Source organism: Trachurus japonicus, chromosome 11 (genome assembly GCF_045865225.1).
Source record: "Trachurus japonicus isolate A0001 chromosome 11, Traja_1.0".
NCBI classification, from domain to species: Eukaryota; Metazoa; Chordata; class Actinopteri; order Carangiformes; family Carangidae; genus Trachurus; species Trachurus japonicus.
In genome coordinates, this window is record NC_140917.1 from 26,582,041 (window position 1) to 26,718,961 (window position 136,921).

Here is a 136,921-nt window from a genome sequence, read left to right on the forward strand (position 1 = left end):
CCAGCATCAGATGAAAGAGTGGTTAAGTGCGCAGTCAGTATACACTTCAGTTGAATTGAGTGGATATGAATCTGTCAAGATCAGAGTCAGAGCAAGAAGGAAAAGAAAGTGACCAACCACAACATCACTGATCTGAAGAGCCGTGATCAAAAGCTGCATTTCTGATGGTGTCAAAAGACTGGAAACCTCTTTAGACGCAGGGATAAAGATCAAGACGTGAAGTACGCTCAGTTTTCATTTCAACGCTGCAAAGTAAAAACCACACAAATGATCACTTTACCAACTCTAACCCACTTTCCATGCTGATATCTGAGCTCACATGACACGTCGTTAGATTGGCGCAGAGTGCTGTGAGATTGTCACCGTCAGGGTGCATTCTCGAGTGCCTGAAATAGCCAGCAGCTGACGGTTTCCTGCATTTTCCCAGGCTAGCACGTTCCCAAGATGGAGGCTGGTCAAAGCAATTTACGACTCCCTCCAACTTTGTGTTTTATTGTTCCACTGAATCAGCTGAAGAGAGCTCATAACAGAAAGATCTCCAAAGATTATCGAGAATTCACCCTCATTCTGTTTATTAACTCCATCTCTACTCCATACTTTAGACTCTTTATTGAATATTTTCATTTAAATATTGTTTTTGATGATTTAAGTGTTATGTCGTTGGCACAGGAAAATATTTATCTGACAAATAATCCGATGGTTGATGTTCAATACACATCCAACATAACTGTCATATATTATCACCATTTTGTTATCTTTTACAATCAGAAGTGGCTATGAATATGCAGGACAGTGCGTCTTCTTCTTTTGGCTTCACCATTATGATTCAGCAGAGCCTGAAATTACACATTATACAGTATCTGCCTATTGAGAGGCTGAAAAATATTCATAAAAATGGGAGGAACTCAGCCTTGTTAGTGAGATAACCTCAGGGTGTGAGCAGGCGTCCATCTTGGAGATGAAATGTGTCGGTTGAATCTGTCTTGTTGGACACATGGGGTGCTGGTATGTGATTTGAGCCGGAGCTTTAGAATTAAGAGGGGAGGGGGCGACATGGCACTGCCAAGCCCGAGGGATCACAAAGCAAGACACCAAATGGAGTAAGACTTCCGTTGTTTTCCCTGCACACTCATTATACAAAATCTCTCAACCCTGAAACACTGACAAGAACAGTGTTGGCGAGGAAAATGCTGCTGAATCATCAGAGAATAAAGTGCAGAGAGACTGTTAAAGTTTTTGCTGGTGTGGTTGGAGATAGACCTCATAAAGTACTTCTCATAGTCCAATCATGATGATCAACTTTAAACTGAGTTCTTTCAATGTTCAACTTTCCTCTGACTGCTTGTTGTTTAGGCATTAAAGCATTGAAGAATAGTGTATTCTTAGGTACATGTTTTTTAAAGAAAAGAAAAACACCAATCAGTCTGGCTTTTGAAAACTGCATTTTTTTTATCAGCTTTGAGATGATGCCGGTCTGAGCTGAGAGGGAGAAAGAGAGACAGGTACAAGCCAAAATGGATGACAGAAATGTAACAAAAATAGCTGTCAGAATATTTCACAGTGCAAAAAACCTATTATATACACAGCATCTGCTCTTATTTACATGGGCATGAACATACAAAATATACAGAATCTGCCTTCTCCAAACCCAAAGAATCAATAACATGTATTACAGTGTCCAAGGCAAATCACCATTTTAAAGACGAGGCGTAAGATGAGTCTCTTAGGAAAATAAATAATATACTTTAAAATTTCACATGAGAATAATATGAGGAGCTCTAAAACCTAGTCTGCCATCATAGGAGGATGATGTCATTCGCTCATATTGATTGTCACTCTCCGTCTCCTCCTTATACCTGGCTCTAACAGCAAAGTCATTGAAATATAGTATTGCAATATGTAGGTCCAAATCTCTGTTTTATTCAAGAGGGAATTCAGGGACAATAGTAAAGTGAAGCGTGTGCAGGTCATGAACTCACTGTTGGCTAAACTGCAGATTTACAGTACAGCTACTAAAGAGCTGCATCTGTGACTTTGATAATCTGATTGATATGATTTGATTTAGTGACCTAATTAGACTAATTTAATGTTATTAGCTTGCAGGAGTGAGTGTTCAGATTTCTTCCCAGATGAACCACAGTATATTTAAATTTGATTTATCTTGGAAAAAAAGGCATATGTTCACAATAAATCTTTAAATATATTCATAATTTATATATATTTTTTTTATATATTAACGTTAATTGATAAATTAATGCATTATGTGAACTGCACAGCGCTATTCTGTGCTGTTAAATGTGCAACCTAATCTTAGGTTTGCTGCAGAGGTCCATGGATATACATTACCAACTATTCTTCAAAGTAACCCTCTCGGTATCTCCCATAATTCCCTGTCAATCAGTTTTTCCAGTTGACAAGGACGAGATAATAATATTATCACACAAACGATGACCACAATTCAACAGGTAATAGCACAGTAGACCCTGAAAATCTAGTGAATGTTACTTTAAGTGTGAAAGTAAAACTGAAAACCTCATCTCAGCCAAATTTGTTTTATGCAAATTATTTGAATAGTCGATCATTGTTTTTGTCCCATGAAAAGTAGCAAAACCAAAAATGGCCCAATTTCCAAAATGCCATGTTCAAGTAAAGCCTTAAAAAGTTCATTATTGTACAAAAACAAACAAAAATGAACATAGACGATGTGGTTTATGTTACCATCCTTCTAAACCTTCAAATAAGTATTCATCTATAGCTGAAAATAGTCCAGGCAATATTTACTTTTGTTTGGGTAGCATTTCCCAAAAACCAAACTGCCCAAGCATTTTAGAAAATGTTTTAACTTGAAAAAAAAAGAGAAAGAAAAAAGACATAGTAGATTTTTAGTAGGAACCATCAGGCCTCATGTGGAGCATCATTAACAGGAAGTACTAAAAGATTTGATTGAAAAGTTGATGGTTTTGTCTTTTCATGGGATTTGTTGACAATAACAACATAAAATATCACCAATTTTAAACTCTAATTTAAACATATTTCCAATAAAAGTTTTATAGCTGGCTTAGACTAGTGTGACTTGTCTTTAGTTTGTGTGTGTATATATAATGGGCTACTGTATGTAGTTATATGTAATGTTTGCTACAGACAAAACAAATCCATTGTGGTCCCTGTTTGGAATCAAAGTTAAATGCATAATTCTGAACTTTCAAACTTTCATCCTCCAACGTCCTATGACAGATCAACAATGACATATGATTTACATCAGTGTGTTCAGGACATATTTGTTTTGTTGACAGTGCACCATTGTGAGCAGGATGTGAACGTGCCTTTATGAGAGGAATGTAAATTGGTGCATACAGTATGGATGTGATCCCCTCATCACCCCTGGATGCTCATTCATACAAAAGGCTACAAACTTCATGAATAAATATGCAAGGAGCAAACTGAATATTACATTTTCAACAAACAGAAGATAGATTAAAGGCTTCATGAGCATGACAAAGGATGATTGAGAGTAAAACAAGACAGTGCAGCAGTGCTGCTTCTCTGTCAGAATCATTGGCACAACTGATAGCATATTTGACTTAAAACACAGTGAAACAACTCATGTGGCTGTTTAACCTCAACATAAAGTTTAGTTTTTTTAATTCATGTCTCTTTTTTTTAATCTTTATCTGTGTGTGTGTATACTGTATTATGCTTCTTTTTGCTTCTCAGCTCTGTGATCTTCAGCATCAGCACAAATACAGCAGCTGCAAAACAACAAAGCAGTCAGGAGTGCAGCATCACAGGACGAACACTTAGCACGTATGAAGGAACCAGAAACAATAAAATATTAATAGAAACCAAAAACAAAACACTTTTTTTTTTTCAAACAAAACATGGTGAACATAGACTATATATGTACACATTTCCAGAGCTTTAAGCGCAGAGGATCTTTAGAAGTGTTGACCTCTAGCATGGCACATATGATCAGGTTTGTGATGTTGGCTGATGTGTGCATGTGTGTATGTTTTTGTGTGTGTGTGTGTGTGTGTGTGTGTGTGTGTGTGTGTGTGTGTGTGTGTGTGTGTGTGTCCTTTGTTTCAGGGTACCACATCTGTGCTCATCTGGACACAGTTAACCCCTTCATAGCTGTGACCCACGTACCGTACCCTTTGGTATATGATTCTACTTCACGTTGTTAAACATCATCAACACACCTTCATCGTTCAACTCTTCATCATGTCAATCAGTACTGGTTTCATTATCATCATCACTGTTGCACCCAAAACCACCAACATCTCTAACAGAACCCCCCCCCCCCCCTGCTGTCATCGTGTCAGTCACAGTTCTGTCTGTCTCCTCTCCAGCGCAGGCCTCCGTCACTGTGAGCACGCTCACACACAGTGTAGCAGCTTTAGGAAGTGACACATATGTCAAAAGCAGCTCTTGTCTCATGCCACAAGTTCTCCAACATCAAAGTTCTGAAAAAGCAGCTGTAACACCAAGGTAAAGTTAAAATGAAGTGTCAGTCTTGTAGCTAAACCGTCTCCGTCCCACTGAGCTCTTTATTTCCAGACCCGTATTATCATCCTGGGCTGAACACATCAGCATTAGCCTCTGAGATTTAATCACTGAGATATGGCGGGATTCCTTTTTTCCACTCTTTACTCTACATCTCTGTCGATCGTCCTCGGCTGCTCCCACGCCGCTACGCTCTCCATCCTCGGTTTGACTCATGCGTACGTCTCTCCTGATTTCAGCGCCACCAGTTCGGGGTCGTCTGTGTGGCGCCCGTTCAAGTGTTCACTGTTGCAGTCGTGGGGGTACATGAAGGCGGGTACCTCGGAGATGGAGGTGGCTGTGTAAGATGTGGAGCGCATTGAGCAGTGGTCCTTTCGTCTCTGACCCCACTGAGTCTTATACTGCATCCACTGTCTCTTCAGAGCTGCCTGTACCTGGACGTCACACACAGAGGAGACAGACACAAGTTTTTTACCATGGTGACAATATTTCACTCTCTGTCGGTAATAATTGTCAGTGATAATCAATCACCAAGAACAGTCACATTTTTTTTGGCTGCACCTGAAAAAAATACTTTGGTAGTTCCATCAAAGTCATGAAAGTGTGTAACTGTTTCCGTGCATGCTCCATACTTCATACTCCTCAATGCAAATGTCTCTACTTTGTTTTTCTAGTTGTCAAAGTTGCTCAAACATTTTTCCAGAACTTTTTTTTTTCCTGTTTTGCCTTTCTGTTCTATCCGACCACAAAATGATTCTACCAGACGTCCAAATTTACATGCAAATCAATACGCGGTTACATTGCAACGTGAACACGACGGCGCCCGTGTAAACACCATCTTTGTGACAACATGAATCCGTCCGATGATGGTGATCTGATGTCAAAGCAATGGCTGCAGCATATGTGGACTGCTCACATTTCAGTCGCATTAACAGATGTTCATCAGGAAATGTAACACAGACGTCACATTTTATTGAAATGTGGCCAAGTTGTGAATCATTAAAGGGCAGAAAGATGTAATCTCTGTTGAGCTGTATGTTTAAGGTTCCATTATTATATATGAGTTCTCCCCACAACTGGCACCAGCCATGCATATAATCTACATTAATGCCACTCCTCTTTATGGCTGTTATGTTTGTGGTTTACTCTGTGTTAATCAATAACAAAGTCAAGGAGATTATCCTGACTTTGTTTTTGCTGTACTGAGGAGAATACTTTTCAACTTGCTCCGCACTTCAGTAAATACACAAAATGCAACAAATGTCAGGAGAGCAGGGACATCCACACTTACAGTATTATTATTCTGCAGCTATAAACCAAATCCATGTTGTACCGTTAAAAAACCCATTATCATGCTGAAAATGAATCTACGTAATCTGTGTGCGTATTTATGGTCCCTGATGTCATCAGCACTTAGCTATACAACTAACTTTGATGTTAAATGGAAAGTCTGGAGAGCTGCAGGAAGAATAGCGTATGCTATGCAGATGCTAATGGGGATCTTAATAAACATAGAAACACAGACCAAAATACTGAAGTTCGTGATAAAACTACAGTTATGCTGCTACAGGATGAACACGAATCAATCAAGTACTAAATTCAAAGTGATGGTATAAAACAGGAAAATCAGCAAATGTTAATTTTTAAGAAGCTGGAAACAGAGGATGTTTGACACATTTTTCCTTGATCCATGATAAACTGACTGATAATCAGAAAAACCTGGTTAGTCAGTCTTTGTAGTCTGAGCTAATTAATTCATTACTACAGTATGTATATACTGTATTGGCTGATTAGCTGCACTGGAGCTGGAGTGTGAACCATGTTCCTAAAAACAGAAACTAGAGCTGTGAATTTCCCACTGTGCAATGTTAATCATTTTATGCTGCAACACTCTAATACTAGTCTAATTGAGGAGGCTACAGTATATTAACACACAATGATCTAATATTGTAAATCCTGACACTAATTGTTATAATGAGACAAAAGAGCAGCTTCAATGTAGAGCGTCTTGCTTGATGTAACAAATACAGCATGGAAGCTGTTTGTCTCATTGACCTAACGCCACAATGGGGCCATTGACGAAACAAAGCAGGTCTGTGCAGTTTGGCCTTCAAATCAAAAAACAGAATTGAACCCAACTCCACAAACCCGTGCCCTGATTAAGGGAACTGAATTGGTCATTATGCGGGTGAAGTGGAGAAACCCTCTCATTCACACAGTTTGTGTGCTTGTTGACCCAGGGCCGTTGCTAGGAATTCTGGGCCTCCTGAAAGAATACTAAAGTGGACCCCTGGCCCCTGACTTTTCCACTTTTTTTCTTAGACTACATATATCATTTTTTATTGAGCCTACTTTGTTTTGATGCTAATGCAGCATTACTATGAGTATTAGTCAGGGTCTTATGCAGAATAATTCAGTCATACAAAGATCAGACTACTGGGGTTTTTGTGGGACCTACTGGGCACTGGGCCCCTAGAATTATCATCACCTTTCTCCCCTATACAACGGCCCTGTGTTGACCCCATGTCACCCACAGAAGGGGCCTCACCCTTCAACCATACGCCCCGTGTATTATTCATAACTCAGTGTGTGCGCATTGTTTATGTTGTTTGTGTTTATGCTGTTGTGTTCTGGCTGTTCATGTATGAACTAATACCTGACCTATTTTCCAGTCTGAATGAAACAAACACAAGCTTACAATAGTTCCCTCATGCCAGGCACCTCACTCTGCGTATTTAAATCTGCTCCACTCGCTATTTATGCATCTCTGGCCTGTTTTCTTCTCATGCAAAAAAATTAACAAAAAACAACCCTCAAAGGAGCATCATTGTCTCTGTGGATAGTTTCACTCACTGTCACTCCAGAAATATAACAAAAGTGTATTAGTTTTAAATGGAACAGAAATAATTGTCTGATCTGTCTGAGCTTCTCACACTGTCATGGAGAATAATGACCTGCTAAAACGAGCCTCATTCAGCCTGACAACATTGCATTGTTGGTGCTTTGCTTTGCAGAGACCATGAGCCTGAAAGCATCTGACACTGAGCTGAGAGGGCTCCACAACACCATTAACCTCACATTTAATGACAATACAACTTGTTTGCTCAGAGAAGTGCTTCAACCAAGCTAAGGATGGTTGCAATCAGACAGCAGCAGACAGTCTCAAAAAAAAAAAAAAAAAAGCTGACACAAAGACCTGAAAGGAGAGTCCATTTCCAGCTGGGCTTGGAAACCACTCATTTATAAACTATGTCTTACTCTTCACCTGATGTGACCCTTCAGTTCTTACTGCCACAGCTCTGGATAGAGGTAACGCACAGCTCAATGCTTTATAACCTGTTAAAACTGGATTAATGACAGATGCAGGATCTCTGTATGTTCCAACTCTTGATGCCAAAAAACAACTTTACATCTGTGTTTGACATTCAGGGGTCACGTCTCAATACGCTATCAGGTACAGATGTAAGATGTCAGAGATCTGACCCGAAAAACAAAATATGAAAATGTTGTGCCTGATGGAGGCTGATGTCTCGTTTAATGTCATGGGCAATGGGAAGTTTTATTGCTCCATGAGTGAACAGATCCATGTGCAGGTTGACCTTTATTTAAAAGGCCAATAGCTCTATCAAAACATTTTTGTGGGACATGCCACTCAAAGTAAATATTCCGCAGCATATTTTACACCACTCTTAAAGGAGTCATTTGACACTGTGGAATACAACTCTCTTATAGCTTTGTTATATGAAGCTGAAGCCAGGAGACAATGAGAAGCAAGGAGCCTGACTCTGTCCAAAGGTAAGAGATTGACCTACAAAAACCTGTGGAGGTCACTAATTAAACAGACCATATATAACTCAATCTCTATAAGGATTCACATTGTCTGTCATTGGACAGAGCTAGAGTTACTATCTTTACAAAAAAATTAAAGAAAAACACTTTTTGTATATGTGTAAATACATGAATGGTGCTTACCTCTCCATTGAAGAAGCAGAATATTGTTGCCACCAGTAAACCCTTGAAAAAGAAGCAAAAATGCACTAAATTAATAAATACATATTCACAAAAATGTAGAGAGATCAGAAACCAGAGATAATCTACATCTTTTTCTCTCTGGTTAGTGAATGAACTTAATTAACTTCCTACAATGTTGTTTAATTGAGTGCCTAAATGGTAGTTAAACTAAGTTAATGAAGTGACTAACTGTTTTTTTAAAGGCAATTCAGAAATAAGTCACATCAATCAGTCATGACAGGAAAACAAGGTTTTATGGGTGGAAACCTTCAAGCAAGCCAAGTGGCTAAATCTGGAGTCTGACAGGACTCTGGGGTGCTGAGGAACCTGGGCTGGGCTCAAGATGTTTGCTTTTTTATTGCATTTATTTTTTTCATGTAAAGTGTGGGTTTGGGTCTAAATATCAACATTAATCATTCAGTACATTTATGCATAATTACAATTTGGAAATGCAAAACGCTTGAAACCCACAGAGAGGCAGCAGAGAAGCAGCAGTTTTCTGCCGTGTGATATTTATTGAACCAAGCTCCAAACGGTGCCTCACCGTCAGCTCTGCACCTACCTGGTAGTGCATGAGTATGTGCATGATGTACTCGTAGACCTCCCCGGCCAGCCGATTCTCTGGCCGCCACGGAAAAATGACAAACTGTATTCCCAACAGGGGCACCAGGATCAAGGTGGCTCTCACCGCCTTCATGTACATGTTGGACTCTGCACGGTGCGTGTCTCTCAACTTAGTTACCAACACTCTTATGATATTAAGTAAGAAGAAGAGGTTCACCTGCAGAAAGGGGAAAAAAAAAATCTTTTTTCTGTTGCATTTATGAACTAAAACCAAAAGTACAAACTAAAAACACTGGTCTCATATTGTGTTGAAACAGTGGATTAGCAGACTTACAAGAAGTGCTGCCACTATAGGACCATGAACTGCATAGAGCAGATGGGTTTCCACACTCATCCAACAGCTACAGAAGGAAAAACATATCTGTCAGTGCTGTCTGCCGCCCAAAATACACACACACACACACACACATACAAAAACATGCACGTGTGCGGATCTGTACGCGCTCTCTCACTGCCACACACAGACGAGCACATATGTAAGCATCTCCTGTTTATTTGCAGAAGTTTCTGGAATATTACTCACTTGTCGTCGAAATACTTTTTCCTTGCCACGGCGTGGATGGATGCAGGGACCAGTGGAAAGCCTTGGACAGGAAAAAAGGCGGCGGCCATATGAGGTCTTGAGTGAATTTAGTGAAATCAATTTGTCATTCATGCAACAGTAAAAAAGGCGGTTAGCTTGGTCAGTGGTGTTGTTGTTCTCAGGCTTCCTCATTAAATAAATGACTGCATTGTAATTATCACTGCACTAATTCTTGTAAAAGCTGAAAAGCAGGCATCGACTCTCTGCCTCCTTCCTACCGACTTTCCTCATGCATTACAGCCCCTAACAACACCACATGGATAATTTCCGTGTTGATTTTAAAATCCACTCCATAAAAAATTAAAATAAAAAAACTCACTAGAGTCTGGGTTCATTTCATCTGGATATAAACACATGAGTCCTAGTACAGTTCATTTGCAGACACAGCTGCGTCCCTGCAGCATATTGACCACAGATGGACCTAACAAACTGGCTGCACTCCACACACACACACACACACACACACACACATACAAGCATTCACACATACTGTTTGGGGTGTCAAGGTCATCCCTCCTCCATTTCTAACAATGACCATCCATTTAGTAATATTGCCTACTTGTTTGACAGAACTGTGCCCATTGTTTTGAACAAGGTGAAAAACAGGATAGGAGCAGCACTGAGCGACAGGGGGGCCTATAAAGCTTTCAGCACATTCACGTTGACATACTCTGCAAGGACTGCGTGGTTACACGTAAATTGCAGCTGCTAGATTGTGAACCCATCTCGCTGAATTGCTTACCGACCTTGCAACCTGTGATCGAGTCTTTTGTGGCTACGAAAATGTAAATTTTTACACACACAATAGTAAAATGATGTCACGCAAGAAACAGTGCGTTGAACAAATGTAGATGACTCACCCCATCCCAGGAGGTAGTACCAGTGCAGGTGCTGCTCCTCTGCGAACACAGCCACCACGATGAGTGTGTGCAGGTAGATGCCTTCACAGAGCATCCAGAAATAATTGCAGCCCAGCATGTACATGTGGAAGAAGTGTAGCACCTTACAGCCAACCTGCAGAGACAGAACAAACCGTTTGTTTGTTTTTGATTTTTCATGTTTAAAATGATCCATTAAAACAATTCAATTTTGCTACTCCTGATATCATCTCAGCAGGGAGACCCAAAGATCTAAGAGGATATTTTTGTTCTCCTGGCACAAAATCATTAGCCTGTATTATTCTTTCTAGACTGAGAGGATGTTTATTCATTTACCCCCTCTGGAGGGGAGCTGAGATGGAAATGATAATTTCTCTCTGTATTGGGAGCATTCTTTGATTGTGTTTATCCCGCTTTGCACAAAGAAGCAGGAGCATATTTGTATAGGTTACTAAGCAATTTCTTATTCATGCATCCACCATAGAGCGACGGCATGACAGCATTTTTATTTCTTTGATTGTGTCATTATGACAATTTCTTGAAAAAAGTAACTTTGATGACAGTCGTATGTCAATCATATCTATTCATGCTTTAATTATGGATATTGCATGAGCTATAATTCCTCTAATGACCATTAATTACCCCTATAACTGATGTCTGCTCAAAAGGTTTCTAAAATATTTCCACAAAAATTAGCAGAGAGAGTCAATCTTTTACTGGTTTCATCTTCCAGCTCAAACAGCTTTTTCATCCCCATTGGACAAACTGGCTCCAATAAAAATCAAGGTTGTGGTAAAACCAAATCCCACATTCGGCTGATCTTGCATCCTGTTGCAAAACATCAATGTTTCTCTTCCGTCTATTACAACTACTCAGAAAGCTCTACATTTATACTGAAAAATATATTTTGATGTTTACAATACTCCTTTTCTGTTCTTAGCTTCCAGTGCTTCCCAATGATTTTATAAACACAGCTGGTTTAAATTATAACCTCCTGGTAGAGTTAGACTGTCTAAAAGGAACCAGTGTTAGCTCCCCTTGACATTTTCTCTATACAAAATGTTTTTTACCCCCTGAAATGTCAGCTCTTATGCAGATGATACCATATTGTATCTCTGCTTTTGATTATGCCTTTTAAACTTGTTTCAATTTCCTAAAATGCTAGATGTGAACTCAACTCCAGCTCCATGCTGTCACTGGAAATCCATTAGAGACAGCACAGCTTCATAAACCCACAGAGCACGTTTTGCCATGACAGAAAAGCATTATAGAACAACCTTTATGCCATTTACCAAAGTGCCACTTAATCTATTTCCCACAATAGCTGCCGGCTCACCTTTGACAGTTACTTGAAAAGGTTGAATACTCATCACTGCCTGTATTATAAATAATACCTGCAAGATAATATATTAGCGTATCATGACGGGTTAGCTACAGTATAAAATGTGCTCCTAACAAATACTTGAGTATAAAAATGTATTATTGCTGCTGATGATGTCTGTATTGCGATAATTATGATGATGTGAACGGATCAAACTGTCATATATATTTTTAAAAACGTATAATCAAGTTTCTGGTTCTAAGTCTTGTGTTAAAAGAGCATCCATGCAACACAGTATAATTCAAAAGTGCTGGCATTGCTATTAACTGCTGCTCTCTGGAGTCCCCTTAACTCCAAACACACAACAGTCATCCACTTCTAAACTTTTAGCCACATGTGTCTCCCGCACTTTCCTGCGTTTCCCTTTCCACTTGAGGAATCTCCACTATAACAGACACGGGCTCGTATCAGTATACAGAGGGTCAGGTCACTCACTTTTCACCAAATCAGACCTGTTTTATTCTGTAGCTAACCAAGGTTTGTCTCATGTTACCGACAATTATCTGGTTTACAAATCAAGCTGCTATAGATCATGTAGATGTTTCTCATGTTTTCAGTCTCCTCCTGGGTTTGACATAAGCTTTGGGGATTCACTCCTCCACACTGCTGGCAGGCCAAACCAGACTCTGTATCACCACACCAGAGAATAACAAGAGCGTGTTTTCTCTGTGAGAGCAAATCTCCACCACAATCCACTATCCCTAAATCACCAGCGCAGAAAAAAGGCTTTTAAGTCTTGCTTTGGCAGCGCTAAATTTCTAAATGTTTCCCAACAGACACGCGCGGATCTCAATCAATGGTGCATGTGATTTGTTCTTTGGCTTCCTCTTTAAAAAGCGGGGCCATGTTGACCAATTATATTTCAGCGAGTTAGCACAACCTGACAGTCCTATGTCAGAAAGTAACAGATTCAACACAAACATTTTTGACAAATGGTGACAAGGAGAGATTTGAGAGGGAGCTGTTGCACAAATACATATATATATTTCCTCAGGTTGATGATGATGATGATGATGGCTGTGATTTCTGCCTGCTTCTTGGATATGCTTAGAGATGGGATGTGAATAAAGACAGCAGTGAGACTGAGCCAAACCTCTGCTGTCTCCTGGATGTTTCCAGTATGTTGTTGGGCCAGTGATGCTTCAGCTCAAAGGAGGCTGAGGCTGAGGGGATTGTGTGAAATCTGAGCCAATTTCGATCTGCTGTTTTTGTTGTTTTCTGTAAGGCATCTTGTTTTTTTTTTGTCATTTTTTTGTTTTTCATATAGTCCATATTGTCACAGTTATATACTGTATATCAGAATGATTTAGATTTTTAATATATATATTTTTTTTTACATAAAAGCAAAGCAGATACAATCCTTTTATGGAATAGGAAAAACTCTGGAACAACCACTTTTAAAAAAGCGGCACAGCACCGAGTCAGCAGGCTTTCAATATTTTGATTTCCAAAAAGGAGTGGTTCTTGAAGAGTAACACATGAATTTATGTTCAGTCCTGATAGCGAGACATTCCTACAAGACAGATTTATCATCCCTACCTAAGCAGACCTCTGGGTTGCAAAGAATTCAGTGCGACTCCAAAACAGGAGAATGCGGAGGAGTGCAAAAAACTGTCTGTCAACTTTGCAGCACTGCCAAGAAATGGCACAGTAAGATGAAATACTAATTAGAGCACACTGCTCTCTACGAACTATTAAATATTGAAACGACAGAGCAGCTCATTTAAATTATTGGCTTTGCATATCAAGTTTATTTCAAAAAGTTCATTGATTTTTCTTCTCTCTTGCATATTTATTTGGTTTTGCATGAAATGTAAATTTATTTGTATCTAATTTTAAGAATGAAACAAGAGTGCATGTAATCCTCCTCCACATAATATATTCTACAGGGGTTTTTCCTTTTAGCCATGCTAACACATGACTCCAGTTGGTACAGGCCAATTTTTGTTAATGAATAGATGATTAAATAACCATTTATATTTCCACCAGCATCAGTGTGTTGCCGTGATGTTGTTTTGTGTTTAGTTAGAACGTTTTCACATGGAAACAAAACTAAGATGATGAATGTGGTGAACTTTGTGTGTGTCTATAATAGAGTACTTCTCATCTTCTGTCAACCACTTTATATGAGTCTGAGTTTTTATTGTGACGATGTATTCTCCATCAGTGAGATGTGTGCATGGACATGAGGCGGAAAACAACAAAAAATGACTGAGAACTTGTGAGGGAAATGTTGTTTTTGTGCCTAAAACTGCACAAATCTCAGAAGTAATGAGTGGAAAATGTTCATTATCTCAAAGAGGGAAACATGTCACTGGAATAAACGTCAGTTTGGAGGTACGACAGCCCACACTAACTGTGAGCTTAAGGCTGATTAATGAACATTGCTGAGGCTCTGTGTTTAAAGTTTGTGTGTAAGGATTGGTGACAGCTGATCGAGGAGCAAACTAATAGTTTGGGATGGAAAACGTGCCTTATTATTATGATTACAATTTTCCAGAGAAAAGAACATGATCCTGTGTGGCTGATCAATAACACTGATTAAATCCTGCCCTGGTAGTTTGTCAAGAGTGAAGCTCTATCTGTTTACGCTGCAGTCATCTCTTATACCAGTTTTTACAATATAGTAGCATATGTGGCAGACATCCAGTGTGTGGTTCATTTTCATACAAACCAGAATGAACGTGCCAGTGCTCTTTACTTTACTGTCTTTATGCCGAGGTTGTGCTTTTGGACACGCAGGTCATCTATTTACCTGTGGACCTGCCAAACGAAAAGGTGTGCGAGGATGTATGTTGCATAAAGATTCACCTCTAAAAAGTAATGTCATGGTAACATTAAAAATGTCTGTATATAAGCAACTTTTTTTGTCAGCGCTGAATGCACATCCTCAGTTGTCTGTTAACAGGAAACGTGTGATGTCCAGAGAACTACTTTCTGCAAACAATCCCACAATGCAACGCTTCACATATTCTCACCGGGTTTCTGCTGACCACATCAGGATTGTTGACCACCACTACCAGGTACATGATGGTGAGGGCAGAGTTGAGCACGTAGGAGCAGAAGAGGTTCTTATGGAGGGTGATCCTTTGGCAGCTCAGACTCCTGAGTGAAGAGGTCGGCCATTTGGTTAATTCCAAAACATAACACACTGGGAATAAAATCTCCTCTGACATTATTAACATACAACATTAAAGAAGACAAAAACCTGACACAAACGAGTAACTCACACGACTGGCAGGCTGATAGTTTAATGAGGCTGTCATTGCTACAGTCTGTTATAATATCCATAATCTTTCATCTCATAATGATATTTGTGGCTGGTAAAAATCCCTGGGATCAACAAGCTGGATTGCCTCTACAGTAAATGCTGCACTGTACTGTACATGCTAGTGCTGTTAAATAATGCATAAATGGATCCCAAGGGTGCTTCCTCATTACCTTGGCCGGCCACTCAGAATTAATAGCACAATGAAACGCTTCCCAGGCAAAGTGAAACTAACTATTACTGTAGAATCGAAATCACTTGGATTTTTTTTTTTTTTTTTTGTAATTATTAAGTGTTTTAAAATCAGGGCAGCAATTAAAAAAGACTGCAGTTTAAGGCTGAATGAAACCTTGTACCGAATATATTTGCCAGAATAGCCTCCTATAAATATGTCCTCCACAGTTTTAGAAGTTGTGTTCTTTTACTCCTTACGGCCAGTTTTGTCGTTGTTGAGTCATAAAACCCACGAGACCCATGAAAAACAGGAAGAGCAGGAAGTTTCCTCAGGGCCAACACAGACCAACATACTACTGCACATTCTCACTGTCTCTTTCAGAGGTTAACAGAAATGCAGCAAGAGGAGAAGCGGCTGAATGCTTATATGCAAGTTTTTTTTTTTTTTTTAGCCAAAGGGAGATGTCAAAACACATGCTGAATCCTTATGGCTGTGTTGTTCAGACTGTCACAGGTCCCACTGTCTTCGGATCTGCCGTTCGACCAACTCCTGTTTTTCCACAGCAAGCTGGAGTATTTTCATCTGGGAATCTTGACAGTGTTGATGTCGAGTCATAAATAACAGAGTGCAGCTGTACACCACCACATACCATTGTAAGCTTCACATCTGGATCTTATAAGAAACATTAAGCCGCCGATATTTTAAGTGTTCTGGCTATAAATATGCTAAGTAGCGACTAAAAAGAATAAATAAATAAATAAAAGGCTTTCTTAGCCAATAGCTTTGTGACTTTATAGAGATGTTAATTTGTTGGGACTTGATCTTGATGAATTGTGAATGTCTCCCACTGAATTGTTGTGTCACCGCGTTGAGAGTCTGACTCTCAGTGGGTCACAGGGGGTTTTGTGATAATGCACCTGCCCTAAACACTGCCACTAGATTTATGAGTGTATATAAAACTTTGCAGCACACTGAGGGTCTCGAACAAGATCTTTTCTGGATAACAGCTGCATCTAGGAGGTCAGTACCCCTCAACATGTCAAATTTTTACAACCGCAGCATTCGAGAACTACATGGCCAACAAAGTAACCCATCCAAATATTGTTACAGAACATAAAATTATTATTTTATTCTTCTCAGGCTCTGCATTTAGGTTTTTCAACATTTTTGTTCCATTAAAACAAAACTGATTAAGTTCTTTCCCACAGATAAACTTACAATGATATAAAGTTTCAACAATGTGCATACTTTTGCACACTCTGTTCACTTTGTCTAAGGCTTCATTATTCCCAAATTTTGCAGGCATTAACTAAACATTATACCTGGCTCTCCATTATTAACTTTATTGTCAACTCTTATCTAATTGAATTTCAATAGCTGTATCTCCATTAATTGTGCCCTCTCCACCCGTGGGATTAAGTAGTACCTTGGGATGAGCGATCCTTAATGAGCAATGCACTCAGCTGCAAACGTTTCCAATAAGAGCACAGCACCTACACATTTAATGGACTTCACAGCTCTCCAGTTCTGAATCCTAAATATCCATGAAATAATGTGCTGTATAAGGAGACCAAGTCTGCATGAAATTAGCCAAAGTTTAAGTTGTGTTTAAATGACACTCAGTGGAGCAGCAGAACTATTTTCAGGTGGATAGCTTGAATTAATCTGTGATAAAGAAGATGGTAAAATATTCAACTGCAGTTCTCACTAATTATTTAATACTGAGGAAGTGTTTACACCAGCAGATAGCCTATCTTTTAGTCAGTGTTAAACATTTGCCCCAGAGTAAGACAATGAGCAAACAAACAATCGACTCATTTAACTGTATTATAAAATCAACACATGTTAACACTGAAAAATCTTCTGCATCTCTCGGGCAAGTGTTTCCAACTGTAGAACAAGTCTTACAGCGCAGGCAGACACAGACTGAAGACAGTGCTGACTGACCTAACTACTGCATGATGAGTAATGAAATGGCTTCAGGAGACTGTAGTGAAAGCCCAGCTCTATCTACGTGCCTGTCAGATCCACTGATGACAGGGAAGATCATTGAGCGTTTAAGGGCAAAACTACCACCGATTAATCATTCAATCATCCTTGCACAGTGACGAACTGCATCAGCCACTGTCACTGCAGCATAACCATCCCGAATATCCACTCGCAACGACAGCTATACCTACGCTCTCACACAGAGGAACAGAAACATCACATTTAATCCATTACCTGAAGTAGAAGAAGATGGCCAGAGAGATAAGCAGGGAGGCTATGGATAGAGCATGACCCACAATTGCCATGTAAAACAGGATGTACGCTGACTGCAAAGAAAAACCACAAACAATAAGAGATAACATGTGTAGCATATCCAGTGGGAAAAAAGACTTTAGTGTGACAATAAACAACAGAAATGTCACGTGTTGTGTGAAAAAAAATCAATGCTTCATTTTTCACTTTAAGGAAGAAACAGTGTTGAGCAGGGAATGGGAAACCTCGGTTGTGTTTTAGTAGCCTGGGTTTTGTGTTAGTTTCTTCCAATTTCTGAATCCACAATATATGATACCATCAAACCAAATGTTACAACAGAAAACAATGTAGCACCCAGACACATAATCAGACATGTTTTTAAATAACTCCACATTTCCAATGCATTGGTTCTATTTTGAAAATGGGAATACACATGAAGTAATTGTTAGATGTGAAAATCCATTGAATTATTATAAAACTACTATTTTTTAGTAAACTTGTTAAAAATGTTCCATCATTGTTTCCCTTTTCAGCAGTGGTTGGTAATTTGTTTTACATTTGAAGAACAATAAGAGGATGTTATTCATCATGAATGATTTGTATATTAAAGATAACAAAACTATGACTATTGACATTTCTTCTATTATATTTATAATACAGTATACAATCTGATACAAGACAGATAATTGTACACCCTAATGTACCCTTCTTAAGATGAAACAGACATTATAAGATAAATTGGGATTGAATTTAATGTTGTTCAAAGATAGAAACTACTTTTGGTGACAGTAACATAGGGTTATGAAAACTCTGGGTCAACAAACACAGAGAAATATGGAAGAATTTTGTAACATTATCAACAACCCCCTCAGTTCATGGTGTGAAAGACAGAAATATGAGCACAAGCTGGCATCAACTGAGCCTTATCAGAAAATCGTGGGACATTTATATTGCCTTATTTCTCTTTTGGATCATACTGCTGAGGCGGTTTGTTCTCAGACCCTGCGTGAAGTTGGAGGGCTGAGTCAGCAAAGATCAGGTTTCTGTGGCAACAGATGCAGCAGCTGATCTCTGGTTTGGTTCAGATCGACTGACAGATTTTTAGTCTTTCACCTAGGTTTGCCAGAACAGCTGCTCCAACTGCACTGACTGAATGCAGCGAGAGGGAATTTCTTGCAATTCTTTGCAGAGGTTTTGTTTACAAGTTGCAGGTATTTGCAATTGGCCAGTTTCCTTGTTCCAGATGGAAGAGCAAAGGAGCGTTGTTTTGTTATTTCTTGGTGATAAAACTTGGTAATTCTGGGTGATAAAACTCTGGTTAGCTTGATAATAGGTTTAATAGTATATAAACAGAGACAGGATAGACATGGAGTGCCTAACAATAGGTATGACAGAATAAAAGGTTTCAAATGGAAAGGCAGAAAAAAAACCAAACAAATCATAAAGTAAAGTGTGTTTGTAGGCATTTTTGGTTTGGAGTTCAAATTTTGTTTTTGTGCAGTACTTTGCCTGATGCAAAATTTGGACTTAAATAATCTCTAACAAAAATCGACCAATTACAGTCATCAATTTATGACAATACATAGCAAAAACCTTAGCATTCAATGGCCCAATATTATTTTATTAAAGGGACAACGAGGAGTTTTGGAAAAGCGAAGTGTTTTACATTTATGAGCCTCCGCGCACCGTGAAATTCTTTGACTGGCGGAAGACAGACTCATGTTTTCATTCATCAATAATTAAAGTCAGAGGTTGGAAGACGATCACATACCGTCGTAGTTCCAACCATAAACGGCGATTCGGCGGCATTATTCTCATGACTCACCACGAAACCGAAAGTAAAGAAACGCTGGTCGGCTCGACCAGCATCTCCGCCACCACTAATAATAACAAAATAACGATAGAGACAAAACCATATATTTATAGAAAATGGGCCCATTAACAAGTGTGGGTAGCGGAGATTCATCCACATTAACGTGAGACTTTTTTATAACCAAATTGAAACTCCTCGTTGTCCCTTTAAGGGATGATGACTGAAAGTCAAGTTATGGGCACCGTGGAAAAAGAAAAAAAAAAAAGTTGTATGATCACTGAGTGGATGGATAATGTTGATTAAACTATTCATAATATAGTTAACTAAAGACTTTTAAACAAGTTAAAAGTCATGCAAATGCCAAATATCTCCTATAGTCCTTGACTGTCTGATGTCCGTCTTGGCACAATACTGCAATGAGCTCTTTGGTGTCCTGGTCTGGTTTCCATGGGGAAACGTCGTTAGGAGCTTGGCACAGCAGCCTGGTGCTGTTGGTGATAAGACTATTGTTAATATATGATGATGTTGAGACACTCCTCTGCCTGAACCCATCATTTCATAATGACTGTAAATATTGGAGGACACATGGGCTTAGAATAGCATGATGGTTTTATTGAATATGCAAAGTGTGTTCAACTGAAAAAAACACAACACAACAACAACAACTGCTGTTTGTTAGCTGTGAGATTAGAACCCAGTCCACTCATTGAAAATACAAATCATGGCCATAAACTTTCTATTCCTGCAAGTAAACACATGCATCGGTTCAGACGAGGCGTGACCTCACCCTGTGCATTTTCCTGTTATTTTCCATGTGTAAATATTTCTGTGGAACTACGACTGGAACTGTTGCAGAACTGTATTTCAAGTTTGAATATTTTCTCCCGTCTGCCCACACTGCAAATACGGGAGTGCTCCAGGCAACAAAAGATTATGCTGACCCATCACACCACAGTAGATCTATGATAGTGAGCTATCAGAAATAAATTACCTTCAGTTTGGCTGTGGTGTTTTCATTGCAGAGTGTGTAGTTGGACCAAGTCCTGTTGGTGTCTGGGTGGCGAAACCACTGACCATCCTCCCCACAGTACTTTGTGGCCTTTTCTGCAAGAAACAATGAAGTAATACATATTTGCAGTGAATTCTATCCTCCAGTCCATTCTCTTCATTGTATTCTGTTTCCATTAGAATTGGTGAATAATTCATCCTCCAAGTAATTAATATTTCATGGCCCAACTTCTTTTAAAAACACAAGATCATGAGAGGTTAACTCTTACTCTCACTGCTCACCTGTGGGGTCAAAGTCCACAAAATAATTGGGGCAGTTTTGAGAGGTAAAAGTTCCCGCCGGAGTATCGTCCCAGCACAGCCAGCCGTCCCAGTTGCGACTGCAGTACGGACCTGTGGCGTCAATAAAGTCACACAGACGGCTAAGAGGAGAGGCACAGAAAGATAGAGTGAGCTTCAGGAAAAGTCGATATCACCACCACAATACCTGATTTGTTATAGGGCACGTCTCGATTAATTTTCTCAAAGCATTTGTACTGGCTGTCGAGGATTTTCTTCCGCACCATTTCCTGCTCTTCTGGGTTCACCGTGGGGATGACTGTGGCCTCGCCCACGTTCTGTACCTCAGTGTCCCGGGAGAGCTGGGCCGCTGCCTTCATTTTAGTGACACACAATACATGCAAACACACACATGCACAGTCGTTATCAATCAGGATAACACAATGGACAGTGAGGCTATGTTAAGAACTAAACAAACAAACAAGAACAAGGAAGAAAAGGATGAGCGTGACACACAGTTATGGCATACGTGGAATGAAATGAAATATGTAGAGACATTTCCTTTTTTTATAAACTTTAACATGGTATATGGTATAAACCTCAGAACTGGGGGGACACAATAAATTAAATGGCCACAAAATAAAGAGAGAGAAAGAATGATGTAAATGCTGCATTTTCTTCTCCAGATCAGATTATATCAAAATTACTGCCTCTCTGCTTAGCTGACCATGTGAAATACAACATGATACTGTATATGGTCTGAGGTTCAGAATTGGAAGCCACATACATACAATTTACTTTGGGGTTGGAGGCCACATGTCTTAAACTAGCAGGAGAATCAAGTGGTACTGTTAAGCCTAATTACAATTCACGATCTCTGATTAATAGTCATCTCATAAACAATACAAAACCTTCTCCTTAAAGTTGATAGCACAGAGTGTATAATTAGTCCAGGTCTTGTTGCTCTCCGGGAGGCGAAACCACTGTCCATCCTCTCCACAGTACTTAGTTGCCTGTTCTAAAATAAAATAAAACAAAAACAAAACAGTATATTAGAATTTCTATAAATCTGTGCATCTGTGTCCAGCAGTCAATAGAAGATCAAAAGTCAATTTATCACTAAAGAGAAAAAAAATAGGTCATTTATAAGCTTGATAGCAAAAGCTTTCACTGTGGAGTCACTGCTCACCTGTGGGATCCATGTCAGAAACATAATCGGGGCAGTTTTGTGAGGCATAAGTTCCAGCTGGAGTATCGTTCCAGCACAATAAGCCATCCCAGTTGTGACTGCAGTGCAGACCTGTGGCAGCAACAAAAACACAAAAGTCTGATATTTGTTCTTTTTTTTCTAGTAGTTTCACAGTAAGAGAGATACTCGACAGTATAAGTACCTGAATTGTTCAAGGGTGGACCTCGATTTATTTTCTGAAGGCATTCGTATTCATTCTGCAGCATTTTCACTTCCTGTGGGGAACAACCCAGATGTTTCAATGTTAATCGCAGGTACTGTGTGTCTTAACTCCTGGTAGACAATGGTCCGCAAAAAAACACATACAAAAACTAAGACTCAAACAAGAGGAATAATAAACCATAGCTATACCACATCCACAGTGGAGGCAAGTGACAAAACTGTTGTTTGAATCATTTTTAATGTTTTGGAAGATACCAACAGAGGCACTGATTCACAACCCATTTCAGGGTTTAGGTTTGATAACATGTTGCACAGACAGTAAAGGCAGTGTGGGCTGACAAGTCATGGTCCCAGAACTAAGAGAGGACATTGTGATCCCTCAACAGCTTCCCACCAAGCAAAACTGCTATGTCTAATATGACAAAAGTGGGACCACTGCTTACCACTGCAAGTTCAGGCTGATTTGTTGCACATTAGTATCCTCAAACTACTCAGTTCCTTTACAGCTGATCAAAAAAAAAAAAAACTATATATCTGATCTCATGAGGGCCCATTATGTGCTGTGTGTTATGGTACAGCTGTGTAAATTATACATTTTAACACCAAATTGCATTTTTAAGTGTAATTTCAGTAATGCAGTTTTTTAAAGACTGATTTAAATTGTCTTTGTATGTAAATGTGAGTGCAACCACATGTCCAAAACTTCCTAGAAGTGGTATCCATGTGCCTAGTTACTCAGAATCTGTATTAAAATACTGTACAATAAATCCTTGGCAGATAATTAATTACATTAAAAGTACTTTACCCTCTGTCTCTTCTCATAGGTGGCTGCACAGAGTGTATAATTCGTCCATATCCTATTGGTCTTTGGATAATGAAACCATTGCCCGTCCTCTCCACAGTACTTAGTTACCTTTTCTGAAAAGAATAAGTTCCACCTCATTACGTTCTCATCCGAAGATCAAAGGTGAATTCATTGGGTAAAAGGATATTCACTCTAGATCTCACTGCTTACCTGTGGGGTCAAACTCCAGAAAATAATTGGGGCAGTTTTGGGAGCTGTAGGTTCCCGCCGGGGTATCATCCCAGCACAGCCAGCCATCCCAGGTACGACTGCAGTGCAGACCTGCAGCACCAACAAAAACACAATGAAACGTTTACAAGTCTCCTGTTCGAACATTTGTCCAACATGAAAACTCATGTTAAGACATGCTGACTAAAAATAAGAAACATTCATTGGTGGACCAGAGAAGCAAACTGGATTCCAGAAAACAGCACCAGCACCTGATTTATCAAGAGGAGGATCTTGCTTCATTTTCTCGAGGCATTTCTTTTCATTCTCGAGGATCAGTTTGTCTGCAACGTTGCTTTTTCCTGCGTTAACCCCTGTGGTCTCTGTGCTCAGCTCTCCTGCAGCGTCTCCTAAAAAATGCAGGACTTCCTTCCGAGAGAAAAAAAAATAAAAATCACATGTTCAACATAGAGTCAGTGTACAAACTGAGGAAAGCTTTGTCTCAATCTTCCATTACTCACAGGGAAACCAGCATCCAGATGTAAATGTCCAAATACCTCTAATTTGTCCTTTGAAGCTGACTGACAGATGGAGCCAGTCTCCACCCAGTTACCCAATTCATCACAATATTTGGTCACTTTTTCTGTAAAGGAAAAAATCATGTATTGCCTTAATGACATTTTAAGAACAATGTAATCCATTGATGATTATCCCAAAGCTTCATGTACTGTATCGGATTACTTAAAGGTACATTATGGCTTCTGTTTGGAGTAACATCGTTGAGTGGAGAATTTCGCTATATTCTTTGGCTCTGTCTTTGTTTTTCAGCCTTTGTATGTTGGCATCACCCAAACCCATAAATCGGACCTTGAATCTCAGCATTTAAGAACTACTGTGATTTATTTAACTTGGCGTATATCATCAAACGTTATGTCAAACAGAAAATTCCCTTTCTGGAGTAATTTTCTGGCAAATTCTCAAATGTTGTACTTAAAACCACATTTACTGTAGACCCATGACTGGGCTAAGAGTGAGATTGCATTGTTCCTGACAACAACAACCATAGCGTGACTGCCTAGTCTTCTCCAACAGCTCATCAACGGTTCAACGATCACTTCCAACTGTACATCTCCCTCAAAGCCTCATATCAGCAGCATCGGTTTTCAAATAAGGAGCCATAAGGGGACTTTAACATCTCTGGCATTTTGGGAAGATCCTTTATGAGCCTTCTCTTACAGAAACACCTTCTCTGTTCTCTCATTCATATTCTCTCTCCCCATCCATCTCTCTGATTCTGACGTCCCTGCCTTTAGTTTAATCCCTCTTTTCTTTGCTTCTTCTTTTCTCTGTATATACCCTTCATTCCTCTCTCTGTCCTCTCCCTCACCTCCCCTCTCTCGATCATGTTGCATTGCCTAAATCAGACATGACTTGAATCTGGATCTCCTCAGCTAGACATTATTGAGCCTTGCATTCCTCATAATGTAAAACCTGCTCATACTCTCCTAACTACGTAAAACGTAACATTAAGTGCTCCTATAGAATCAATTTTAATATGAATAAATGTCTGTTTTCATTCTGTCTGACTGATAAAACACATTGAGCTAATAAGTTACTTTCAGATTATGAATCTTATATGAGTCATCTTTCCTCCACTGTTGCAGTGATGAGATTTCAAAAGTCTTTGACTACGTTAGCAACTCTGTAAGACTGCCTATACTATGGAAGTACTTGAGAGCTAAATGTTTTCTGACATGCTAACAAAGAAGTTAACAGGCTGATGCTTAGCTGGTGTAACATATGGGGCTCTAATTCCGTGGCGCAACACAGGGTAGCGCAGCACGACGCGGCCGGCGCAGCACCTGCCCAGCGAATTTGGTAATATGGTAGACCGAGGCGCGCCGAGATGGGTGTGGCGGCGCAGCAGGGGGAGGTGTCAACCCTCCTCCGTCCCTCCTACCGGCGCAAGCAGCAAAGAGGGAGGAGAGAAGGCGTGGAGCGGGTTTAACACAGCCGAGTCCGTTCTTCTGAGCTCTGCCCTGCACTTCGCCTTCGCTTCGCCAACGAGGCGTGTCCAGGAGCAGTTTGCAATTTTCCTTCGAAGCGCAGCGGGGCACATCCCGCCTACTTCCCTCCCACCGGCGCAAATGGCATAGAGGGAGGAGAGAAGGCGTGGAGTGGGTTTGACACAGCCGAGTCAGATCTTCACCAATCAAATGAGCTCCTCTCCTCGCCTTTAAATCAGCCGCGCGCTCGAGGCGCACGTTTGATTTCACTGTGGAAGAGGGAGGCAATTGACTTGGTGCGCACACGTCACCAAGACCTCACAGGCAGGTTTCCACAGTTCCAGGCACATTTAAATGGAATTAATAATCACAATAACCCCTATTTATTGTAACTATCTGAATCAGCACATACACGTATCGATTCTCCCGTCAACCTGATGGGGGGGCGACCGCCATTCCGAAGGACCGCCATTCCGAAAAATGGTATTGGTGGACTCCAGCAGACTAATGGACCATTACTGCCATGACTTATTATTATTGCTAGCACAGCCATTAAGGGGGGAAAAAACTTGATAGTTAGCATGAACTTCCCCAGAACTATGACTTACCAAACAGAAAATCAAAAGGAAAGATGTTGCAATACAAGCTGACTGTACTGTCTGGGAAGGGCAAAAGCACTAGGCCTAGTACTGCAGGGAACTTAGCCAGAACATTTACATCTATTTGCTGCTCAACATAAATCATACTTGCTTAGGATATGATGCAAAAAATGCATTTACTTCAGTGAGACACTTACGTAAGGGAACTCACTGTTTATAGCAATTGGATTTGGCAGCAAAAGCTCTGTTCTTTGAGGGAATAGAAAGAATCCAAAAAATCTCAGCAGTAACACTGGAATCTGTTGGAGAACCAATCCTCCTTAAAAAAAAACATGGACATTAAATCTTTGTTACAGCTATGATACCAAAAATCTAGGTTTGAGTTTGTAGAAGAGGCAGAGGACAGTGTTACCATGGATGAATTAGCAATGTGACAACTGTCAGATTACAGTGTCAGAGCTGTTGATTTACAATGAATATTATTGGACAGAGGGTTAAAGTAAGGAAAACCTAAAGGGTCATACATACATACATTTTATTTCCTCTGTTTTCCTGTGATAACAAGATACTGTAATTCCTCCGTTTTCTCGTGATAACGAAATCATTTTCCCCATGTTTTCTCATGATAATGAGATAATTTTCCTCCATTTTCCCGAGATAATTAATAAGAGAGATAATGAATGAAAGGATAAATATCTCATTATCATGAGAAAATTGAGGAAAATTATCTTGTTATCACGAGAAAACAGAGGAAATAAAATGTATGTATGACACTTGAGGGCTTCCGTATAAAAGAGCCAATTTTTGTGGGGCACGAATGAAGCGTTGACAACTTCAATGTAAATCCCGAACTGCTCTAAGCTCTATTTTTCTCATTTTGAGTGAGACTATATGTGACATTTAAAGTAATTATATATTTGATCTAATTATTACTACAATATCTGCAGTTTTTGCATTATGAGTTGTTACAAGGCCCGGAGCACAAGCTAATCATGAACCAGAGACTTGTGGAAACACATGCATTCTAAAATCATAGAGAAATTCATAGAATATAAACTAAATGCTTTCTTCCTCCCTCAGCTCCATCACCAGTCACCACCATCACAAGCAGAGAGGACTGGATCATTTCTCTGTGATGCCTGCTGACCTGGAACTAAAAAGTTAGGCAGAAAACGCTTCCAAATTCCCATCAGGCTCAACTCAGCAAGCTTGTTGTTGTGGACTGGTGTGAGAAGTGTGACACTTTCTTACCAGTTGAGTCCAGGTCAGGATGATCTGGACAGTTTTGGGTTACAGACGTCCCAGCTGATGTTTCACTCCAGCACAACAAACCATCCCACATTTGTCCACAGTACGAACCTTGAGAGAAAAAGTAATGACACAAAGACAGAGTTTCTGTCTTCAGTTGTGTTTGTGCAAAGTGAATGCCGGATAATATTCATAACCCCAGACTCACAGACACCCACACACACAACTCTAGAAGCCCTTTCAGGTCAGCTGTGCTTGGACCACCACCGCTGACAACAGCAACATTATCTCCAACAGGAACAACAGTGCTCTAATCCCAAAATAGCACCTTACAACATCAGTGCTGTGATGCTCAGTTTGGACATCTCACCGGTTCTGTTCTCATGGTGATCTTTGTTGGACAGCTGGAGACATTGACCCTGGCTGACCGCCTGGCTCTGCCCCTCTGTCGCGCTCTGTCCTGGTCTGAGCGATGGCTCTGAAACATGCTCGGTGCCTGCTGCAGCCCTGCACTGTGGAGACAACACAGCACAAGACTAACATGGACCAGAGTATAGAGCATATAGATGGCAGAGTGTTCCTGTGTGTGTTGGGATGTTGATCCTCTGATATGCGTTCCCTTTACTGCAGAAAATTGGATACAGCATTAAACATGATCTTGGAAGATGATGTTAGCTAAATTTGTGATACTTCACAGTTCAGATTTAGATACAAAGCCTTATATAAGATAAACATTTAGATGGAAGAGTGAGTAGGCAAAGATTGTGGAGCATCTTCAAAGCTGATCTGATATTCTAGTCACTTCCCACTCATGTAACTCATTAAAGCGTGTTTGGGACCTCACAAAAGAAGTTAAGCAGCTGATTTTCTCCCAATGAATCTTATCTTTTCTCCACTCAACTGTTTGTACTTGGGAGCAGCACTCAGGAAGAGTGAAGAAGCCTGCTGTTGGAAATGCTGACTTTGGATGAAGAGCCATTTTGCTCTGAAAAAGTTAGCTGAAAATTAAGCTTCTGGCAGGGTCACACACTTACATCTTTTGACTCATTTGAGGGATTGTAATACTTTGCCTGGGAGATTGTCTCCACATGCCTTATCACAATTGAGATGAAAACCTCCTACCTCTGGCTCTTTGCAGAGAGGACAGGAATGTTCATTAGACCGAAATATCCTTCTTACCTGTCTGATAAAAGCTTGTAAAAAAAGAAAAAGAAAAACAGGTGAGATAAAGGATCCCGATGTCCCATGTAGCAGTTTAGCAGCCGTACATATGATGTCACTCCAAACATTGAAGTAAATGACGTCATACATACGACCACCAGGCCACCACCAATATCAACAGAGGAGTTGAGCTTGCTCTCTGGTGAAGGCCTCTCCTCACCTATTACAATTCATTAATCCTCCAGAAACAACATGGCAAGACCACTCCAAAATGAAAGTACAAAACATAGATACATCAGGTTCACAACATCTGGCAGGGAAGCAATCCAGGCTCTCTTTGTCAAGCTTGATGCTGAACAGCAAAGGAAACTGCAGCAGTAAACTTCCACTACACAGTAACATTGAAAAATAGTGGACCAATGTTTTTATTTCAAAAGGGACAGTAACTCATCAAAGACATTATTTTTTTCTACAGACACAGCTATTTAAAAAATAATAAAGTGAACGATGGGGATGATGTCGACATCACTTTAGCCTGCTGTTAAGAGGTGGTTACTAAATACTATCTCTGCCTTGGTGTTGAAAATGCCATTTATTTCAGTAATTTGCAGGGAGAGCAGCAAATCCATCTAAATGACATTTCACAGTTTGATTTCTCTTAATTGTTAGCCCTCCACCAGGCAAATCTGTACAGTATGTGTTAAAGTTTCATAGTGCCAAATGCGTCACCCCTACCTGCTTTATTTGAAATATCACATAAATATTAAAACATCCACTGCACTGGCCCAGTTCATTTAACTGATGTAATTACTCAAACACTGGAGCAGATTGTGAATGTGACTCAACCCTCCACACTGAGCTAAAATCAAATCATGGGTGCCACAAATTAAGATTTCACATATGGTGGGCAGATGGGCACAAGCAAATCACTAATGCCCACTCCAAATCCAAACACTATAGTAATAATTACAGGAAATAAAGCGTCATATTTCAATAGGTATGTTGACATAGAAAAGAGTAACATGGAGCATTTATTTTGCTGCGCTGAGTCATGGAGAGGATATTATAACCAGTAAATTGTTACTTGTATTAGTCAGAGGCTTCTATTTTGAGGTGTAGAGATTAATTTACTGTTATTACACATGCGGAAACTTACAGTGGAAAAATGTAATGTATATTTATGAGAGTGAATACATTTGTTCAAATGAATATGTATGTTTTAAAAGTTTTACTTTATCGTCTAAATCACATGTGGGCCTTGGCTAGCTTGCTTACTTCTTTTGCTCTGGACTTTTCCAAGTGGAGTTTTATTTTATTTTATCAGGTTTTACAGTAGTTACACTAGTTTATAAAACAGTCCCAGGAAAACACAACAAAGTGCAGTCAGGGATCACACATCTTCTTTGGGTTATCCAAGTTTGTAATGAACAAGCTGAGCTAATTATGAACGCAAATGCTGACCTCCCAGCATTCCTTGAATTAAAAAAAAAAGAGAGATCTTACCATCACGAGAATCCAAAGGATCCACAGAGAGCCCACTAACATCATATCTTCCTCTTGCAGGAAAATCTCTAGAGAAGGAGAGAACGACATGTCAGGAAACAAGTTGCCTACCGTGAAAGTGACCGCCTGAACAAACACATGGCTGTATCAAATCAGGATTATGGCCTCTGAGGAGAAGACAGCAACAGCAATCATTAATCTGAAATTCAAAACACTGCAGCAGATGCACTGTGACATCTCTTCTCTTGTGTATGTGCATGATGTGCACATGTTGGGGAGACATTGTGCATTGTGCAAAACAATCGGAGACACAGAGGACAGAGCCACAGTCAGATGAAAACAGTTGATGGTTATTAATCATGTAGAGCTGTGGCTCCTCTCCTGCAGGACGGCAGCGGCACATCTGCCTGTTTAGTAAACGAGCATGAGAGATTAAAATTCACTTCAGATCTCTTTGCTCCGACTCACAGGGTCCCTGTTGGAGGCCCATCACTCTGCAGTTTGAACAGCTAAGACGGCCTACTGGTTGTTTCCACACCCATAGCAGCCCAGGGGGCAGGCTGCTCTGCAGACAGACAGACAGTACATGAGCAAGACCTATAAGTCATTGTGAAAGCTATGTTAGCAGGATTGATAGTATTTGTTTTGGATCTCAGAAGCACACTGATGGTAGGCTCCTTAGCATTAGAATGACAAATAAACCTGGAACTACATTTTGCCAAGAACTTAGGGCTAGAAGAGCTGATCTGTGACCAGGGATCCCTCGGTTTTCCCTCTAGTTTCTCATTTTTCTCCGATGCTTTCATGAAATACGACACTAGCTGTAAATATAGTGAGTGAAAGTAGATATAGGGACATTTATTAATATCATTAATATTGGTCCCAGATGTCTTCTGGTCATGGATCCAGGCTCAGAAAGAGCCCCCTTCTATATCAGTCCCGAGCCCATTTGAACTGTAGATCTACCTTGTGTCTTGATTTTTTATTTCTCTGTTAATAAGGTTGACAGAAAATAGCATGTGACTGTTGTGATGATCTGACAAATCAATTCAAGATCAAGATCTGCTGCTTTCTTTTATATCCTGGAGAGTAAATGGTAGACATTTGGGTTTTGGAGTCTTAGGAAGATAGAACAAGTCAATTTTGATCTGAGAATAAAAAATATTTATCAAATATAATACAGTAATGCTAACTATTTATGGATAGTGTCTTTGAGTGTTATGAAGTTACATTAATTTGGTGGCTCTCAGTGTATATTTAACATTTCTGCTTTGTATGAGATGATATGTCAGATTCATCTCTTGCACACAAAGAAAATAAAATACTTTACTAGCCCCTAACAAACACCTGGCAATTCTAATTCATTTTTGTGTCAGAATCTCATCCCAACCAATCAAGTGGAGCTCAATATGTCCAGATCAATAAAAGTCCACAGTGTATTTAAATTCAGTTTGTTGACAGGTGAAGAACGGGGCAACAAATCGCTCTATACCTTTGTTTTGACAAGAAGCAAAGGGAAGAACAACTCCAAAGACAGAAAGAGATGGAGGAGGGGGAGTATGGATCCCAAAATGGTCTCCAGGTGGAGCAGATCTATAAAAACCATCATCATGCTGCAGCACACCAGTCAATTATCAGCTAATCACCTCTGGGTGCACATGAGCGTGTGAATCTGTCTAAAAGTGGGATGTTCTCTGTTAGAAACGTGTCTGTGCAAGGCAAATAACAGCAGACATGCATCAGGACAACTGACATAGCTGACTTCACCTGAGCTACTGATTGGGGTGGTAAAAGTGAGTGATTTCCTAGACATCCTTGACTGTGCTCTGCTAAGGACAGGAGGAACAAATACATGTGCTGACTGCTGATGAGAAAACACAGACAGAATATTTAGTCATTTAAGGAAGCAGGATTAGTTGAACAGGCAGTTTTATAAACTCCATGGGAATTATCTATACGTTCTGGTAGGAGAGGCAGCAGGTGAGAGTTTAACAGTATTATACACTCTCAGCCCATCAATAATACATTTAGTAACAGTACATTTCCTATCTCCATATCTCTGCTGTGAGTGTGAGACAGTCAGCGGGTGGAGACTGGGGGGGTTCTCGCTCCTGCCTTGTCCATTAGCTCTTTATATGTCTCTAAACATAGACCCTGGAGCGTTTTGCGGACCATTAGCTCCAGTGTGATATGAACAGGAAGGCGCGAAGTGCGTGTAGTTCATTACAGAGACAGGACCCCCTTTGGAGAAGACAAAGGAAAGCACTCAAACGGGATGAGCGAGTGCATAGCTACAGAGTACCGGCCGCTCTCCAGGAATGCTGTTTGGCCACTATAGATCAAGTAAGTAAGATTTATGCCAACATTAATTACAGCATCGTTTATAAACAACTTTGAAAATACGACATTCATTTATCTGTGGAGACTGTCAAAGTAGAGGCTGCAAATGACTTTAAAAGGAAGGTTCGAAAACAGTTTTGCTCTTGAACAGACTGGGTTGATCTGAAAGTCATCCTCTTTGGTATTTATCACAGCTTTTCTCTTTGTATACATTCAATGTTTTCCCTTATTATTCTCTTTCACTTTTCACTTCTGTCATTTTCATCACACAAAAGTTTGGAGGACGTGTTTTTTTTTTATTGTACGTCTGGTGGATGCAGCCATGAAGCCTTGGGCTTAGTCGAGCTTAGATTGTCTAAAAAAATTGAATTAAAGAGTCCTGATTCGTATTTGTATTATTGCCCATGTGCTTTCTCTCCGGTCCCCCTCCTTTGTCTCCCTTTCCCCCTCTTCCTCCTCAATTTGCCCCTCATCTTTCTTCCTCCTCCCTCTCTTTTTGACATCATGACATCACCCTGACAGGAGAAGACGGAGCCGCCCGTCTCTTCCCTCTGGCAGTGAGCGGTCACAGGCACGGTGACAACACAGATTTGTGCCGACATCACATCAGTGATGGAGGACGCGTCGGCTCGATCTGCCTTCCCTGCCGACTTCTCACCACATCAGACCCCATCACTCAGTCTGAAGGGAGCAGCTGTACGGACGTGATTTGGCGCCCCCCTTGTTCTCAAGGCCGCGACAAATGAGCTGGATTACAATGCAAGTTCAGGTGGATTAATTTGACAAATGGACAGTTTATAGACGTTTTACCCACAAGGCTTGTCGTATAAGTCTTGTCTAAAGAGCAAAATATTTGTGCTGAGCTATAAGCTCTATTAAAGGATTTATTCTAAGAGCGCTGCGAGAACACATCCAAAATCACACTTCAGATTAAGAATTATTTGAACAATTTTTAACCCAGATATCATGACCTTCTGCTTGTGCAGAGAATAACAAGTATTTGGTGAAAACGTCAGGTGCATGTGTGTATGGCCTAAAGTTTTCTGAGAACACACACAGCGAGGGACTATTAATTACAGTAATGCTGCAAGAACAATAACTCTAAATGAACAATATACGCAGTTATTGTGAAATCCTCTGTTACAGTCTCCTCCATAGATATTAATTGATAATTTTGCATCTGACATTAAAAAATGAATATATTTACTTATATGTCATATAGTCTAAACCCCTACAAAAACCAACTATTATTATATTCCTACAGAGACTTGAAATATGCAGCTCCACATGTGATGATGTGACAGTGTGATAGATAATTACATACATCACATGTCAGATGTAATTTTTGAGGCACTGTGAGCTTCATCTGATCCTGAACACAGAGTAGTGGCCACTTGGAAAGTATCAATCACTGTTCTTCTCTCACACTCAAGCCAGTCGATGCTGTTCGGAGGCGACGTGTTAACAATGATAGACATACAGTACTGTAACCCCTGAAATAGTTCTAATGAGTCATAATGATGAAGTAGCAGTCAAAGAGCTGATAAAGCGCACTGAGCTTGTGTCGACTGATCGGTCCGTGTTCGCACCCGGAGAGAACATATTTCTGTGTCTGGGTTGAGCTGGTGTTGAGGTGAAGCAGGTAAGTGCTGAAAACGGTGAAGACTCTGCAGCTTGGCTTGTTCGTGTTTTCTGGATTCATCATCTACCTAAAAATATACCGAATGCCAGTCTCTCCAATTAAGGTAAAAAGAACAAGCTTGCATCGTTTCCTCCCCATGCATTTACCTCCCCCCCTTCCTCACCCATATCCCACTTTTGTCTGAATTCTCATTTCCTCCCTGCTCTCTTTTCTCTTTTCGCTTCCATATATCTTCTGCTGCTTTTAATCTATTTCCCCCCTCAATTCGCTCTATCTCTCTCTTTCACCCCCCAACTCCCCCACCCTCCTCACTCTGACTCCCCCTCTCTCCTTGCTGTCTGCCCTTTTTCTAAAATCCCCCTCTTTAAAAGCCATTCTGTCCTTCCATCTCCAGTCTTCACTTTCTCCCCCTTTCCGGCTCTATTTTCAAGGCTCTCTCTCTCCAGCTCTGCGGGAAGATCCAACAGATACATCAGCTCGCACATCCTTTAAACATTAAACAGGTTCCCGTTATGGTGACACATCATATTTTCAACTAATGTCTGTGCTCCACAGAATACACTCTCAGGGCAAAGTCCGACCTCCAGTTCTGTGTATGACAAAACAACCAGACAAGACACAGAACTGTCTGCTAAAATACTTAAATTACTGACAAGAAAGCGATGCCGTAAAAAAAAATCAAATAAGTGATGCACTACTGTTCAGATTTATACTGTTTCTGGCCTACAGGGAGAGAGGTCTTTGAGTGGAAATGGGGATGACGTTTACTCTAACAGTGTCCTTATTCTGAGGGTGAACACTGTGCTCTGTGTGCCCTGAAAAATCACCACAATGGGAAAAAAAGTGTGAAAATAAACTGTACTTTTTACAGTTTTGTTCCATTATGGAGTCTCACATTTTGTATGAAGTATGAAAATTGACTGATGATTTGTGAAATTTACATTTACTCATTTCATAGGCACTTTTAACCTAAGTGGGGGACATCACTAAAGCTCCGATGCAGGATAAGAAACACAGGAATAAGTGCGAAGTAAAAAATCTACTCCAAGGAGCTGACGGAAGGAGGTACAGTACACCAGAAGTGCATAGTAAGTGCTCCTTAGGCATTTTATGGTAGGTAAATTAAAAATATATTGTCACAGAATTAGAGTTAATATGAGATAAGGTGATAAATACCACTATATAGCTAAACCAAAAGACTTAATACAGTTGATATGAAGGGGAACTTGAGGTCATGTTATAGGGACGTGGCGGTATAAAAGCTCAACCTGCAACTCCTCCACAGACCGACACGTATCACAGAGAGTCCTCCTGCTGCATTTCTAAAATTTATTCAGAAGTTGGCTATGAAACAGGACAGGATCTGGCTGTGATGATGTATTCAGGCTAAGAAAAATGTGAGCTTCAGTGAATCCAGCCACTGATTCAGCACAACTATAGGCAGCTTTTTTGTGTGCTTGCTGTTAGCAGCAGTTTCGTATAAAGCGTTCAAATAATGAATTTGTTTTGGTTTGTCAAAACTATTCATGTCTTGATTTATGCTTGATTCCTTTTGTTATTGTTTTGTTACTTTACTGGATGCTGAATTGCCCCTGCTCCTCCTCGATACCGACTACAGTCACTTTGTGAATAAATTAGCAATGTCCTGGCGCAGGAATAAAACCACGACAGTCAAAGCCACCATTCACTGTTGTTACTGAGGTAATGTTTGTCATATGATGAAAATAACTGGAAATTCCTGCAATATAGATTTTTTTGGAACTACATTTGACCTAGTGGTTTAATGGTCAAAAATCCTCTGGCTGGTTGTTTCGTTTGAGAATGAGTCCTAAAGATTGAAATGACCCTGCAGCAGAGAGAGAGGGAGGGGTCTGGTTTACTGTCTAACCTCCCAAACAGCCCAAGAATGTGTGGCTGCTTGACCAGTGGAAGACCAAACAGATTATGACAGGGAAACTCATCTCCATGATGAGTAAACAAATTAAGATGCAGCTGAATACACAGAGCCTGCGTGGCCTGGATTGATTGTACAGTTATCTCCTGCAGCATGATGTGATTCATCTTCGGGAGTCCAGTGTATTTAATTGCAAACACAGTCTTCGCAGTTACACATTATGCATATTTAAGCCTTTTCATTCTCAAAATGTTGCTGAATGCTCACCCTCTGGTGACTGCACAAATTCGATTTTTATTGAATGAGATGTGCTGGAGGTCACCTGCTCCCTAACCCACCTTTTTTTAATTAAAACTGTGTTGTCTGCCATTGAGGAGACATTCAGTTAGCTCGCCCTCAAAACCGGCTCCATGTATTAGGAGTTACGAAGCTGCAGGAGTATGCTGAGGGGCAACGAAGCAAGAGAGCACTGTGTGTTCCAGCTGTTAAAAGCAAGGTTTCTGTAATAAGAGGACTCTCGCTGGCTCTGTGTAAACACCTGATTTATATCTGATCTGTAACTCCATGACATCCCACACACTTCAACTAGACCTGAAAGAAAGTGAGGGGGCAGATAGGGGAGAGACAGGGATTGTAAGGGAGGATTAAGAAAGGAAACATGGACAGTAGAGCAACGAGACTCTGGTGGATATCATCTCATCATAGTCTAGACATTATCCAGGTACTTTAGCTTAATCCAGTACCCATGATGCTGTTTTGAAGTATGCCGCCTCCCCTTTCATTTCTCTTCTGACTGGCACTGATTCCCCCTCAAGTAATAGAAACATACATCATATGTAAATTGGAGTTATTCAGTGTTTGCCAGGCAGACTGATGGGAGATTTCTTACTGTTTCCCTCTCAGCACTTATGACAACATGGAACAGGTTAGAGCCTCGTGAGGCACTTTAAACTCCAACAGCTATTAATCCAGCTGTGGTTAACAGTCGTAGGTGTACCCATGCATCTTGAGGATAGCTGCTGTTTTTCATTTACTGTGAGGTAACATCCTTAAGTGAACAAGCTTTTTCCATTTTTGGTAGATCCCTAAATGAGCCTAAATTGGGCATTTACAGTAGTTTTTACAATCCGTCTGGGACACGTCTGGGGGAAAACCGTGTTGTGTACTGTGTTGGGCCTGTCTTAAGTAAAGCATGGTGTTTGGCCCTCTGGTTCTGTAATATATGTCTTTTGAAGCACAACAAATCATATACATCTCAAACTCTGAGACAAAAGAATATTTACACTGCCGCCCTAGAGCTTGAAGGAGGGATTTATCGTTTGCTCATGGGCTCTTCAGCGGAGCAAATATTTGGCTACACAAACCATTTATACAGAAAAGTCTGTTTAAACCTGCAAAAACAAACTTTTTGGCCACTTGAGGGGGAATGAGTCAAACTATAAACACTATCTTGACATATGATATACCCACCCTACTACAGGGTAAGATGGGTGAACTTGTTAACCATTAGTTGCCAGTTTAGCAGCTGTTTGATGCTGAAAACCAAAACAATGAGCTGAAAGATGCTAAAACACCCAGTGGAGCTGAGGGGAGTTCTTTTGTTCTCCATATTCATCATAGCTGCTTTAAATTGAGTTACAAAAGCAACTGAAGTGGGGTGCAGGGACCACTCTTCAGAGAACTCCTCCCATCATTCAATTACATGCTTATGTATCATGGCAGGACCGGGGCTCATTATGCTCTCCTTTTCGCAAACGTCATCCATTTCTTATTCCCACCGCTCCCCCTCCATCTCCCTCTTTCTCTCCCTCTGTCTGCGTATCAAGGTTACAGTCATGGTGGTCTTTGCATTAATCTGCGGAGGGACCACCGGGACTCAAAAGACTCAGAGTATTCCCCCCGTCCGTCTCTGACCAATTTACAGCTGAACCAACCCACTGCCCAGTCCACCTCCCTGTCTGGACGTCTATATCTCATTCACACAAACTTTTTTTCAGTTCTCTAAGACTCACATTTTATAAAGTGCTGGTCCTCACCTCATGAAAAATGCATGACTGTAAGTGAATGTATTATGATAAATGGCATTTGGAGTTGGAGATACTGAGTTTGGAGGATGAAACGTTAAAGGGCACAAGTTCAGTTAACTCACCACCATGATGATGTCATGTTGGCCTGATTCGAGACATCACTGTTTTCTTTTTTTGGACAGTTTCAAAGTGGACGTGTATGATTTAACAGAGGTTAGCATTTACAGACGGAGGCATGGTTGGTGGAACGGCACATCCTCGAAAGTGTCATTATGTGTAGTGCATGATGCAGCCTTTCCTTGACTATAAAACATCTGTTGTTTGTGAATCCTCAAATTTAATGTAAGCACAGTGCTAAGGACTGGTGTTGCTTTTTTAAGATCCTAAGTTGAAATGTCTCCACAACAAAATAACAGACTTAAAAATAGCCTTTAAATTTGATCTGCACCTCTTGTTGAGATACACTTTCAACCAAAATCTAGAGCTGCAGGTGTCACCGAGTATGCAATTATTGCAGGGGTTATTTTATTACACAGAGAGTGGAGCTTTTGTTTCCACCACTAATAGAAGAATTTTAATTATTTCAGCGTCAGAAATACACAATTCTCTTCAAACACTTTAGCAAAAAAATGTTGTTTCTGCTCTATCTTTGGCTACAGCAAAACCACAACACACAACCACCTGCTTTGATTTTTCCAGGAAAAGCAAATCTGCCATATCCCAGAACAACATCATCAGTGTGTGATTATCAGTGTTGAACAATGCCATGCAACCAGCCTGGCTAACAAAGGAGGAACACCGGTGCGACGAGTGCTTTCAATGCTTCCACTGATTTACATACAGGTAATTAATTCACTATATTGTCACAGCATCCCGAGGGGTCGATGCTCGGATACTGTTGGGTTAGAGACACCAGTGTCATGCCGGTTTTATCAAGTGCACTGGTGAATTTTAAAATTGGCAGATTCCCAGGTTAACAAAGGTTGTAATCATTGAAATCCTTTTGTTTCTTTTTTGAGATAATGACGCTCTTTTCAATGTGTAAATCTGCATTTGCAGGGTTTAAGTCCTCGATACCATGTGGGAACCTGAGACTGACACTAATGAGAGATCCGTTATAAAACCGCATATTTAAGGTGCGTTAATAAACGTGTCATGCTACATAGTTTATGACTTGTTGAAGACAGAATGTACCTGCACTTCAGACTGTCACTAAACATGACAGCGTTTCCAGAAAGTTCAGAGACGACTCAGCTGTGTTGTCAGGTTTACTGAACATATCCGCTCCATTACATAATCACCTGAATAACATTTTCTCCTCCTGGTTCCAGTAAACAAAGGAGACTGTTAATGAACACGAGCTTTGTTCTGTCAAATGAGCAGCTCCCTCTCAGACACTGACATCTTCCCACTTTATTTCCTGAAGCGATTAAGTGTCACTTTATACTTTCAGCCTCTCATGGACGACTTCACATGCTTACGGACATCTGCCATTGAATGGAGGGTATTTTCAGGGGGATCAAAGTCCTTTCATCTGGCAACCTTTCCTTTCCCTGGCCACTTCATTTCCTCTTGACTTTCCACAGAGTGTATATCTCATATGTCAACCGACCAATGACATTTGTTTGTCTCTCTTCCCGAAAGACAAGAGCAGGGGACAGATGGCGTATATACTCAGTGACCTATGCCAGGTTTGGGGAACTCTTTCAGCTCAAACATCCATGTACCTGAAAATAAATCCACTAAAACACAACAGCTGTAACACACGTTATGGGAAATTAAATTTTTATGCTTACAATACCACAAATACTGGGAAAACAATGTGAGGTTGACCTGCAGAGACCGAAAGGAGTTACTGGGATAAGCAACATGGCCACGTTTTATTGTTATGTGACCGCCTCTGCAAATAAGGAAGTATGTTTGCATTAGGAGGAGGTTGTGGTGGATGGAAACTCAAGACTTAACAGGAGACTCCTGTTAATGTCTTGTGAGAAACCGATCAACACGTTGTTACAGTACTGCTCTATGACCTTAACTGTGTGTTTATTATTTCTAAAAAATCTGAGCTGACGCATTTCTCTAAATGTCAAACTATTTTTTATATTCAATAAGCATTGAGGTATTTTAGGAGAACTGAAGTTTCTATCAACACTTGTTCAAAGTAGAGGTGAATATAAACTTAATCACTTAAGTCTTCTTGATGTCAACCATTTGGAATTTCTTGTTTTTTTCCCCTTCACAGTTCTCGCTTCCTACTGCATGGAGGCATCATCCGCCCACAGGTTGAGCCCTCCAGAACAAGATCAAAGGTTAGATTTTGATTTTAACACACTACATCAAAGGTTTTACCAAAACGATAAGAGGGATTGAAATGCAAATGCAAAGAGCTGTACAGTATGGACGATGAACGTGCTGCAGGTATACCGTAGTTCACAATATGGCTCCAGGGGTCAGCTTGTAGAAGCATTAGCGCAGAGGAATTGCTACAAATCAAAGATAAAAGATGAGCCCCTCTGGATCAAGAATTGCAATCAGACTGAAAATGGATCCCAGACGAGGAGATCAGAGGTCTCGAGGAGGGCAGGGATCCAACTTAATCCTGCCACTCAATCTCAAACTCAAACAAGACCGTTAACAAAGCATGAGAGAGAAGGGGCTTATATGGATGGAAAATGATCGGCACCTATTGGAACAACTAATAGCTCTGGGATGTACACTGGATGAATGGAACAAACATTCTGGAGGATAAATCAGGCTAGGTGGGAGGAAATAAAAAAAAAGAAAAGAAAGAAAGACACTGACAGAAATAGCTCCGTTACAGCAGGCGCAGCAAAAGCACATCAGAGACACAGCAGCACAGTCGCTTCAGCAAAGGCTCAGAGGGCAGATCAGTCCTGCGTGATCCAATAAAACTGTAAAGTAAAGAGTGCAAAATACCCTGAAAAATGCAGTTTAATTGGTACACAATACCATAGTTGTGTGTGTAATATTTCCATCATAGGAAAATCTTCAGCACATACATAAACACATTTCCAAGAAGGAAGCAATTTAAGTTCACCTCCCTACAAAGCATTTACTAATGTAAATATCGCCATTATAGACACTAAGAAACAAATCGTCAATGCCATGGACACATATCTGTTGAGGCTGACAGCAGCTGCATATAAATGTATGTGCAGATAAAAGTCAGTCAAACCAAAATAGTAAATAGAAAAAAGTAAACTACTGTATATGCAAATGACTTCAGATGACAATGAAGCACTAGAAAAAGAGGAGGAGAGGAAGGAGCGCCACTGAGCCTTGGAGAATGAGTGTGAATGAGAGGATCCACAGCTCGTCTCTCTCCCTCACTCTTTGTGTGTGTGTGTGTGTGTGTGTGTGTGTGTGTGTGTGTGTGTGTGTGTGTGTGTGTGTGTGTGATGGCACAGCGTAACTGTACCTAAAATTATATACTGCTAAATTTATAACTGGCTGCATTTCTGTGCCTGTGTGATTATATGCTGAAGTGTTACAACCTACTTAACATTCACGTAAACACGTAGGTGGCACCAGAGTATTTGTGTAGTGTGTTTGTGTGCATGTGTGTGTGACAGACTGAGAGGGAGAGAGAGAGAGAGAGAGAGAGTGATGCAGAAATGTAGCGTAACCATTCTTTTGCATCTCATAATAATAAAATATGAGGGCCATTATGTACCAAGAAAACATATAGGCCTGTAAATGTGTTTTATCTGTCCTCATACTCAGTGTATGGGCATACATAAATCATAGTTATCTTACCAAACCTCCTCAAATGTAAAAAATTGCACCATAAAATGTTAAATCTGTTGGTTATTTGACAGTTACTGTTTAGTGGTCTGTTTGTTGGAAAGTACAACATTACCGTTGCTATGCTGACGTCACACAACTGCATCTTTGCCTAAACCCACGGGAAGCACATGAAATCTCAATGAATCTTCTTTTTAAAGTATCTTGAGATTTAAAATGATTGATGGCCAAAAGTCTTCCCCAGCAGCCAGTTTTTTTGCTTCATATAAACGATGGTGTCAGTTTTAAATATTTGTCAACCATATAAACTCTGTCGTTGGAAGCTTTTTCGATGGTGGATCTACGGCAAAAAGATAAATAAAAAAATAAAACTTTGCTTTTCTCGCTTTTCTTAGATCTGGAAACTGTCTTGCGCGCTTTTATCTCTTCACATCTCTCTCTCTCTCTATGTCTGAAGCCTGTTCAGAAGATTCCTCGCTGGTTCCCAAGAAAGAGACCACATCCTCCCCTGTGCTGGCCTCTCCTCACTGGTTACCAGTCAAATGGATATGAAGAAAGTATGCATATATTTCTCAGTAAAAACTTGTTTTTAAAGATATTGATATCCCCATGCACTGTGTGGGTTATCAGTATTATAACTGCACCATATTCTATTAAACAGCAAATTAAGACTCACTGCAAAAACAACATGTTGTAGTTGTGGTCACAGGCCAAACCTATTACAGTTGTTTGATTCTACGCTGAACAAATGAATAATCAATGTCCATGACCAGCTCCACCTCGTTCAGATTGATGCAGAGAAAACAACTGCGTTGTTAAAGTGTCATGAAATGTCAAGTCTTATTATCGGATAAGAGGGAGAGAAAATAATCAGCCAGGTTTGATATATTCAAGTGTCAACAAGTGTCATTGTGGCTGGGAAAATATTTTTCATTTTTATCTTATTATAAAAAGCAGATAATATACTGTAATATTAGAATATAATATGATGATTAAGTCTATAATAACATAATTCAGTGTGTTTGATGCACAAAACCTTGCAGCTTCAAACTGTTTCACAGCAGAAAAGCATCAGGCAGTGAGGCTTTGATGTCCTGTGTGGGAACATTAAGAAACCTGGAGGTAAAGAATGCAATCACTCACTCGTCCCTATCGCTTTTACACAGACACACTATCATCATCTCTCAGAGTAGACTGTGTGTTATTTTTAGCCAAAGAATAATAGTCTGTTGAAGACCAAAGCAGATCTCTTAACTATTTTTTCTTCTGCTTATTGTTAAGCACAGACAGAGCAGCACTGACTGAAGCCACACACACAAACACACACAGCCTCTCACTGCCTTTAGCCAACTCTTCAACTCAGTGCCTTCGATAATTACAACCATTTCACTGACACATTTTCAACTTTCTCCATTTGTCAAGATGCCGTCATTCAAGAAGTCCAAACGAGCAGTTGTAGAAAAAAAGAAAAAAGAAGTCAACCTTGATTGGAGGCAGCAGATAATGACAGGCTGGAGTGCTGCTGCCTGAACAGAGCCCACATTGATAAAGCTCCCCAATCATTAACAGACTTGGGCAAGTTGATTTTAACGGATCTAATTACATCATTGAAGATGGAAAGGATGCACATCTCTTACACCATAATTCCTCACTGAGAAAAAGTCCAGAACGTACTTTGTGTCTGCACTGTAGCATACAGTACTAACATTTACACAATGAAAATGACATTTAAACCCTCTGTACTGTGACTGGGGTAATGATCTTAAGAATAGAAGACTGTTCATTCACTCTCACAGTGATTACATCTTCATCATTTTCAGACTTACTCCAAAAGCAGAGCAAAAGGCTTATGGCATTTGCAATTCTAATTAACAAATGGCTGCTGCAACAAACACACGAGAAAGAGTAATTCCTTCACACCCTGTAATTGGTCATATACCCTGGCACAGTACGACCACATTAAACTGGCTTTGGATTATTGACTGCAGTTCAAATAAGTGGTGATAACAAATCTCCTCAATTTCACATGCAAGTAGCCAGATACTTACCCTTCCCACACTCGTCTCCCCAACAGGAGTATTTTCTTTGGCAGAAATGATCATTAATGGTGTGATTCTAACTAATATGCTACACATGCCTTAAGGTGTTTTGGAAATGTGGTCATGTACAACCGTGAAGTAAGAGTTTGACACTCAGGGGAAATGTGTTAGATGGAAATATTACTATAAATAACCACTGTAATGTTTGTCTCTTAAATACGTTACTACAGCCAGGAGCTTAGCTTGGCTTAGCTTAGCTTAGCATGCACATTGGAAACAGGGGGAACACAAAGGGAACTAAATAGATACAACTGAAAAGACTAAACCATTTTAAGGTTTAAAAGCTTGTGCAAAGCTTCATAACACTTCTCATGCAACCCCCTGCAAAAATATAGAAATGTATTTCATAAAACTCTTGGCTAGTCTGTCGAAGGTCTATGGTGTATTTTACGCACAGAGGACAGACAGGTCTTGCACAGTCCAACTATAGTATATCAGTCATATTGCTTTGAGGACATTTTATCAGGTACACAGTGTCAGCCAAATACATAAAGATGCTTTGAGATCAGCATATTATTTCATCAAAGTGATGGATGTTGAACGGTTTGGGAAAACAACAGCAGAGATACTCCATCAAAACTCATTGTCAGGCAACAGAGAAGAAATGAGCAGTATCGTCCAAAGGCAACTAAAACGTCTCAGGCTAACTTGACATCACTGCTTTAAAAATAACTCTAAATGAGATAATCGCTCTTTATTTCAGGCTCAGTTTCAATATTGAGCCTTTGAATGTTCTTTTCCAAACCATTTATATAAAGTAGAAAATTGGGGAACAGTTTAATTAATAGCTCTCCCTCTTTTGTTGGAAACTTGATCGACCTGTGCATTCATTTGGTCGACTAGTTCAGAGTGATTTATTGCAAGACAAGTCCTTATCAGCAGCAGCCGAAGGTGTTCTTTTGCACATGTGGTTTGGCCGGAGAGGAAATTTGGATTAACGCACACACACTCACAGACACACAAACTCTCACATATATTCACAGAGGTGAGGAGAGTCTCTCTGTCTCTCCATTTCCTCTCTGTCTGATACCATTACCATTATCTGTGCCATGCTCATGGCAACCTTTTAGAGCCCAGGAAGAGTCTGGCCAGTAAAGTACACTGCAAATTGCCCCACTATTAACTAATCAGTGGATGGATGTACACTGATGTGTCTAATGTTCTGTACTGTAACTATCACGGTCGGCCTCATAATAATCCATTAGCACAATCAAAATCAAGTTCTAACATGGACATGTGGTGGTGTGTTCGTCACAGTGCAGCAGATATTTAACAATTAAGACATGACTGACTAAGTACCAATTCATCAATTTAGAAATTAACAACTGAAAATGTTGATTATTTAAATTATTTTATTTTAAGTTAAATATAATTACATGTTGTTTGGATAGCCAAATATTGAACTTTTGGTGTCCAAGCAGTTATTCATAGTCAAACGTCCTCAGTGACTAAATACTTATCAGCATGTATTACATGCAGGCACATCAACCTCCTTTTTTCCAGTGTGTCAATGGATTTGATGTTGTAGTTTTACAGTAGGTTAAGAGGCTTGTTTTCTCATATTGTGTAAATATTTTACAAATATGATATTTGTAATGAATAATTACAATAAAGTGGATCTCTGATACACTATGAATGATAAAACAATTGTGTCAAAAACTACAAGCAACTATGATTTGAACTTTAAGTGACTTTTTCCTATGTAATATATAAAGTAACATTTATAAATTATAATTATTATTATTGTAATTTACTGTACCATGAATTACTTACTTAAATAGTGATTAATAGTTTGTCTTTAACCAAGTCTTAGTCGACCAATCTGTCATTCTTATTAGTTGTTATATGAATTTTTTTATTATTTATATGTTCACTTTGTTATAATTAGCCAATTAATAAAATGTATTAAATTATTTAAACTGCAACTTTCATTTAAATGTCCAGTAACTAACTTTTCATACAATTAATTTCAGTGAATAAACTGTAGTTATTGCAGTTATATGAAAAACCTCTGCAGTCCTCTGTGAGTAATTCTGCTTCCACTGCAAGGGCTGTTTTTGACATTAAAACATTTACATTTTTTGGAAAATGATGTTACTGTCATGGGAGATTTATCATGGTTCCCATTACTAAAGCAGACATTTATACATCTAAAAAATCAGGAACCAGGAAAAAATTACATAAATAGCTGCTCAAATCCACAGGGTATACCACAAACATGGACCATGCACCATAAAGGCTTCCAAGTATGTCACAGACTAAACGAAATAGTCTTAAGATATGGTTAAAACTGTTAAAAACACACTATGTCAGAATGTAAGTGAATATAAACCATTTAATATTAAATTTATCACGTTATTATTTTTTGGCAATTTATGAATTCTTGTGTTGTTCCAAATGGTCAGAGATCGTTTGTAATACAGACTGATTTTTTAACCCTTTTTTCTACAAAGTTACTTTCATGTTTCTCTTTTAAATTAAACTTCAAACACTGCGATTGAATTAGCATAAACAGGAAAACATCCTCTTCAAGATCTTAAGAGCCAGTTGAGAGTGAAGAAAGGCAGTGACAGATGGGCTGAGCCCCGGCCTGCCCTGTCATCTTGGTGACTTACTGTACAGCTCTCTATTCCCCCTCTCCATCTGCAGATCATCACTCACATCTTAAAGATAACCTAGCACTTTCAATTCCCGAGAAATAAAAAAAAAAAAGTCACACACGCATTCTTGCACAGTATGCTCTCAATTATCACAGTAAAGGAGGGGCCCTCCTCAGGAGGCCTTTCCTGCTCAACTTTTGCTCCTCTTAGTTTCCACATTAAATATTTGAATCCGACCTGTCAGTTACTGAGCTGCATAAAAAATTTAAAACAAAATCTAGGGCATTAATCTATTAACAAACAAGCAGGTACAACAAGCTGCGAGATTCTTTATCTAACATGGAGCAGTAGGTGTTTGGATGTTTTTTAAGTCTGCTCAAAACAATGAAAATTAGACAAAGATTAATGAAATTAAAAAGAACAGGAAATAGACTCAAATTGATAAATAGCTACAACATGCATCGAAAATATTTTTTCCGACTTGTGCAAAATTTCCCATTGGCGTGCAGCACACATCCGACTATGCGCCTTTTGTCCTACATCGCTAACTCCCACTTGCCTCCATGTGCTATTGGAGAGGGCACACTGCAGCTGAGGGCTATGGGAAAGCAATTAAAGAGGTATTTTGTCGCTGGACTTCAGCCATTAACTACAATTCCCTTCTGGGCACCGTGTTCCTTGCACACTCTGTTGGGTCAGGGAGTGGACTGTGTCTGGGTGCTACAAGCTGTAAACAGACAGAGAGAGCGGCGGGCAGAGTGAGAGGGATGGATGCTGTTATCACGAGTGCAGCACGTTAGCCAGCAGGTTAACTAAAAAAAAGTACAAGCTCTGTGACAGTCCTATATTACTGTGACCTGAGGGTAAAAATGCAAAGGAATGAAAACCCGGCAATAAAGAGAGTAATGAGAGACAGCGAGGGAAAACGTTACAGTAAATATTCAAATAATAACAATAATACATTCAGTTGGGAACGAAACTGAGGACAGAGACAAAAGGAAAGGAGACCATAGTGGAAATGAGTTAAGTAGTGGGAGTAGAGAGCTTTTGAAAAACCAAGTAGTCATGCTGCAAATCACACTTTCTCTGCTCAAAAAGCCCCTGAAGCCTCGCTCTCAAGCCCCCGAAGCCCTCTCCAACCCTCTGGAACAGTCAGCATGGACTTTTCTACGGCTCTGACTCACTGCTGTCTAGAGTGAAGGGCCTGCCGTACAATGGTTCTTTATGGTAAACAGCACAGTGTTTTATTTCCGTATTTATTCCAGTTTTTGTAACATTTTTTGCAACATTTGGGAAAATGTCAGAACAGTAGATCAATGTGAAAGAGAAGGAGATGACACCAGTGTGTAATAATAACCAAGATCACAGGCATCAATACCAAGGCTGAAAGGAGGCAGCCTTTGAAGTTTCACATACATTATGCAGAAAGTGTTCTTGTGCAAATACCAACTTGTGCGATGATAAATGCCTTTTTCAGCACCATCATGGTCGGATTCAACATGAAAGTGCAACTCCGAATCCACCGAGAAAATTGCCCAATACCGACACCAACTGACAAAAAGAAATCGGGTATGTTAGAGGAAGGAGGAAATCGCTGGCCACATGGTCAGTGTTACGCCTCTACCTGCTACCGTACCACCAATCAGTCATGGGACTCATTATAGAGGGTGATTACACACGGTATTACAGACGACCCTGTGAGTCATAGTGTGAGCCAAAATTAGGATTAAAAAGAGCTGAAGAGCAAAGGAAATCAATGAGTTGTCTAGTATCCTGGGGATATTATAATAAGCCAGTCACCAGTGTTGCTTAGAAAACACAGAGCTGTCCTTACAGGGAAGAAGTAAGTAAGGTCCATTGAACACAAAGCATTACTTCTGATCAGCAGGTGTCTTGTATTTTAGAGGGACCTGACATGCTGGGACATTTCATCTGCCCTAAATAGATAATTACTGTTGTATTCGTCATTGTCAAAACCATTAGTCATTTTTTAATCAAATAGGCTATAGCTGCAGTTTTAAAGTCTGTTAAATGTGTTAATTTGCTTCCTTGCTAAGAGTTAGCTAGATGATGAAACTGACATTTTATTTTTTATGTCTCTGTGGTAAAAAAGAAAAAAGAAAAAAAAAGGCAGCTAGGGGCTAGTTAGCGTAGCTTAGCATACAGGATGGAAACAAGGGGAAACAGCTAATCTATCTTGTCGGTTTTACACCAAAGTGTAAAACTGACATGTGGTAGTTTTATTAGGTGTCAGGAACTCTCCGTATGGAGCCAAGAAACAGGCCCCATAAAACCACCACTTGCTGTAAACTTTAGAGGTGACGGAGGGTATATTTTGTTCCTTTAGACTCCCCCCTTTTTCCAAACTTACTTAAGATGGTTAGGTCATATTGCTAAAGCTATATTCACTTAACTGACCTGAGTGTGACATCAAAGTAAATGAGCTTATTTCCTAACCAAGACCATAACGGTCTTTTCAGGTCTTCTTTGATATTGTATAGCCTTATATGTAGTTCATAACACAATTTTTCATTAATAAAAAGATCATTATCTGTGCCACTGTCTTGACAGATTGCAGGCACATTTGCAGACAGATGCGTCTGTGCTGGGTGAGAGCGCCAGATCCGGAAAATGGGAGCCAAAAATATTCCAGTGCGTCACTCTAAATGTCAGTGTTTATGAAAAAAGGGGACAAGCATATCTGGAGTGATAATCTGGACACCTGTCTGGAAAACAGCAGGGAAGATCTGAGGTAAACAACCACATACAGAAATAGAAGGTTGAGTCTTTCTTTTCTCTGGCCTTAAAGTTAGGGACTCCCGTTTTCAGCCAGACTTCTAATCTGTTCAAGTGAAGCCATCAGTTTCCCTATCTGTGTCAGTGACCCTGAATTATACAAACTCTAAGACGATGTGTCCCTCCAAGCGGCAAGAGACAAATCCTCAGGGTTTGCCTGTGTTTTCCAACCAAACACAGGTTAAGGAAGGTGAAAAGATTTGGAGAAAAAAAATTGGATAGAGAGTAAAAGACCGATGGGCAGAAGACAGGAGTAGACTGAGAATGCAATTAACTGTGAAGGACAAAGAGTGAAAGGACAGAGCGGCAACAGAGGACAGAGATGAAGAGAGACAGAGAAAATGAAATCACATGAGAGGAGGCAGGTCGGTGTGTCAGCCTGATCTCTGATATTAACAAAAAAGGGAAGAAAGAACAGAGAAAAGAGACAGAAGTGTGAGGTGAGGACACTATGATGAAATGAGATACTTAGGGAGGATGTAAAATACTATCACATAAACAGATGAGAGTGTATTGTGAAGAAGTGTGAAAGTAAAGAACTGACAAGAGAATCACAGAAAATAGTATAGGATAAAAAGAGAAAAAAAATAGACAAGTGTGATCTCCTGCTGTGCTGACTGCAGAGAATAGAAGCATGTGAACATTAGCATGCTAATTGGATCCTTTCTACAGATGTGTTTGTTCCATTTACTGTCAAAGTCATCCAGAAGGATAGAGATGGGTCTATAGCAAGTTGGTTCCACCGAATTTCATACGGTATATTGATCATGCATGAGGCTTTCTCATTTTATCCCAAGGGATTTGCAATGCATGGCATGTGGCTGCCACTGTGACACACACCCAGTGAAGGTTTGGTGTTGAGCTTGTTATCGGCATTTAATGTTTACCTGAGAAATTCCTAATTATTGTTTACAACAGGGGTGTCAAACAGGACAGAAGATGCATTATGTTGTTGAAATTGCATATATTTTTCTCAAGAAAATTCAGGTTGGTTTTGTAATAATTAATGTAAACATCTTAATAATGCGCTTCTTTGCACTAAAACAAAGAAAAAAGTTCTTATTATTCATAGGATATTATGCTATTATTTTACCAGTCCGGCCCACTTGAGATCAAATTGCACTTAATTTGGCCCCTGAACTAAAATGAGTTTGACACCTCTAGTTTACAAGGAGACACTTGTTAAAATGTTACATAGATGTGAGAGTTGCATATATTTGAAGGTTAACAGTCTTATCTGTCTGGTGGAAATTTAATAACCATTCTGGAGAATTAAATTTGCAATAAAACGCCCAAATTAACAGCTGCTATGAGGCTTTAATGAAACCAAAGCCATAGCACAAACTAACAGCTATTCGATAATGAACTACATTGCTGTTTGAAACATCTGTTTTTAAGCTGTAAAACCCAATCAAAGTGTTTTCTGCCATTTCAATGAATGGTTTTTATGTTTCCAAACCTATAATGTGATTTTTATGACCTGAGGTAAACTTGTGTGGTTAGAAAACATAGAAAGGTGATGTGGAAGTGCATGTTCTTTGGCTTTCCAACAGATCTTGATGATTTCAGATTTGATCAATCAAGGGATAAGGGAGCACATTTTGCCTTCAGCTGTGCGGCGGTAGTGTCTTGAGCACTGGTGCTGCAAATTGAATTCAGGTATTGGAGGAGGGGTAGATATCACAGGCCAGAGGAGACACAGACACATTACTATGAAAATGTTAAACCATGAGAAATGGATCTGTCTGTATCTCTTTGTCATTCACACACACACACACACACACACACACACACACACACACACACACGTTACTCTACCATCTCTGTTGTATAGACCTGTTTACTAAGCCATCAGCCATTCACTCTATTCTAGCACCACCTATTGATACTACTGTAGCTGTTCACTATGTGCAGGGCTGTAGATGCAGCACTGCTTGCAGGAGGTGTGTCACTGCAGAGAACACACGTCTCCATTCGCGTTAAAGCTGAAATAAAGACCTTTTTGTTTCATTAATGTCACGTGCATCTCTTTCCTGGAGTCTTCCCCGAGTTCGGTCACAAATCATGCAAATGTTTCGAGTTTCTATTACTGCTCATCCAGCCACCTGCGCTTGGTAAACAGCTTAACGGGGCAGAGATAACTGCAGCAGATGACTGTGAAATCAAATTTTACTACAGCAGATCCCTTTGTTTTCGTGGAAAGTCATGAACAAGAGCATTTGCCTGAATAAAGTTCATATCTGACTCTGAGTGAAAGCGGAGTAGCATGAAAGATGGACAGAATCATACAGAACGGCTGCAGCTGTGCCGCACATATTGTAACACTTAGCTCTAATCGCATCCTATGACCAGTCCAGCTTGCTCAATAGTTTTTAGCTAAGTAAACTTTGGTGTCTGTTGCTACCCTAACCCTCTATAAATGTCTTTATCATTTTACACAGAGCCAGCTGTGTGCTGCTGGATGATACATCTCTGGTAGCATGAAAGGAAGACGTAAAGCCTGACCTCTCTGTCAACACAGTCCTATTCATTACAAATTTGAAAAGGTTAAACCACACCCTTGGATCTTTCATCGGCTGATGTATGGCTTGCTAGCATGGGAACTCTTACTTTTACGTGTGACATTTTAGCATTAGTCCAAATGATGTATTTTCTCAGGACGTTTTAGCCCGGCTCCTTTTTCAAAGTTTGTAAAACAGCCAACGCAAGAAGTTAATTGCGTGACAGCGAAATTGCCCACATCATCCAACTGGCTTAAGACGTCACGGGGTCAAAGGAAGAGAGTTTTCCACATTAATGACTTCGGAGCCGGATCACGTAAAGCCTCGATTCTTCTGGTTTGTTTTGCCAAGAAAGTGTTCGGCCGTAGGATTAGAGCCATTAGCCCCAAGGAGTAAAACTGGGCGCCGCCTTGTTCATGAACATGTCTATTACGATGCTCAGACCGAGGCAACGAGTGACATTTAGGGTCATCGCATGTATCTATGAATAAAACATGGAGCATTAGCTTGATTAATATTGAGGAATAACAACACGCAGTGAATAGTCTGATGACCTTCCCTGAGTGATGGCTCTCAATTACGCATGATATGACTGAGCGTGTGTGTGTGTGTGTGTGTGTGTTAGAGAGAGAGAGAGAGAGAGAGAGAGAGAGAGACAGGGAAGGAGAAAGAAACTGCTGCTGCTGTGTGTGGTCGTACATTTGTGTAGTAAATGGTGTTCTCCTACGGTGAATTTCAATGAGCGTCGTCTTCCAAAATTCAGAAAGAAATACACAAAAGCACAAAGAAACAACAGAGCCATGCATCTCCCCCTCCGTTCATCTGCATCTGTCATTTGGACGTGAAGCTGTAAGAAGCTGCTGTTGGAACATTTGACCACTGAAATGGAACGCAGAGTGGACACGCACCCATCCGAAGGCCTGTCTTTGCCTTCTCTCGCTCTCGCCTCTCTCAGACCTCTTGAAATGAGGAGCAGATTTGCTTATTGTTTGCTCACCCGCTCACCCATTTCTGACCAGACATGCGTGCAGACCGACCGGCCGACTGAAAGGCAGACAGACAGCGGGTGTGGGATGATGAATGGCGAACTTATCTCTAAGACTCAGAAAGCAGCCAGACGCATTGTCAACCGATCCCAGCTCACCGCAGGGTGCTGCACATATCTCAGCCTTCCTGCCTGCCTGTCTGCACATCTGTCCTTACTGCTGTCTTTCTCATTCTGTGCACTTTCTCCCTCTTCATTTGACAACTTGACTGCGCCTCTCTTGCTATTCTCGTCTTCCTCTGAACTGCACGGTGTATCAAGCGTTGTGTATGCGCTCAGAAGCTCTGGTTCCTCACGGTCGCATCAGCTCGGTGAAGCCACTTCTCTCACCATTCCTTCTAATAAACCCCCCAGACGACACGAGCCATTACTCTAAACACGCTTACGTAAATGCAAAGGAATCCCCAAAATAAGAATCCCAATTTAGCCGCAGACATCTTCGAGGCAGACACTTTACTTTCTGCTCTGGTTCTGCCACAACTGGAGACTGAAGTGAGACAGGCAGCGTTCAGAGATGATTTTGGCTTATTTCGTTTCCGGCTTGTGGGCCGCTTGGTCCATGTAGGAATGCTTATTTTCCCTCTTCCATGAATTTGCTAATATAATCAATATGAGGGTGAACGCATGAGGGCGGTTTAAAGCGGTGTCAAAAATTCTCACGGAGGAAAAGAGAAGTCCTGGGTGGACTTGGCTCGTGGAAATATAACTCACATAAAAGTCCTGTCCTCTCAGGGAGCAAAGCAAAAATAAGCAGCTTCAGTCTCGCCATCCACACAGAAACCGTTTTTTTTTTTTCAATGTGTGGCAGAACGATTAATCCAGCAAGTGCAGAGAGGTTGCATGCATTGACCTTTAATCTGTGTATATGTGTGTGTGTATATGAGTGTGTGTGTATGTGTGCGTGCGCCCCGGTGTGTTTATTAGCTTGTAAAAAAATCTGTTTATTACAGATGTCGCTCCATTTTTTCCCCGTTTCCTCTCCAGACTCCTGCAGAAGTCTGTATGGACACAACACAGTGAAGAATGATTGTGTGTATATATGTTCTTCATCAGATCTCTTCATCTGCAAAAACATGACAGATCTGCCTTAAATTCACAGCTTCTGCTCCACTAATGAAAATCCCTCTGTAAATTTGCATTGGTCCTCCAATGAGTATCAGCTCTACTGAAGCTGGCTGTGCAGCGCTGCCTCTGGGTATTAAACACTCAGTGCATCAGGATTCCTTCAGAAGAAACCCCAATAACACTGGATGAGATTTTCTCCACTGGCACAATGCAGACACTCATTACAGTATCATAATGGACACTCTTTCCAGCCTTTCCCCCGAGTTCTCCATCCATATAAATAGAGCATTATAGACAACTCTACAGTTCAACATGAGTATGAGTCACATTCTGCATTTTCTGTATGTTTTTCCCTCCTTGCCAAAAATAATTTTGAGCTAAACTGGTGCTTTGATTTTAAACGACGCCACAGACAGGCTGTAGTATAATAAGTACTAATCAATATTGCTATAGCATAAACGGGAAAAATCTAAATCCAATTCACAGTGCGTCAACAGTCACAGTCATCCCATGCAAATCCAATCGAGTTCTCCTTCATCAGTGCAACAACAAAAAAACAAAAAAACAAATTGGGATTTAAACTGACCGAAATGAATCTAATCTAATTACTCATCTTAAATGTTTTCCACCAGCATCTTAAAGCTTATAGAAGTTAGTGTTAGTGACTTACCTTACTCCAACAGATTGTAGAAACTGCAGTCTCAGTGGAGGAGACAGATGCTGAGGAGGTGCGCTGTCCTTCCTCGGGGACTGACACCCAGTCCCTGCGCTCCTATTTAACGCAGTGTCAATAAAATAATAATAATAATAAAAAACTTCTCTTTTTTTCATCCACCGAGATAAAACCCCACAATAAAAAAAAAAAATCAATCAAATGTTAGTGCTGCTGCTGCCGTGCCCAGGTGTCTACCTTGTTTATGAGATGAATTAGTGAGCGGCGGTGCGCGGGGCAGGGGCGCCGCTCTGGAGCCGTTATGAGCGGTGACAGTTGACTGCCCGGTAATCCAAGTGCGTCTAACAGCCTCCCGTTTACGCGGACGAGCGTGTGGTGCTGGAGCTCCTCCTCGCCTTATCTCTGTCTGTGCGTTAAAGACACACACAGCCCCTCGGTTTGGACACTCCTCGGCACATCGCTGCTTAAACAAAACAGCACGGAGAGAAATTAAGAGAAATGTGACTCAATAGTGTGTGGTGACTTTAAAATGACCTTGAAAAGGATTTTTTTTTTTTTTTTTTTTTACCGCTTCAGTGTAGATAACATTGATTTTAAAGTGACCTCTAATACTTAAGTACCATGTCTTGGTATCACTACCAGTCCTTCACACATTACTGTACAAGCATCACACTATTAGCTGATCACCATTAGATATTATCAGTTGCATTACCCACCCCCACCCTTAAGTCATAAGATATACAGATATTAAGTCATAAGATACACACACACACACACACACACACACACACACACACACAATTTTGTCTTGTGAAAAAGCTTCACATTTTCAATCACAAGTTCATCACTGAAAAATCCAAATCTACATTTTTTCAGTTTCAAAAGTGCATCTTTTCTAATTTCTTGTTGGGTTATGGTTTTCTGTTGCAATGTCACAACATCACACACAGACATTTTCAACTTTTATGTATCTTAAAATGTTGTTTTAAGAATACGACCATAATTCAGGCGTGATGGACACACAGGAAACATTTTACTGATGTGATAATGACTGAGAGTAGGACTAGAAAGAAATCTGCGTCATCACTGCGGCATCCCACTGCTCCGTCCCCACTTCTACATCATCAGCATCACCGTAATGCATATCAACATGAGAATCACACACACAACGGCCTCTTTGTTTATCTGACAACACTGCAGGCCAAGTTGATTTCCAGTGGACATCTGACGAGCTGCTGGCAGATATTGTCGAATATCAAGTTATCCCGCTTATAAACAGTGGTGTCTACAACAGAAAACATCTGCCTAACGACAACTTTGGGAGGACTTAAATTTGAAAAAAAGAAAGAAAACAGGAAGTAGGCTATATTCTCAGTTCTATATTTTTGCTCCAGAACTTTCGTTTGCACTAAAAAACAACACACGCAGCTGTTTGTCCATATCCCCCCATGTCACAAACTTAACACTCATTTCTCCCCATCTCATGCACATTTACACACACACACACACAACAAGGCCATGTAGTTGCATATTTATGACACATTAAAACAGTGACAGACAGGATGAGCCTGTCGTCTCTAAAGCCAGGAGATCTAAAAAAAAAAAAAACTAAAAACAAAACAAGTGGTGCTGCCAGCAGAATAGATAGAACATCCACCCGGGAGAGGGACAGGAGTGGACAAACACAATCTACTTGGGAATGTTAGTCATCTTCCAATGCTGGGAACAACGTTGCCTTTGTCAGCTGACATACGGCTGCTCACATAAGTTAATTACATCAACCCTAAATATCTGATATAGAACGTGACTTTCTTGGCAGGGAGGGGGAATGAATCCATATTTTGATTGTCAGTGACTGTTTTACAGTTTATCTAAACTGGAACAACAATCACCCTAAACAAGCAATACAGTCATGTCATGAGAAATCCCTCCTGGCTGGCGCAGCCCTCACTTTGCCTGCTCATATTAGAAGTTGTGCTACAGATGGTATTGTGGTTAGAGGACACTTCCATGAAAAAGCAAGTCGTCTTCGCAGAAGCCCTTCATTTTGGTCAGCGGTGGTGATGATGGAAGGTGGAGGATGAATGAGGAAAACGGAGCTGGAGAGGCGCCTGCTTTGTGGGACATGATGTGTGGTGAATGTAGAGGAAAATCATGCTGGAGAAAAGGCCATGAGAGTTTGGGGTCAGTGCCGGCAGCGTTTTGGAGATAGAGGAAACCTGGAATGATTGTTCGCATTAAAGGTGTAAGACGACACGGTGTGATTCTGATAATTATGCGCAACGCAAGAGAGATCGGAAGCATGTCAGATGCAATTTCTATCAAACTGCTTGCTTTTGTATATGTTTTCAACACAGATAACTGGAGATCCAAAACAAATTCCCACTGTTTTTAGGCAGAAGAGAAGATGTCAGTGGATGATACTTTTTGGAGTTGGTAATGAATATGTGGGTTCACTGGGTGTTTTTATTTCATTCTTCAGTGTCTGATATTAGGCTTCAAGCTGGGAATCAGGAAATGTCCTCATATCCTATAAAAAACACTATGGATGCTGGTAAAGGCTTCTTCATTTTCAATGGAGCAGAACTGGGATTAGTCTCTGCATGACATCGTGTCACTCTGGTGCTGGTCCTGCTCTCTGCTGTTCAGTTTAAGGCATGATTGCACAGTGTTATTAAAGCATCATCACCATCATCGTTGTCCTGATAGTCAGCATCATTTCTATGAAAGGATACTTTTATAATCTTAAAGCTGCAATAATCAATATTTTTGTTTTATCAATATCATGAGACAATACTCAACCAACTCTGCAGTTCTTTTCAGCTCAATGGCATCTCATTGTTCAGTGTTCTTCGCTCACACAGATTGGACAGTATAGACGGGGGGCAAAACTGCAGCAACTAAACTACATACTGGCAAGTGAATATTGTATTACATTGCCTTTTAACCTGTGCCTTAATATCACCTACTCATAACTTAATGCATTATCTCCCTGCACGATTCCCTCTTGGCAGTATGATTAATTTAGTTTCAGATTGCGGTGTCTTCATAATGTCAGTTTAGTGCTTTTTCCTACTGTGACAAGTCAAAATGTCTTGCTGGGAAAAATGAGCATGAGATTGAAATGAGAAGTAACTACAAATGGAGAAATTGTCATCAATCTGCGCTGCAGGAGGTGTCTGTTCATATCTGATCAGGTTCTAAAAAATATGTCCTGATTTATTTTTGCTGCAGATATCACAAAAGACAGCTTTTTCTCAACCTCCAGTTTGCTTACAACCTGCTTATTCAGGACTTTTTCAGAGCTGTTCAACCCTCTCATGGTTTAGCATGTGGTGGGTCAGCTTTCCTAAATGTAATATATATTAAAATCCCATTATCAAGCAGCGTATTCAATCGTGCCAATATGTTTAGTCTGCAGAGAACTGCTGAGCAGGAGCTTGACATAAAGTCTTTGGACTGTGGGAAGCTGCTAAGTGAAGTGTACAATTGAAGAAGAAGAAGAAGAAGAAGAAGACTCACTCTGATATTTTTCTTTCCTTTTTAAAAAAAATGTATTTTATTTTATTTTAGCACTTTTCAACTCTGCTGGAAGAAAATAATCGTTGTACAGCCTACGGAGAAATGGGCATGTGTATTGTTTGTTCTGCTCAAATCATTTTTAATCTTCCCGGTCTTGATGAAAAAGGATTCTGGCACATTTGCAGCAGGGTGAAAGCAGTGGATTTATTCACAGCAATGAGTCATCTGCTACAAAGAGAGATGCTATCCCCCAAACAATAAAAAGCATGGTATGATTGTTACAGTAAAGGCCAAGCTCTGCTGACAACAAGGTAGAATTGTGTTAGTATTTTGTTAAAATACTCAATAACACATAAACTGGAGAAATTAGTATTCACCTCAAAAATCAATTACTGCACCATGACTGGAGGCAAGGCAGGGTGAAATTACATTAGGACTTCAGAAGCACGGTGTGCAGGTGAGGAAGTGTAATGACTGTTAGTAAGCTTCCACATGCATGTCCACACACGGAACATATGTTGATAAATTAATCTCCTCCAGTTGGTATTTCTCTGGGAATCAACTGGCAATCTGTAGCCTACCTGCGAATGTTTCCAGAACATCTCAGAAGCTCAAGAATGGAGTCGTCTGACTTGTTTAATTATACAGCAGCTACATGTGTTTGGCAGCCAAGTGGACAGCCCCGGAGAAGTCCAAGTTTCTCATCACCAGACACATCAATCTTAGATGTGTGAGTGGAGGGGGTAGAGAGACGTTCCACTCCCAGCAGAGGGTGATGAATGTCTGGGAAACTCTGATGCCATGTTGGGGCGAGGAAGGGAAGCCAGCTGACATGTTTGGTCTACAGTTTAAAAAGACCAAACACTGACATTTCAGAAATAGTGGACCTGAAAATAAAAAAAATTCTATTCAATTTGCATGTGGTATTTGGTCCATGGGTTCAATTTCTGTCAGTAGGTTTGTACTTTAGTAGGTCTTTTTTTTTAGCTCTTGATGAAGCCACGTTTTCTAGACTTATCTGGTGCAGAGTTGTTGTTATTTAGTCTCCAAATATGGGAGATTAATATACTTATTACTGTATGTCAGGATGTAATTGGTCAAGATTTTACAAACAGTAGGAAATCAAGACAAATTTGGTTGTAGTTCTTTAGTTACAGTTTTTCTTTTCAATATTTATTCATTTTTTACTTGAAATGAAATATAATAAAAATCTACCTCTAATATTATTCCAAGAAATATATATCATATTATATGTGTTGAAAAAAAAAACAGTCTATGATTGAAACTGGTAAATATATACAACCTGACACTGATGCATGCTACTCTGCACCATCATGCTCACATCCTGTTATATTGTTGAGGGAGTTTTCATGAGCAATAACAAAGTATCCCATTAATCTATACACAAGGCAGTTTTTTTGTTAATAATATCACAAATAACTATAATGGATTTCCTGTTTCTGGCTTTGGGGACACTGAACAAGATTGATTTGTCTACAGCAAAATCTGAGGATATAGTTTTCCTCTGGGGAAATGTGTCTTTTAAATATTCAATTACTTCATGACCAATGTCAGAAACCTAAGATGATTTTGCTCTGTGCCAGAAGTCTTAGAGAAATTTGTAAACCATGTAGCTGGATCTCCACCCGGTGGTTTTTAGACCACTATGCTGCCAGAGCTGTGAGAGCACTCTGAAGGCGTTTCAGCAAAACAAAATCCACATAAAAAAACAGACTGTAGTGGAATAAACGCTGCTGAGTCCTGAACTGCAGTGTGGGCTGCTCTAGTATCCTGAAACAGTGAATACAAGAATCTGCCAAACCTCTGGTATTTGCAGTTTATTTGTTTAATTAAAACATCTGGTAAAGTGGCTGACATTTTACAATTAATAATAGTTTTTATTACAAATTAACTAAATATATTTACATTTATTTGTACCCCAAAATAGGAGTGCCAGAGTAGCTTTTTTTTTTTTTTTTGCCTCTTTGCTATTTATCAGATATGTGAATCTACCACCAGGGGGAGTCTGAGATGCTCCCACTCATCTACACTCACACCTACAATAGCCTACATCATCATCTAGTGTCACTTTAAATGTTAAATTAGCATACCTACAATCATACCTGTACGTGTTCAGCATTTAGCAGTGAATACTGAGCAACAGCACTCACTGTGCTTGTTTTAAAATCAGTGCAGTAGCTTAATAATTTATAAAATCTTAACAATTACTGTTTGAGAAATGTTTCCAGGCAGCCCACTACATAGATTTTATCTCATTTCAAATGAAAGTCATGTTTCAATGTAAAATCCAATCAATCACCATCCAGAATGAGACAATATTACCTAGCCTAATGTACTGCAGCTAATGAAATAACCAGAGCAGGATGAACCACACTGAAAATCCTATATAATCAGTATTATATTACTACCCATTAATGGTCCAAGACAGAGCTTTGTTACAATTAAAAGTTAACCACTGAATCTGTTTGTACCGTCTCAAACATTCATTATGTTGTTTGGTGATGAAAATAAACCATGAGAATCTTTCGAGGTGTGACTGGACTCATGACAAATGATGTTATGGTGTTGGCCATTATTGATCTGAAATGTTGCTTTAACAGAGTGAGTGACACTTTGGCTTACTTCCATTTAAAACTGTTTCTATGTGTCAATCAGCCTTTATTTTGCAGCTTAAATGGAGCCATGAACCGCCACTGCCAGATACGGGATGAGATTCAGCACCCTGCTTCTGCTCTGCTGCTTTCTGCCTCTCTTATAATCACTATCGCTTGTATTTCTATTGATTGATTTGTGCAGGCAGGGGAGAAAAAGTTTACCTTTAAAGGACGGGAAGTCAAAATGAGCTTAACCTCAATTTCCAGGGCCACCTGTTCCATGGCAAGCGTGCATTGATGATTTCAAGGTTATGCAATGCTTGAGAAGCTGGGCACAGACTGTTAAGATGACATCCTCCCTCATATTGCTGCCTAATAGATGATTTAGCTTTGGTTCTTAATAGCACAGGGCCTGGCCAGATGTATTACCTTTTATTGCTATTTATAGCCAAGCCAGATGGGTGAGCAGTTTCCTTTGATATCTTCCATAAATATTTATTGTCTGAAAAATCACACAGTGGCTCAAGTTTTCGACTAGAATAGATGGAACAGAGCACAGATTTAGGACAGTCTGGATATAGTAGAGACACTTTGCAATTAATGGCCTGTCTTCCTCAATGAGGATACACAACAATGATTTATCCTATGAAACATAAAGTATATCTGAGAATACGGTACTTAGAAATGGTGATATTGACCAAAAAAGAAAATAAGAATGCATGAAAATGTAGAGGTGTTCTTGTTTGTGCCCATTATTTCTATGTTTTTCATTATATCTTAATTTTTACATTTTTGTTAACTTGCAGCTACTTGTCCTCCAAACATTCAGCAGTGTTCAAATGAACCTGCCACAGACCCGTACGGTGCTTCAGGATTGCTTCCGTTCTCATTCAAGGCTACACTGAAGTAACCAAGATAGGCTCGAGTGCCTTGCAAAGCATTAGCAGATAAGAAGGGAAGACAGCAGCATTAGTAAGGAATGGAAGAGAGGCCAAGAGATAAAGTGAAAGTGACAGAGAAAGTAAGGAAACCAACCTGGCCTGTTTTTTTCTTCCTAGGTGCAGTGTTGTGTTTGGTAGAATTAAAAAAGACTCCCTTGACATTGAGGTTGAAGAAGTTGCACTTTTCAGCAAGTGAAATATTCAAAACACACACCAACATAGCAGCATAAAAGTGCAAAAAGAGGCAAAACTCTATAAAATCTTGTATATTTTATATAAAAAAAAATTCACTGTTATGGTATATTACTTATACAAAACATACATTACATACATACAGTATCAAAATACACAGTCAGGAACATTAGTGCAGCAGTGACAGACTTCATCAACAACATACAGTATAAAAACACATTTAAAAATTGGCTTTTAAGGCATGACAAATAGTCTGCCACTCAGAGATTCTTCCAGTATCAACAAAGAACTTGGTCAACGTTTTGGCATTTAAAGCCAGTTTAATACATGTTAGCTTAAAATTAGGATTCATGCATGTGAGTCATCTTCAAGGTATCACACGCCCCTTGTACGAAAGACGCTTTTTTTTCTATTCCGCCTCATGCGACGAACTTTTCCTTGGCCGGTTTTCCCTCCTGGAACACAAAAAAAGTACGATGACTGATTAGTATGATTGCCTATAATTCTAATCCTTGTTGACTTTATGAACTCTAATTAAAGTGGAGCCAGGTTTTCTTTGGTTTCCTCTCTGTCTTTATTTAATGATTGGCTGTAGTGCAAAAACGATTAGGAGGACATCATCCCTGAGTGTGTACTAATGGTCTCTTCACATGCCAGGCAGTCTTTAAGCCTCATAATGAAATCAGCTGAGTATTATTTGGGCTCTTCCCAGTTCCCCTATGACTTTCTGAATTCCCTCCAAGTCTAAACCAACAGGTGGTCTAATGGCAGATCCAAATACTGTGACTATGGAATTAATGAGTCGGCAAATGCCCCCTAAATGATCATCTTTAGTTATAAGCTTTTAGTGTGGACGAGGTAAAACTTAAACCATGTGCAGCTATTCCCACTCATACTCGCACACCTTTAGCGCACACGTCCATGCAGCTCTGTCTCGAGACGAAGTTGTTGCTGCTCCCTCCGCAGCCGGTGTAGGTGAACTCCTCGCACATCTTGGTGACTGTGTTGTAGTAGAACCGAGTTATAGAGGCTGAACACTTCCCTTTGTCCAGACGGTCCAGGCAGAGCACAGGAACAGCTGTAAGGTAAACCATAAAGGACGCAGTGAGACCACAGATCATCACAGTCTCTGAAGAGGAGAGCAATCAGATTCTCAATTCAAATTGACTTCTTTAAACATTTCCTCAACAGTATCACTTAAAAAATGGAATTCATGTTTGATCACGCATAAAACCTTGAACATCATAGGTGACAGTTGTTAAGCAATACTATTCGTGTTGCATGCATGCAGGAGCCACTGTGCATGACTTAATGAAGGACTTGACTACTAACTTTTATGTGGACTGCAGTACTCCATGCAAGAGGTTAGGTCTTGGAAGCGATTTGAGTTCCCCTGACAGCCCCCGTAATAAAAGATCTCGCACTGCATGGTGGTCATGTTGAAGAAGTATCTGCGGAGGAGGGCCCGGCAGTGGCCCTCTTCTTTAGGAAACCTGCAGATCTGAGGGATCTCTGTGGAGAAAACACAGACAGGATTTGAGTTTGGGATTGGATCATTATACATAGCCTATAACAAACCAGTCTTAACTTATTTTAACTGGACTACTATTAAATATTATAGGCTATACAACACAAAGTGTAAAACCACGCCCTGCTCACATTCAACAGGTTTCAGAAGTGTTCAAGGTCACTATCTAGTCAAATGTTGTGTACACTCAAACACTGATAACTTACTTGGGATTCTGAAACATGTCTTCTGACACTCCTGATAACTCTTGAAGTTGTTGGTATTGCCTTGGCACCCTCCATAGTAGAAAACCTCGCACTTTTGAGTGATTGTGTTGTAGTAATAGCGCTCAATCTGCGCTCTGCAGGGTCCCTCGTCCATTTGAAGGAGACACACGTCTGGAAGCAGCAAGGATATGATTGAAGAAACACGAAACCACCACAGAGAAATAAACTAATTATACTGTAAACACTGCAGCACGGTTAAGCAGCAGCCAACCTCTATTTAAAACTCTCAACAACAACATCCGGGATTAAATGATGATGAACAATTACAGAGTTCCGCAGAACAAACAGTGCGACCAAGTATTACATTGTTTAACTCTCTGCTCGTCTTTACCTTTAGGTTTCAACGCCAACACGTTGTAAAACGATGAGAACAGCGTAACTAGCGCGAATATGCCAAACTCCATTGTGAAACTTTTGCTCCAACTCCAACTTCTGGCTTTCCTGCAGTGTCGACCACATCCACTTTTATAGTTGAGCAGCTGTTTCCCACTGGATATGTAGAGGGGCGGGGAGTAGTGACTCATTTCCATAATAAAGAAGAACTGGATTCAAGAGGTGACGAGTCCATCGATGACATCGCTCGTCGATAGTTTGTCGTAATAGTAACTGCGTTAGTGTGACGGTTACTGTAGCGTAGTGACCAGTGACTAATGAGGTAAACTCAACTGCAGTGGCATGAAAGGAAGTTTCCCTCAGTGTATTTCCTTAGAGAAAGTGTTACAGACACTGTATGATCACTATGACAATGATGATGATGAGGATAATAATGCTGATGACAATGATGAGGACAATGATGAGGACAATGATGATCATGGCATCAAGTGGCTTTACTCTGCAGCCTCCTAACTATACAGTCAGGGCCGTTGGGGAGAAAGGTGATGATAATTCTAGGGGCCCAGCGCCCAGTGGGGCCCCTAAAAACCCCAGTAGTCTAATCTTTGTATGATTGATTTATTCTGCGTAAGACCCTGACTAATACTCATAGTACACTGTAAAAACTCAACATCTTTCCAATAATATTTGTCTTATTTCTTGTCCAATTGTCTCATTTCTAGTCAAAACTAATCTCTTTCCACTTAAAATAAGACTCATTACCTAAAAATTAACTTGTTTTTAGATAATTTTCACTTAAATTCACAATAAATAGAAAAATCTGCCAGTGAAAGTAAGTTTGTGCTTGTAATAAGGAAGAAAAACTTGCTCCACTATCAGATTTTTTCTACTTATTCCGAGTGAAAATATGCTTGAAAGAAGTAAAAAGTGTCTAAAAACAAGGTACTTTATGATGTGTCTTATTTTAAGTAATGAGATTTGTTTTGACTAGAAATGACATTTTGACTAGAAATAGCCTAAGACAAATATTCTTGCTAAGATACTTGAGTTTTTGCAGTGTAATGCTGCATTAGCATCAAAATAAAGTAGGCTAAATAAAAAACGATAATACATACGTAGTCTAAGAAAAAAAAGGAAAAGTTAGGGGGAGGGGCCCACTTTAGTATTCTTTAAGGGGGCCAGAATTCCTAGCAACGGCCTACAGTATTACAAAAGTAGTAAAGAGGGACAGACACTGTTGTGAAATACTACCACATCTCACTTGACTGATGCATCAGGCCAAGTTCCCACCCGACACCCGTCTGACTGGATCTGAATCCTCACACACAGAAAGAGAGAGAAAGAGTTCTCACTCTCGACTCCCCCTCCAGCCTTTTGTTATCTTTGGTTTAGTCTAATGACTGCTACTGCCTTCAGCATTCTAGTCATGCCCCACTTGACACTCACGTCCCTTCTTCCGCAGAACTGAAAGCATCATTATCTGAAATTAAATGCGCTATAAATATAGTTTTGGTTTTATAAACATACTTGTTCTGCTTTGCCCCCCGCACCCCTCCAGTGTAGAATCCAGTCTAGTTATTACAGTTAATTAAAGGTTTATGTTGTTGGAAAAGTGCCGCGCAGTCACGTTCAGGACAGTGATGTGTCTCCACCTTGACAGGTGTGGGCTAAATACAGATTAGTCGTCTTATCAAAGTGACCTGATAAATGAGCCACCATCCTGTAACCCATATCTGGGTTTATACCTATAGAGAACTGAGCCACGGCAGCAAAAAAGACAAACTGAACTTCCGACATGTTGAATACTTTTCCTTGTTTTCACAGGCAACTCTAAGACCCCAAATAGACACCTGTGTGATTCAGCTCCTCCCTTGTCAGCGTACTTGAGATAGTGGCTCGATTAAACACTGGGGCCTTGTTTTAATCAGATTAGTGGATTAGGATTGTTTATGCGGATTACTTTATAACCCAGATTGAGGGAGTGGAGAGAGATTCTTCAGCAGGATTCTGGGAGTGAAGGACCACTCCCTGTAAGCATCCGTAAGTCCATTTCTATTCTCTTTCTATTACATCATATTTTATGTTTAAGTTTGTTTGTTTTTTTACATCTGTCATAAGAGGGTGAATAGTTTACAAAAAAGTAGTGACTGTGCCTTTTTTTTTTCTTTTTTTGACAGAAAATGCCGGTCATAAACGTAGATGAACTGACAGACAAGGACAAGGCTGTAATGGAAGTAAACCAGCTTAAACTTGAAGTGAAACTAGAGAGGTGGTTGGTAAGTTCATTACACTGAGGCGATGAATTTGTCAGTGATTTTTTTAACCAGAGAATGAAGTAGGTTTTCAGACTTTTATCCTTGGCAAGCAACAGTTGTTGTCAACCTGAAAGCAAAGTGAAATTCATTCTTCCAGGATGATTACTTGACGCTGAAATAAAGTGCTGGATAAAACTGTCTTAACACCTTTGTCTGATCGCTTCAGACATCTAAATGCTGTGAAGAAGTCAAGGAGTACATTCAGGCTGGAGAGGAGGAGGACATCCTTGTGAAAGGCATCCCAGAGGAGAAGAATCCCTTCAAGGAGAAAGGTGGCTGTGTCATCTGCTAGACTGGACCTGAGGAGCTTTTCATATCTCAGATTAGCACCCAAGGACACTCTCCCTCCCTTCATGGAAAGGATTTACAGATTGAAAAGACTAGAAGGAAATCTTAAAGAGAGAATTTATAAAACTTCACAAGCTCCCATGTAAACGTCTCCCCATATATTGGCGATTTGTAACCTTATAATGTCCTTCTTTCATAAGATGCAATATAAAAGAGTTGTATTTGGCAAGGGTTATGCTTCCCTCTCATCTGGTGTATAGTCTGAGCAAATGGACCTATGTGAGGCGTCCACTGTCATTAAATGTGCTTGTTTATAACTCAGCCTGTCTCCATTGTTCAATGCTCATCAATGATACTCAGTTATATTTATCATTTTCCGATTTATCTTTGAGTACAATAGTACAGATATTCATAAAGGTTTTCTTTCACTCTTTTCTGCAGTTTTTGATGTTTTGATGTACTACTCCTCTCGTAGGCTAGTTCCAGGCAGCAATTTCTTTCCTTTCATTCTGTGCAAAAATCAATCTGTAGACTGTTGAAAGTTGTTAGAGATTTTAGTGAACATTATCTGATTTCTGGCATTGGTCCACAGTCTGATTGTGCAGAGGTGCAGTTTCATCTCAGAACAACTTAAAAGTAAATTGCCCCACAACAATAATGGATATTTGAAGAGTCTGTAGCCTAATGCATTGCTCCAAGTTTTACACCACTCCAAGACTTGATTTTGATTGCTTTTATCAGCCGTTCAAAATAAATCCCCTCTATGTCTGGGTTCATGTAAGAATTTCCTAAAATGAAATGCTAACACATGTTGTCCTTCAATACTTGACCTTTTGTCACTTGAAGAGTGAATGTCACCACTTCCTGTGTGATAAAGAGTGACTTTAAATTATAGTCACTTTCATTTTACATGTGTCAGAGGTTTAGGAATATACAGAATTTCACAAGACAAAATCATTTTAGCAGAAATATGCAGTTTTTATTGTCCTTTCCTCTCCCTTAGATTTATCCTGTGACCCCTTCAAGGACCCTGACTCTTGGGTTGATAAACCTGCTTTTACTGTAACAGACAGTGATATCACCCACACACAGTATTTGTTTAATAGCAGCATTCCCAAAGCTGATGAGTGTAATGTCTGACCAATGCAAAAGTTTCACTTTCAACCCTTCGCATGCTTCTCTGTAGTCAGGGACGCGGTGTGCGCATGCGCAAACCACTCGCTGTTGTCAACAAAGATGGTGCTGCACAGAGGAGCTCTGCGTTTAAACCTGCTGGTCAACAGCCGCCACTTTTACAAACTCACCTCATATGTTGGCGTCCGGTCGTTTTCTGAAAATGCGTTATCTAAACCCGTGACGGCCGGTGCCACAGAGACCACGGGTGACCATTTAATCTACACACCAGAGCACTTTGCATTAAAGGAGTCCCTCAGAAAGGTATGCGGGCGGCTAACGTCGTAGAGAGCTGTGACGTTACCATGAGAACAAGACGTGGCTGTGAAATGTTTTTATATTTGGCTACATATAGGTGATAAGTGGTAACAGTGTTAAGTTAGCTGAAAAGGAGCGGTGTCATTTGTAAGGGTAAAAAGCAGTGCAGGGTCAGTAGAAGTGGGTGAGAGGTCACTGTGCTAGCTTGTTACATACTGTAGCTGTTCTGTCTGTGGACTGTGTAGCCTACTACAGTTTCATAATCAGAAGCCATAGGCTACATACATAGTTCAACCTTGAATTTGTGCTACATTTGAGAATGGGTGTTATGTGACCCTCAGATGACTGCATAAGCTTGTTTTAAGACAGAGGTGCACCGAGGCCTCACTCTTTAGGTTTACTGAACTCAACACCACAGCTTGTGCCTTTGGTGTTTTTTCATGCTGCATCCTACACACCCACATCCCCGCTGATTAATGTCAACCCTGCTCTTGCCAGCATGTGACATCCATCTCTGCTCTTGGGCTGGGATTATCTAAAGCTATATGATTACATTTGTCAATTCTGATTTTTAACATATGGTGTTACATGCCAGGAATCATTGTTTGACTGTCACAGTGTGCTGGCTTGTGTGGTGACTCAACCCTGAAATAATGCAAACATAATGACAGCATTGGGGAAAGAGGTCCTTCAACCTCACTGAATCAATACCACAAAAAATAATACTTACAGCTATTTTTAAGTCTGACGTGGGAATTATAATTGCTCACATTAACTTTGTTAGGCCTATGTGTCTCAGAGGCTGATGTTTGACAGGTTTCAAAGACAGATCAGAATCAGAAAAACTTTATTGGCCATTGCAATATTTTTCTTTGACGTGGCTCTCAGATATTTAAAAAAAAGACATGGTCAAAAAAAAAAATAGGTAAGGCTTGTAGACATTAAAAATAGAAAGCCTGTAGCACATTCAATGTTATTATCTTTTCCCCAATGTATTCCACTTAAACTCAGAGTGTCTTACGTCTCATGGCGTGCTGAGCAGGATCTAAATATCAGTTACTGCAAATGATTGTACAAAAATGTAAGAAAGCATTAGTAATCAGTCTGACTCATTTTGGAAAGTCTATTAATATTATTACTAGACAGACATTAGAGACAGAGGCTCCAAAAAATAACAACAAGAGCCTAATTTAAAGTCGGCAACGGCAATGTTGCGGTAAATGGAGGGGAGGTTGTTGTGTGACTAAACCTTCAAAGGATGTGAGTAGGTTGAAAATAAACTAGCACTGGGAATTTTGGGAAGGATGAAAATGTGACAAGGAAATGCAGAACAATATGTTGCCGGTGCAGGAAAGGGAAATTGAGGCAATGAGGTTTATTAAAAGAATTCACTCAAGGGTCTTGTGTGTTTATAGATGGCAGCCAAATGAGGTTATAGGAAATCCTCTAGTCCCTTGGTTGTGTAGATGTATGAGCAACATAGTGTTGTATTCATGTGCTCATTTAGATTGAAAAAAAGAGCTTTCATGCCAAGAAATGAGTCATTCAGGAATCCAGAGCCTCTCACATGTACAAACCATTAAACTGGTTTAAGTCGGTGTGTGTAGAAGGTCATGTGCTGTTGTTGATGAAGACAAGGAGCCATAAGTGATTTCCCTTTTTGCACTTTTAGGAAGAGGCTATTCATGTGCTGCCTCCCTTTTTTGCAGACAGGGATTTCCTTCTCCACACAACAATGCCGTAGCAGGCATCTGTAGAGGCATTCACCATATAATAGCAAATACCAGTAACAAATTACATTTTGGTATTTTCATCGAGTAGAGTCTGTTGATATTTGAAATACAGTTTGCCAGGCTAAATAAAAGCTTTCAATGCTTGAATTATTTTTACAAAAACAAAATCTTACTTCATAATGTAACATCAGTATCAGCCAGGATGTCTCTTGTCTCTCTTGTTTTTAACCCTTTTATCACAAAATGTCATGATAAAGTGACACTCTGGGAAAATTATGAAAGATATATCTTTGTACTGATGTTTAAAGAGATAGTTCAACATTTTGGCAAATTGGCCCATTGCCATAGTCGCTATAGTCATAGCAGTAGGTTCGTTACCTTTAATTGTCGGTGCGAGCTATTTTTAGAACGGCGGAGCAGAGCCGCGAGCTGTTCAGAGCTACGCTACGGAGGCTAATGGAGTTTCTTGGTTTCCCTCATAAAACTCATCAAATACACAATCCAACAACTCCAAAACGCTCTGGTGGACAAGTTGTGACCTGCACATTCACCATGCTATGAGATAATAATGGAACGTTACGAGGTAAATACAGAGACTGCTTGATGAAAAACTGTCCCTGAAGGCAACGCGCATCAGCGGTTTTGCATGAATTTACCTCTAAAACAACTCTGTCTGGTAAGCTTCTGTTATTATCTCATAGCGTGGTGAATGTGCAGGTCACAACTTGTCCACCAGAGCGTTTTGGAGTTGTTGGATTGTGTATTTGAAGAGGGAAACCAAAAAATCCCATTAGCCTCTAGCGTACTGTAGCTCTGAGCAGCTCACGGCTCTGCTCCGCCATTCTAAAAACAGCTTGCACCGACAAATAAAGGTAATAAACCTACTGCTATGACTATAGCGATTATGGCAATGGGCCACTTTGCCAAAATGTTGAACAATCCCTTTAATGTGATAACTGTGACACAGTCAGTGGAAAAATAATCAGTTAGAGATGTCTACTTTTGGGTAGTCTCGCTTGCCAGACCCTCCTCCAGAAAAGAAGGAGACTTTTGGGTAATCTTGACTCACTGTCTCTAAAATAGAAAAAAGGAAACAACCCGTCCACAATGATGAGGGCTTAGGTAGGCTGTGTTGTTTATTTGATTTTTTTTTAGTTTCTGTTTGTAAAACTCTTGGCTTATACAGATCATTAATCAGCTGAGAGCACAGGAGGAGGAGGAGGATACAGAGTTCCTGGGGCTGGAGGATTCAATGTTTATTAGAAAGCCTGCCGACTCTTTGCTGTGTAATTTAATTCATTCATTCATTCATTTTCTATACCTACCGCTTATCCTGCACTAAGGTCACGGGTAAGCTGGAGCCTGTGTAATTTAATAAGTTATTTAATATTTTTCTGCATAGTAAGTCTAGGCTATTATGCAAGTAATACACTGCACACCTGATGCCAGAGGTTTTGTTTATATAGGTTCATGAATTGTACATTTTAATCCTGTTGGTTATTGGTTAATGGTTGATTAACATTGGTTGCCAATGATGATGGTTGAACAATTTCTTTTGTGTCACATGTTGTCCCTTAGCTCCCCTGCGATAAGTATCGTTTTGGCAACATATCTTGGATCGTACCAAATCTTGCAGTTACCCTGTGATCCCCAGCACTAACCTGGAGCTGTACTTTATGTGGAGTAATGCCAGGCGCCAGGGGTATAGCTCAGACTCCCCTGACTGGACCATTTGTAAGAGCTGATCTGTTCTTGACCCTGTCTTACTACATGGTAGTCTGGTAATGTGAAATTGTTCTGGTATGCAGTAACCTTTGTAGGAGATGTGGAATTACTCCCTGATGACCTTTATATTTCTCGTGATTCCAGCAGCTTGTCGTCCCTCCCTTTCCCTTGTCAGGATCTGAACTTTGAACACAGATGAGTGTAATCCAGGGTAGAGTGGGGCAGTATACCTGCCCTCTTTAACCCCTTCTCGTTGTTTTTTTTTTTGACGTGACAAAAATCTGCTTGGTTTTTACAGTTTGAAATCAGTTATAATAGCATTCATGTTCTTGTTTTTTTGGTGCTGTGTTTTTCAGTCACTCAGTATTTTTCTTGGCTGGTTAAATGGCTGACTGGTTTGGTTTATTGTGTTCTGGAAAGATAAAATGAGTGCGCAACACTTGCTGCACTCCGGGAAAAAGTACGTCTGAATTCTTCCTCAGTACTTTGTGATTTTTTTTTTTTTTTTTTTCGTGTTAGTTTTGTTTGAATGGAAAGCACAAGCCTGGTGTAACTCACTGAATATTGCATATACTCTCAAGCAGAGGTTTATTTTCCACAATCCACAGTCACACATGGTCCATTTAACATCATTAATTGGCTGAAACTTGAATTTTATTTCCACTAAATACCTCCTATGTTTTAAGCATTACTATTCATTGGTTTTCCCACTGAACAGAGAAACACATTTATTTAGCAGACCATCACTGGTCAGTTGAAACCATGGCCCATTAAAGATGTTGATGCATTTAAGTGAATAACACCAGTGGCAAACAGGTTGCAGTTGCTTATGATACTTTGGCAGAGCCATTAGTTTGAGGACATTTTAATTTGAAAAGCATCCAACAAGAAACAAACAAGGAAAGTCATGGAGCATTAGTTTTTATTCTATATTTCTATTTTTGAATTTAGACTTAGACTTTATTGTTGTCATTGCGCAAGCACAACAAAATTGTCGCAATCCCAGGTGCAAAAATACAGCAGCAATAGACAATAAATTAAAAAGCAATAATTTAAAAACTCTATAAAATAGAATTTATTTCTTTAAATGGCAGAATCGGTGCTTAAAGGGACAACGAGGAGTTACTATTTGGTTATAAAAAAGTCTCACGTTAATGTGGATGAATCTCCGCTACCCACACTTGTTAATGGGCGATAAATATGTCATTTTGTCTCTATCGTTATTTTGTTATTATTAGTGGTGGCGGAAATGCTGGTCGAGCCGACCAGCGTTTTTTACTTTCGGTTTCGCGGCGAATTATGAGAATAACGCAGCAGAATCTCTGTTTATGGTCAGAACTACGACGGTATGTGATCGTCTTTGAACCTCTGACTTTAATTCTTGATGAATGAAAACATGAGTCTGTCTTGCGCCGGTCAAAGAATTTCACGGTGCGTGCGGAGGCTCATAAATGTAGTGTGAAAACGCTTCGCTTTTCCAAAACTCCTCGTTGTCCCTTTAATTCTAACATTATTTTGAGAAACTGTTGTTGACATGCTATGCACTAGTAAAACTTCCTGGCTGGTTGACAAAGCCTGGCAGGCAGAGTTGTTTAAAAAATAAAATGACTGACAGCAAAAATACCACATAAACTGTAACCTTCACTTCAGATCTAGTGCCTATTCTCTGTGAAGCAGCTTGAGCTCCCACTAAAATAGCACCATGCGAGCGTCTCAATAGACTGGTCATTCACAAGCACCTTTCCAGCTGTGGACCACTTGGCGGTCCTCCAGTTGAGTCATGCCAGGTTACAACCCGCTTGTCCCTCCCTGCCGACATTTTGTCCACGACACACAAAACCATGCCACAAATGACAAACAATGCTGGTTGAATTTGGAGAGACGAAACAAAAGCTACCCAAAATAGCCCGCATTTGATTCTCTCTCATGAATTCATTCATTTATTCATTGCTTTTGGTTATATATCAACCTGTTATTAAAATCATATATCAGATAGTTATGTCATCCCTCTATCCTGTGATGGAAGTTGTTTCTTAACCTTAACCAAAGCTGCAATGTGTTGCTTTTTTGTTGTTCCACTTATAAAGCATGTAATGCAGTCATCCTTCATTCTTAGGCAGTTGTGTATACCCGGCTTTGCGGCCGGATAGATGGAGTGGCTGCTAACCGAGAGGGAATGTCATTAGTATGGGTTTCAGTACCGAGCTTTATTTTTGCTTGCAGTTCTAAATATTACTTGAGAGGTTTTTCTACCCTGCCAAGAAGAAAATGGTGGGGAAAACTGTGAGTCATTAAAATATTGGCATCGGAACGCTTGAATGGAAAGATGCCGAATATCATCGCAACGTTGGCTACCAACTGGGCCAGGACAAAAGTATCGGTATCTGCCCTCAAAACCTCATGTTCCTCATAGATTTTCTTAGTTTTTTTTTTTTGTTCTCCACAACCATACCATTTTTTCACTGAGTTATTCTGCTGTGGTTCAATTTTTAGTAGAAATGATCTGCTCCAAAATGGCTAAGATCAGGATTAGTAGCAAACCCCCAGTCATTGTTTTATGAGCCTGTAGCTAGTCATATTGCATGTCACCAGCCAAGTCTTGGTTATCAGTTAGGCACTGATAACATATAGGAAATAGCATAGTGCGAGTACTGTACTGTATTCATCATTGTCATCATTATAGATTCAACGTGTCATACAGTTTTCCAGCCTGCTTTCTATTCATTGATATGTAATTCCTTATCTTGCTGTCTGTGGGATATAGATTACATAGACTGAAGTAAGATGAGCACCACACAGCAGGAGACCTGTGAATGTAGAACAATCATTGTATGTATTTTTTTTATTCAGTTTATATCCGTTTGGTGTCAGTTGTGAGCCAGTCAAAAGAACAGCAGAGATGTCATTTGTTGAGTTGAAAAAAAAACATGCAAACATAATTCACATTTATGCTCAAAATTAAATTAAACAGAGAGAATGCTAAATATAATTCTGTGTGCTGTAAGTTACACATCAATACGCATAAACAGATTCGATTTTTCCCCTATTGTGTTTGTGCTGTAGATCATCGACCAGGAGATCAACCCCCATGTAGATCAGTGGGAAGCAGAAGGCAAGTTTCCAGCCCATAAAGTCTTCAAAATCTTAGGAAGTGCCGGCTTTCTGGGAGTCAACAAACCAGTCGGTAAGCGTGTTAGATTATCGCTCTGTATTAAGCACATTCATTGTCATAAACACACTTCTTGGATGATGCAGTGGGCTGGTGATTAGCACATCACAACAACAATGTCAGAGGTTGAGTCTCCCACTCCTGTTTAGAGTTTGGCATGAAGTCGCTCATGGGAATGAAAGGCTGCGCTTGTTTGGCCACCTGTATCTTTGTTGGAGCTTTAATTGATTAGCAGTGCATGCTGGGATAAGTTCCAACCCCTGTGACTCTGCTGTGAAATGTAGGATTACCTAAATGTGAGCGATTTTGGGGGTTATATTTAATCAGAGACAGCTCCCTCCGAAAAATGATGGGTTCAATTAATCTTGTGTGTTTTTGTGCGTTATCAGGAGCAGAGAGGTAGGAAAAAGTCTGTTTGATTAAAAGGCCCAGAAGCCCTTCCTTTTATTTTGCTTTCTGTGAAAGTATCTGAGCCTCCTAGGAAATGATGATAACCATTACTTTGAGGTGCCAAACTCACTGCACATTTCTTTCTGTTGGAAACAAAAGCCTTTTTACCCGATTGTACCTCACATGTGGCTTTAATTTTCACAAATCAACAGAAATTCTTTTGAGTTATTAAACGAAGCGATTATTGTCTAGACATGTCTGTGTGCAAACTACTGAAAACCCACCTGCTTTTCGCCTTTATTTTAGTTAACCAGGTTGCCTTAAATGGACAAGTCAAGACCATTATAACAGCTAGAAGCATAAGACGAAGGATAACTGAAGAAAATGGCTCTGTGGTGTATGAGTTCTGTATGTAACTTTGGTCCATTTGTATTCTTGGAATTTCTAGTTGGTAATTCGACGTAAAACTATGAAGACCAATCCATCACCCGTGTCTCGCTGTACATGATACATGTATTTGGGACGTGCTGTTTCTGTTTCCATTGCAAAAATTTCCATGATAAATCCATAATATATCTGAAAATTGAAAAGGCCTTGGCATAACATAAATATTGCTTCTAGGGATGCCACTTTTAATCCATGAATTGGTGGTTAGACTTTGTCTGAACCAGAGGATAGACGGTTCAAAATATATCCTGCTATCGCAACTGAGGAATCCTTCACTGTGTGTGCAGTTTGACTGCCTTCGCTTCACTGAGTATTTGGCATGTCTTTTTTACTGCTGAATTCATGCCCCATTCATTTTCTCTCTGTTTGACAGCCATACATTAGAGTTGGCCTGGTTTTGAAATGTTCCCACTGTGATGATGGGTGCTGGTGTCTCAGCAGCATCCCACAAACAGCTGTCTGCTAGCTAGAGTATAGCCCATTTCCAGATGTGGAGCCAGCTGGGTCAATGCTGGGGTGGAGGAGGGAGAGGGATAAGCACAAGCACAGGACAGGACCACAGAATATTTGTGGTTATGATGTCTAATTCATTCTGAATGTGGATAGATTTGTGGGAAACATTTGACTTTCAAAAGCAGAGGTCTAAAGTTTCATATTCAGTGATTCCCAGAGTGATCGTTTTATTTATAATCTCAGTGAACTTGCCTGCTCGTGTCACTCTCTCTGTCTCGCTTTGATAACATCACAGTTATAAAAACAACTGCTGAGGATTATCTGACAATTAATGTTGAAATGAACAAAGCTGTGCTGCACAGTGAGTCCTGTGAAGGAGAGTCCACCACAGGTCTGTAGGTCAAAGAAGAGGGAGGGCGAGGGAATTAAAATGTGCTGAGTACACAAGCCTTAAGCATTAGTTGACAGGATTAGAGAGGAGAAGCAGCCCAGCAGAAGGCTAGTGTATTATCAGGTGGTAGATTACCTGCAGCACAAGAAACACGCTTGAGAAATACCATTTAGAAAATGAGTTTAGAAAATGATAACAGAAGCATGTAATGAAAAACAACGTGTAGTAGGGTATCAGTGCTATGCTAACAGTACATTTTAATTGGACCAGTGATTGTAGTCTTTGGAACTAAAAAGCCAAAGGCAAGTTTTAAAACCATTTAGATAAGAGCTAATACACAACCACTGTTTGACATTCAGATACAGGACAGTGACCACATCATGGAATCGAGCTCTGTCTGATAATTCTGGCTTAATATTTACGATAATATTAGGAAGGACACAACAAGTCACTACAATGGTGCAGTGCTGATTAATGAGATCTATTCCTCCCACATAATTCTGTGTGAGGTTAATTGATTTAGAGGCTCAGATCGATAGGGAATAGGGATTTAGGAGACTGTTCAGTGGAGAAATGAGGTGGGAGAAGTGTAATTTGTTCATAATACACATCCACTTATTTTAGGAATTATCCAAAATCAAGTGATATTGTCATGATGTCTGTCTTTTTTCTGCCACACAAATGTTAATTGCAAAGGAACAAGGGGGAATTATTTCACTGTGTTTGAATTATGAACAGAATTGTCAATCAGTGAGAAATTTCTTCTGTTTTTCTGTGATGATGGGGTCATTTAACATCCAAAATACAATTTTAAAGAGTTAAATAGGCCATACCACTGTAATTACTTAGACCTCCTCATGGGCAATGATGACATTAAATCTGAGAGAAGCAGAAGAACAGAGCTTTGACAGTGAGTGGAATAGACTTAAGGCAGTTCTTTAACTTTAAATTGCCATATATTTGAAACTGGCCACAAAGAAAATCCAGCTCCTGGAGCCGTGCATTACAGTATTTTCATTTATTTAGTCTGTAGACAGCATAATTTATTACTTATTTTCCACTTTTCTCCCCTGTAAAGGAAAGGCGTTATTACTTTTCAAAACATGAGAACAGGAAGTTTTCCCAAGGTAGCCATATTGAGGAAGAAGACAGGGATGACCTTTGGCTCCCTGCCCGTTTTCCTCTGCTCTGACAGGGATGGATCCGCAGTTCACACCATGGCACTGGCCTTATGTCCGGCCAGATAAATAAAAAACCAACAGGCTGCACAGTTTTCTCATTAACTCAACATTTGGGATACTAATGTTTACCTTAGTAACCTCCATCCTGTTTCCTTTTTCACAATTTCATCTTTGGCAATACCATGATGAATGTGTAACAAGTAACTTCAGCTTTCTCTGTTGAAAGTCATTACTAACTGATTTTACATGGCTTGACACTGTAGTGGTGACGCATGCATTTGTGAGATGAATACAACCATGGTAATAATTATTAATCACACACATCCCCATTGTAGTAGTTGTGGATCGTTCATATAAATGAGCTCATGACAGTGACTCATCTCTGGCTGTCTTTCCTGTTTCATCCTCAGGACCCTCGTGTCGGCATATCCAATACAGAATGAGAATAGAACACTACCGAACGGCACTTTACTCTCTAATTCTTTATTCTTCCATGTACTGTATGCTTCATATGGAGCTCCACCTGATGAGAACATGTGCAGAGGAGCATCTGCTCTTCAGACGAAACATATGTGTATAGGATTGACATTTGTGACAGATTTCTGTTTGCTTTTCCTCTTGCTTGCTTGTTCAACCAGGCAACATGCTGTTTTGTTTAAAGTGGGACAAACCTCAGTGCTTCCCTTCGTCCACATCATCCACCGCAGGGTTTCCGATGCTCAGAGACTTATCGCGGCACAGCTGCACCTGTTTCCTCTTATTTTTTTGCTCCCCCACTCCCCTATTTGCTTGCCCCGTTCTATCTCCCTCTTTCTCTGTCCTCATTTATTTAGCTCGCTTTCCTTTATTACACATCGGTCTCTGACAGTCTGCCAGACTGTGCTTTCCATTATTCGATAACTAGTCTGACATGTGATGTTGAACCGCTTTACCTCCATGTGGTAAATTAGCTGATAATTATTCATTGTCAATCAGAGCTTGTATCCATCATCCGGTGGCTGGCATACCGTATTTTGTCATGGGAAAACTGAACACAAAGCATTTCACAAATGCTCAGTCTTGTTACTTCTGGCAGACATTACCATCTAAAGATCTGTCCTGAATGAATAACTGTCAGATTACATTTGCTAGACCGGCATAAGATTATGACATGTATTATTTTGTACTGCAGAGATCGTTCATTTTCATATTGTTTTAATCTGACAGGATTTGTTCACGACACCACAAACAACCTGAGGGAAATGCAGTGTGAAAGTGAGAACACAAACCCAGTCTATTCATCCCACAGTGGATTCTAAAACTGATGATGAAAGGTAAAGAGATGGTTTTTATGAGGATAAGTGACAGAAAGTGGTGTTTTTAAGCACACTTTATAATGCACCATTCAACTCCATTAAAGACCTCAGGTCTTTGCAAAAGTCTCCACTGCCAGAGTGCAGGAAATACACACATCCATTTCTGTCTTATTCAGTAAATGGCCTGTTTAAGAGATCAAAATCAGGTTTTATACACAAAGTAGAAATGACACTGAGATGACAGTGACCCTCATCTGCAGCATGCTGCTCATCTCCCAGTAGTGCCTTTTACACATAATTACAGATAGAGCAATTAATGATAACATCCTGTAATTAATTTGAGTGCATGCTCCGGTGCCAACAGATCAGTGCAGAATATTATGTATGTATACCAGCGCTGTGTGTGTGAGTGTGTATGTGTATGTGTGTCAACATGGTGGGCAGAGATAAAAGGAAAGATGGAAGACGGACAGGAAAAGTGGGTCCAGGGCCAGTTTAAGGTGACTAATGTAGTGATAAAGAGTATTTATTCAAAGTTATCTTTATTGAGAAACCATTGTTTCTTCCTCTTTCAACTGAGTTGTGAGATATAATATCATATGTGCATACAAAAAGGGATAAGAGTGTCAGCACAGCAGCAGTTGAAGGAGTGTGTGTTTGGTCCTCTGCAGAGTATGGAGGCTTGGGATTGGACTTCAGCTACAGCGTAGCAGTGTCAGAGGAGCTGGGCAACATCCGCTGTGGAGGCATCCCCATGGCCATCGGTGTACAGACGGACATGACTACTCCTGCACTGGCCAGGTACAATCCCAGAAACCTTCAGCTATGTTACATAACATAATGTTTTCACTCCTCCCCTGAAATAAACTCATAACAGTTTGGGCTGATGCCAGGTCCTTATGTAAAGGAAAATAACTTTGCCTATAAAACTCATCTCCCTCTCTTCTTTTGCCTTTTCTGTGCCTGAATCACAACTAGTCTGTGACTCAAACAACAACATCTGCGCTGGGTTTTTTCCCCTTTCTTTTACAGCACCAGTGTACACCAGTGCATGTTCAAACGTTTTCTTCCTACATGGATTTTTTTCATTTTGGGATGATAAAAGGTTGCTTGTGTTTCTACCCCTGGCAATGACTTCTACCCTATGTTTGAAGTACAAGGCTTTAAAGACAAACCATGTCCAAATTTAAAAAAGAGCAAATACTTCAAACAGTTTTTCCATCACAGTTATCTGCCTCCTTTTCACACCCTCTTTTCCTTAACAAGTATTAATTTATTGTGTTTTTATTGGACTGTCATTGACCGGCTCACATTTCACCTGATGTATCATGTAATATAACAATTGTACACTTTATTTAAATCCATAACCATACTTCGTATGCTGGGTATAGTGATATAATATTAAAAAGTGAAAGAGTTAATATATTGTATATTGGAGGCTGAATGTTTAAAAGCAAATCAGTGAATTGATTACCAGTCCGCAGCACCATCTGCTCAGCTCTGATGTGAATCTGCCAACACGGTGGCAAGAGAATTATAAAACAATTGACACTGGAGTGCACCGCGTCAGAACCTAATGATAATATCAATCACTTTGGACTGAATTATGTGTAAAGATTTATCTCTTAAATATCCTTCAGTAGATACAGCGTAGATATAACTGTGACAAGTTAAGAGAGTCTTGTCAGATCGTAGCACGGGATCAATTAAGCTCAAGGCTGGACACATTCACTTCACAATATTAAAGTCTAATATCAAGACCTAGTAGACCAATAATATCCTGTCTTGTGGAAGGAAAGCTCTGCACCCTTAGGTTCAATCCATGAATTTAATCATGAGGCCAGTTTCAGTCTTGAAGACCAAACCCAAGACTAATCTGACCAAATAGCCAAAGCTAAGTTGGCTGTGTGAAGTGTGAAAAGTGAAATCTTATGTAAAGTCTTTACCCGCCTGGCTTCTGTAACTGTATCATGTGTCATGACTCATGCAGCACAGAGTTGAGCTGTACAAAGCTAAACTCCCCAAGAGCATGTGTATTAATACATGTGGTAATTGTTTGTCTGACTCCTGTAGGGGCTTTGCTTGTGGTGTGATATCATCCTGCTATGAAACAGCTGCTGGTGACACAAGACTTTTCAGAGGAATAGACAGTCAGAGTCTCAGGAGCTTAATTAGCGGATCTACACTCGCCTCCAATTACGTTTAAGCTCTAAGAAAAAATTCCATGAGAGCTTTAGGATCCTCTGGACCCACTGGAGCTGTCGTGCCTGAAATATGTCAGTGTTGTTTCTAAAGCACAGATTTCACAGTTTCACCTTTTGTTTGACCCAACGATCATGTTTGCATACAAAATTGAGAATTGAGAATTTCCTTTTGCAAAGGAAATCAATGTGGGATGCACTTATAGGGTCTCTATAATGTCACAAAGCAAAAGCAACTAATCGTTACTAATATTTTCCCATGTTTTCATATTCACAGGTTTGGTTCAGCTGAGTTAAAGAAAGAGTTCCTCCTTCCGTCCATCATGGGGGACAAAGTGGCCTGCCTTGGAGTCAGTGAAGTTGGAGCTGGCTCTGATGTCTCAAGTACGTCTCGCCTTCACCCCCCTCAGGCATTTATTATCACATAATTTCCTTTTCTAGCCCCTGAATTCACTGCAGAAATAATTGAGGAAGCAGAAATACAGCCGTTCTACAATGAATTTGGCACAGATATTCTGTCAGAGAGGAGGGCGGCATACAGATTGCAACGCAGTCTACACAGACAGAAGTTAACCGTAGAAAGAAGGTATTTTTTTCTGGATTGGTATGTATTGTTTGACATTTGGAGTAATACACCAGCCTTAGCTGCAGTGAAGCCCTTATCCAAAGTGAATCGATTTGTGAGCCCAAAGTTTTATTATCTATTCATCCATTGAAACTTTTCATTTAACCTTCTGTCCTCACTCTCGTTTTCCCACTCCCCCTTTCTCCCTCTCCATCCATTTACGCCCCCATTGATTCAGGTATTCGGACCAAGGCGGTGAGGAAAGGAGATGAATATGTGATCAACGGGGGAAAGATGTGGACCACCAATGGTACCCAGGCGGACTGGATGTGTCTCCTTGCCAACACCAGTGACGGGCCTCCGCACAAAAACAAATCTCTCATCTGTTTGCCCATGAACCTGCCAGGTAGGAGTCACAGCAGTCAGCACAGCACAGGGCCTTCTCATAGGGGAAACGTTTAACATTTACCTTCCTGCAGGGCTCTGCAGAATTCCTGTATCCGTTCTGTAAAGAGCATGTGTTAAAGGGATAGTTCACCCTAGAATGATATTTCGCTCATTATCTACTCACCCTCATGTTGACTAAGGGCTGGAAGAAGTTTCAGATTCCTCCGTGGCTTCTCTGAGTTACAGGGGGTCTCGGCATAGCAGTGCATGTCCATATAACGGTTGCAAAGGGACACCGGAGCTCTTCGTAAAAAAACACACACAAAAAAACATCCAAATACCTCCATGCTGCTCGTATGTAATGTCCGTCTTGTGCTGAAGCCCCAAATTGCGTAATTGTCCCGAAAAAAATTAAATAAGTCTATATTTTAAGCTTGTTTGTAGCGGAAGCTTCTCGAAGCTCCTCTTCCTGGTCCGTCCAAATCTCGCGTGATTCGCAGTAACCGCACTGACGCATGCTGACGCCGGCGCAAATCACGCGAGATTTGGACCCCCTGTAACTCAGAGAAGCCACGGAGGAATCTGAAACTTCTTCCAGCCCTTAGTCAACATGAGGGTGAGTAGATAATGAGCGAAATATCATTCTAGGGTGAACTATCCCTTTAAGTGGAATTAGTTTTCTATGACTAAGGGAATTTTCCTCTCCACACACAAGTGCTCGCTCATGGTGGGAAATGTATTTTATGATTTGACTGAATTGAACTGAATAGTATAGTGACACTTTATTTTGTTTTTTGTCTTTCCCCAATGCAGGAGTGCACATTGCCCGCAAGATAGGTAAAATGGGGATGTGGTCATCAGACACAGCGGAGGTCTTTTTTGATGATGTCCATGTTCCCTGCAAAAACATTATTGGCCAGGAAGGCATGGGCTTTACCTACCAGATGCTTCAGTTCCAGGAAGAGAGGCTCTGGGCAGTGGCCAACAGTGAGTGAGCTTTACTTGATGATCTTGATCTGTCTCCCCCAACCCCCCACCCTCCCACCCCCCTCCTCCAACCACATCCAGTCATCAGACGTCATCACTTCCAGTTGGTCAGTCTTGTTGTTATCTTCCACTCTCCCGCTCATCTCTTTGCTTCCCAGTTATTTGCCTCCTACAGATTCTTCAGAACAAAGTACAGTGAGCTTGTACAATTACTTCTGTTTTGGTTTTATAAAAAAAAAACAGGTCAAATACTTTATTAACCTCCTTTAAATTGTTAGTTTTTGCACTTTAGTTTCAAGAATTTCAGGAGAAGTGTAGCAGAACATGTACAGGATTAAAGCAGATATCAGTGGAATGTTTTTGTTAATATAAGTCCTAAATAGTCCTATTTTCCGTCAGCAATCACTTACATGAAGTATTTCAGCCTAAACACGAGTCTCTCCGTCACTCTGCTCTGCTGTAACCCGAGGAGAAAATTTTCCTTGTGGGATACAAGTGTTATCCAATGAGGGGAGAGAACGGCATGAAGGGCTGTGTGTGCAGCCAAGGGATGCGCGTGAATGTGGTGACGTAGCACGAGGACCAATTGATGCCTGACAAGGGCGGGGGCTGCTAACTCATGGTGCGTTCAAGGAAACTCGTACTTTGTGTTTTTCCTTCCTGTGAAGTCATACCAATTCGATCTGGTACGAGTTCACGGGTCGGAAGTTACGAGTGGCCGTTATAGGGAACTTTCACAGACAACAGGACGGTAAAAACACGAGCTACGGGTTACCTGGAACGCTACCAAGTCGTAGTTGTGACTTGAAGCTGTAACTTACGGTTTCAAAAGCCTGCCTTGAACACAGCATTAGCCGAAACGGCCGTGCCGATGATATCTGCTTTAATGTAAATCAGACACTGATAGACATGAATGCAGATAAACAATACAATAAATAAATGGAAATAATAAATGAGACCCCCTCCCTCTGCCTCTCAACACCTCCAGTCCTGACAACGATGGACATCATCATACAGGAGACCATCCAGTACACAAAGCAGAGGAAGATCTTCAAGCAGCCCGTCCTCTACCACCAGGCCGTCCACTTCAGGTTGGCTGAGCTACAGACGGAGGTGGAGCTGCTTCGCTCCCTCCTCCACCGTGCTACAGGTAATAGTCACTTGTTGAAAAGGTAGCATAACACACACACAAAAAGATTTCTGTTGTATTAGCTTGGTAGTGGTAGTGTTTACTCTGTTCCCTGTGAGCAGCTTCAGGTTCAGCTCAGTACATGGAGACACACAGAATGAGAATAGCTACGATGAAATTGCTTGTCTTGTCGAGATAGTTCACCAACAAAAAAAACCCCTCAAAAGTCTGATTTTGAAACGTACATGCCTGGGTTTGGATGAGCAGTATTTTAGAAAACTCACGCCCAATGACAGCACACAGCTGTCCTTCATACTACAGATGAGACTGAGGCCTCGGTAACAGAGACCACGGTTGACTCATCTCCACAGGAATGATGTGAATGCTAAACTAGCCTTGAGTAGTTGATGTGCCCATGTATACTGCAGCAGGTTGGTTATAAACACAGGGATCAGTCTGCTAACTCAGGTTTGGGTAATGACGGTGAACAGCACTGTGCCTGTCTGGCTATAATTAGTAGTTTTCCAGTTAGTAGCTTCTTGTCAACTAAAACAACAAACACAAGGAGGAGTTTCACAGATGAGTCACCTAAAATCAGAGTCTTCATTTTTACTCCATGTGATTAGACTGAAGTTATATTCTATCCTGTTTTACAAGACACTTTCAGAGATATGCTAACACTGTCTTTTCTGTCTTTCCATGTAATTCAGTTATTGAACAGTTATTTGTGTTAATTACTGTCTATTAAATTACCTCTCAGTGAATATTAATGAATTACAAACATGAAAATCTAATCATTTACTATTTAAGAAAAGTGATGACACTGATGTAAATTCAAAGTTATTAGTTTTCACACCTGCAGAGTTTGGAATATAGGTCAATAAATGTTTACTATATTTATCTGGGGAACATCCAGTAGTTTTGGGGTTTTCAACAAGAGGTTGGTCTCTTGCTTAAGGGCACTTGGGAGGAGTCAGAGATGAAACCTCACAATTAATGGCTTACCTGTGCTACCAAATTTGTTTGTGCGTTTACTGGCTTCACTTCATTACCTGCAGATCTCGGCCACCTGTAAAACTGACACATGCCCAGCTCCTCCAAAATCCAGCCCAAGGGCTTTCCACCTCAGTGTTTGTGACTTAGTGTACTTGGTGTCGGGCGGGCGCCCAAGGTCTTGTGGTTTTCTTGTTGTGTTTGTAACCACTCCAGTGGTTAGAATGGATTAATCTACCTGGGAATAGTTCAAGTCAGAATTTCCTTCCAAGAAAGAGATCAAAGCTTTTGCATCTGTTTGGCACAGGTAGATCAGCACACACATACAGACACAAACAAACTTTCTCACACATTGAAACAGGGAAAATCATGCAGCTCACACATGTTCCTCTGGAGGGTAGCTACAATGCACTGGGAAATGGTCTGAATGGGAAAAAACACTGAATCCGAGCCAATCACAGGTGACCATGTTTGTTGTCTTTGTTTTTCTCACTATAGTCTTGACTGGGATTTTTCTCTCATTACCCCCCCCCCCTTCCTTTTTCCCTGCAGCATTGTACATTAAAGGCAATGATGTTACCAAGCTGGCATCCATGGCCAAATTGAAGGGTGGCCGTCTGGCTCGAGAGGTGGGCGACAGCTGTCTCCAGTACTGGGGAGGGATGGGTTTCACCAGCGATGTGATGGTCAGCAGATTTTACAGGTGAGACGAGTAGCAGCGCAACTGCATTACAGTCATTTCTCGTCTTTTGTTGAGTGATCTGCTTTTAAAACCACTTTTACAGTTTCCCTGTTATTCTATGAGCCATATAGCAGCGGTTTATGGCATCGTGATGCACTGTGATTTTCATTTACTTTCACCCGTTCACTCTGTTCATCTCATCCTAAAAAGAAACAAATATCTGACCACATAACCACGACATAGCAGCAGCACTCACTAAGTCAGGTTGCAAGCCAACTGTTATTGCATCCGGCTGCCAAGTATGTGCACTTTGGTGAGGGTATGATGTTTCTGTGGTAACAGTAACCTCACCAGACGGCAGGATCTTGATAAAGACTGTGGTCAATGAATTCTACAAGGAAGTCAAAAATAATTCTTAAACCACAGAGTTGGAATCAGATTAATTGATGGTTTTTACAGAGACACAGCGTGTGATCACATGATTATAATAATACTGGGGGCAAGGCTCAGCCTCCTGTTGTGCAGTGTTGCAGCAAGCCGCCCGCCTTGTTTATTCAGTGTTCAATCAAGCAACAGTATTTATTGTAGATTCTCTTAACCCCGTACTTTACACTGTGCTGACATCTAGTGATGGGGCAAATAATGCAGCTGAACAAGGTTTTCAGGAAACAAATGGCTGCTCCCAGTGAGAAAAAAGTACCGAAAAATTATTTGAGTAACTCACAATTTTTAAAATAAGTGTACACTTTTCCATACTTTTTTTGTACATAAATGTAAAGTGTGTCTCTTAAAAAAAAAAGCATGTGTTTATTAGTTTTTGTTTGCAAGTTACAGCAAATCAAACAAGACATTCTTACAAGCAAGAAACAGAGCAAACTTTTTCTCCCTATTCTCCTTCCCTTCCCCTTTTCCCCTCTCTAAATATAGTGTGTCTCTTTTTATATTTCTATTCTTCTCTTTTGCTTGTCTTTATTGCTGCTGTAACAAGTGAATTTCCTACAAGTGGGTTAAATAAAAGTTTCTTATCTTATCTTATTCCTCAGTTTGTATCAACTTTGTTCTTTCCCCAGGGATTCCCGGTTAATGTCAATTGGTGGAGGAGCTGATGAGGTAATGCTGGGAATCATCTGCAAGTACATGGACACACTACCCAGGAAGTGATGTCATCAACAGCTGACCCAGGGACTGATGTCACAACCATGCTGATAATGAACTAATCATTAATTACAATGAATAGGCTTTATGCACAGCTCCACTACTTCCTGAACTTCAGCCAGCTCCTTTATTTCCTCTTACATTATTGGACCAACTGATTAATCCAGGTGTGTCTGACCTCACAACAATGGTCAGACACACCTGGATTAATCAGTTTGTCCAATAATGTAACACAGGAAATAAAGGAGCTGGCTGAAGTTCAGGAAGTAGTGGAGCTGTGTTTAAGGCCTATTGCTAAAGTAAAAACAAATCACCTAAGTGCAGATTTTTGACTGTTGTTTAGACTTGTTGGAAAACTCAACAAAGTAGGACTTTGTACATTTTGCCTTTGTTCTACCAGTACTGTATGGAACTGACACACACAATGATGAAGGTTGTGATTCAATACTCTGTGTTCATTTAAATATTGTCTTTTACAGACTAAATCTATTTTTCTAAATAGACAAAACTAAATAATGTGTATAAAGTAACTGTTGTGTAAAATAAATATCCAGTTAAGTCCCTGCCTCTCTGTTCATTATTATAGAGAAAAATAAAAAATAAAAAGTTATATGATATACTATTCAGCTCTGTTTTAATGTTTAAACACATTCTGTATGTGTTAAAGTAATGGCACCATTACCAGGCAATTCAGGGCATAAAATCTTTATTTACATTAAAAAACATTTATACAACAAAGTGACAGACTGCTATTATTGTTTATATGAATGACAAATGCTGTAATATTTCCATTCATTCCTAAAAGCAAATACATTTATTTGTTTCAGCTAGCATTCTTTAACTTAACCACTTTTGATACCAGCTGGGTGGTTGGATAAAGGAAGCCACAGTTTTGTTGCTGTTCAATATGCACATCACTGCTGTAAGATTATCGACACAGTGGTGTGTCCTCCAGTTATGTTCAATCTTAAATTACATCTTCTCAGTTCAGGTGAATTAAGTTGATAAATACAAATACTGGCATTGTCTATTTAAGGTTTATATGAAACCTACTTCACATGATCATTTGTCAGCTGGCACCTTTTACACTTTTGTTTGCACTAAAATCAGTTTTGATGTGTGAGGACTCCTCAAAAACAGTTCTTCTATGACTCAGTTTTTGGGATCACTGTATGACGTGCTCACACACACCAGGACACCCGTTAAGCTGAGACACAAAAAATTCCTGCCTTTCCTCCTCATCATCATCATGTCGGATTAGTTTAGAGATGCATCAGCGTGGCACAGGACTGGGGAGGACGATGTGAAGTTAAAGGGGCTGAATTCAGGAGGATCCTCTTCATCACCTCAGCTTGATGAACCAGTAGAGGACGAAGAAGACGAAAAAGCAGAAGAGGAGCATGTAGCACAGCAGTTTGGTCTGACTGCCTCTAGATAACTGCTTCACTCTGCCGATGGTGGCGCCGAGCAGGCCGCCTGTTGAGTCAAAGTCTGTGTCCTAGTGTGGGAAAGAGGGATAGTATAAGTCATAAGTCCAGACTGATCCATGGATAAGAAATTCAGCGGTTGAATGAAAGCAAATACATTTACTTGAGTACAATACTTTAAGGATACTTTACTTACATACATTATAACTTTATAACTTTAATTCAATATCTTTATTAACTACTTATCCTGTAGCCTACAACAAAATAGATGGTAATCTCATGAAAATATAATGGCTTGAGCTACCCAACAGTAATATACTGTAATACTAAGACGACTTAATGTTGGAAAATGTACTTGTAGTGGAGCTCTGTATTGTTAGACTCTGAATCAAACTCACCATATCGTCCAGCATTTTATTATGATATTTAACTTCCGTCCCGATGTCAATAGTCAGCTGTGAACATGGAGTATCGATAAATTAGCATCAATTACACCAATTCTCGTGGGGGAGAATAAACAGATCCACAACGCACAAACCATTATGTCGGTGGTATATTTCATTTGTAGTCACTTACACTTTTCAAAGCGTTGACTTTAGCTCTCAGTCCCTCCTGTAGATGTTCATTTTCCTCTTCATGCATACTGTACCCACTGGCCACATAGCTCCCAGTACCTCCTTCACCTTTATGAAAGAAACCACGACGACAGTTAACACACCGTTACTTAGCTACTTTAGTCCTTTCATTTCAACAATTAGCCTACGTACATTGCGGTACAGTGTACAAAAGCCACTAATATTCAATTGCTACATATTTACAACATCAGCTGACGTTAGCTAACTAGCACAGCAGCTAGCTATGGTCTCAAAAAGATGACGTGAGTGTTTGTTTCTCACCCAAACCAGCGCGCCTCATCTTGACCAGCTCAGGGAAACACTGTCCGACGTGTGTGGGGCTGCTAGTTTAGATTAATTAGACCAGAAACGACAGTTAAAATCTGGTGACAGGTTGAGAGTGGGGAAAGTCCAGCTAAGTATCAACACATCAGCAAACGCCACGATGTCATACGGTGGCTGCGGAGGACAATCTTATTCCTGAACACATCGCGATAGCAAAAACAGAGGGAGCTGCCTGAATGCGAAGAAGATAAGAGCGGTGTGTTTTATTCGCACGCTGTTTTTGCTTTGGGAAAATTTTAACTTAAAAAAAGGAAGAAGGATAACTGTGTGTCTCTGTTCTGTTTGTATTTTAGAGCTTGAGTGTGTGTTTCTTGAGGAGAGTTCATATTCATGTGTTGAAACCGGAATAGAAATTATCTGACATGGAGAGATGACAGAACTGCAGCCAGACCCTCTTGACAGAAGCAAACCCATCATCACCTGTCTATTGACTGTAGCCTACCTCATAGGACTGACAACATTTAGCCTGTTTGTGACTAAAAGAGGGGGTTTATCAGGCGTGCATTATCCTTTCAAATAGTAATTCTTTTCACTTCTGTCTTTTGCAGTCATTTTTATTTCTCATTTTAATGGTTCAGTGTCAATAATGAGTTTTTATAGACCTGATGCTATATGTTCGAGAGTCTAAACTTAACTTTCTTAAAAGAAAAGTCACAACACAAGATTTCTTTTTAATTGAGATAAGAACCTTTTTCTCTGTAAAATCAATATTCCCTTGTTTTCACATGCTATAGTGAGAATATCCCAAATCTGTTCATGTGCCAGTAATTATATTTTTCTGACAGTCTGTATTCTGTGGCCCAGAGAAGATGAATTACATCATTAATCCTTATGGCTGCCAGGCGAATGGCAGTTTGTGTATAGACCCATAAAACATGGAAAATAAATATATTTCAAAGGGCCATTGTTTCAATGCATCATTTACATAAAATATATAATTACCAAGACAAAAAGAATATAATTAAGCAGAAAAACAACTAGCTATTACCTTGAATATTACACCCATCTTTAAAATCTGAAGCTGCAATCATCAATGGGTCTCCTTTTGGTAGAGGAAACATATTATTAGGAGAAAATTGCTATTATCTTTTTTAAACACAGATTGGATCCTTTGACCATTTTGAAATGTGACCACCATAAACTGGAGACAAATTTCCTTTGCGCATTTACTAACAGACTTTACTGACACATCCATCTGTGCTGCAGACAGGACAGAGGACAGAGAAGAGTTTTCCAATATTTCCAAAATCTTAGAGCCGCTATTTAGCAGTGATTAGCTTTCCTTATCTCCTCATACATCATCTCTCACCTAGCCTTGCACCAATATTGCAGGTGACATCTAATATGATATAAGAGATTAAAATGACTTTCATGACGTTAATTTATTCCAATCCAATATCTTATAAATAAATACAAGCATAAGCTCCTAGCTGCCATAATGCATTTCAATCCCCCAGTGCTCATCTTTTTATGTCTTACCCAAAGGCTTCACTGTATGCATGACCTTGACAAGAGTGTGACAGAAACAGCGGATATTGATTGAACTGTGTGTGCACATCTTAGCTGCCTTTGTGGATCTGAGAGGATTGGATTTATCACACAGGTCTTTAGAGCAGAGAAAGACGGTTTGAAATTGGTCTTTATCTCTACTGGAAAATCCTAAATACTCCTGATATAATGATTAACAAACACACTTTCAACACGTCTCAAATGCACACATTCTCACATGCACATCTGCATTAGTGCTCCCATGTAGACCGTATGCTGTGTTACAGCCACCCTGTTCCCATCCATTAAGAGGCTCATACTTCACCAACTATGTAAATTTTAAATGCTGGTTGAAATGTTTTCTGATTATATTGGTATGTTGTCCATACCATCAGATATTTTCTTGTCTATATTTGAATGCTGCTCTGAATCTTGTACTTTATACTACAGTAGCTACAAGCCTGATGTTCCCAAAGGATAATAACAATAATAGTTTGTGTTTCAGTAGTGAGCACTAGTCCCTCAGTGTACTTTAATTTAATGATGTCATAAAATTATTATCTAATTCAACTCAAGTAAGCTAAAAAGCATATCAAATAAGTAGAGGTCACGAAATGTAAAACAGTTCCTCTAATCAGTATAATGAAGAATCATTGTTGTGTGTTTTATGATCTATTAAGAAAATAAATGGCAGAAAAATGTAAATGCTTGCTGGGGGAATTATGAATTGCCTAATTTTCACATGAAGTCAATAACTCACGGATCAGGATAAAAGGATGCTTGCCAGTCTGTAAAGTATGCATGCCATTTGGCGAGACAGGACCATCATTTGATGAAAATGAGAACTGCTCATCTCTCTCTGCACTGCACCTCGCACTTACTGCTGATGCTTAACAGTATCTGGCTCGCCCTGATTAGCATAATTTCTCCAGAGAATGGCGCGATGAATGAGTCAGATGACGGAGGAGAAGAAGCGTAGGGAAACAGGCCAGAGGATAAATCAAAAGGATGTTATTCTGCTTCCTATTAGTCTCTGGAGAAAGGATTTTGATTCCCACACTTAACACTACTTTGAACCACACTTAAAAGAACTCTGCCTGCCCTTTAGCCATGCTAACACATTCTCTGGCTTGTAATTATTAAATCAGGATTTAGGTGTCTCAATAGATGTGTGTAAATCCTTTCATTCATCAGTAAATGAGTTTTAATAAAATGTGGAGGTGAATGAAACTGTGACAGTTAGGTAAAGTGGAGATAGAAATAAAAGGTAAGAGAGGGAGAGGATGGAGGCTGAAATAAAACAAAAAGCTGTTCAGTATTAGATAAATAGCAAAAGCTATATGAAATAAATAGTCAAAACTAAAGTGGAGCCATTTCCAGCTGACACCCTGGACTGGTCCCCAGTCTGTCACACAGCCGACACACAAAGATGAATAATACACAATCACCTACAAGCAATTTAAAGTTGTCAATCACCCTAATGAACCTGAAAAAGAACCCACGCAGGCAATCTCCACCCACAAATGCCCCGGGCCAGGAATCAAACCCAGGAACTTCTTGCTTAGATGTGACAATGCTAACTACTACTACCGTACCGTGCCATCCATAAACAGCCTCTCTAGTGAGTAAGCTGTATCCATTTGGCTACAACAAAGTAGCTACTAGTGAGCATATAAAAGTATAGAGAGCCTAAGCAGAAGCAGGAAGTAACCCTCGCCATGCCTGTAAGTGAACGGGACTCAAAATTGTATTTCTTGATCCAATGGGCTTTATGCACAGCTCCACTACTTCCTGAACTTCAGCCAGCTCCTTTATTTCCTGTCTTACATTATTGGACAAACTGATTAATCCAGGTCTGACCCATGGGTGCAGACCCCCCCCCTGTCCCGCCCAATAAAAATACCCTTAATTATTCAAAATTGAACAAATGTATTTTCAGACTTCACATTCTTCACATTTTAGATTCACATCTAAAAAGAAATGATTGAAATTGTGGAACAAATGATACTGAGGAATATATTTCTGACTCCCTATCCCATCCCTGGTCTCCTCCACTACCACTAGTTTCTTACACAGATGCTGATGACATCAGCAGGCGTTAAAACAACCCCCTCAATCTTAGCGCTTCATATTTTGATATTCATCCACATCAATTAATCATGCATTAAGTAGTCCCGTACACTGGGAGAAAAGGAAGATGGTGAGAAGGACTGGGGATCTGGGAAGGTCGGAGGGAGGCGAGAGATAAAAACATGAGACATTACATACCCGAGACCCTTAAAATTATGATTTACTAATATAACAGTTAAATAAACAGTGATCCACGCTGTTGGCTGTTTGGGACAAATAAGAAGAAAGGTATGCACAATAAATGATTCTCTGTGCAGTTATTATCTTTGAATGATTTGATGCATTTGAATGATATGGCGAGCCTCTATGAAGTTGTGATTTACAGTGGCATGGTATGAGTTGCATACGGGCAAAAAAAAAAAAAATCACTTTTGTATCCCCCCCAATCCTGACATCAGATCTGCACCCCTGATCTGACCATTGTTGTGAGGTCAGACACACCTGGATTAATCAGTTGGTCCAATAATGTAAGACAGGAAATAAAGGAGCTGACTGAAGTTCAGGAAGTAGTGGAGCTGTGCATAAAGCCCATTGAATTGTGCCATGAGAAAAATATACGACCTCTACCTGTTTAACACATTGCATTGCATTTCAACTATGTATTGTGTTTATTTTCAGCTACTTTATTTTGGCTAAATTTTGGAAACCAAAAGTCAGCTGACATTCTGAATGAATGACAGAACATAATGTTCTGTCTTTCATTCAGAATAATTAATTATTATTACATTTTAAAAAATAATGATCTTGCCTTTGATTTCATTTGAATAATTGCATCATGAGTTCAACACAAACACATAATTTCTTGGGCCCATTACAGATGTACAACACCATCAGAGTCAGATATGAAAACAGACTATGTGTAGAGGAGAAGAATGTGGGTTTGAGTACATAAGGACAGAGCTGACACCACATGGCTCTAAGCTAGGAAAAGCTTCTCTAACTCTTGATCAGTATGGTGATGAGAGTAGGATTTCCTCAGACCTGGAAGGCTTGTGGCCACTGGGACCTCGGTAATCATGGAGGAATTTGAGTAATAAGCACATTAGGCACAATGTTCTGTAGTATCATCATCAATGCCAGACTTTCCAAATGAAAGCCAAATTTTAAAGTAGAAGCTGCAGAATGATATCTGCCAATCACAGAGAAAATTATTTTATGTGAAAATTGATGATGAACACATCGGCTTTCTATGTTAGCCTATGTGTTTTAGTTTCCCATTTCATCTTCTCTTTTTAAAATCCTTTTGTTTAGATCACAGAAACCTACATTATTCTGCTCTATCACAATTTGATATCAAATTGCTTTATCAGTAATGGCTACCAACCATTCATGCAAGTAGAGCACAACTGAAATTGAAATTTGTAATCCCTCTCTCAGATTCATCTGTTAAAGAGCTCACATTTTAGTTTCATGGCTTTTCCATGTTGGTGAATTCCTTCAGGGGATCCCCCGTCACTCCTAATGAACAAGGCTATTACTCACACTAAAATAAGTTGTCACCCCCTTGTAGCCGTGCTATTATTCATTCGTATCTGTGTGTGATTCTGTTTGTGGGTGAGTCCGTGAATGTGGGTCCTGCAGCCTGATGAACCCCTTTAAAGGGATATTTCAACATTTTGGCAAATTGACCTATTGCCATAATTGCTATAGATTTAGGGGTTGGTTTGTTACCTTTAATTGTCGGTAATTAAACATAACAAACCTACCCCTAAAACTATAGCGATTATGGCAATGGGTGAATTTGCCAAAATGTTGAAATATTCCTTTAAATGTTGTTGATTTAGAAACTAAGACACAGGCTTTGTCTCTGTGTTTCTCGTGTTCAAACTGAGTTTTGATTTATGGGTTGACACTGATTCCCCTGACAAAGTAGAAGCAACACTATTTAAAATTGAATTGAGATATTGATTCACTACAGAGCTTTTAACCCCACTCCGACTACGCTTGAGTGCTTTTGTTTTCAGTCTGACTATGATGTACACAAGACTGTTTAGTCCTTTCTCTCGGATGACGTTTCGATCAATGAATGTCATTCAAAGTGCATCTGACAGCAAATTACATTATTGTTTTCTTATCTGACCCATAGGAGTGGACAGTAACTTGATGCCAAGGCTTCGCTTTTTATCCTATATCACACACACACTGGTGCACGCACACACACACACACACAGACACACATTGGCATTAATCTTACCCTGTAGCCTTAACGAGTGTCCCCAAATTTGCTTTTGCTTTTGTCCCAAATTGGACAAACTATTCACAGTTGACTTCTTTCTAGTGTGAAATGTGTCCCCAAAAGTAGCACATAGGCCTAACAGACACAGAAACACACAAAGGGCTTTTATATTAATATTCAACCCTTTCTTCTCTCTCTGCACTTGATGCACAGTAAATATGTTGTCAGTGTCAGTGCAGCATGAACACCAGCTTGGAGAGAAAGTGAAGATACAGTTCATGAGCTGTGTGTTTACACTGATGTTAGCTGCTGCTACTGCACATGAAATAGAAAGAAAACACATCAAGGACAATAGAGTCATACAGTTTTGCCTATTCTCTTCATTATCTTGTTTAAACAATGAATCAATTAACCAGTTAACATGAGAAAACATTCACTTGATATCTGAAAATGCAAAAAAGAAAATCTCTTGTTCCAGCTTCTCAAATGCAACAATTTGCTGATTTTATTTGTTGAATATGATAATAAATTGAACATCTTAAGAGTCTGGACTAATAATAAAATACTTGAAAACAACAGCTTGGGCTCAGGGAAATTGTTATGGATCTAATCAATCAATTACAGAATGAAAATCTACAAATATTGACTCTACATTTAACATGTGAAACGTCATCATGGAGGAAAAAATATATACCACTGTACTACAGAGTCTAGTATTAGCTTGTGTGTTGAGTGTTTAACAAACATTTCCACATCAGTAGCATATGATGCAAAGCCTCAAAGCTAGTTCAGGCCATAGAGGCAGACAACTCAAGCCACACCCATCCTGATCAGCTGATCATGCTCTCCTTGTCCAAAAGGGCGGGCTATTTAAATCCCCCAGCTTACCTGCTCATCCCTGGCTAATATGCTTCTGCTGCTACTCTGCTGCTGCCTCTGCCTCTCGCTGCTGCTGCCCATGAGGTTTTGCAAACCCACCACCTCCCCAGCATCCACCTGTGGGCTCTGTCTCTTGATTCCCTGTGGGGTCTGCTTCATTCCCTGTAATGTCTGGCAAAGCAGGGAACGAATATGAGACAGAGCCTGACACCAATTGAGAATCCCATTGGGATTCAGTCAAGCCCACTGTGGGCAGTTTACCTCTAACAGAATGTCAGTGAATCTACACCTGGTGAAAATGGGGCTGAAATACCTTCTGACTTTGTATCACTCAATCTGAAGATGATTGTTTCATTGCAGGGGTGAAAAGTGCCTCAGTGCAACTATTTTTTTACTCTTATGAGAATAAAATATAAAAACACAGACAACTCTGAGTGTGTTTTAAAGTAAAGTTTTTCAATTTTACTCAATGTGATTATCAGTTCATGACCAGAAACCATTTAGATTCATTCAATATGACCTGTTCTCAACTCCCATGTAACCTACATATGGGTATGCAATTACCACTTGTGCAAGGGCTCTTAATGGCCATATGGCCTGATGTGAAGGGTGGGCATCATGTTAACAACACGGTCTGTTACTTCCTTGATGGAGGCAAACATCTGAAAGCAGGAAACACTTTTGGTCATGCCCAGGAATTATTTTGGAACAGGGGAAGGCAGGAACTGGGTTGCTTGATTAGCAGCGACATCACAATATGGTTGGTTTAAAGAAAATAAATATATGCAAGTTATTTCACAGGAATATTACTGTACACTAAATATTCTGCTCTTTCCCTGTTTTTTCTCTTTACCGCTTTGAACTGCATTTGTGTTCACATTTCATCAGCTTTTCCGATTTGGAAACTTTCAGCCAGCTGGGCAGACACTCACCCTGCAGCTTTAATTCATACAGGAACAGGACAGTTGCAGTTAATTTTCTCAAAGCGGAGCATTTCAATTTCTTTCCACAATGGACGTGGCCTATTTTACATTCTGCATTTTAGTTTGTGTTCTAGTTATATCCTTGTGTTAAAGTCTGGTTCTTTTAGTCCCACTTATTTCAGTTAGAGTCCTGACGCAGCGGGAGCATACCGGGATCATTCCTATGTTCCCCCGGGTCCTATGTTCCCCACATTGGGACCGAGGAACATACAGTAGAACCCTTTTTCAAAAAAAGCGTCCTATTTGCCCAAAAGGGTCCTATGTTCCCCGCTGTGTATGTGACCGGGGAACATGTTCCCCGCTTTTTCCCAAAAGGACCCAGGGAACATGCAAGTTTTGTACCCATAAGTGGAGTTGTGAGTGACTTGACATATTTTTGCCTATTTTTGAGTGAGAAGTAGAGTTGTGACTTTGAGTGAGAAGTGTCTGGGCCTGTCTACCCTCTACCTGGTCTTTTTACTAAACTTAACCAACCCTTTGGGGCAGACAATAATCTATCTAACTCCTTTCTTCATTGCCTAAACCCAACCAATGGGACAATTCCACTTCTCACTCAAAGTCACAACTCAACTTCTCACTCAAAAATAGGCAAATATATGCCAAGTCACTCAGAACTCCCCTTCCAGGTGGGTACAAAAATGGCATGTTCCCCGGGTCCTTTTGGGGAAAAGCGGGGAATATAGACCTTTTCAGAGAGTATAAACAAATACAGGTGTTACCAAGGATACAAATTAAAGCAGAAGTAAGTGATATATTTGTGTTAGTATAAGTCTTAAATAGTTATATCTTCCGACAGCAATCACTTACATAGAGTGTTTGGACTGAAACACTGGTCTCTCAGTCACTCTGCTCTGCTCTGAGCCGAAGAGAAAACATTTATCGTATCCTACAGTTTTTATCCAATGAGGAGAGAGAACGGCATGCAGGGCTGTGTGTGCAGCCAAGGAACGCCGTGAATGTGGTGACGTAGCGACGAGGACTGTTATGGTGCGTTCAAGGAAACTCGTATTTTTCCGACCGTGAAGTGGTACCAGTTCGATCTGGTACGAGTTCACCGGTCGGAAGTTACGAGTGGCCGTTATAGTGACTTTCACCGGTAAAACAGGTCGGAAAAACACGAGTGGGTTGCCTGAAACGCTACAAAGTCGTAAGTTGTGACTTGAAGCTGTAATTTACGATTTCAAAAGCCTGCCTGGAACGCAGCATTAGCGAAAACGACCGGACCACTTACTTCTGCTTTAAGGCTCCATTCCATTTAGTGTAGCAGAGCGTTTTCTAATGAGCCACACCTGTCTTTGTTTATACTCTCTGAAAAGGTCTATACAAGTAGGACCCTTTTTCTAAAAAAGGGTTCCCCAGTCTGGACACAATGGGGAACATAGGACCCTTTTGGGGAAAAGGGTTCTATGTTCCCTGGTCCCATACAAAGTGGGGAACAGGACCCGGGGAACATAGGGATGATCCCGACGCAGCTCAGGCTGTAACTCTAAACTCGTACTGCTGCACAGCTACAGTGTGGGCTGCATTAATATAAGCGATCGGTCAGGAGGTTTGCTCTGTCTGCAGGATCATGCATGGAGATTATAGTCACCCACACACAACTGCACATCCCCTGAGCTTTAAACCTCGGTTTGACTTGTTTACAAAGTCTGGGAAAAGAGCAGGGTTTGGAAAAAAAACAAATCCACTTAGTTGAGAAAATGTAAAAACTGCTCACATTTGTTAGAGAGTCGTCCAAGAAAAACACGGTGGGTGTGGAAAGTGTTAGAAAGGTGTGAGAGTGAGTTCATTCATCGTCTAAAATGGGGAATGGAGCCCATTCCAGCATACACAGATAATGATTCATATTGAAAAGTCATGCAAAATAATACAGCGTGCACTAATTAGCTTTTCCTGTATCCTGTGTCCACTGGAAGGAGAAGGTTTACTGGGACACAGTTTAGCAGAGTGAGTCATACATCAGCCTGGAGCAGATTGAGCTTGTTGTCTTTGATCATATTGCAAGAACATTTCTGTCGTCTCTGGCAACTCCTGCAGCCAACTCTGGCTCTTTCTCTTCGTTGTGGTTTAGACAAGATCACAAATGTGCAAGCTGTTTTTGCTCGAGCCTCATTTTCACATGAGAGTCTTCCACTTTTAATTGCGATGGTGGTGACAGTGGGAATGACCGCACAGACGTGCTGATACACCACTGAATCATTTGCTGCCACCACAAGCCTGACAGCTTTCTACTAACTGTCATGAATATGATGTTTTTTTATTCTCTTGACTAAAAAGAAAAGCAGACAAATCCTACTGTGATGCGAATTCCAGCTGAAAGGCTTACCTGTACACCACAAACGGAATGGCAATTTTCCACAGTGCTGTGTCTCTCATGTCACCAAAGCCTTGGTCTGCTGCACTGTTCCTCTCTACAATATGTCACTATGCTGCATGCCTTTGTCCTGCAATAATTGAGTATCAACCAGGGCTCAATTCCAGCACCCTCTTACACCCCTGGTGCTCGGCATGACAAGCTTTGACAAGTAATTCATAGTTTGCTGAGTACTGCTATGAATTGCTTTACCGTAATCTCCCCCCAGAGACGTGGCTTAATGTCAAACCGCCTGTTTTGTTGTGCCTGTAGAATAGTTATTGTGACCGAAGATAGCCTCGCACAGGTTCACTTTATGTATTTATGTCCAGGCAGGAGTGGCTTCAGGCAGTGTTTGGACAGTGAATTCCCACTGAACTATTGCAATGGCAGCTGAGCGCAACATTGAAGGCGCCATATGGTGGACATAATGAGATGAGTTTTTTTTTTTTTTTTTTTTCACAAATGTCCCTCAGAGGAAAGCAGCACAGCAAGCTGCTGAATTTGGCAATGCTTGGTGTTGCGTGGACTGAACTACAGCCTGTTTATTGTGATACATCGTTGTCGCAACACTGGTCCAGTGCTCTGTGGCCTGCATGACATTATCACAGTCACTGCACCACTCCAGACTGGTTACTGTCCATTTCAGTGGAACAAGAGGAGCAGGCAGTGTTCAATAGGTTTACTATATGTTTTATAAGTAAGGTTTTCCTCTTCTTGTCTCTTATCAATATACTCTCATCAAGGTCAAAGTCAACTTTATTTGTCAATGCTATATACCTGATTGACATGATATAAAGAAATTTAAATTGTGTTTCTCTATGTTCACGGTGCCATTTAAATAGAAGGAAATAAATACACACAGTATAAAAATGAGAGACACACATTTAAAGCAGAAGTAAGCGGAATGTTTAAGTCTTAAATAGTTGTATCTTCCGACAGCAATCACTTCTATAGAGTGTTTGGTCTGAAACGCGGGTCTGTCAGTCACTCTGCTCTGCTCTGAGCCGAGGAGAAAACTTTCCTTGTATCCTACAACCTTTATCCAATGAGGAGAGAGAACGGCATAAAGGGGCGGTCGGTCCTCTCTGTGTGTGCAGCCAAGGGATGCGCGTGAATGTGGCGATGTAGGGACGAGGACCAATAGATCCATGACGAGGGTGGGGACTGCTAACACCATCGGCTGACAAGAAGTTAGCCAAAACCACCGGATCGCTTATTCTGCTTTAAATATAAAAGTATAATAAAATACATTTAAAAAGAATGTACTGTATAGTGCAATAGATATTTACTGTGCAAAGTAAAGGTGTGACATTGTGTAATATGAATTTGCAATATGGATGTGCAGATATGTGGCTTTTTTTTCGTGGTTGTTAGTGCAAAGTAGTGTCAAAATGAAGTAGTTAGTGCCAGTAGTCTGTGCATTGGGTGGCGGGGGGGACTGGGGGCTGGGGGGGGGGCATAGTCCAGATTGTGGGGGCCGAGGGCAGGGCAGAAAGAGAGGTTGGATAAAGTATGCATTTTGCGTGCAAGGAGCATTCATTCATTGAACACTGAAGCAACTGAAACACTGGTATTATGCAGTTAATTACAGCCCTAAAACAAACCTTGAATTTCTCCTTTTTTTCTACCAGCTCTATACTGTACACAGCATTTCATGTTTGAGCCCTATACGCTGCTATCCAAGTGACTGCTTTCATAAAACCGACAGTGAAGCCATTTGTTTTTGGAAGTTGCACCAAAGTTACACAGTGACTTTGAGTTCACAACATCACCCTCTGAAGGCACTCAGTGTCTTCAAAAAACGAGTGAGATAGAGAGAGAACAAGTGTGGGAGGAGCCGTCAGATCCCCCCTCTGCTTTTATCATTCTACAACATCCTGACCCACTTTCCAGCTTGGAAAGTACAATTTGACTATATGAACCGTAATCTGATTATAAAACCAGCACAGGTATTAGTGCTGCAGTATTTTTCAAAAAGACCAAATGTGAACCTCTGAAATTTGTCATACCTCAGTTAAAAGGAATCTAAAAGCCTGGGGGTTATGAGACAGAATCAGATTTATCTTTTAACTAAATACGGCAAGTGGGTCATAATCACAACACAACAACTATTATGCAGCATTTTGTAAGTTCACAGAGTTTGATTACTCACTCGTTGAAAGACCACAGCACTATAAAATCCCATGGCTTATTGATATCTTGCCCATGCCAGCATTACTGATTTTGTGTCCAATAGATGTCACTGACCGCATCAATCACTATTTTCTACTACGACACGTCCCTCTGCAACTGAACTAAGACTGGAAGTAAAGCAACAGTGCCACCTAGTTTACAGCACAACATCAATGTCCCTGCATCAGCACAATCCTCTGTGTCCAAAGGCACACACAGCTGTCACCGTTAATGTCAAAGAATACAATTAGATCATCTGTATATTAAGATTGATTGACAGATTGAGTGACTGGCAAAATTTATCCACGCCTGTTGGGACACTACAGACAAGACAATAACATGCGTGTTGGAATATATTGGATGTGACTTTCCTGAATATGTCTGCTGATGGATATTTGTGGAAAGATGCACATGCACACAAAAAGACCTCATTTAGGCAGATTCTAATTAGTCGTAGGTCAGCTCTTCCTAGTGTTTTTTCCTCAGAGGACAACATGCAAATGCAGTCTTCCTCACAGCCCTGGTATGGCCCAAACATTGAGTCACCATAGCGCTGTCAGGGGAGAAAACAAACTAATTGAAAAAAAAACTGAAAGTGAAGAAAATGAATCTTTTTCTTTACTTTGTCTGTCACGACTCAAAACAAACACAAGTCAGCCTGGTTAAAGACGAATATTTCAGTGTTTTTCTGTGTGAAATGGCATAGAGCCTGTTCTTTCTGTTTTGTTTGGTTATAAGTCTCAAGGGTAATTTAGAAAAAGCTCCTATTTTTTAGTCCAGAATGTTTTATAAATCACACATTGAGAGACAGAGGACAAAGTGTCAGGAGTATCATTAGCATCTCCTTTGAAGACACCAGGGACTGTAATGTCCGAGGGTCAGAAATTCTGAGTTCTTGGCCTCAAGTCAAGACCAACAGGGCCCAAATCCGAGCCAGGTCCAGAACAGTAAGTCCTCAGTCATGGCCGAGTGTGAAGTCAAGTACTGAGTCAGGGTAAACAAGTCCCAAGTCAGGTCCAAGTGAAGAATAATGAGCCCCAAGTTACAGGTCACAAGTCAAGACCAACTAGTCCCTGCTCAACTACAAGTCAAGAGAAAAAAGGCCCAAGTCAGTCCTGAAGCCAAGACCAACACGTCCCCAGTCCATTTCCAAGTGAAAACCAGTAGGTTTCAAGTCAAGACAAACAAGTCTCAAGTCAACTGTTCATGACAAACAAGTCTGTAGGTCAACTGCAAGTCAGTTGCAAGTATTGGACCATGTCAATGTCAATTAAATTCCCAAATGAACAACTTGCGATTCACAAAAAAAAAGCCACATCCTCACAAGCACTACATGAATATCAAGTTGTAGAATTGAAAGCAGTTTAAAGTGTCAGGTGTAGTCTTAAGTCTTCAAATTCATTTTTTGCGTCTGGGTTGTTTAAACATTTTAATCATGGCTTATGCAAAACAGATGATATGAAAGATGAGATGTTAGCCCATGTAGAGAGCACACATTCAGTTTGTTAGAGGGCTTTTGTACAGGGAAGGGAAATGGGTAATATTTTCTTAATAAAGTTTTTTTTTGTTGTGGGATGCTACTCCAATGGATATTTTTGATCTGTATTCTTTTCTTGAGAGTTTCTTTTTGTCTATATTGAAAATGCAACATTTATGCAGATTTGGATGCACTCCAAGGAAAATGTGTTTAAACTCTAGCCCTGTCATGCATGAATTATGATAAGCTCAGTCAGGATTTTTTTTGTGTGTTTTTATACATCTTTAGGGATGTAAAACAAGGTTTGAAAAAAACATTTTTTCTATCTTTATTCTATAAAGATATGTTTATGTGTCCACTCAAGTGCACTTCATGCGTTTTGTATTGTAAAAAAAAACATCAATGTAATAATAATGTCAAAGCATCATTCTGGATCTTGGGTGTCTGACATATGACAATACCATATTCATTCCAGGAAATGTTTTGAATTCCTCTGAGGTCAATGCCAACTTCTCTTTTCCTTTCTGTACAGGTTTGAATTGTATACAGTATCATCGATCAAATCCTGGGTGAAAAGATGCATGGAGAAATCTATTGGATCTGTTCCCAAGGAAAGGAGGCAGGTCTCCCTCAAACTGGTTATCCTTAGCTTTCCAGACATTTCTGACGCTAGGCAAGGTTTTTTTTTTTTTTTTCAAAGCTACTTCACAATTAGCAGAAGGGATTTGTTTGATATTTGTCACCATGCCTCAGCTGACAAATATTAACCAAAATGCAACTCAGCCTTTAGGGCAGATATAGGGTCCATTTGCTTTTCCCCTAAGCTCTGGGAGGTAGTGGTCCCTCAGGTTCACCCTGTATGCCTGTCTTTTTGAGCTCTGCAAAATATAACAATATATATTTTTTAAATTACATTATAAAAACATAAAGAAGTTGATTTACAGACAAAACATATGAATTATTTTCAACAACATTGGTAGTAATTGATATTGCATTGAAGATTAAACATAGCTAGTGATGCATGATGTACAATTGAGTGGACAGATGATTGATCGGTATTTCCTCCAAATATAAAATCAAGATTTGGAGAATCTTTATATAATATGTCACCTTAGATGTTACTTGATGTAATTAGATTTTTTTTTTTACCTGCAATGGCATCTTTTTATAGAAGGTAGAAACCGAAATAGCTGAGGTGGTTGCTCTTTCTCCCTGTCCGTTGGCCATCTTGGTTTCACTAACTACTTTTTACAGTGCCCAAAATTGCAGGCATATAAAAAACACTTTTAAACAGCTGTACACTGTAGTGACCTCCATGCATGAAAGGGCTAGGCAAGGTTTTTTTTTTTTTTTTCAAAGTTACTTCACAATTAGCAGAAGGGATTTGTTTGATATTTGTCACCATGCCTCAGCTGACAAATATTAACCAAAATGCAACTCAGCCTTTAGGGCAGATATAGGGTCCATTTGTCTCAATGAGATCTCATCCTGCAGATAATGGACTTCTTAACTTGGACTCTGCTGTCAGCTGTTAATGACTCCTTTGCAATCTAAACAGGTTTAATCCTATCCTGACACCCCCCTGAACAAATCCACAAATCTGTGTATACATGTGTGAGAGTGGTTTAAATGGCCAGTTGATTACAAATAAGGGGCTGTTTATTGATTGACAGATTAGGGACTTCCTCAGTAAACACAAGTGGAAAGGAGAATGCAACATCATTAAAACCTTTGTAAAGCTGATCTGCGCAGACTAGAGTCACGGGTGTAATTTGAGGAAAATGTGTGACAGTGTGGCACGAGCTTTGATATGACATCTGAAGAGATGTTTTCATGTTTTCAGATACCAGTGAGCAGACATATGGGGGACTTTGTTTTTCTTCCCTCTTTCTTCATAAGCTGAACCGCAAACACAAGCTTTGAAGTTATGCATATGCTTGTGCCTCGCAATCTTCTCTCATTTATTCGCTCGTTTCAGCGACACTGTCCTCTGCCACGCTTTGAGATGTGCCTTGGCTTCAATGCCATCCTGACGTTTAAATATAGCAGAAATGGATGACAGGGCTGAGGTGAGGCTCTGGTCAGACGAGTCACACAGAGGTTGATTGAAACATTAGAAAACAAAGCGATGGCAGATGCTGCTGAGGCCACAGTGTAAGAGAAAGTTGAGTAGTTCAATCCAAGGCCTCTTCTGTGCACTGCCACCAAAATCACTGTATCTAATCTTAATATGCTCTTGTCTGTGGGATTCAGGCAGCAGATTCTCATTCAAATGTGCTCAAATCCATGCTTTGAAGTTAAATCGTGGACACAAAGCAGCTGCAGGAAGAAACATAACAATGCACAAGAAGAATAACAGCAACAGCATATCAAAAAGCCATCAGCAGAAAGAAACATTATACAAATACAATATGGCATAAATGGCGATTACAGCTCTTGCATAGCCAAAGGAAGAATCAATATGACTGGTTCTGACTGACGGATTTATCCTGTGCTGTCACCAAACCAGTCAGACAAGGATTGTAGAGTGATTAGTGATGCTTCTGTGGGTTTGCAAATCTGTTTATATGTTCTTGTCCAACAGCGTGAGAATTCTCACTCCAGTCAAATAAAGAGAAATAATATATACTGACAAGAGCTCCAATCCCAATCTAGGGACGCCATGAAGCACAATGGTATTTGTTTGCCAGGATAATGAAGTTTAATTTCAAATTTGAACTCTGTTGTTAATGGAGTATAGTTGTTTGATTTTTCCCATATGTCTGAATATGTATCCTCATGAAGCCTTTTGTCCTGTCCTATACTTGGAAGGTAATTTACTGGCACCTTATCTTCACTTACCAGGATTTGCACTCAGGTCAGTGCTACATGTCAAACAAGGCTGCGCTTGTTCACTGTTGGGTGCTGGGACCATGCTGGCTACTGTAATAGTAAATTCATGAAAATCATAATTTCTGCAGCATGGGGCAGCTTTGTGGTGTGAATACATTGAAAAGCCTCATGACTGATTCAGGTGCTGTCAGCTGTTTATTTCAAGGAAATACACCACCGCTATAATAGGTGTTCCATATGGAGCGTCATGCATTAATATTTCAGGGAGATGCTCATCCCTGATGTAGTCACGTACAAAAGGTAGAGTAAACACAGATACAACTATGAAGTCAACTCAGAATTAAAATGTAGTCAACTAAAAAAAATGAATAGTTTCGATTTGGTATTACAGTAGCAAAAACAAAAATCTGAATTGGAAAAATAAACAAAGTGACAGAAATTCACCTTCACCACCATAACCCCTGTCAAAAAAAAAAAAACTCAGGGAAGTGGTCATGCATGAAAGAAGGTTTCAGACCTAAGAAGACGCAAAGTGTTGTGTTTTTCTTTGTTTAAAGATCAAGTTTACACCCAGCAACAACTGTCGCCCTATGTCCCAGAAATGCATTTAGGCTACATATTACTAATTTGTTATTCCAAATATGTTTTGAAGGAAATGTAATTGCCTGTATTGTGTTTTTCTTGTCAAGGAATTTACACCAGAGCTGTAAAAGATGGCTGGGGTGGATGAGAGGCAGGCATTCATGCATAATGTGCTAAACACACCTGCTTACACCTGCTATCAGGGTTTGGCCAACAAAAGCATTAAAAGTCCTGTACACAGACATTTCAATTACCCCTGCTTCTGGTGTCAGACTGAACCAAGGTGGGCATAATAACTGCATCATGTCACCAGATTTTCTTAACTAGCCTAACAAGACCATTGTCACAGAAGATATTTCTGATTGCTCATTGTAGGAAAGTCTTGACAGGAAGGCAGCATCAACAACAACAGGACCTCAAAACTGAGGCAAGAATTAAGTCTTTATACCTTATACCTACATTTAAAAATAATTATTTTACACATCAACAGTATCAAGAGATAGGCTATTTGTAAGTTTTGCTATTGCTGAATAGCCAACATTAGCATTAACAAGTTCTCATTTTTTAGTTTTAGTTTTATTAGTTTAATAAGGGACAGTGTGCAATTACATTAATCATTTGCAGGAAAAAATGAAAAGATGGTTGCACCAGATTTAGCTCACAGCTAATTTCCATCTGTAGTCCCTACACTCGTGGATGGGGCTGCACACAATTGACGTGGACACGCACACACACATGCCGCACTTGCTTCTACTTTCCTCCGTTTGTTCTACATCATAAATGTCCAAGGGTGCACATTTGGTAGCCTAGTCCTATTGCATGCATTTGAACTTATCTCAAAGCCACTTGCATTCCAACTCACCTGGCTGTTGTCCGTGTTCAGTCAAAAGTACTTCCTCATATGTGTTTTATTTATTTTATTTTTATTTTTTTGTATAGGCTACATATGGTTTTGTCATGGTCACAGTGGGATGGCATAATAGTCGGAAAAAAAACATTCTGCTCGAGGCACACAGGACTGCAGTCTCAGCAGCAGGGGCAGCTGACCGGCTGCCAGTGCAAAGACTTTATCCGTGCATTCACAATGCACAAGGTTGTTATCTGAGCAGCACTCTGTCTTCAGGCCAGACTGGACGCTGACTCAGTAGCTATCATAAAGCATGAAGGACAGTCCAGCTACACCAGAGCTAGCTGGTTAGCATGCTAACCTCAGTAGAAAAAGGAACCACTGCAGACAGATATCTCTGAGGTGTAGGAACAGATGCTGAACTATCAATGTTACTAAACAGCTGTTATTGATAACATTATATTAGCAAACAACAACAACAACAATACTTGGTATTCTAAGAAGTTGGTGAGATTACTTGAGAGTCTTTTTGTGCGACACACCTACGTATGTGTTTTCTAACCACATACTGTGTTTCGAATAAACACTAATCACCTGAACTCAGCTTGTGCCATGGACTCAAGTTAGCTAATCAAGTGTTTACACACTTCCACTCAGGGTGACGAGAAGGAAAGGAGCGGCAGCCGACCTCCTGTTGGTGTGGACCCATGACTGATCATTAAGTGCATGATTATCTGCACAGGGCAGAGCTCCATGTGACATTATACAGCATACAGCTGTATATATTTTCTTCTGGGTGGGAATTTGCATGAAGACAGTGAACAGTTACAGGTCAGACATGTTTATGTCTACAGATTAGGACAATACTGAGTCATGGAGAGGCGACAGGAGGAGAAAGAAACTTCCAGGAAGAGAAGATCTGTAGGATACAGCAGACATTTCAGTCTTAAATGTAAAGTAGATAGATAAATAAACAAATAAATAGTAAGAAGTAACATGTCAAAACTAGTAATCCCAGGGAAAGGTTTGGTAGTTTTAACATGGTGGGAAATTATTAGCTTGTCCAGTTTTAAATCCATTCTGCAGTGCAGTTTTCCTGATTGTTAATTAAGCAAACCCACCAAAATATCCCGTTACCCAGATATTGAAATTAAGTCTTTAGGGCACCAGAAATATTTTATTTTCTCTCAAGGGCACATTTCACTTAACTCAGCCAATTATCATATGCATGATTATTTATGTGTCCTGGTGGCCTATCTGTCTCTAGTCCACTGATCTGTGCCTCCCTTCTCCCTTAAGCTTGTCTATGAAGTTCTGACAGTTTCTAAAACTAATCTTTATGTATGGCTGCTGTTGAGAGCGTCTGACTTCATTAACAATTCTAATGTATGCAGAGTAGGCTGTCATTTCCTCCACAAGTCGCCTGGTGACTCTTGAATGACTGAATAGGACCTTTGGTAAATACAACTAAGCAGGGACAGAGAGAGAGAGAACTCGGCAGCTTCTTTCTTGCTGTAACACACATCAGACTAGATTTAGAGAAGAGCTCTACCAGAGCAGTGAATCAAAATTAGATTAGATCGGACACGGCTCATTGTGGTTTCAATTGATGTCTAACATCAGAGCTCACATGTGGCTTCTTTTCATGTATCAGTATCACTAAAGTAATACGCAGCCATTCACATATTGGTAGTGAAAACCAGATCTTAGGAGCTGTAGGACGACACGGGGGAGAATATTGCACCTAATAAAATAAGCTTATATATATAATAATATGATTTAAGGGAATTCACTGAAGCGTTGCTGTATAGTCAAGATGTCATTAAACCGGTGTCAATCAATGTCACGTTGTACAATGGAAACCGAATGAAAGAGGAGGTGAGGTGTGTGAGGTGTGCTGCATTGAAAGCAGAGCTCCAGTAAATCATAGTTCTTCTCACTATGTAATAGCATCATGTACCTGACCAGTATTTTATTACTGTATGGTCTTTGTGATATCCACTTCATAGCACGTCAGAGGGCGACATGTGTGTTTCAATGGTGGAATGTAACTCTCACTCAGGCAGTGAATATCTCAAGTACCATTTTATCACTTCTTTAACTATTTAATTGCTTTAATTTATTATATTTTATACTTCTAATGCATTCACACACCTGACACCTAAAGTAACTTGTTAGTTAGCCTACTTGGATTAAAATTTTTCTACAAATCCTGAGAGGAGTTTATGATTCATTGCTACCGATCACACTACTCAACAATCAGTCTGATTAATTGCCTATTCAGAGTTGAGCAGTTAATTTGGTTGCTATTTGACTGAATTTAAATATACATTTACATGCAGCTGTCTGCTGTGGGTGACAATGATGATGCGATGAATGATGATGCTAGTAAACGCATCAAACTGAGTTGCAGATTTGGCTGATTTTCTCTGGGGATTATCACTGTGAGCACTCAGCTCTTTGTCACCCATCCATCCAATCATTGGCTATACTGCTAGTCTGTGCAGAGTTGCAGCCAGCCCCCACAATGGCGGAGGGCAGGGTACACCCTGGACAGGTCAAGGGTCAGTTCATAATGGTGTTGATAGACCTTACAGGCACCCATTTGGACTTTACAGTCACCAGTCAACCTAATCTGCATGTCTTTGGAGCATGGGAGAACGCACACAGACATGGGAGAAACATACAAACCGCACCCAGGGTTTGACCTCAGAATTTGATCTTGTTGTGAGCCGACAGTGCTACGTTTGATATATTATTTTGATTCATGATTCCCTGAGACAAATTTTCATTTGACACTTAAATGTGTCTCTCCTTCTTCTCTTGCCAAACTGTCCTTCACAGACTGCTTTGATTCATCAGCCGGTGATCATCATAATTCAACCTGCTGTAGCACATTGTGTACTTGGATCACAACGACAGTCTTCTCCAGTGATTCACTTCAAACTGGTTCATGTCTTGGTTCTTTTGACTCAACCCCAAAACAGAAAATGAATCACTGTTGATGTATTATATTACCAATGAATGCAGAAGGACAGGCCACTCATTCATGGATAGTATCAGCTGCAGGAGGAATCCAAAACAAAATTTATTCTGCTAAGTGACAGCTGGGTCACATTGAACTCAAAGGTTTATTTCCCGTGGTGATCACAGACAGCACACTAAGCTTGCAGAGGAATATTTTGGAGGTGACTCAAAATTTCAGTGCAGTCTGAAAATTGACTCTATCTACCAAAGGCAGCAAGAAACAGAGAGGAAACAATGCTTCTTGTATCACAACATGAAACTTGCTTGGAAGCAAACCAAACAGAGCATTTTAGGCTGCCTTCACAGAGCAAACAGATAATATTCTCTGAGTGGATCAGGATGAATAGGTAAATGAAGGAGAGTTTGTGTAAGGTTCGGTGTAAACACAGTCACATCAGTCTGCACTGCAGAGGTTTTTAACAAAGATCTCCAGGGAAATTATTTTATCATGCATAATGCTTCCGATGAATGAACACACTGAGGTCAGTTGAGTTAAAAGAGGAGAGACAAGATGAATCAAGGTCTATTGGCAGAGATTTATTGCTGTTGTTTGCATGTGCTTTTTTTTTTTTAACAAAATAACTGGCACTTCGCTGCCCAGAGAAGATTACATATAAGAGGATCTTGGAAATCACATGGTTATTATCAGATCACTGCAGGTTTGTTGTGATAGAAATTGCAGGATAGCACTATGATATCTTTTTCAAAGGCTTTAGATCCGCAGCCGCTCCAGTGTAGACTGTGATTCAGACTTGCAAGCTGTGTGCAAGCGTGGAGAACAGGGCGTGCATTTACTCTGCCCAGGTACAAACAGAGATTGTCAGCAAAAGTCACGACAACTGACAAGTGGTTTGTTTGTTTATTTATCTGAGCTGTAGAAACTTGTCTTCACAGGATGTCTCACAAATCAGGACAGCTCCCGACGCTTCCTGCATTTTAAAGGAACTGATGGCTCCGTGATGCAGTTGCACCCTCCAGTGGACAATGGTGCAGTGTTTACCACAGCTGTTACTTATGATGGACAATGCCACAGGGCTACACAGTATATTTTCTGGAAAAAGAACTTGTGTGTGCAAAGATGTCACTTCCATATAGTTTTGATGGGGTTAAAACATTGTGTACAGACTGGTATCAGTGGAGATGGCAGCAAAGTTTCTTTCTGACAATTTGCTCTGTGCCACGCTGAGACATCAGAGGAGGAAAAGAGGAATCCAACACAGGGAGTGTCTTGTTTGTTGAGTCTTTTAACCAGAAGAGGTTGCTGCTCTCTCACTCATGAAAGGGCAGAAAGAAAGCAGCGGTAGTTTCTGGCTGGGGTGAACGGAGGAGCCTCCAGGATCTGTGGTCGGAAAGTCTTTGTCTCACAATAACAGAAAGAGCCGAGAGAAGAGAAAACGATGGCAAACTGTTTGTACAGTAGACTGAACATTTAACAGTCATTTCTTTCTGTATGGTGGCATGTTAAAAGAAAAGAAGACAATTGTGTTGGTTGTTGTTTTTTAAGGAATTGCACAAATGGTTGCCTGCTCTTTTCACATTTTCTTTCTCAGCAGTTATTTTGGGAGAAGCAGTTAACTTTGCTTTTCTTCTTTTTCTGCCTTTCATTCTTTCTTTTTTTCTTTTCTTTTTACACAGATGGTAGGGGTGGTCCCAGGAAAGGTTTGTGGGAGGCGTTTAGACGCTGCACGTTTCTCACATTGTTGGTGAGATGAAATGTTGGTTTCATTCTCTAAGTTAGGTTTTAAGTGTTTTAATGAGACACTGCAGTCTAGACACAGGAGACTGTGATCATCTTATGGTTGATCAACAATGTGTATGTGGGTTTGAAGCATATGAATCCACTGCAATGAGTGGATTAAAGTGACTTTTGCAGAAAACAAATAAAGCCCAAGAGGTTGTACATTTCACACTTGGTAGAACACAGGAGAGGAGGATTTAAGCTCTGTATCTGTGGTTTTTCTGTAAGCTTGAGATGCATATACAGTAATGAAATGTTTACAGACAGCAGTGTTAACAGTAACCTCACTGTGGATGTGTCCAAACACAGGGGCTGGATCCTCCCAGATCTGCATCTGAATGTCGTCACAGGGCTGATGATTAGGGTCACTATCCCATATTATCCAAAGCGAACTTGTTGTATTTATTAATTGTTTATTATTGTGTATTTTATATAACCTTGTTTTTTTGTTGTTTTTTAGCCGCCCCTTCCCCCTTCCCCCTCAAAGAGCCTTTGCTCTTTGGTTCAGGCTGCATTTGTAAGTAAGAAATTGTTCTTAATTGCTTGCCTGGGTAAATAAAGGTTAAATAAAATAAAAAAAACAAATATTACATATACACACATTTTCACATAACTTAAATTCATCTTTAAGAAGTAGTCAGGATGAAACAGGTATAATTAATGTGGTGCCAGTGGCTAATCATATACTACGTGATCAAAATCAACCCCCATTCACTACATTTTTGTCTATCTCAAGGAGCAACATTTATCTTTATGAGTCAAGTGCTCAAATTAACAATTTGCTTTGGAGTCTTTGTGGTTGCACCGTCTCATTTAGGGAGGAGGAGGAGGAGTCAACTGAGTCTGACTCGCAGGTCCTCTGAAGGAGCCACGTCCAGCTCCTAGCTGCAATGCAGCTATTGATCCGGAAGTCATTCATTAACTTCTGCAGCCTTAAAGTCCAGCACCCTAAACATGTACATGCCAGTCCAAAAATATGTAGTCAAGAGAGCATATCTGAATGCTAAATGCATCACCATATGGTCAAAATGATCATGTGGGATACAGAATGGTAACTAACTCTAACACACTGTTAGCTGTGAAAAAGTCACAAGTTTATGTGGCAGGTTTACATCACAGGAGAAGATTTGGGACTGATGAGAAAACATGATGAAATAATGCATTATATTGAATATCCATCAAGAAATGTACCACAGACCATAACTGTGCAGATAAAGGGTGAAAATATATAAATCAATGAAAAATTCACTATCAAAGGTTTCAGTCCATTAGCTTTCAGTTATAATATTAATCACAGTAATGTAGTAAGTCTCCATAATTCTGCAGGAGATGATTTGGATCCAATAAAGCACTGAATTGAGTATTGAAAATGAGTAGGTACAATAAAGCAGGACTGAGTTTCCAAGTGTCAGCTCCAAGAGCTTGGTCTTATCTGTTACCAGACATTCAGCATGTAGTTTGTATGTGCAGGTTCACAGGACCCGACAGCGTGTCTGTCTGAGAGTCTGGACAAAATGAGAGAGTGCAGCACGGTTAAAAAGTGGCCTGTGACCGAGATGCAGCAGCTGAACTATCACTGCACCCCTTCACGCACTGCCGTGTGGTCACCAAGCTGGCATTTAGACTGCGCAGAGCACAGGAAGCAGATCTACTGGACTTGACCCTCCCTTCATCCCTGTGTGACAGTGGTGGTCCTGTCACTATGCCTCCAATTGATCATGTGCCCTGGCTACTTGGCCAAGGGGATGTCCCTTTGGGTGACTGGCAAGCGCGCGTGACTCTTACCCGGGAGGTGTGGGTTCAATCCCCGCCCGGGCCCTCTTCACCTTGCCACATTCTGGCGTTGTCGGCAGGATCCATGTAGCACTAGGGGTGGGTCCATGGATTCCTAATGTGTGGCAGCCTGCGCGGAAGCACGAGGACGTGCTTGTGAAAAGAGGGGGAGAGATGTGACAGTGGTGGTCCTGTCACTATGCCTCCAATTGATCATGTGCCCTGGCTACTTGGCCAAGGGGATGTCCCTTTGGGTGACTGGCAAGCGCGCGTGACTCTTACCCGGGAGGTGTGGGTTCAATCCCCGCCCGGGCCCTCTTCACCTTGCCACACCTGCAACGACCACATCATACAGCAAGAGTCCGAAGTCTGCCAAAGATAGAACGAGAGAATGAAACATAAAATAGTGAAGAAGCAGAGGGAGAAAGTTGAGAAATTGAAGGTCTGAGAGGGAAATAGAATGAGATGGGGGCGGGGGGTAGCAGAAAAAGGGGTTTGACAAGTCCCAAGAAAAAAAAAATACAGTGAGAAAACAGCAAGGGAATGAGGAAGAGACAGAGACTCAGAGAGAAGAGAGAGAGAGAGACAGGGAGGAGAGAAAGAACAGGAGAGACAACGTGGCAGGAGGTTTCGTCCGACGTAGACGTTGGATGGGATGGCAGGGCTCTGGGTTCATCTGAGGATGAGTGCTGGAAGAAAGCGCTGCATAACCATTCATAAGCATTCTGCAACTAAACAATCATTAACTTTCAGCCCTGTTTAACTGCTGTTTGCACTGTAGCTAATGAAGCTCTCTGCATCATGTGATTAGGTTTTCACAACCTATTTGATACCACACCCCATGGTCTTCAATGAAGCCTAATAGAGGGCATTTTTATAGATGAAGCCTTAGATTAACACAGTTCCCATGTAATGACAGCACTACACTGTAATGTGTGCGTGTCATAGGGTGGTTTGACTGAATTCATTGTGTTTCCAAAGCACAATTCTAACCTCTCTTTGTGTTTTCTCTTTGCAGGCAGACTTTATCACAAGCATCAGGCTGTACCATTAAACTGGAACGTCCTGTTTATCCCCAAGAAAGAGCAATTTGGTCTTTGAATAAATCAGGAGCCTCTGTGGGGTCAGTGGATACTGAAGAAAACTTAAATAATATAAGAAAAATATATCAAATCCCTGCAAAACTGTGAATACAAATTATTTGATTGAGGAAGTTTGACCTTTGCAGTATGATTTGTCTGCCCCTTCGTTCTCCTTGTGGATTGGGGCTTCAAACTGTGTTTACTTTGTGTCCATGTTGACTGCTGTTGTGGGGAAGGGGCTATTACTTCTGAAAAGGTGTGTAAAATGTGTCCTTCGTGCTCACATTTTGACAGACTTCAACAAAAAGGGACTTTAAGTGTGAGAAGAGGAGACGAAGGGTAATTGTGGCTTTCAACTTTCCTCAGCCCACCTTTCAATTTTACTGTTTATTGCTGTTGAATTGGGGGGGGGGGGGGCGGGTTCTCTCAACATGCAATCACAGGACACGTGCCTGTTAAGACAAGGTATGGCTGGCACACTCACACACTCCTCACACACTTCAGAGAACCAGGCATGGGCTTTGTAAGTGTGTGTGTGTGTGTGTGTGTGTGTGTGTGTGTGTGTGTGTGTGTGTGTGTGTGTGTCTGTGTGTGTGTGTGTGTGTGTGTGTGTGTGTGTGTGTGTGTGTGTGTGTGTGTGTGTGTGTGTTTATTCCCTTCTGTGCAATATAAGTTATGGTTAGGCTATGTAACCAGGGCCGTTGTATAGGGGAGAAAGGTGATGATAATTCTAGAGGCCCAGCGCCCAGTAGGGCCCACAAAAAACCCCAGTAGTCTAATCTTTGTATGACTGATTTATTCTGCATAAGACCCTAACTAATATTCATAGTTATGCTGCATTAGCATCAAAACAAAGTAGGCTAAATAAAAAATGATAATACATACGTAGTCTAAGAAAAACAGTGGAAAAGTCAGGGGCCCACTTTGGTATTCTTTCAGGGGCCCCAGAATTCCTAGCAACGGCCCTGTGTGTAACCAAGTCAAATACATGGCAAATTTGATTTATATAAGTATTCATGCACGAGGTCAGAACAGAGTTCATGGACGTGGAGCAGAAGGCCTGCAGACCTCTGTGTATCTGCACAACACAGTTTACATTCAGAGCCCTTCCACTTCCTCCATTCCTTTGTCACTCCCCCCATAATATGCTTTTACCCCCCTCACCTCTCAGATCTCTGCCACTTATCCTATTTGTGTAGGTTCTGCTTTATATAGTTCATGATTTAATTAAATAAACTCCAACACAAAGCAGAAGTCCCCTGGTTTCATTGTACCACAGTTGTTAGATTTTGACCTACAGTATGACCCAATTTCACATATATTTAAAGGAGTAGTTTGACATTTTGGGAAATATGCCTGACAATGAGAATGATACAACTCTCATATCTGGTTTTGGTATCTCAACATTTAACTTGCTAATACTCAGTTGGAGAGTGTCAATCAACCAGACCAAGACATAAACTGTTAAGCCTGTGAGATTCAAGTCAGGAAATCCCTCCACCAATTGCAAGGAAGCATCATCCACCTTGGAAAGTCATAGGAAACGCAGAGAAAAGAGGGAGTGGGTGAGGAGTGAGGAGTGTGTCTGGGGTGGGACAGGGAGGAGTGGGGAAGGGTGGGAATGTGGCGGGGCGGCAGAATAAGGAGGGAGGAGTGTTGGTTTCCCTCACGCTGGAGGTGTGTTTACCACCCTCAGGGTATCATCTAGCGGATCCACCCATGACAGCACCTGGGCAGGCCGGTCCCACCTCCCTCTGTGACCACCAGGGGAGGACAGAAAGACGGAGAAGAGAGAAGATCCTCCACTAAACACCAACCCTGTGGCTACGGAGATTCCACATGAGCTTCATTCCTTCCCTCTGCTGCGTCCTGGATCCACTGTTACTGACAAGCACTGCAGGCTGAGACAATCCAGCAGTAGGAGCCTTAACACAGAGAAAGAGAGAGAGTGGGGAGGAGGGAGAAAGGCGTGGGGGGAAGGGAGAGTCTTGGACCTTTTAAGATGTCTGTGGAAAATGAATCATGGGGGCCTGCACAGGGGGAGATCCAGAGGAGAAACACATCTGGTTAGGAAGAGAACAGAAAAGAATAGGAAAGATATTTTCCTTAGGATTGTCAGAAGGAATGAATGGTTAGGTTGAGACGTGAAGTGCTTCGGTCAGAATAATGTGTGATGAAAAAGACAGAAAAATAAAGACAAAGGCAGAAGAGAAAATTTAGAGGCAGAGAGTTTACAGAGTGGCAGATGAGCAGAGAATGGGGGGCATGGAGGAGACTGTGAGTTGTCGTCTTTGAGTTTAATGCCATGTTATTCTAAGCAGGAGACGTCCCTCCCTAAACACTGACTGTTCTCCACAATACAGGCAGGCAGACGTAGGGAAATGCAACCCAGTGCTGCCAGCTCTCGATTCACTCTGGCTGCTGGAGCTTGTCATTAAGTTTTTTTTTCTTCTCTTCTTTTTCTGTACTCTTTTAGAAATTGGTTTAAGCCACGAGCAGCAGAGACTGTCTCAGGAGCCCGGCCCAGCCACGTCATCTACAAGTCTGTGTGAAGGGAAATCATCACTGTGCATCACATCATTTAGAAAAATGGGATTATACTGTACCAAAGGTGCAGAGACAAAGATAGATATTAGACATTTGTGCTGTTTTAACTCATTGTTTCCTACACGCCTTTAAGCTTGTTCAATTTCACATGTATTAGACCACTGTTGTATCATTGTAATTGGATCATATATTCATTTGATACAGTTCAGTCAAATTGTTTTTATGGCTGCTCATTCCTTTAAATTTAGGAGTTATTTTTGATGTCTTATGTATCATTTCATATAGTTTTCCCCAAAAACCTAAATATCTGGCATCAACCGAAACTATGGCATCTTTCTAAACTTTCAAAATGAGTTATCCAAGTTCTACACAGCCTGGGTTTGTAAAAGCTTGCTCAACCACTTCTGTTGAGAAAAGTAAGTTTGCAGATTTTAATCAGTGAAAGTGAGAAAGAAAAAAAAACTATTTCAAATACGTAGTGCACAGTAAACTCCTTGAATTGTAATGGGGTTAGGTTTACTTTTTTTTTCACTTGTGATTGTTGCCACAAAGGGAGTGGTCAAGAGACGTGGAAGAGGAAAGACAGAAGGAAAAGAAGAAGAAGAAAGGAGAGAGAATTCCAGACATGTTGGAAGAAAACCAGATCCGTGAGGCTGGAGGCTGCAGATTTAGAGATCAGACTACATGCTGGAAAATCCTCTCTGTCACTCTCTCTTCTGGTGTCCTCAGTAAAAACTAAAAACTTGCAACTCTCCAAAGCCTAAATGACATCTCTGTGAAGGTTTATAAAATTGGACACGACCAGAGAAAAAGTGTCTCACTGCTTGTCGTCTGGCATTCGCTCCCTTCCTCCTCTCCCACAGTCTCAGAACGTTCCCATTAAAAAAGTTGAACTGACAATAAAGTGAGGTTTCAGCATTCAAACAGTTTGTCAGGTTTAGGATGAAATGACCATATCATACATTATTGACACTTTGATGCTTGATACTTGAATTTTTAGTGCAAAATGGAGTAAGAGAACATGAGTGCAACTTCTGGTGTGAACTGCTGCTTCGGCTGAAAGGGGCATGGACACATGGCTGTGTGTGCGCATGTGTGTGTGTGTGTGTGTGTGTGTGCATGTGTGTGTGTTGACACTAAAGACCCCAGGGAGCAGTCAGAGGAAACTCTGATTCCTGCTCAGTGTGGTCATCCTGTCTGACACAGGCTAAGAAAATACAGCAACATGGCCCCCTCCTCAGAATACACACGCTCACCTGAGTGTGTGTGTGTCTGTCTGTGTGTGTGTTTTCAGGCTGTGGTCAGTGTTTATGATCGAGCATAGCCTATTCATAACCCAGAATTTCAGAGTTTCATATCTTTAACGTTACACAGTTGGTGGCTACAGGCCTAACTCAGGTTGAAATTTATGCATTCAGGTTAATTATATTTCCTTAAAGTCAGTTTTGCCTTCTGGCTAGGTTTTCATTCACTTCAGATGTCCTTTACTGTGTTATGCCTCTGCCTACATGTTCTTCTCTTCAGTCAAGACACAACATGTGAGTCATCAAAGTATCCAGCTCACATTCAAAAGGATGACGAAGGATAAAGTTAAAAGCTTTTAGTCTGTTCCAAAAATCCCAAACTAAGGTGTTGATACTGTCAGTTCCTGTGCTACATGGCTACATGCATGAGTGTCTCTCACTGAAAAGACGGGTTGGACATCATGGATGGTGATGGTTAGCCTATATCATTATGATTAGTCTATAGCTATTGATACATCCTCTACAGTAGACGGCTGGACAATTCAGTGAGTATTTGTTTTGAGGAGTTTCCCTCAGTGTAAAATATGACAACAGCTCTGGCCATTATGTTTATAAGGCGAGAGGTTGTAGCCAAATACGCAGCTGAGCAGTTTGTTGTTGTTGTTTATTAAATGGAGCAAAGGTGGTGGAAATAGGCTTTACTACTTCGTGAACTTAAACCAGCTCCTTTATTTCCTGTCTTACATTATTGGACAAACTGATTAATCCAGGTGTGTCTGACTCTGACCTCAATAGTCACAACAATGGTCAGACACACCTGGATTAATCAGTTTGTCCAATAATGTAAGACAGGAAATAAAGGAGCTGGTTTAAGTTCAGTAAGTAGTGAAGCTGGGCATAAAGCCTATTAATCATAAACGGAAAGTGCCAAAGCAGACTGGAGCTAGCTAGACTTAATAAAGACAGAATTTGTTAATATTGGCATTGTTTTTCCACAACTTGATAAAGCTCTCATTAAATAAAGGAGTGAAGTTGAATGTTGAACTTGAAACTTTTATGGTAGGCCCAAGTAAAATGATGGAGCGGACGCTAAATAGCCTAGCAAGCTTTACAATAGCTCCTTTAAGGGTCTGAATACATGCAGAAGATTTCCACATGGAGAAAAAATCAAGATGGTGATTAACATTTATTTAACACTATCAATATAGTCCATCCATAAAATTACATGTGAAAAAGAAATGATTGTGAGCGAGGTAGCCTATTTCTAATGCTTCAGAAACCAAATGTTATGTGTTTACTTGACTTGGCATTTATTCCTCTGTCAAAGATTTGTTAAACATATATACTTAAGGAGAAAAAAAACATTGTTGGGGCTTTTCTTTGCCTTTGTCCCTGGGGGAAGGAAAGGGGTCACATTTCACAGAGCTTATAACAAGTCTCAGCACATCTCCAACCAGAGTGGCCACTCTCTCAGACATCACTGTTAACCATTGACAAATACAAAAATAGATTGTTACAGGACATGTGTTGGTCAGTGGGTTAATAGTAAAAATGGCTGATACAAAGATAAGATGAATACATGCAGTCAAAAAGTTGCAAGTCTCTCTAACTTAAACATTCATGGGATTCATGGGTTGCTCTACCTTCTTGTGCAGAAAATGATTTCTCAGACAGAATCTGAATAAATACATAAACTAAACTACAAATAAACAATCTGCTCTTTTGCTCTCATGACAGGAAGCTGACAGAGAATTTAGGTTCAAGGCTTACCATCACTTAAAGTGTTACTATCCACATTTAGATCATAATTTGGTGCCATCCTCTCTGAGATACACTTTTCAGTTACACCAGCTTCAAAGTCTTCTCCTCTGTCTTTTAATCCAATAGGAAAAAGATACTAAAAAAGAGCCCAGGGCTATTTCTGATTACAGACAGGAGCAAACCTTTTGATTGAACAGTGGTTTTACTTTATAGGCACAACACGGTTGAATCATGTTCTTTTATTATCTAAGATATCAGTTACATTTTTTTTAGCAAGTGTCATCTTTTAAAGTTTAAAAAAAACAACCTCAGCAGATAATGGTAGTGCTATTCCCACACATCCTAAATATCATGTGTGCATAAATATAGTTTGAGACAGGAAGATACAACACATGAAGTCCCACTTCATAATGAGTTAATGTTTAATACGATTACTGTGGAATTTAATTTTTTTTAAACTGACTACCTGAATTTATTAATTTACATATTATCTTTCACATGCATGAAGATACAACTCAATGTAATGTGAATTTTGTCATCTGATTGTGTACTTGTGCCAGTAAAAACCCATTGTGTTTGTGTGGACTACAGTGCAGTGGCACATGCTTTTCTCCCAGTGGACTAGACAGAGGAACTATAAGAACAACCATCTGTGCTGTCCCTGTCCCATTTGCACATAAAATTGAGGCCTGAGACTTTGTAAACACCACAGATGCATAGTTGCTCTCATTGATATATCCCTCTGTGTTGGGAGCACACATTCGTAGAGCAGTGTTTGCACACGTCAGAACAGACACAACAAGACCCCCCCCCCCCCCGATGACGAAACATACGTCACACAGACCCTTGTTTTCTCGCAGATGCAGAAAGTATAACACTAACTTCACTCACTCATCCTCTCACCAGTCAGGGCCTGTCCCCTACAGCTCAGTGTCTCTCTCTCTCTCTCTCTCTCTCTCTCTCTCTCTCTCTCTTCTCACCCCCCCCCTTGGGGCAGACCGCCTCCACTCTCTCCTTCTCTCAGAGCCAGAGCCTGGGTTACTCAGGTCACATCAGCGCAGCATATCTGAACCAAGCATCAGGCACCTTTGTCATGATCAGTAAACAAATTGTAAAGTTTTAAAGGCTGAAATGAAAATAAGGTAAAGAAAACAATAGAAGAGAGAGAGGGATGTGGGTTTATACTGGAGTCACAGGCCAGTCCAGCTATTGGTTGGAAAATCACAATGACTTATTTGTTCCTTGAACAAATTTTCAGACATCTTCTGTGTTCTTGTCATATCTTAACTGCCTCCCACAGTTCAGTAGACTGCTTAAATAAGCTCATCCATTCCTATACAAAAATGAGGTTCAAACCTTGCACTGGTTTCAGCAGACTGTTGTTATGTCAGTTATTTGTGTTTATTCTATCTGCATTCTGCAGTGTGTGTGTATATCTACTTGCATTAAATCCCATCTACATGGATATTTAGCATTGAGTACAGACAACCAGTTGTTAATATTTCAGAACTTTAATGAGAAACCAAAACTGATGAGAAACTGGACATGTTCTTTTCCTCCCCTCCTCCATCCAAAGCCAGCGGTGGACACGTGGAAGAATTTCTCGGTCATCATGAAGTTTTGAGTTCGACTAAGGAAAAAAAAAAAAAGGCAGAAAGGAGGACGGGAGAAAAAAGGGCAAGGAAGGAAAAGAAAAGAAACGTTTTTTTCTTCTAAAATTCAGACTCCACCCCGGCATTATGACTGGCTCCTGGAGATCATCTGGTCAACAAAATGAACTCTGTAAAGAGTGGAAGTGTGGACGTGCCCTGAAGCTGTGTGTGTGTCATCTGTGTATTTGTATTACAAAGAAAAAAAAGAGACGAAAATGAAGATTAAAGAAAGAGAGGCGACTTTGGAATGGAAGGAATTATGGAGCAAGAAATGGAGATAGAAAACTAACCTTGTGAGAATATGAAACACAACAAAAAAGACAGTCTCCTTATTGAAATGAGCTCGTATAAGTAAAAGTGTTTGAGAGAGAGTGAGACAAGCTCATACCTGCCCCACTGCCCCACGTAAACCCTGGAATGAGTGGGAGTTAGTGCAGTTGGGACCACCAGTGTTTCAACACGTGGCCTCATCCATTAGTCTTTATTGTCATTATAAACCTAGTGCACAGCTGCCTGACCAAACACCTCGGGCATGTGATGTTTGGTCGATGCAAGGTGCAGAGACTTCTATAGCTGCAAAACAATCAGAGTGCAAAGTAATTATGCTCATTTACATGATTTACCTGCAGTAATCCGTGAGAATCTGCATATCATTGTTTCACCATCTGGAGGCTAAAAAGGAAACGTGCCTGCTGATCTGTGCAAACATGGTTCATTATTGTAAGTCATGGCCACCTTAGGGCTTTATACTAGATTAATCTATGTGTCATTGACACCCAGGAAAACCTGTTTAATTAAAAAAAGAAAGAAAAGAAAAACTCCACTCAGAGATAAAAATTAGTTGGCTAGTTTTGTTTGCTATGCTGTGTATGTTATTTTCCTGTTCACAGTGACTTGTCCCATCAGAGAGACAGTACAAAAAGCTGACTCTTCCTAATGACATCCCTGAGGTCTCTGGTCATTTTCTGGGTAACAAGGTAACAACAGAAACAAATTGAGCAAACATTTGCATGCCAATAAATAAGAGTAGGCTGTCATCTTGTTCACTTCACTGATGAAGGTTAGATGTGGTGATTGGTAGCACTCGCTTATCTGTACAACAAATATGAAGCAACCAGTTAGCTTAGCTTGGGATAAAATGTTACAAATACATGAAATCTTTGCTTTGATAATCTCTGATCTTAATCTTTCAAAGAAAGTGGTTTTTTAAACCTGTGTTCAGATTAAAGACAATGTATAAATCAGTCAGTTTTGCAAACAAAGCTAATCTTGCTCCATGCCTTTGCAGGTTCACATGGTCCAGTCTACAGAAGCGTACGATGTTGCATCCCCAGCTGTGCCCAGCTTACAATGCTTACATTTGAAAGTTGAATTTTTTTGATTTGTGTTGTGTGCCGCCATGCTACTTTCATTACTATTGCAGAGTTGATCTTAAGGATAGGTTGAACCACGAAGGATCCATGCAATGGGGGTATAGCCACAATTACTGTAAGTCATGCTGTTTGAAATAAGACAACTTCAAACAGAGTCTCTTCAGTGTGTGCCCCATAGATAATGTTGTAAGATAACTGGCAACAGGTGCTAGCTGCATACTGTAGCCTATATATTGTGCAGATATAATGACAGATCAACTTTCTAAGAGAGAAAATAGCCAGAAAGTTTCCCAGCTGTACTTTGCACCTTCTTTCCTGAACCTTTTAATGGTGATTTTAATTTAGCTGGATGTTTGCTGATTATGAAGAATCCACAATCTACTGTTGTTATCTAAACATCTAAGTAATTAGCGTTTAAAAGTGAGAGAGAGGAAGGAGCAAAACCACATTGTGGGAGCAACACGACAACAGTTTGGCAAAGAGATAAAGTCTTCCCTCCAACATGCTGAAACATCGAGGGAAATAGGTTGAGAAACCTCCCCTTGTTTCTCGCTCTGTATCTGTCTGAGCTCAAGCAAAGCTAAAGCAAAAGGAAACAATGAACAGTCAGGCTACAAAGAAGAGAGGAAAAGAATAGAATAGGATAGTAATTTAAAAAACAAGATGAGATTAAAGGGAGAAGTAAAGAAGAAGCAGGGAAGTGGACGGAGGAAAGCAGAGGCAGTAGATTTTAACCAGATGTAGAGCTTCTCACAGTGGACGTCAGCCAACAGGCATGTACTCATGCTTTAGCTATGTCATGGGCTGCCTGCTCTACCCTTAAACCTCCTCCTCTTCCTTTACTCCCCCTATCGCTCTCTTTCTCTCAATGTGTTTTCACCTCTTTCTCTAAACCTCTCCAAACTCTGTTACATCCCCCTCTCTTTCTGTCCCCCTCCTTTGGATCATGCTTGCAGACCTCTGACTCATCCACGCAGCATATAAACATATGTTTGACATTGTCATGATAAACACTGGTCATCAATTTCCCCGAGTCTTAGAAATAAGTAGAAGGAAGTCAAAAAGTTTTAAACTACATGACTTCAAAACACGACAACTGGATCGGTGTAAACGTAGCTGCAGTCATCCATTTTAGTCTTAAGTGAGTCTGAACAGACGCACAGGCAAGCGTTTACTATGATGGTGATTTTCCATTGGGCAGTCATGAAATGAGAGAGTGAGACACAAAGAGAGAGAGACATTCAGAGAGAGAGAGAGAGAGAGAGAGAGAGAGAGAAAGTGGGAGGGACTAGACAAAAGAAACTGGAAAAAAAAATAACACCATCTGTAATTCTGAACTGGAATTTCTTCCATCATCAGCCAAACCTCCAAATGTAACCAGCAGAGGAGGTCAGCACACACACACACACACACACACACACACACACACACTGAGTCTGGTGGAGCTGGTGGCCTACATGCACTGTAGATCAACACAACCCCACCTATAGTTAAATCAGGAAGATTTCCCAAACCAAAACTACTTGAGCTAATTCTGGAGTAGGTTGTATATGATGTGCATTGGAGGTTTGGAGAAAGTCGTCACAAGTCTTATACGATTGGAGATTAGTCCTTATTCAGAAGGTCAGGAAGTGAAACATGTCATTTTTTGTTGTGTGAATAATTTCTAATAATCTTTTTATCTCCACTTGGGACCCCACACTTCTAATCACAACAGTAGCTGAGGATATAACATGGCCCGGAAAAGGGCTCCATATCACCTAGCATGTGATGATGTCATTGGACCAGTCCAAATGCGCAGGCTGGCAGGGGGTGAGGCCTTTACTAATGACTGTAATGTGGGAAAGATAGCTCCCTGCAACTTTAAGACTCATGTGCCCACCACATGGCTCCATAAGGAGGTAATGTCTTCCAGATGGTGTTCACTGAGAATTTACACACAAACATGAATTCATTATCTCACACACACACACACATGCATGCATGTATACATGTACACAAACAAATATGAGAGATGAAAATGACAGAAAACTTAAAAAACGTATTTTTGCATCAATGAAACTGTCACAGTGCAGAGAGGAGTTTGTTGTGCTGAAGACCCCGATGACCCTGATAACCAACCATGACCAACAGCAGCTTCACACACCTCTAATGACATGCACACATGGACACACACAACCAGGAATAAACACAGACACATACACACAACATGGCCGACCTACTATGCCTTTTTCTTCTACTACTTATGAATATCTTTTTTTCTCTGAAAGTGAATCACACAGGTTATTTTCTTCAACCATGTGAAAAATAACAGAATCAGAGGCTGAACAGGAAACAAGAAGAATCTCAGGTGGAGAAGTTTGTAATTCATTCACATTCACTCACAACAACTTAACAAATTCGACATGATCCCTTTTTATGGGAGTCCTGCTTTTCCTGGTGCCTTCATATAATAATACCTCAGAGAAATAAGTTTAATTATATTCTGCAGTGTTCTTTACATTATTAAAGGCTCAATAGTTTATACTGTACAATGATATTTTGCTATTATCTCATTTTTATATTGTCAACACCATGGATACTTCCTCTTCAACTCAGCCTGTGCAGCTTTAAAGACGTGCAACACATGTTCACCTGTGCAAAACCACAAGCCACCATGAGGCCATGCTGTCTTCTGTGAGGACTCTAATAAACATACTTGGTCAGCCACTAACTTCCAAACAAACTACCTGAGCTTACAGACGCTCAGCAGGAACTCACCTGGGGTTTTCCTGCAGCACGCCACACTACTTTCACCAAGTAGTGAACTCCACTGTAAAAGAAGTCTCACTAATGCTCCAGCTGGGATGTAACAAAGGGGTTGTCACCTAACAGCACATTTTTTATTCTCTAGAGCAGAAACATGAGAATAAATATATTTACAATTCACATTTGTACATGCATGTATTCAATGTTTGTATTTTATATTAAACTACATCGTGTAATATGAAGCTTAAGACTCTCCACTTGTGTATCAGTCCATTTACGTAATGTAATCAGTCAGCTGTCGTTTCACTGTGACCCTCCTCCAACCATTTCACCTCACATCCAGTCATCACTCCTCATCACATACTGATCTCCTGCTTCTTCTCTTCCTATCTCCAGGAACAACAGCAATGCTTTTGGCAATACTTGTTTATTAATTTACACAAATGTAGTCTCTCTTTCCAGATTAAAATGTACTTGCAGTAGTAAGTGTATGTTGAAATGCTACTGGTGCCATGCAGGGACAGAAGATCCAAATCAACTTCTGTAACAGCCAACATGTTATCATGTTGTCCTTTCCTCCTTCATCCTCAAACCAGGGATGAATATGGGTTCATATTACTGTATAGTGCATATAGCATAATGGATCAGGTCATTTACAGACAAAAACATGGGTAAAAACCTTCTGTATTCTGAGCTGTGAAACAAAGCAGTGCATTTCCATATCAAGTATAAACAGCAGTGTGTCAAATCAGTCAAATCAGTATCTCTATCACAGGACACAGAAAACTGTTCGCTGCTCTATAGCTTTATTTCCCCCAACCCACCCCTATTTTTTTCTCTCCTTTTGTTTGGCTCTGCACTGTGTTTTCTCTGGACACCAAACCCTAACATTTGGACTATGATCCAAAACCATGGATCCAGAAAAGCTGTGCTACAGGCTGAGAAGTAAAGAGAGGAGGTCGGAGGACAGAGAGGCCGTAGGAGGAGGAGGAAAAGGAGGAGAAGTGATGATGTGGAGCTTGTGAAAGTAGAGCACAGTCAGAGTCAGGGTGAGATGGATTTTTAGAAAAGCAGTGGGAGAGAATAATAGATAAACCCAGCCACACTTTTTCTTGAATACCAGTGGGTGGCTTTACAAATAATTAATTTGCTCATTAGTTTTGTTTACAACACATTTGCTGTAAATTGAAAAGCACCAGTTATTTTTCCTCAGTTCAGTTAAATATCTCATTTGAGATACATGCACATTCATCACTGTTTCACAGCTTTTTATTGAATCAGCGCATTTGAGAGTGTGTTCATTAAATTAAACAACAATTAGGCAAACTTCATTAAAGGTGTAGTCCTTCATGAACTGGCACCATTAAATAGCGCTGTTTATCTTCTTCATTATCTTCCAGCAGGCTTTTTGCTGAGTCCTGACTTTGGAAAATAATTCCTCATCAAAAGCATCCCCTACATCCCAGCTGCTCATTAAAGAGCATGGGGGCTCAAAGCAGTAGCTCCTCCTGCTATGACAAGTGTTGATCCCATTTGAGGTGTGTAGAAACTCCCTGCATCTAAAGCTCCAGATTCTGCACTTCATGGTGCGAGCTTGTCACTTGTGCTCATGGTCTGTAACACATGGCAGCCAGACCAGTGCATGGCTGTCTCTTGTAAAACATTTTTTAATGTAGCTCTGATTCAGAATTACATTCAAAACAACAGGCCAGGTGACACCTCATGGACGAAATCTATATCTATACTGTATACTGGCTTCATGTGCTGTTCTCAAAGAAAGAATAGCCAATAACAAAACAGTATACTCTATTTATCTGTTTCTGTCTCTCTTGTGGGAAATGTCAAAACTGACTTGACAAAATAGTTTCACATCTACCTAAGATAAAATGCTATGTAAAATTGTTCCATAGTTTCATCCACCACTGCTGGGGTCTTTAAGAACATCTGCATTTTAACACCCGTTGGTTTTCCTGCTGCCGATAGGAGATGTCTTCCACTCATGGCTTCAGTTTCCCTCAGCAGCGGCCCTCCTCCCACTGGCTTAGCGGGTGGAAAAAATGACACAGCAGCAGACTAAAATGCAAGAGGTAACACTGCTCCCAGACAAAGCGGTCAAATGGAGACAACAAAAAAGATCACACAACTTGTCACTGACTTTTCCAGGATTTATTCACAACACATCAGCCACTGTCCATTAACAGAACACAATTCAAGGACACAGACACAAAACAACAGTTTAGATGCACCACAATGTATGACGTTACAAAAACAGGAATATGTTCAATTGGATGAGATGGCTCGTGTTGCCCCCACCTCTGTACCACACACACACAGACACACACATGTAAAAACAAAATCATAGCTGTCAGTTTTCATGTGTTGAGTTTGCACTCTAGATGTGTCAGCCATGTTAGCAGCACAAGACTAATGCAATCTATTATTTACATAATCAAGGATGTTTTCTGTAAATGACAAATCATTCAGGACTGATCCAGCCTCACGAAGAAGACACATGAGACCAAAAGAGTAGCTATCCATGCTCCAAATATCCCCTGAAGCTCCAACCTGACCCATTAAACAACTCAAATCAGACGACAGGGGTTCAGCTGTGGCTATGTTTCTGTCTCTGTCCCCAGGCCACATTATTTTACCACAAACACAGGGAAGTTTAAAAGACCTGATTGCCCTCAGCAAACAGCCACCAGGTGTTTTATGTGGCAGGTGGAGGTTTGATTGGTGGCAGGTGGCAGACAGTTCAAGCACCCATTTAAGCCCATAACCCAGCAAGACCGGGGACGGTGTGTTTTAGTGGCTGACTGCACCCACACATCCCAGCTGAGATGAGACTTGCTAGAGAGAAATGTTAGCAAGCTAACACCAGAAGAGTATGTAGTATGTGTAAATAAAGATGGATGAAGTTCAAAGCCTTCTGTCATGCCGCTGCCATCTTGCCAGTAATGGGCTCTATTGAACTCCCAGCTAATCCAAAAATAGGCTAAGGAAGGAGGTAGCTATCAAGCTGAGACTTCAGTGCATCCTGGTTTGTGGCAAGTATGTATATGCCACACCCACCTGTCACTCATATGGGCACAGCCTCAATAATGCCAAACTTCAAAGCTTAATGAAATTTAAATGTGCAAATTACAGTTGTTGAAGCAGGAAAACTACCTTTTCTTCTATCAGGCTGTAAATTGTTGGTCTTTTTCTTTTCTTTATGTGGCCATTTAAAGAACTACAGTTTTTGGTTCCTTGGCATTAGCTTCAATCTTGTGGGTAACTGTTTGGCTGACATACTTAGAATAACATGCTGAACATCAAATGTTGGCATCTTTAGTATGAGTATTTACTACCACTACTATTAACATTAGCACTTTATTTAGTATTTAGTTCAAGAATAAACTTATGCTTAATATACCATCACCAAACAGTTATTTTTTTACTTGTTATTGGCTACAAGTTTGCACATTTTCAAGTTTCTAATTTCAGTCTTATATGTCAAACAAGTCATGATTATAATAATTACATAAGAAAACATTCTCACAAACATTTGTTTGACTACATGAAACGTGTTGAAACCTTTTCTCCCTGATCAGAAGCCTCGCCTAGCCCTACAAGGTCCAACTGTTGTGGACCGTTTTCTTCTTTCCCATCTGTGAAATCATTCAAGTGCAGAGGAGGGCTGAAGGAGTCGTTTTACTTCCTTGTTGTCACACTGACTGCATCAGCCGTGAAGCCAGAGAGGCCAAAAGCTCACAGGCAGAGTGAGCAAAGCTGAACGCAAAGGGGGTTAATTGCAATTACGCTGGTGAAACTAAACTTCATTAGAGTAATTCCTTAGCACTTGGTAATGACATGGGGATTTTAAACAGGCTTTCAATTGTGCACTTTCAGCAATTTATTTTTAATTATAAAGATGTGAGTAGATCCACTCTCATTTATTATCTGGCAATAATGACAGTGTTTTGAGCCCTGTGAGCAGCCATAGTGCAGGTTACAATAAGTTTACATGGCTGAGCTTAATGACTAGAGAGAATGTGAATTAATCGTGGGAGGAGATGAAAAGAGGACATTTAATGATAGAGTTACTGCAAATGCCTCTCTTTTTTAGAGGACATGGAAGGTTTGAGGTCAGGCATGTGTATGTGAGCCCTCATAATGCATGGAGGGTTTTTTTCTCCTCAACTTTGACCTTCCCACTATAACTCTTGTTTGCCCACCCATCATTCCCTCAGCAGGGACCCCACCGCCACCTTTGCCTGTTGGTGCCTTGACAGAGACAGAAACAGAGGTGGGGAGAGGGAGAGAACAAGAGGGAAGAACTTTAAACAGAGTGACCACCTTTTCTAGCTCACATTATCTGCAGAGAGAAGCAGTCAGAGGTGGTTGAAGTCATGGAAGCAGTATCGCTGTGGTATGTGGACCTGGGACTGAAAGGAAACAACACTTTCCATACTGGAAAAAAAAAGAAGTGTAGAGATTCCTCCCTCCTGAAAGCTCTGCCAGTCGACATTCATCATACCAAAATACAACTGCAGCAACCAAAGCAGTTTCAAAGAGGTGGGGTTATTGGAGGAAAGTGATGGGAGGAGCTAAAAATGTCAGTCTCAGGTTTCTGTTAGTGTTAATACTAATGCCACAGTTTGTTGTATACAAACCAGGGCTCAGACATTTTGCTCTTTGAAAGTGTGACGACACAGCTGACTACATTACTAAGCTTTGGAATTCTCCGCCTACCTCATAGATAGTACAAAGACCTTTCGGCATCATATTTGCTCATTAAAGTTAGTTAAATAAATTTGACTTTTTCCCAGTTTGTCTCATTTTCAACGTGTCTCTTTTCTCCCACAAAGTTTGGTAGGTTGGTTACGGATGGAGCGCATTGTCTCTCCTTGCTCTAGTGTGTGTTATCCGGGGCTGAGTGCATTTTCCCAGATGTGTAATGATATACGGCTGTGCTGAACTTGCCCCTAACCAGCCAGAGAGGGAGAGAGAGAGAGACTCCAGACAGCTGAACTCACTTAAATGTGTTCCTCATGTGTGCTGTAATATGGAAAAGATTTCAGTGCTCTCCCCTCCACTCACCATGACTGAGCTCAGCTTAACCCTTCGAGAGCCAGCTTGCACCGACTCTGCTAAACAACAATAAGGCTGCTATGCACAACATGCACATCCTGTGTTGTCCATCATGCTAGTAAACTAGAAAACTTACAAGTATTCACTTTCACAGATTCCACACAGAGGTCTCCAGTTGCCCAGTATCATATTTACTACAGTCAGATGTTAATGTTTATTTTATCCTAAAAAAAAAAGACAGCCAACTCTAATTAAAAAAGGAAATTATATATCAATTTGAATCTAAATAAAAAGGAGGTATTTGAAAGAATGTCAAAAATACAGTTGGCTATTGATATATAAATATAGAAACTTGAGTCATATGCACAGAAGAATTTAATCTAGCGCATTTCAAAAATACACATTTAATAATCAATATATAGCAAAGTGCTAGCAAAGTTCAGTCTTAACTGACCAAAATGAATTATGACACTGACATCATCCTACAGTGGCTGTTGGATGTGGCAGTGGTCGTGACAGCTGAGTTACAGTTCATCTGCTGATTGTAGGAATAGTCTGACATTTTGGGAAACTGTTTACTGGCCAAGATTTTCAATAGGACCGTTTTCATGTCCAAAAGACGAACACAAAGCTAAAGCAAAAGGGTAGTTGGCATGAGTTAGCAAAAAGACTGGAACAGGGAGAAAGAGATAGCATGGCTCTGTCTAAATGTGAAATAGCTGTTGTCAATCCTCTGATATTAAACCATTAAGATATAACATGCTTATTAGTGAGTTAAAGAGGCACTGATAGGTAGACATTTGTTACCTTTGAACAGGTAAAGGTTGTGAGTAAATTACTGGCCAGAAGTCTTACAGAGTGAATGACTGATAAACCAATATAAATACAGTTCTATTCTCAAATTTAATTCTCTATAATTAGTAAAAGTGGGCGGGGAGAAGTGGGCAGTATCATATCGGATTTGCATGTAGTGTGGGCAAATAAATAACTGCATGCAAATCTAAGAGATTATCAAGGATTGGTAACACCACTTTATTTTCTCTTGCTTTATTTTTATTTTTTTTCATTCATCAGAGACAGCACAGTCTACATGTGTCATATTTAGCCAATACAGCTTATTTCTATCTGCTATCTGTGATTCATCCAAAGAAACTTACAACAATAAGCTGACAAAACAATGTCAAAGCAAAAACTGAGTAGAGAAATACAGATAAAGACATTTAAGACTATATGAATATATGAACAGTCTCTTGCTCTGCTCCCGTGAGTTGGACTTTTTTCCTGTCTAAAACCACGGCCCAGCTCTATCTAGCAATTAACTGCCTGCCATGGACTCTGGTGACATTGTGTGGGGTTATTTCTGTCACGTTTATTATGCCTTTGCTGACCAGACTGTGAGTCATGTGGACACACAGGCAAATCTAACCATGTGTTAGTCCCAGCCAAGGGAGGTTCCCTTCTTTGACTTTCATCCGCTTGCCTTCTACTTTTTTTTTTTGCGATTCTCACGTTCTTTCTCGTCTCTTAAGCTTTTTCAGCGACAAACAGGGTTTTGGAGGATAAACTGGTTTTGCTTCTTGATAAATCCTGAGGAACAATACAAGAAAGCTGCATGAAGGCTGATTCAAGAGATTTACTGTAGAAGTGGAAGAAATATTCCTCTCTGACTCAACTTCTCCACCATACTCGCTTGCATTGCCTGCCACATATTTATACTCTCTTGCCCCTATCTCACACTCCCTCCCTGCACCCACTCCCAAACTTACATTACACCAACTTCTCAATAGCCCCGCCCCCTTAAAGTCTAAACGCTCTAGATATTTATTCCACTGGAAACAGCCTGCAGATGTGGTAACCTGAGGGAGTGAAATCAGACAAGCAGGAAGAGACACAAAGACGGAGATGGTGATGGAGGCTCAGGGAGACTCTGAAATGATATGAACAATGTCGGGTAGGAGGGGAAAAGAGGAAAGACTGGACTGGGTGACGAGGAGGCGTTCCATACGCATAGACACATCACAAACTTGGCCAGAGTGTTGTATAATTTAAAGCACTTAAAATAAATGAGCGGTGCGTAAAAAGCCCGGCCTATCTTTTACTAGTTCTCCCCCAGTTCCTTCCTTCCTGGGATCGACACACAGTCAGTCACAGTCAGCAGGGTGAATATGCTGCCGGTGGCCTCAGCATGCTGATATGCGCTCAGGCCTGTCAGGGCCAACAAGAAAGCTGAATTATTTGACTCAGCCTGCCTTTCTGATCACGCTTACACACTTGTGCAAGAGCCAGCACAGCAGCATACAGGTTCTCCTATAAACAGCAAAAAGAAGATTACATTACACTATCAATTTGTGTAGCTGGTTTCTTTATCTTTGAACAGCAGCTATACAGTTTTCCCTTTGCAGAAATCTTGGTGTTAAGGTAGCTTCCCAAGAGAACTGCTAGAAATCAGTGGTGGCCAAGAGTTCTGAGAAAACACAATGTTATTTTCTATTATGCTATTTGTTAGCTATTACAGTATTTGTCAGTTTTCTACATCTTACAGTAAATGTCATTATTGAACATAGACCATCTGAGTTTCATAGTTTTTCACTCTGACAGTGTTCCTGAGTGGAAAGTTCGTTGCTAGTGTTAAGAGCGGAGAAAGAGAAAAACTGACTGAATTGTAGGCTGTAATTTGAAAACCTCAACCGCCCCTGTATGTCTGCTGGTGTGTGCGTGTGTGCATTCAGTGCCCTGTTTAATTAGAGCTTATCTGTGTGAGTGTCACAGAGGGCAGTGTGTCTGAACCTTTTTATCCATCGCTCTCGGCTTCCTTCAACCTTTTTTTTTCATCTTTTCTCATCTCTGTCGTCTACCTCTTTGCTTTCAGTCAGTGAAAGGATTATAGGTGTGTGTGCTCCTCCTCTTTAATCACTAACTCGCTCTTTCTCTCTATCTATCACTCAACTTCCTACTTCTGCAGACAGATGCCAATGTCTGAGTGTGTGGGCTACATATCTATTCAAGTCACTTCAATTTACTGCAGAACGTTATTTCCTAGACTCCTAGGCAGCACAATTAAAAAAGAGTTGAGACTTCTCTCTCTCTGAGTTACTGTAACTTGACATTAAGAACAAACACTGTGTGGATCATATAAATGTAATAACGTATGTTGCTCTTTCAGAGTTAGTTTTGTGAATCTGAAAAAATACACTTTGCAGACAAACATTTCCACATTTAATGATCTCTGTTGTTACATTGCTTTCTGAATTTTAAGTTTTTGGCTTTTTCATGTGTGACCTTTTAAAGTGTGACCTCCAGGTATTCTCTCTGCATTCTCTACAGAGCTGTATATCATGTGCAACATCTATCTGAGAGTTTATATCATTAATAAAATCGTGTATAATAATCCTTTCCAGAACATCTGTGTGCTGCATAGTGATGCCTCTTCCAATCAAAAACAGTGACATTCAACATGCTGGGTGTGAGTGCTACCATCTCATTTCTCTTTATAGCTGCAGTATGGCTTCATGACATCAGATATACTCCAATAGGTCAATACTTTTACATCTCAGCATACAGGAGTAGTTGATCAAATCTTGTTTCCTTCTGGGCTCTCTAGCCGTGTGCTGTTTCCTTACCAGCTGGCAGACAGGTGGACAGCCACCCCTGACATGAGAGGACACGCTCCGCCCATAATCCCAGCGCTTTCTTCTGCATCAGAATGGAAATATGAGACTCCATGACTGAGGCCAGCGAGGAAACAACTGAGACAGCCAATCAGAGCGCAGCACATCTGGAGGAATCTGTCTGCAGGCCCAGCTGGTAGCACTATGGGAGACAGAAGAGGAGAGGAGCAAGATCTTAGATTCAAAATGGCTGAAGGATTTAGAGAAATGTGTCTAGATAATGGGATGGAAACAATATAATCTGGTTATATTTCACTTTGTTTCATTCATTTTGCTTCTCACACCCTCCTTTCTTTGATTTTGTGTTAATACAACTTCTGCCAGATCCATGTGCAACTGATTCTTAACAGTTCAATGTAATACATCTCATTGTTTAAAGATGTGGTTTGAATCGACAGTCACTATCTGGCTATAGCTGGAGCTTGCAACAATAACCTCTGCTGACCTTCGGTCAAAAAGCAGATCTGTGTCTGGACTTTTGTGGCACATTTCTGTTCCCAGTGATAAATGTTTGAACCTATAAGACAACTTCACATTCTTGAAGAAAAGAGCTGCTTAAAAATGCAACTTCTGTAAATATCCAATTATTTGGTAGCAGATGTAGTAACAGAGGAGCCTTTTTGAACTCGTGAACTTAAAGAGGTGATTTTTATTGAGTTGCATGTGCTGCCCTGTTCACGACCCTTTATTTCCAGATTTAAATGAATTATTCTTAAATTATTTATCTTCTGATAAATGTTTAATGTCTCTGAATGTCTATAAAGTGCAATGCCTCACAACAGTGCAACGCATAATTGGCTGTTTCATGTGGAATGTGGCTGAATCAAAAGACAAAAGTCTGATGATGTGGAGCCTTGCAGCCATCTTTGATTTCCTACACCGCCTGTCTGGTCCCTCCAGCTACTTCAAGGCTTCAGCTCCTCAACAAACATGAGAATGTAACTCTGCAGTGAGTGGGAGCCCTGCCATCTTTAAAACACATTTCATCTCACTCGCCCCTCCTCCTCTTTTTTTCTCTTTCTATCTCTCCAGTTTGACTCAGGGAAGAGTTGAGGTGAAGCGGTCGGGAGTGTACAATAATGACTTTTTTTTCTTTTTTCTTCTGGAAGAGAGAGGGGGGGGGCAGAGAACAGGCCTGTATGTACTGTAGGAGGAAAATAAAAGTAATACAATAAACAGTAATAAAGCCAGGATGTAACCTGGGCTCGTTCTGCATGGCTCACTGAGCTCTGATAAACGTGCATGTGCCACAACATGCTGCAATACACTCTTAACAATAAAGCTGGACAATTCAGACACAAGCTTTACAATGGGATAATCTTAGGATGTTTAAGATTTTGTGGTTAGAATTAGGTAGAAATAGGAAATTGTCTTCATAAAGTCCGTCATTTGCTGTGGAGTCCCAATTTATAAAACTTTATCTTGGTGGAGATCATGAACTGTATCTGTATTTTAAATGTTTTGTATATAAACTGAACTGTACTGACTGACTGACATGCAGCATAAAAGCCAATAAACGTGCCCACCCAAGCTCCCAAGAGTTAGGAAGTGATAGCTTTCCATGCCACCTGTACCATGTTTCTTTCTGATATCAGGGTATTGAGGATCATAATCATGTCCCTTGGTTGACATGCATGAAATCTCCTTTACAGGACACAGAATATGAATTCAAGGGGGGCTAATTATCTCTATAAATGGTTCAACCATAAGACACAAGGCTTTTCTACTGTGCTACAACGACTTGGAATGTGAGCTTGGTAAAAAGCTCACATTCCCTCTATTCACGTTCCTTCATCAATAGGTGTTTTCACTTAACCATGACGATTAAGTTGGTAGTATTTAAACATCACTGTAGGATTATGGTCATGCTGTGTGCTTTACTCACTGGAATGGGCAGTGAATGTGTAGTATAAGGTGGTTTGAGGGCCATGCTGAATGTTGTTGGAGTAGTGGTAGAGAAGCTGACATGTCTAGTCATGTGGGCAGGTAAGAGCTGCTCAGAGAGAGAGAGAGAGAGAGAGAGAGAGATCTCCTTCACACCTGTCTTTTGTCAGACTGGATCCCCATTGTATACGAATCACTGCATTCCACTGACCTACTTGTTTTTAAGTTGTTCAATATCCATAAACTCTTAACAGATCTACAATGTTTTGATCTGGAATATAAAGATCAGCTGTAGCAACAAAAAACAGGCTTTTATTTTGACACATGAGGGGAATGTATTGGCAATGCTTGGTGCATATGTGGAGAAAAAAAGTGGACAGCTGTACAAAATCTGCTTGGTTGCTTGTATGCCTTCTAGAAACCACTAAAATAGCAACGCTGCCACATGAACATCTTCCAAATCAATGACAAAAATAAGATTGAGGTGTTGATTGAGGTGAGATTTTTTCAGTAAATCCGCGCGAAAAAAACCGAGACACTACAGGTCCAGCTCCCACAGATCAACAACGCTTTGCTGG

General features: G+C 40.3%; 5 protein-coding genes across 7 annotated transcripts; 2 read left to right on the forward strand and 3 right to left on the reverse strand.

Moving 5' to 3' along the window:
• Positions 1–1,425: 1,425 nt before the first annotated feature.
• calcr (calcitonin receptor) lies at positions 1,426–54,594 on the reverse strand. Of its 3 annotated transcripts, none has more exons than XM_085792053.1 (22): positions 54,149–54,593; positions 29,705–29,772; positions 27,411–27,552; positions 27,044–27,151; positions 23,745–23,830; positions 23,460–23,616; positions 23,191–23,301; positions 22,981–23,093; positions 22,156–22,228; positions 21,954–22,064; positions 21,676–21,782; positions 20,973–21,138; positions 20,768–20,878; positions 20,469–20,581; positions 17,647–17,738; positions 14,959–15,085; positions 10,582–10,735; positions 9,662–9,722; positions 9,413–9,479; positions 9,077–9,295; positions 8,476–8,517; positions 1,426–4,937 (listed from the first exon to the last, which is right to left on the reverse strand). In XM_085792053.1, the coding sequence occupies exons 2-22, from the start codon at positions 29,747–29,749 to the stop codon at positions 4,716–4,718; spliced, it is 2,427 nt and encodes an 808-aa protein (XP_085648179.1). In that variant the 5' UTR covers positions 29,750–29,772; positions 54,149–54,593; the 3' UTR covers positions 1,426–4,715. The 3 variants fall into 3 exon arrangements, with proteins under 3 accessions (XP_085648179.1, XP_085648178.1, XP_085648180.1); XM_085792052.1 differs by having other exon boundaries at positions 23,709–23,830; positions 54,149–54,590; XM_085792054.1 differs by lacking the exons at positions 20,973–21,138; positions 21,676–21,782; positions 21,954–22,064 and having other exon boundaries at positions 23,709–23,830; positions 54,149–54,594.
• Positions 54,595–61,486: 6,892 nt separating this feature from the next.
• tfpi2 (tissue factor pathway inhibitor 2) lies at positions 61,487–63,655 on the reverse strand. The gene is made up of 4 exons (XM_085792055.1): positions 63,547–63,655; positions 63,156–63,326; positions 62,754–62,933; positions 61,487–62,499 (listed from the first exon to the last, which is right to left on the reverse strand). Exons 1-4 carry the CDS (start codon positions 63,617–63,619, stop codon positions 62,312–62,314), a joined length of 612 nt encoding a protein of 203 aa, XP_085648181.1. The 5' UTR covers positions 63,620–63,655; the 3' UTR covers positions 61,487–62,311.
• A 1,693-nt stretch (positions 63,656–65,348) lies between these two features.
• Positions 65,349–66,472, forward strand: gngt1 (guanine nucleotide binding protein (G protein), gamma transducing activity polypeptide 1). Its single transcript, XM_085792056.1, has 3 exons — positions 65,349–65,588; positions 65,726–65,824; positions 66,030–66,472. The coding sequence occupies exons 2-3, from the start codon at positions 65,729–65,731 to the stop codon at positions 66,153–66,155; spliced, it is 222 nt and encodes a 73-aa protein (XP_085648182.1). The 5' UTR covers positions 65,349–65,588; positions 65,726–65,728; the 3' UTR covers positions 66,156–66,472.
• A 905-nt stretch (positions 66,473–67,377) lies between these two features.
• Positions 67,378–86,550, forward strand: LOC146978979 (putative acyl-CoA dehydrogenase 6). The gene is made up of 9 exons (XM_085792057.1): positions 67,378–67,588; positions 74,104–74,224; positions 79,038–79,167; positions 80,845–80,951; positions 81,371–81,538; positions 82,333–82,506; positions 83,495–83,656; positions 85,181–85,331; positions 86,381–86,550. The coding sequence occupies exons 1-9, from the start codon at positions 67,388–67,390 to the stop codon at positions 86,469–86,471; spliced, it is 1,305 nt and encodes a 434-aa protein (XP_085648183.1). The 5' UTR covers positions 67,378–67,387; the 3' UTR covers positions 86,472–86,550.
• Positions 86,551–87,154: 604 nt separating this feature from the next.
• bet1 (Bet1 golgi vesicular membrane trafficking protein) lies at positions 87,155–88,976 on the reverse strand. Its single transcript, XM_085792058.1, has 4 exons — positions 88,789–88,976; positions 88,469–88,575; positions 88,291–88,347; positions 87,155–87,963 (listed from the first exon to the last, which is right to left on the reverse strand). Exons 1-4 carry the CDS (start codon positions 88,805–88,807, stop codon positions 87,808–87,810), a joined length of 339 nt encoding a protein of 112 aa, XP_085648184.1. The 5' UTR covers positions 88,808–88,976; the 3' UTR covers positions 87,155–87,807.
• Positions 88,977–136,921: the final 47,945 nt, after the last annotated feature.

What these genes read in the sequence shown, in the direction of transcription:
- calcr (XM_085792052.1), bottom strand. Translation starts at nt 29,749, where the DNA reads ATGATGTTAGTGGGCTCTCTGTGGATCCTTTGGATTCTCGTGATG. An exon ending in ATGTGGTCAGCAGAAACCCG is followed by an intron (nt 10,736 to 14,958) that starts GTGAGAATATGT and finishes CTGTCTCTGCAG; the next exon opens with GTTGGCTGTAAGGTGCTACA. An exon ending in CTATAGTGGCAGCACTTCTT is followed by an intron (nt 9,296 to 9,412) that starts GTAAGTCTGCTA and finishes CCCTTTCTGCAG; the next exon opens with GTGAACCTCTTCTTCTTACT.
- bet1 (XM_085792058.1), bottom strand. An exon ending in AAGTCAACGCTTTGAAAAGT is followed by an intron (nt 88,348 to 88,468) that starts GTAAGTGACTAC and finishes CCATGTTCACAG; the next exon opens with CTGACTATTGACATCGGGAC. An exon ending in ATAAAATGCTGGACGATATG is followed by an intron (nt 87,964 to 88,290) that starts GTGAGTTTGATT and finishes TTCCCACACTAG; the next exon opens with GACACAGACTTTGACTCAAC.
- gngt1 (XM_085792056.1), top strand. Translation starts at nt 65,729, where the DNA reads ATGCCGGTCATAAACGTAGATGAACTGACAGACAAGGACAAGGCTGTA. An exon ending in TGAAACTAGAGAGGTGGTTG is followed by an intron (nt 65,825 to 66,029) that starts GTAAGTTCATTA and finishes TGATCGCTTCAG; the next exon opens with ACATCTAAATGCTGTGAAGA.
- LOC146978979 (XM_085792057.1), top strand. Translation starts at nt 67,388, where the DNA reads ATGGTGCTGCACAGAGGAGCTCTGCGTTTAAACCTGCTGGTCAACAGC. An exon ending in AGCTGGCTCTGATGTCTCAA is followed by an intron (nt 80,952 to 81,370) that starts GTACGTCTCGCC and finishes CCATTGATTCAG; the next exon opens with GTATTCGGACCAAGGCGGTG. An exon ending in GCTCTGGGCAGTGGCCAACA is followed by an intron (nt 82,507 to 83,494) that starts GTGAGTGAGCTT and finishes CAACACCTCCAG; the next exon opens with TCCTGACAACGATGGACATC.
- tfpi2 (XM_085792055.1), bottom strand. Translation starts at nt 63,619, where the DNA reads ATGGAGTTTGGCATATTCGCGCTAGTTACGCTGTTCTCATCGTTTTAC. An exon ending in GTTGGCGTTGAAACCTAAAG is followed by an intron (nt 63,327 to 63,546) that starts GTAAAGACGAGC and finishes TGCTGCTTCCAG; the next exon opens with ACGTGTGTCTCCTTCAAATG. An exon ending in GACATGTTTCAGAATCCCAA is followed by an intron (nt 62,934 to 63,155) that starts GTAAGTTATCAG and finishes TTTTCTCCACAG; the next exon opens with AGATCCCTCAGATCTGCAGG.